Source organism: Heterocephalus glaber, unplaced genomic scaffold (genome assembly GCF_053883595.1).
Source record: "Heterocephalus glaber isolate CG9 unplaced genomic scaffold, H.glaber_assembly_v1.0 deba00001673, whole genome shotgun sequence".
In the NCBI taxonomy this organism is placed as follows: Eukaryota; Metazoa; Chordata; class Mammalia; order Rodentia; family Bathyergidae; genus Heterocephalus; species Heterocephalus glaber.
In genome coordinates this window covers 22100944-22225145 of record NW_028258410.1, presented here as the reverse complement: position 1 = coordinate 22225145, position 124202 = coordinate 22100944, and the positions used below count along the sequence as shown (strand labels likewise).

General features: G+C 41.2%; 4 protein-coding genes, 1 long non-coding RNA gene and 4 pseudogenes across 8 annotated transcripts; 5 read left to right on the top strand and 4 right to left on the bottom strand.

Moving 5' to 3' along the window:
- Window positions 1-15935: 15935 nt before the first annotated feature.
- On the top strand, window positions 15936-43406 carry LOC106007626 (putative U3 small nucleolar RNA-associated protein 11). Its single transcript, XM_087197754.1, is given in 5 exon segments — window positions 15936-16501; window positions 16504-16555; window positions 39023-39159; window positions 42713-42931; window positions 43276-43406. Coding segments are annotated over 5 exon segments (1032 nt in total). The 5' UTR covers window positions 15936-16008.
- A 5724-nt stretch (window positions 43407-49130) lies between these two features.
- LOC110344549 (uncharacterized) lies at window positions 49131-63300 on the bottom strand. Of its 3 annotated transcripts, XR_015446090.1 has the most exons (4): window positions 62443-62824; window positions 58601-58658; window positions 52566-53147; window positions 49131-50727 (listed from the first exon to the last, which is right to left on the bottom strand). It is a non-coding gene; the product is annotated as an uncharacterized LOC110344549 (long non-coding RNA). The 3 variants fall into 3 exon arrangements; XR_015446091.1 differs by lacking the exon at window positions 62443-62824 and adding an exon at window positions 63165-63300 and having other exon boundaries at window positions 49131-53147; XR_015446089.1 differs by having other exon boundaries at window positions 49131-53147.
- Window positions 61983-68599, top strand: Wfdc2 (WAP four-disulfide core domain 2). 2 transcript variants are annotated; one of them, XR_002387174.2, is made up of 5 exons: window positions 62100-62297; window positions 62824-62973; window positions 65537-65683; window positions 66445-66542; window positions 68439-68599. XR_002387174.2 is itself a non-coding variant. In XM_013077193.3 (4 exons), the coding sequence occupies exons 1-3, from the start codon at window positions 62177-62179 to the stop codon at window positions 65680-65682; spliced, it is 417 nt and encodes a 138-aa protein (XP_012932647.1). In that variant the 5' UTR covers window positions 61983-62176; the 3' UTR covers window position 65683; window positions 68439-68599. The 2 variants fall into 2 exon arrangements, 1 of the variants encoding a protein (XP_012932647.1); XM_013077193.3 differs by lacking the exon at window positions 66445-66542 and having other exon boundaries at window positions 61983-62297.
- A 10675-nt stretch (window positions 68600-79274) lies between these two features.
- Window positions 79275-81560, top strand: LOC101706313 (protein FAM216A pseudogene; annotated as a pseudogene).
- Window positions 81561-89827: 8267 nt separating this feature from the next.
- LOC110343888 (AP-1 complex subunit sigma-2 pseudogene) lies at window positions 89828-92387 on the bottom strand (annotated as a pseudogene).
- A 2649-nt stretch (window positions 92388-95036) lies between these two features.
- On the bottom strand, window positions 95037-97614 carry LOC101705966 (WAP four-disulfide core domain protein 6A-like). Its single transcript, XM_021238952.2, has 2 exons — window positions 97437-97614; window positions 95037-95349 (listed from the first exon to the last, which is right to left on the bottom strand). The coding sequence occupies exons 1-2, from the start codon at window positions 97612-97614 to the stop codon at window positions 95081-95083; spliced, it is 447 nt and encodes a 148-aa protein (XP_021094611.2). The 3' UTR covers window positions 95037-95080.
- Window positions 97615-99321: 1707 nt separating this feature from the next.
- On the top strand, window positions 99322-102742 carry LOC147822205 (PH-interacting protein pseudogene; annotated as a pseudogene).
- LOC101705592 (PH-interacting protein-like) lies at window positions 102384-113277 on the top strand (annotated as a pseudogene).
- Window positions 113278-117581: 4304 nt separating this feature from the next.
- LOC101725727 (eppin) lies at window positions 117582-123782 on the bottom strand. Its single transcript, XM_004858150.3, has 4 exons — window positions 123474-123782; window positions 121767-121898; window positions 118442-118608; window positions 117582-117929 (listed from the first exon to the last, which is right to left on the bottom strand). The coding sequence occupies exons 1-4, from the start codon at window positions 123673-123675 to the stop codon at window positions 117909-117911; spliced, it is 522 nt and encodes a 173-aa protein (XP_004858207.2). The 5' UTR covers window positions 123676-123782; the 3' UTR covers window positions 117582-117908.
- Window positions 123783-124202: the final 420 nt, after the last annotated feature.

Sequence of the window (124202 nt, the reverse complement as noted above, 5' to 3'; positions counted from 1 at the left end):
AAAAGTCTGATAGATTAGATAATTAATATTTTATCAATGTCAAAGTCAATTAAGTTGATAAATTTGATGTGATTGTATAAAAGCACTTCCTGCTTGTTAAGAAATAATCAGACCAGGTGTAAGGTGCATGCCTGCTACCTGAGCGCTCTGGGAGACTAGGGCAGAACGATTACAAATGAATATAATATCTACAGAGTGTTCTGCCCAACCACCACAGATTATGAATTATCCAAATTAGACCACATACTAGCCCAAAAAGCATTCTTACGGAAATGCAAAAGGGTCAAAATTACCCCATGCATATTATGAGATCACAGTGCAATGAAACTATGAATCAATGGCAAAAGAAACCACAGAAATTATGCAAATGCACAGAAATTAAACAATATACTCTTGAATAATCAATGGGTCACCAAAGAAATCAAGGAAGAAATGAAACAGTTCCAAGAGTTAAAGAATAATATCAGTAAAACATACTAGAAATTATGGGACACAATAAAAGCACTCCTCAGAGGGAAGTTTATAGCTGTGAGTGGTCACATCAGAAAAAGAGCAAGCCCCAATATGTACCCTAATAATGCACCTCCAAGTCTTGGAAAAGAAGAATGATGCAATTCCAAAGCTAGTACAAGGAAAGAAATAATAAAAATCAGAGCAGAAATTAGTGAAATTGAGACTCAAAAAGCAATACAATGAATTGAAGAGAGGGTTGAAAGAACAAACAAAATAGACAAACCTTTAGCCAATCTTACCAAAAGAAGGAAAGAAAAGACCCAAATCAATGCAATTTTAAAAGTCAGACATTGCTGAAACCCAGATTATTGGTAACTATTTTGAGAACCTGTATGTGTTAGTTACTTTTCTCTCATTCCTGAGACAAAATACCTAAAACCCTAAATGAAAGAGGGAAAGGTTTATTTGGCTTACAGTTCAAAGATGTTTCAGTCCATAATCGGCTGGCTCCAAGGCAAGGTGCCAGAGGGGCAACAATTCATGGCAGTGGAAGACAGCAAAAGCAACAAGGGACCTTAACAGCACCTTCCTGCCCCTTTAGCCCATCCAGACTACCAGTATTAGGGTGCTGCCAAACCAAGTACTTATGTGTAGTGGTTTAGTAAACACACGCCCTTAATCCCAGCATCACACCTTCTGGATTCAGCCACATCTGAAAAAAAAAGCCCCACCTCATCCACACGAGGCTTTGGGGGACATCTAAACACAAGCCATAACACTGCACTCTGATAAACTGGAGAATTCAGAAGAAATGGATAAATTCCGAGATATATATGAATTACCAAAACTGAGCAAAGAAGATATAAAGTTATTAAGAAGATTCCTCAAAAAACTAAAACTGGAAATTCCATTTGACACAGCTATTCCCCTTCTAGGAACCTTCCCAAAAGGATTAAAGACATCATACTGCATTATGCATTCATAACCATATTTATAACAGCACAGCTCATAATAACTAAATTTTGGAAGCAGCCTATATGCCCATCAACAGATGAGCAGATAAAGAAAATGTGGGATCTAGAAGGACTGGACCCAAAACAGACAGACACGTGGTTCAATGGAACAGATTCAAGGATGCAGAAACAACTCCAGGCATAGACATCAACTACTTGATCTTTCCATTTTTGATGTCTTGCCATACAAAGGTATAACCCTGAGTCATTTGTAGGACAATGGATGCATCCTGAGATCATAATTAGGAAAAATAAATCCGACACAAAAACTTAAATATCACATGGTTTTTCTTTTATGAGAAACCCAAAATATAAATAAAGAGCAAAATAAGATAATAGAAAATAGGGAGCTAGCTCTTTTGCAAAAAGGGAAGGGGTCAGGAGATGGAAGGAAGGGGGAGGGAGGAAACGGGGACTGGATGAGAAAAGAATTATGGTGTGTTATGTACATGCACCAACTCTCCTCAATGAATCTCATCATTATGTACTGTAAACATGTACCGATGAAAGAAAGAAAGCTTTTTTAAAAAGTTATAGATATCAGGTATTTTTTCCCAGTGACAAGAAAGTGACTAACACATTACCTTGCCTATCCTTGAGGTAGGAAATCTGAACCGTGGAAAGACCGAAAGCCACTCAAAGAGGTGGAGGAAAGCCTTTATTGACCAGTTGGCCCAGAGAAGTTTGTACTTCAGAAAAGCCTGGGCCCTGAGTGGTTGAAGAGGGAAGGTTTTTATACAATAGTTTTAAGTGGGGAGGATGGGTAGGATGGAGCAAAGTGGAATTTTACTGAGGCAAAAGTTTTTAGCAGATAAGCAGATGTCACAATTGACCGGTGGTTAGGTGTTTTGAAAATATAGCGTAACAGGATGTTTACAAAGATATCTGGTTACTGAAATATTATGTAAGCTTATCATCACAGACATGGTTATAGTTAAGTACAGGATATCACCCTTTGGGAGGGGCTGCATTTTCTGGGCAGGCAACATGGCATAGTGAAAGTCTAGGGTGTTTAAATTCAAGAGGTCTTAAATTTTTTTGCATTACCTGAGGTACTATGCTGAAAAGGGCGTGCACATTGCATACCCTGTACAACACTCCTAGCCGAGTTAGTGTTCAGTCCTCCTGCCGAGACCCTAGATCTGTGAGTGAAGTTTCCTGCGTCTTCAGGCCAACCTAGCCACCACCTGGGCACCACTGAATGACCTCAGACAATGCCAAGAGGAACAACAGAATTGGGTTTTGGACAAAGACTCAATTCCTGACCTTTAGAATCCATGAGTATAATAAAATGCTTTTGATTCATGCCATTAAGTTTGGGTCCTGTTGTGCAACTCAAATGGGAATAATTTGTAAAGATCCTCAACATTTCCATATTATTTCCTCTTTCCTCTGTACCTTTTCTGCGATGCAGTAGGTGGGGCTAGGTCCCATGCTGAAACACATCAGAATGCAGGACTGTCTATTTTTCTTTTGCTACACCCTTTTGGAGTTTACGGAATGAGGTTCAACTGTTCCCTTGTTTGCTACTGGTAATTGTAGGAGGGCTGTTCTTTTCCTCCTAGTCAATTCCATGGAAATTAGAAAATTGGACACAATTTTGCCATCTGTATCTTTTTTACAGAAATCTGTGAGTTTTAACTTTTTAAAAATAAAAGTTTATATGGAACAGAATTATTTTAAATTTCTTCTTTCCTTCATCATAAAAAGGACTCAAGAGATTAAACTAGAGTAATAATGAAAGAAAAAAACCCATGGTTTTGCTGTACTAATGCAATAGCTATTAACATTTTGCCCTTTCCCCCAACGTATCTTTATTTTTATCTAGTCCCTCTATTTGAAAGATTTTTTATTAATGAACCAAATCACAAATAAGTATTATTTTTGCTAGAAGGTGGGCCAGGTGCTGGGGATATAATCTTCTCTGAGCTAGAGATAGCCCCAACCTTCTGTGATTTAGAATCTAGATGAGGCAAGGATCATTTCTCAAATAATGATCCAGAATAAGCATCAATAGGCAAATTGTGGTGTTGGGAAGATAAAAAAGAGGATACTCAGAAGGGAAGAGTGGGGTTACAGTTTAGACAAGGGCGCAGGGACAGCCTCTGGGAGGAAGTAGCCTTCAAGGTGAGAAGAACAAGGAAGCAGGATGTGGAGGGAAGAGTTCCCAGGTGGAGGATGCTGTCCACGTGGAGCAAGCTGCTGTGTGGCCAGAGCTGCTCAGCACAGGAGAAAGCACCCAAGGAGCTCCAGGGGGTCCAGTGTGGCTTCACATAGTGAGAAGTCCACATGTGCCAAGTAGAGCAGGTGACTGGAGTAAAAATTTCACGTATTGGGTCAGGGATTTAGCTCAGTGGTTCTGCTGTCTGCCGCACAAGCACAAGGTCCCAAGTTAGATCCCTGGTACCAAAAAAAAATTTCACATATCAACCTAAAATGAATGACAGACAAAGTCTCCAAAGCAAAGAAATTGTTTACTCAGGAACAGCAGGGGATGCAATCCATAGTATACATGTTATGCTAAACAAAGCGTACCTAGGCTTCAGCTATCTTGAAGCAAAGACAGTTGGTCACAGAAGATTGTTGCAGAAGATGGGCTAACTCATTCATGGAAATAGCTATTTTCAGGCCAGTGTCTTTGGGCTTTTGTCTTCTCTGGAACACTGAGAGCCCTGTCTAGAGTACCAGGGTATCCAGGAATTCTTGCATAATTTCCATCACCAGCGATGTATGCATGAGGGCCCTTCCTTCCTGGCCTTTCATCTTCATTTTGTTAGGGTTTGACATAGAGACTCAATTTTGATACTAACTTCTACACACAGTGAGAAGAATCAGAGTCCACTGGAAGCTTTTATGTGTATGGAGATAGGATAAATTTCTCTTCCTTCTCCCATACTTACTTAATACTGAACTATAACATTATAAATATATATATTCATAAATGTATAACTTTATGAATTTTTCAGTACATTACTCACACCCTAAGAGCCTCCCACCATGTGACACCTCCAGGACCCCAAGAAGTCATTATCTTCACTTCCAATTATTTGCCTCTTTTTATACTTTATATACAAATGAAATCATGTAGAGGATAGTGTTTTCTTTTTTTTTTTTTTTTTTTTGGTACCAGGGATCGAACTTGGGACCTTGTGCTTTCGAGACAGGTGCTGGAACCACTGAGCTAAATCCCCAGCAAGCGGATACTATTTTCTATCTGGTTTTTAAACTCAACATCATGTTTGAGGTGTTTATGCATTCATTACAAAAAGTTATAGATTATATTTACTTTTTGAAAAGATCACGCTGGCTACAGCATGGAGAGTGAGCAATTTCAAAATTAAGCAAAATTGAACAACTAGTAATTGGAATGAAATGCAAACCAATATTTAAAAGAAATATAGAGGAAGAGATTTTGCCAGACATCTGGTGTGCTTTTTTCATTAGGTGGCTCCAGACTTTTCATACATCTTCAAAAAAAAGATAGAGAAAATAAAAGCTTAAAGAGAAAAATAAACCCTAATACGTCACATTTTCGGTATCCTGTACACTTTACTGTCATAATAATTTTCTGCTTCGAGGTGCAATGGCCTGAGGGGTGGGTGGTGTCAGGTCCCTTTTAGGGTAGAGGAAACTGGATGGAGAAGGCAAGGAGGGATGAGCAGATAAGGGAGCATCTTAGAATTGCCCTGGGTGTCATCATTCTGGCCTGGGAAGTGGAATTTCATGCAGGGAAGAGCTGCAGGCTCTACAAGCAGGTGTGTTCCAGCCCCACTCTACCCACCCCAGCCAACCTCACAGAGGGATCCGAGTTGTTCAGCTGGGTAATACAGCCCAGCCCCAAGCATTTAGAGCATTTACTGCCCACAGCCCTCTGCTTTCCTCAGTATCATATACTCCTCACAGATTTCCTAACAAATGGGTGGTGGTTTGTAAACATCATTTACACATGAGGAAACTTGGTACACAAGCCCTCCACCCTGGTGATTCCAGCAGGCCAGGCTCAGCCACCCATCCCATTACAGCAATCAAATCTTTCATTTACTTTTGCAGAAGTCAAGTTTTGAAGCTGGCAGTTAGCCCTTAGCAGGCCACAGGGACAAGGGATCAAAGCAACATGCTTTGCCAAATATAGTTAAAGAAATAAAGACCTCAGTGTATGATGTATTTATAATCACCTATTAGGTCTTAGATCAAAAATTTCTCTACACATCCCAGTGAAATCTTAAGATCAGACAATGTGCACAGCTGCACTGCATGGTCAGCCATACCCACCAGCCCATTTACTCTTTTTTTTGAGACAGGATCTTAGTATGTAGTTCAGACTGGCCTTGAACTCACTATGTAACCCAGACTGGGCTCACACTCAGGGCGATCCTCCTGCCTCAGTCTCCTGAGTGCTGGGATTACAAGAGTCACCACACTCTGCTAAATCCATTTATTCTTAAAACCAGGCAGCATATATTCAATATTTCTGGTTGCCATGGTCAATGGTTCAATGATAAACATGGAACAAAAGTAATATTTCAAGATGTACCCAAAGTATCCACATGAAACTAAGACCTGACTTAGGTTAATTTTTCTACTTTAAGCTTCTTTTGAAAATAAATGAGGGCCGGGGATTAGCTCAGTGGCACCGCACCTGCCTTGCAAGCACAAGGTCTTGAGTTCAATCCCCTGTACCAAAACAAAAAAAGGGAAAGAAAGAAAATATATGATTATTTAAGCTGTGTGTCTGACTTAATTTACTTAACATTAAGTTCTCAAGTTGCATTCATTTGCCTATGAACACCTTAAATTTATCTTTCTTTATGGTAGAGTAGTACTCCATTATGAATAAATGCCACATTTTCTTTATCCATTCATCTGTTGATGGACATATACACCATTTCCAAGATCTAGCTATTATAAATTATGCTCCCCTAAACGTGGGTATGCATGTGCCCCTGTAGCATGATGCCTTCAACTCTTTTAGGAAGATGCCTAGAAGGGAAATATTTCTACTTTAAGTTTTTTGAGGAATCTCTATACCGATCTCCATAGTGATTGTACTAGTTTACATTCTCACCAACGATAGACAAGAGTTCTTTTTTTCCCACATTTTCACAAGCATTTATTATTATTGATTTCTTGCTGATGGCCATCCTTTCTTTAGTAAGATGATATCTCAGTGTAATTTTAACTTGGATTTCTCTAATAGCCAGAGATGTTGAACATATTTTTATGTATTTATTGGCCATTTGTACTTCTTCTGAAAAGTTTCTATTTATTTTGGCTGCTCATTCTTTGAAAAATATATATAAAAGAAAAACAAAATAGAAGACAGATAAATAAAAAGTAGGGCGATCTCTTTCAAATGGATGGGGGAACCAGAGATGGAAAGAGAGGGGAAAGAAGAGAGGGAAAGGGGATGGAGAAAAAGAAGAATTGAAGGGGGGAATGATGATGAAAATGCAGCTTTTGCAAATGGGAAGGAGCCTGAGTTGGAGGGAGCAGGGAGGGAGTGGAGGGGTAGGGGATAAAAAATGAGGAATTAAAGATATATTGTGTACCTGTACCAACTTCCCACAATAAATGGGTTTTTTGGGTTTTTTTTTTCTAGTACTGGGGATGGAACTTGGGTCCTTGTGCTTACACAGCAGGCAGCTAAATCCCTGGCCCTCCACAATAAATGTTTGTTTGTTTTTGGTACCGGGGATGGAACTGAAGTCCTTGTGCTTGCGCAGCAGGCAGCGAAACCACTGAGCTAAATCCCCGGCCCTATTCTACAATAAATGTAATCATTACATACTGCAAACATCTCTTTAAGGTTATGATACACAGTGTATTAACTATTGTTTTTCTCTATCATGTTATGAAATTTTGTTTTATTTTTCATAAAGAAAAGAAAACAGGTAAAATTTCCAAATATTAAAAAAATATATATATACTGTATGATTAAATGCCCAGGCCAATAGTGAACTTCAAAGAACACATTGACCATCTGGAGAGAACGAATAATATGTTTTGCAGCAGTAAAAGTGGACATTCTGAAGTCACCTCTAAGCCAAACGTGTCTTTCTGTGCCCTGTCTGAATCATTTCATCAAGAGCCTAAGGACCGAGGAGCCCTCCGGCCAGCCAACCAATACCTTGTGATTCCGTGACTCACGACTCAGGTCCCTGATCAATGAGTGGTAAGATTAGATCTTCCTGCTCTATCTCAGATTGAGATCATGAGCTGTTTGTTTGTTTTCCTTCACTTTGATTTTATTTTAGTATGTGGTGAGAGGTAAGTGTCTAGATGTGCATAGCCAGCTTTCCCAGCACCATTTGTCACAGAGGTCATCTTCCCTATGGCATATATTTTTACCCCTTTTGTCAAAGATCAGATGTTAGAATATGCTTGGGGTTTTTCCTCCAGTCTCTTCCATGGACACACACATCTGTTTTTGTGGCAGTCCCTTGCTGTTTTGGGGTTTTTTTTAATCACTGAAGCTTTGAACTTGAAATCTGGGATTGTGATGTCTCCTGCTTTGCTCTTGATGCCCAGGATTAATTTTGCTAATCTGGGTCCTTTCTGGTGCCATATGACCTTTAGGATTGCTTTCTCTAGTTCTGTAAGAAATGGTATTGGTATTTTGATTAAATATATATTTCAATTTTGGAAGTATGGGCATTTTGACAATATTAGTTCTACCCATCTGGGAAGAAGGGGTATCTTTGTATTTTCTGATGTTCTCTTTGACCTCCTTTTCCACAGCAGTGTAGTTTTTATTATAGAGGTCTTTCACTTGCTCTTGAACTGAACAACCTAACTATTCAATTTTTGAATTAAATAACCTAATTCCTAACTATTTGATTTTTTCTTGATGCTATGTATCAAGAAAAAATTTTTCTTGATGCTATGAATGGTATTGTTTTCCTAGTTTCTATCTTGGTGAGTTCATTATCAGTGTACAGGAACACTAGTGATTTTCATGTGTTGATTTCATATTCTGCTATCTTGCTGAATTTGTTATTAATTCTAGGAGTCTTTTGCTGGAATTCTTTGAGTTTTCTATGTAAAGAATTGTTTTAGTTACTGCCTTCTTGCTAGCACAAGATATCTGACACTCAAAACTTAAAGGATAAAATGTTTATTTTGGCTCCCAGTTTGTAGAAGTTTCAGTCCATAGTCAGTTGGCCGCAGAATGGCATAGGGACTTGGCAAATGAGAAGCTGCAAGAGGGAAGCAGAGAGAGAGAGGAGAGAAGGGAGAGGGGAGAGGAGTGGGCAAGAGATAAACCCTTTCAGGCCACACGCAAGTGACCCAACTCTTTGGACCAGATCCCACCCCCAGCCAGTCAGCAAGTCACCTGTGAATTCACAAGTGTAGGAATCCACTGGTGATTAACATGCCTCATGATCAAATCTCCTCCCCAAAGCCCCACCTTTGAGTGCATGAGGCTCTAATGGGATACCTAGATATAAATCAGAACATGGATCATGTCATCTGTGAATAATGATAGTTTGATTTCATTCTTTCCTAAATGTATCCTTCTATTTATTTATTTCTCTTGCCTGATTGGCCTGGCTAAAGTTTGTGTACTGTATCGAACAGGAGAGTGAGTAGATATCCTTGTCTTCTGATTTCAGAAGAAATGCTTCTTCATTTTTTTTTTTTTTTTTTTTTTGGTACCGGGGATTGAACTCGGGTCCTTGCACTTGTGGGGCAGGCAGTGGAACCACTGAGCTAAATCCCCAGCCCTAAATGCTTCCATTTTTTCTCCACTTAATATGATGTTGGCAGAAGGTTTCTTATAAATTGCTTTTATCAGGTTGAGATAAAGTCTTTCTATGCCTATTTTCTTCAGAGTTATTGTTTTTTAATCATAAAGAGATGTTGAATTTTGTCACAGGCCTTTTCTCCATTAATTGAGCTGAAGATGTGATTTTCGTCGTTGGTTCTGTGTATGTGATGTCTTGAACTTATTGATTTGTGTATGTTGAATCATCTTTGCCTGCCTGAGATGAAGCCTACTTGGTCATGGTATATGATCTTTTTAATGTTTGTTCCATTCTGTTTGCCATTATGTTGTTAAGAATTTTTGCATCTATGTTCATTAAAGAGATTAGCCTGTAGTTTTCTTTTTCAGTGGAGTCCACGTCTGGTTTTGGAATCAAGGTAATGCCAGCTCCCAGGAATGAGTCTGTCAGAACTCCTTTCCTTTCTATTTCGTTAAACAGTTTTAGTAAATTTAGTAAATTTAGTATGAGATGTTCCCTGAAGTTCTTGCAGAATTCAGGGGTGAATCCATTGGGTCCTTGGCTTTTCTTAGTTGGTAGATTTTTTTTATTACTGCCTCAATTTCATTGCCTATTATTGGATTGTTCAGGGTTTTTATATCTTCTTGGTTCACTTTCTTCAGGATTCTTCAATTTACTGGAATACAAGTTCTTGAAGTAGTTATTAATGTCTTCTTTAAATAAGGTCACATTCAGAGGTACCTGAAGCTAGGACTTTCTGGACCCTTTACGAGGTGTCAACCCACAGCAGCTGGTAAGTTGCAGAACCCAGGCCTTTATGACAAGCTCCAAGCCTTTATCTTTGAGCAGATGAAAGACAATACAGATTTAGAAGTCATAATCTTCAGCCAGGTTGCAAAGGTCCAAATCTCAGATCCATCTTCATTTGGGGGTTGCCAGAAGAAGAGGGCCTGGAGCTTAGGTGGAAGTCAGGTAGAAAGAAAGGGAAGCCAATCTACACTGAGTTATCAGCCCACTGCCACTGTGCCTGGAGTGTTAGCCCATGAGGATACTGGGAGGACACATTTCTCTAACCCAGTTTCCTTCTCTGTAAAATGGAGTAATATTATCTGCCCTAAGAAATTCATAGTCTTGTATGTGACATTGATTGTGATGCTGAAGTGCTTTGAACACCACAGAGCAAAGCAACTTATTTAAGATCACATATAGTTTTAGTTTCCTTGGCTCCTGACTGCTTCCCCAGTGTGTTGTCTATTGCACTAAAAATATGAGCTTTTCTTGTACTGTCACCACATGGAAATCTGTCCCCTGGTTCCTCAGGAGGGCCACAGCCTCTCTTCTAAGTGAGATGTAGCTTCTGCAGTGGGATCTTAAACTTGCCTTGCTTTATTGAGAGCATCCATAGGGTTCAGGCCACGGGGAAACTCTCCTTTCCCACCCTGTGCTTCACTTTCCCACTGGCCCCTCAAACTTGTGGTGGTGGTAATTCTCTTTAGGACAGGTACCGTACCACTTTTTCATCGCGAAAAGTCACTATTAGGAAAGGTTCTGCTGACCCCTTGTGGCAGTGTGGAGAAATACAACTTTCACTTTCTGCCGCAGGCATCCCACACTGTACCTTGGAAAATTTAACCATTGTACAGGTATTTGGGTACCTGGTTTTTCAACAATTTTTTTTTGAGACAGAGTCTCACTCTGTAGTTCAGGCTGGCTTTGAGCTCACTAAGTAGCACAGGTTGGCCTTGAACTCATGGCAATCCTGTTGTGTCAGCCTCCCGAGTACTGGGATTACAGGCTGCACCACCACGCCCAGATCATGATTTTTCAGATAGGGCCTCGGTACAGGAATGTTGACAAAACCAGGTTTGTCAAAACCAAGTCCAGGGCTGTGCAGTCACTGTCTTCAGATGCTCCTTCTTAACTTGGTCTCTAAAAGGGAGAACAATCAGCTTCCTTCTTGGCTCCATGACTAGTGGAACCGGAGCCAGGAGCCTGGACTGTTCACCCAGCCTCTTCAGCCCCTGCCGCCTGTGGACCTCCTCGTCTCTGTCACCTCCCTGTGATCAGCGTGACCGTCCTCCGGGAAGGGCACATTGCCACCTTCACCTTTAGCGCCCCCTCCACATACTCTAAAAGGCCTCACTGGAATGGCCCATATTCCCTTCTTCTTTGCCTGCACACCACCAGCGGCCACAGCCTGGCTATCCGCACCTCCTGCACCTGCCACATCACCAGCCTCCCTTGGTCACACGTCCTCATCCCGCTGAGGCCGTCACCCCAACCCAGCACTAACACCGTTTACGCCGCCCCCTCCCGCACCTGCGCTCTCTTCACTCGGCTTCGTTTCATCCCCACCGCTAATCTTTTTCTCCTGTATTGGCTTCAGCAGCACTTATGCTAACTGGAACGATGCAGAAAAGGGTAGGATTGGGCCTGTGCAAGGACGACCCAGAAATTCATGTAGAGTTCCACAATGAAAACAAAATCTTCCTATCCTGCAAGCGGACTTGGTGGAGGTTTGCAGGCCCTTAACCAGGTCTCTGTGACCTCAAAATTGTTTGCATTACCTCGACACCCATGATACGTACATCATTTGAACTCATGGCACATTACGGAAGTGTTGGTGGAGACAGACCCTGCTGGGACCCTTGCTGTGGGCAGCTGGCACAGGCCAAAGAAAGTTGGGATGAGTAGAGAACATCTTTGGGGGGGGATGGTACTGAGGATCAAACTCAGAACCTGGTGCCTAGCAGGCAGGCTCCAAGCCACTGAGCTAAATCCCCGGCCCCTAGTAGATAACATCTTGCTTGAGATTACCTGCTCAGGTAAGGAAAAAACAAGGAGCAGCATTTATTTATATGTCCTTTTATTAGCCAAATGGTATTTTTTTTCTAAGCACCTCTTTTATAACAAGTGCTGGCCTAGGTGTTTGCCACACTTTGCATTGTTTAAACAACTCTAATGACACCGTGTTTGCCAATGAAGAAACTGAGGCTCAGAGAAGTATAGTGATTTTCCAGAAATCATAAAACCTGGATGTTAGGGACTGCAGTTGAAGTCTAAATCCAATTCCAAACCCCAGTCTCTGTGTCCTACTGCCTCTTATACCTGACCATCAGGTTTCATCCCAGACCAGTTAGAACTCAGGACCCTAGGTGGCTCCAAGAGTAGCCAAGTTTGATGAGTTGACCTCATTTAGAAACAGTATCACAATTTATTTTCTCTTTTTTAGAGTCCACATGTTAGGGGGAAATGTGATACTTGTTGTTCTGAGTCTACTAGAAGAGATTATTATTAGAAAAGATGAAGGGATTAAGAGGAAGGTGTAAGGGGTATAAAAGTGGGTTATAGGGGGATGGATACTGCATCAATTAGGGTTCACTAGAGAAACAGATTTGATATAAAATAAATACATTTATTTATTTATTATATCAAGGATATACTAGGTAGCCTTACAATGGCCCCGTGTGGACTCAGGTGGAAGAATGCTAAGCAGCTGCCCATTATCTGGACAGCCAGAGGATCCAGCTGAAAGCTGATAGCTTGGTGTTCACTGCAGAAATTTTTTTCAGTTTTTTATGAGTAGATGTTTGCAGTACATAATTACTACATTCTTTGTAGGAAGTTGGTACATATACATAACACGTCTTTCTTTTTAACTATTTTTTTGGTACATATTTGTCATACATATTAATCACATTCATTGTAGGGAATTTGTACCTGTACATAATATATCTTAATTCTTTTTTTCCCATTCCCCTTCCCTCCCTCCAACCTGTCTTCCCCTCCTACTTACAAAATCTTTGCTTCTATTTTTCCTTCCATTTTCTTCTTTTTACTTTTCCATTCCTTCCCTACCCACTCCCTGCTCCCCCTTTCCACTTCCCATTTGAACATGTTCTTCCTTCCTCCCAATATCTATCCTTTTTACTATGCTCTTTACTTACCTTTTGTGTTTCTCACACAAAAGAAACAATGCAATATTTAAAATTGTGTGTCTGATTTATTTTACTTAAGATTATGGTCTTGAGGTACATCCATTTTCCTGCAAAGGACTCAAGCCTATCTTTCTTTACGGCAGAGTAGTACTCCATTGTATATAAATACCACATTTTCTTTATCCACCCATCTTTCAATGGGCATATGGGCTGTTCCATAATTTAGCTATTATAAGTTGTGCTTCTGTAAACATAGATATACATATATGACTGTGGTATGATGCTTTTAACTCTTTCAGGAAGATAACTAGAAGGGGAATGGCTGGATCAAATGGAACCTCTAGTTTTAGTTTTTTGAGGAATATCCATACTGATTTCCATAGTGGTTGTACCAGTTTACACTCTTAGAAGCAATGGAGAAGGGTCTCTTTTTTCCCCACAGCCTTGCCAGTATTTTTTATTGGTTGATTCCCCCCCCCCCCAGTACTAGGATCAAACTCAGGACCTTGTGCTTGCGAGGCAGGCATGGTGCTACTGAGCTAAATCCCCGGCCGCTATTGGTTGATTTTTTGATGATAGCCATTCTTTCTGAAGTGAGATGGAATCTCAGTGTTATTTTAATTTGCATTTCTCAAATGAACAGTGATGTTGAGCATTTTTTCATGGAATTTTTGTCTTCACTGTCTTTTCCTAGAATATCCTTCAGAATTTTTTGGAGTGCTAGTTTGGAATTCCTTCAACTGTTCTTTATCATGAAAGTATCTTATTTCTCCATCAATTTTGAGAGATAGTTTTGCAGATTACCTCAATGTGGGTTGGAAATTGTTTTCTTTTAGGGCTTGAAATACTTCCCTCCAAGGTTTCTTTGACTTAGTTTTGAGTTAGGTCCCTGATGGGTTTTTCTTTTTAAGTGATTTATTTCTTTTCTCTAATAATTTTTTTGGGGGTATAGGGGATCAAATTCAGGGAATTTTTCTTTAAGAAATAGTTAATAAAATGAAAAGATAAACCATAGACCAGTAGAAAATAGTTGCAAGTCACATGTCTGATAGAGATCTAGAAAAGAACTCTCAGTAAGTTTCTAATAATATGAAAAACCTAATTTTATTTTATTTTATTTTTTTAATTTTTGGTACTGGGGATTGAATTCAGGACCTTGCACTTGTGAGGGAGGCAGCAGCACCATTGAGCTAAATCCCTGGCCCCTTCTCTAACAAGTTTTAATATTCTGTTCTTATGATGCATTTCTGGAATCTATGCCTTGGTGTAATTTTTTCTGATAATGGCTAATTGGAGTTCTGTATGCCTCACTTATCTGTATGTGAAATTCTTTTTCCATGCTTGAGAACTTTTCTGATATTACTTCTGTGAACAGGTTTTTTATGTCTTTCATGCTATCTTCTGATTTTGCATTTATTCTGATTAATCTTATGTTCTTCTGTGTATCATCTAACAGCCGTTGGACTGATTTTTCATGGTCCCTTGCTATTTTTAAGAAGTCTTTCATCTGATGATTGCTAGCCACAAACCTGTCTTCTAGATCTAATATTCTATTTTCATATTGGTTGATTCTGCTGCATATAGTTTCAATTGAATTTTTTAATATCCTGGCTATGTTTTTGAATATGTCTTGTGGAATCCAGTTCTTTCCTATGTTGGTCAGTCATGGTTTCTGTAGTTTTCTAAGCTGCTCTATTTAAAAAATCTGTACCTACTGTAGATTCACTAACCATGTCCTTCACTGTGGTCATCATCTCTTTAGTTATCTGTGTAATTATTTCTGATTTTTAAAGAGACTTATTCATCCGGTTTGTTACTTCTGCTGCTATCATTTCAGAACATTCAGCTGGGTGGCTTTTGCTTTCTTCCACCTCAGTGCCCCCTGGATTTGCCTTGGGTGAGCTGGAGGTCTGGGGTTGCAGCTTGCTTCTGTGTTTTCTCATTTTCTATTTATTAATTTGCTTTCTGCATCGATGCTTGTAAATTGATTGTAGTAGTAGCTTTAGTAGACTTCTTTAGGATATGATTATTTTCAGAGATGTCTTCAAGGTGCAGCTGCCTTTTGGTTTTTGAGTGTGTCCCAAGATCCTGCATTTTTAACTTATTAGGGATGAGAGGTTGCTGCCTATTTGGCCTAGCACCTAGTTCTTTGGTACTGGGCCATGGTATTGTTTATGACCTCTAGACAATCTCACTATTGGAATACAAGGAAGAACAACTGATCACAACAATTCTGTCACCTTGGCTAAAGTAGTACAATCGGTAATAACAATAGCATCAGGCACAGACTGGAAAATGACAAACTGTTGTAACTGTTAATTTGCCACCTTAAACCATAGGTACAATATTTATAGTTATATAAAAAATCTAAAACAAATCAGAAAATTATATACAGCAAATATCCACTCAATAGAGCAATTTTATCCTTAGGGGAGAAAATTTAAAAGGGATAAGAGGAAAAACTACAGAAATAAAAGAGAAAGAGATTAGAAGCAATGCTGAAAGACAAAGGAAGATTACTTAAGCTTTGGGAAACTGATGATGAGAGGAGGGAAAGAAATAAAGAAGAAACAAGAACAAAACAGAACAAACCCTAACCCTAACCCTAACCAGCAGCGAGGCATTGAGGAACCAGAGTTCTGCACTGAGCTCCTATAGGACTCAGCGGGCAGATACGGCAGTGGCTCCTTCAAGGCAGCTAATTCCCAGCAGCAAGAACACCGAGAGTGAAGCCAGCCCAGCTTTCAAAAACATCTGGGCCTGCTGGAGAAAAAGAAATACTGTAAATTTCGTGCAGATGGCTATCATAAAAAGCAAGAATTCCTCAAAGCTCTTCAGAAGAAAGCACTTGAAAAAAATCCAGATGAATTCTACTATAAAATGACTTGGGGTAAGCTCCAGGATGAAGTTCATGTTATTAAGAAAACTAAGGAAGAAGTAACTCCAGAAGAGCTAAAGCTAATGAGAACTCAGGATGTCAAATATATAGAAATGAAAAGGGCTGCAGAAGCTAAGAAACTTGAAAGTCTAAAATCAGAGCTCCATCTGCTGGATTTCCAGGGGAAGCAACAGAAGAAACATGTATTCTTTTTTGACACCAAAAAAGAAGTTGAACAGTTTGATATCTCCACTCACCTGCAAACAGCCCCAGAACTAGTTGACAGAGTCTTTTACAGACCCAGGATAGAGACCTTGCAGGAGGAAAAAGTGAAAGGAGTTACCCATCAGACTCGACGGAAGTGGATCGCTAAGGAAAGAAAAATGCACTGTAACTGCCTGGCACAGAGGACTGAACAAGAGAAGAAACTGTCTGTTGTTGTACAGAAAGGTCAAACATGAAAAGACCTTATGGATAAAACTCAGAAGGTGAAGGTGAAGAAACAGTTAATGCCCCAGCCATTTACATGTTTCAGAGTCATGAGAAAGGGTAAAATGTTACAGATAAGCCTTATCATTATTCTGCATCAAAAAATTCCACTTTTGATAAGAACTTCAAATTCCGTTAGTTCAAATGGCATGGTTTTCCTGTTTGTAACCATGATTTGTTATTGATTTAATATTTGATGTTTTTCTAAGAGCAATGTCAAAGCCTCTTCCCCCATGTTTTTTTTCTGTGTGTGAAATCAGTCTTATTTTTTAAACTTACATTTTTTTCACTATGAAAGTTATATGATCTCATTACAACAAAGTAGGAAATAGATGAATTGATTTCTAATTTCAGTACTTATTCAAGAACAACAAATAATTATTACATGCCGGGAATTAGAACTACTGAGGTGAACAATGACTGTGAGCATTGTGGTTTATTTTCCTTATTTTATAAAGCTGTGCACTAGTTTTTATGTATTTTTTTGAGGTTTGTAGCTGTAATTTAAATAAATTTTATATCCTAAAAAATCTAAAAATAGTGTTCACAGTCATGAAAACACAATCAAGAAAAAAACCAACTATGGCTATCCATCTAGAGAAGGGTTTTCTAGAGAAGGAAGTCAAAACAGAATGAAGTAATGGAATTGGCTCACGCATTGTGTTAGTTACTTTCCTGTCATCGTTGAGGCAAAATACCCAACACCCAAAGGTAGAGAGAAAGGGGTTTATTTGGTTTACAGTTCATAGAGGTTTTAGTCCATAATCGGCTGGTTCCAAGGCAGGGTAGCAGAGGGCCAATAGTTCATGGGGCTGGACAACAGCAAAAGAAACAAGAGACCTTAACAGTGTCTTTCTGGTCCTTTTTTCTTATAAAGATAAAGGACTAGGGCAGTACCAAACCAATCACTCACATGCAGTGGTTTAGTAATCACATACCCTTAATCCCAGCATCATATACTCTAGATTAAGCCACCTCCTAAATAAGCCCCACCTTATTCACGTAAGGCTTGGGGGGGCATCTAAACACAAGCCATAATACCCATGATGCCAAGTGTTACCCAGGGTTCCTCATAAGAGATGATAACATCTGTGGACGGGGCATTGTAGGTTCTCTTGGGCCTTTTCAAAGCAGGAAACGAGGGTTTTGGTTGGCCTACTTCCCATCTGGGAGCAGGAAGAGTCAACTCTCCAGGGCCATGAGTCAGGCACACTGCCTGCCGCGCACTTGGAACAAGGCCCAGGCAATATGTTGGTGTAGTAGCATGTCCAGCGTCCAGACTTCTTGTCCTTGATCTTCCCTGGCTTTTCCCTTAGATGAGCTGGATGAGTTTAAGCCACTGCCAATTCTAACAGCTATAATCTTAGCCTTTCTCTTTTGACTCTCTTCCAGATCCTGATTGTTGAATGTAGAAAAGGTCATGCCCAGCAATTGGGTGATAGGTGCCTGGAGTCCCATCTGAAGTTTCTTCATTAATCAAATGGGAAAGACCGATATACCCCCGAGAGACAAGTGTGGATCCAGGGACAGGATCATCAAAGATATCTCTCTTCCTTGCGGGTTGCTGTAAATACCATAGTTTGTGGGCTTTTCCTGAGATAAAGGATCTCAATAGCCTAAACATCAGGGATTTCATTCCACCTTCTATTTTAAGCAGAAATGATTTAACTGAAAAATAGTCTCATAGTTTAAACTGCCATCTTGTACGAACCCAAACCATGTTGCAATAGTAGATAGGCTCTTCCATTTTAGATTGTCAGGATCAGATCTTTGTACGTCTTAACTTACATTAGAGAAATACAGAGAGAAATCAACCCTTTAAAATCCTCCATCTTAAATTGGTTATAAGCTTTGAAAATATAATCTAAAGGTGACTTTTTGGGGACAGACTTTGAGTTAACCATAGTCATTTAAAATGCACTATGCGTTTAAGATCTCCTTCGTGTCTCCCTTTTGGAAAGACATAAAGAGAAAATGGGGAAAAAAAGACAAAAGACAGGATCCTACTGTCCAATTTCCTAAGTGAAAGCTTGCTCTGTTTTCCAAAGCTAGAACTGACCAGGGAACACTTCTGCTATTTTACCCCAGGGTCAGAGCCATCTATGATGGGCAGTTCTGCCCTGATATGCCAGGGTCAGACTTCCTAAGTCAAAGCCTGCCTTGTTACCCCAGGGTCAGAGCCACATGAGATTGGTAGCTCTGCCCTGTTACCCTAGGGTTGGAACTGCTCATGAGGGGGCAGGTCTGCCCTGTTCTCTTTCATGACTAGTCCACGCATCCCTATTAGTCTTGCAGAAATCTGTTGCTCCTGTCCAAAACAAGCCTCACTGTTCCTGGCACATAGCTACTCCATCCTTCATCAACAGATCAGGAAGTCAGAAAAAGACGATGTAAAGCAGAAAAAGAAGGTGAATAAAGCTGAGCTTCATTCAAAAATTTACCCCCAATATCTTTATATCTAGGGAATTGTGACATATACAAGGAATTCAGGGGGTTTAAAAAACCTGGAGATGTCATTTAGTAACTACAAATCACATATCATTTTTATTTTTCCGATACTAGGAATCAAACTCACGACCTTGTGCTTGCCAGGCAGGCATGGTGCCGCTGAGCTAAATCCCTGGCCCAACATACCATTTTAAATAGGAAGATAAACTTGAGGCCAAAATTATCATAAGAATAGCAGAACCAAATAAAGTGGAAGGAGGAATCAAGCTAGCATTACAGACATGACCATGTGAGGCTGGAGAAAAAAAAAATACCTATAGGCACGACTAGAAAGGCATCCTTAAGGCCCAAGAAGTTCATGGCAAATAGCTCAGAAGGGCTGAAATGGAACTAATATGGGACTTCTTTGCCTCTCTGATCTGTTTTTGTTTCTGGGTTTTGGGACCAGGGATAGAACTCGGGACCTTGTGCTTACAAGGCTGGTGCTGGAACCACTGAGCTAAATCCCCAGCCCATCTCTGATCAGTTTTGACTTGGAATCTACTTGTCTGAAATTAGGATAGGTACTCCTGCTTTTTCCCAGATTCCTGTTACATGGCCTATGGGCCTCTGCTACAAGCAAAATAATACAGGGCCACACCCTGCCCCTCCTTCCATATAGTGGGGGGGGGGTCCCTTCTTTCCCCACAAGGAGCAGCATACCAATTAGACCCAGAGCCATGTGAAGACTTTCTAAACTTCACCACTCCCACCAACCCCTTTCCAACCTCTAGCTCTGTGCCTCCCCGGTAACTAATATCAGAAAATGCTAAAAGATTTGAGATTTACAACAGATGAAAGCCTTAGAGTAGGAGAGGAGGACAAGAAGACAACTGGGTTTTGTTGTGAGGGGGAAGAAAACAAGGAACGCAGTGGGTTCCTTCTCAGTTTGAGCCAATAGACTTTATCAAATCCTGACGATAACAAAAGTTATCACTTGAATGACCACTTGAATCTGCGTGGCTTAGAAAATGTTTCCAGACACCCAAAAAGAGAAGCCAGGGCATCAGACGGAATGAACTTATGTCCTTCAGTTTTGGGAGGATTTTTTTGTCCTTCAGTTTTGAGAGGGGATATTTAAAAAGCAGTTTGGAGGGTCTCTTTATATAGGACCCAAAGATGTGTGTGATTTAATGGCAATGCTCTCTTAGGAGTCCCCTCAAAGGCTAATCTTCTCCATGATGTTTTAGGGCCATGTCTATATGTAATATTGAATTTTTGTCGGTTTCTCACGGCAGTTCCATAAGAGACTTTGCTTGAGAGACGGCATATGTGCATTCTCGTATGTGTCTCCCCGGTGAGCAAATTTTAGTTCCATCTGAGCCAGCAATGTTGACCTGAGGAGTACTTAATGATGCTGCTAAAGATCATATAGGGTAGCTCTCAACACTTCTTTCCATTTTTGGTTAGAAGGAGCCAACATCTATCATCTTTGATGCTTTTATATGTAAGCTCTCATTTTTGTAAGGACTTGAGAGCCTCTTATTGCTGAAAGGAAAAAAATCTAAGGCTCCAGAAGTTTGTACACAGGGAAAGAGAATAACAGAAATAAGCAACTAGCACTGCTCTAAAAAGAGACAATGAAGTCAACGAAGGCAAAAAGTCTAATAGAATTAATACACCAGGTAGGAAAATAGGGGTAAAAAGGAAATCAGCAACAGGAACACAAGGCCATGACAGGAATAAGTCAATATATTTCCAGTAATAACTCTCAATGTGAATAGTCTCAGTTCCCCAGTAAAAAGACACCGATTGGCAGAATGGATCAACAAAAATCACCCAGTGATATGCTGTATACAAGACATATATTTAATCCAAAAGGAAATCTACAATCAAAAGTTGGAAAACAACATTCCATGTAACAGGAATGGGGTTTCAAGCCAAAACTGATCAGAAGAGGCTAAGGGGACAATTCAACAGGAAGAGATAACAATGATGAACGTATATTACCAAACACTGGTGTGCCCAGGTTCATAAAACACACACAGTACTGGACTGAAAAGATCAGATATACATTGACACAATTATGATGGGGCACCTCAATACTCCACTGTCACAGATAGACAGATCAGCTAGGCAAAAAAATCAAAGAAACATCAGAGTTGCACCAAACCTTTGAATACTGGGCTTAATAGATAGCTACACTGTTCCCCCCAACAACAACAGAACACACATTCTTCTCAGCCACACATGGGATTTTCTCCAAAATAGACTGTATTTACTTAAGTAAATGCAAAAGAATTGAAGTACCACACGCATACTATCGGACTATAGTGCAATTAGACTAGAAATAAATGGCTAAAGAAACCACAGAAGTTACACAAACACATGGAAATTAAACAATACCCTCTTGAATAATGAATGGATCACAGAAGAAATCAAGGAAGAGATTAGACAGTTACTAGAATCTGATAATAATGCCAGTACAACATCAGAACCTTTGGGACATAATAAAAGCAGTCCTAAGAGGCAAGTTAATAGCTGTGAATACTCACATCAGAAAAATGGAGGAAGTCCAAAAAAGAATCTAATGATGCAACTCAAGATCCTAGAAAAACAAGAACCATCCAGATCTAAAAGCTAGTCCAAGGAAGGAAATTATAAAGATCAGAGTAAAAATTAATAAAATGGAGATAAAAATACAAAGAATCAATAAATCAAAGAAGTAGTTCTCTGAAAGAATAAACAAAATTGACAACCCTCTAGCCAATCTTACAAAAAAGAAAAAACTCATATCGGTCCAATAAAAAATGGAGAAGGCCAAGTAACAGTGGACACAGCCAAAATCTAGACAATTATTAGTAACTACTTGGAGAACCTATAGTCCAATAAATTAGAGAATTAAGAAGAAATGGATGTATTAATAGATACATATGGATTACCAAAATGAATCCAAGAAGATGTAAAAACCCTGACATTTCACTAACAGGCAATGAAATTGAGGAAGTAATTAAAAAATCAACCAAATAGAAAAGCCCACGTTCCAATGGACTCACTGCCAAAATCGGCAGAACTTTTAGGGAAAATGCATGCCAGTCCTCCTCAAACTCTTTAAAACATTCATAACAGGCTTCTAATTTTTAAGTCTCACTGCTGGGCAGCTCTGATTTGAATTCAATTACATGATGTTATATAGCTAACCTGTGTGTGCTCTTTTGTTAATATAAGACACTAACACAAAAACAGTCATTGTTATTTCACAGCTAGATCATTATTAAGCTCATTGGTAAATTTTTCTTTTATTTCTTTCTTGTTCCTTAGTGGTTCTTCTCATTTTCATGTGAGATTTTTGTCTGTAGGTTATATCTAATTTTTGTGTACATATATGTATATTATGGCCTTTTTTTTCAATTTTAAGAGTATTTCTATTTTGTAAAATTTTTCCCATTACAGTGTCAAACACAGAAAATGGATGAATCATCAGAGGAATCTGTAATTATATCTCATCAGAGGAAAAGATCATGACCTATTTATTACTCTTCAGATGAAGATGCATTAAAGTTAGATGAATGTAATCTTGTGGCCAATACGTTTGATGGCCATAGTGTGGATTAAGACATGAATGTAGACCAAGAGGAAGAATGGCAGCTGATAATAGAAACATGATAGAACATGAGTTCATGGAACTGTGAAACATAGAACTTCTTTTTTTTTTTGGTACCGGGGATCAAACTGAGGACCTTGTGCTTGTGAGGCAGGCGGTGGAACCACTGAGCTAAATCCCTGGCCCATCATGGAATGTCTTTTTTTTTTTTTTTAACAGTGGAAGTATAAATATGGCAGAGGTTCTCCAATATGAGAGAACTTCTAATAAGAAATATTAATTGCAGTGATCCTTTTGTATTGTATAAATTATTCGTATCCAATAATATACTCAAAATTATAGTTGACGAAACAGATATGATATGCAATGTGGTTTCAGTACAAAAAAAAAAAGAAAACAGCAGTGCTGAGAATCTGTTGCAGTTAAAGAGATGAAATTTTTTTATATGTATATTATTAACTATGGGGATAGTACCATTACCATATATTAGATTGTATTGGTCCAAAAATAATGCATATGCCAAAGATGTATAAAGAATGGAAGCAACATGATCCTTTTCATGGGTATATAGAACAGTTTATATTTCGCTGACAATACCACATGTAGAATTGAGGATCACTTGAATAAATTTTAAAAAATCATGGAAGAAATTATTGGCACATTTAAAAATCAGTAAAACTTAGAAAAATGTGATGATAGACAAAAATATGATTTTACGGTGGGGGCACCCAGATTTTCACTAATACATCAAAGGAAAATGGTACATATATGGGATAAAATTATATAAATTTTTTTTCCTGCATCTTCTGCCCTAGTGGCGTATGGAGCTTTCTTCCCGCCCCCCCCCATTAAGTTTATTGGTCCATTTTCGGTATAAAATGCAGTTACATTCATCATTGGGATCTTGTACCTTTACATGATGTATCTTGGTTCTTATTTTTTTTCCCCTTCCCTTGCCCTCCCTTCATTCCCTCCACCCTTCCCTATTTGCAAAGACTTTGTTTCCATTTTTTTCCTTTTCTCATATTTTTTCTTTTCCCTTCTTTCCCTTCCCCTACCCCTCCCACTTCCCCAGCTCCTTTAGACCTTTTTTTCCTATTACACAATATCAATTATACATTTTTTAAATTGCAATATCAAGATCTAGGAAACATTACCACAGATTTTACAGAATTTAAAAGGATATAGAAAGCATATTATGAAAATCTTTTTTGAAATAAATTTGACAATTTCTAAGAAGTACCTTGGAAGACAAATTAATGAAACTAACTCTAGAGGAAAAATAAAATTTGAGTAGCACCTATTAAAGAAAGTATATTCCTAGCTTGAAAACCTACCTATATGACAACAGCAGGCTCATATACATTTAAACTGATAAATTATATCAAACAATTAAAGCAGAAAAAAGAAGGAACACTTCTCCCCTCATTTTAGGAAATCAACATTGCGCTAATCCTAAAACTGGATAAAGATAATAGAAGCAAAAAGTATGAACATAGATAGAAATTTGTTTCACAAAACAAACTCTTAGAAGTCAGATCTGGCAGGATGTAGAAAGTGGTTTTGTTATGGGGATGGCAGTGTTGGTTCAGCATTGGAAGATCTACCCCCAAAAGTCATCATTTTAACAGAGGAAAGGAGAAAGCCATATGATCCTGTCACTAGTTGGAGAAAAAGTACTGGACTAAATTCTACAGCTGTTCATGGTAAAAGCTATCAGGAGACTAGAAGTAGAACAGAACCTTCTCAACAGATTAAAGATATGTACTCCATACTTCCAGCGAGAACGTCTTCTATGAATGGAGAAGATACAATGCTTTCTCCCTAAGGTGGGGAACAAGGGCAGATGTGCATACTCTTCATCTCTCCATTGAACTTTGAAACCTAGGCCCCACCAAAATAGTCTGGCAGTAAAATGGCACAATTAGGATAGAATTGGCAAGGTAGAAGCAAAATCTTTATATGTAGATGAAATGATCATCTACAGAGAAAATACTAAGAAATCTCTAGGAGCCCCTAGAACTTGTATTTGAATTTAGCAGGATTAGAAAACACAAGGTATATATAAAAATTCAGGTCTGTGTATACTTGCTATAAATGAAGAATTGGATATTGAAATTTAAAAGATATGTAGGAGTACAAAGGACCTAGAAAAGTGAAAAAAAAAAACAGTGTTGGAAGACATTTAGTACCTAATTTTAAGACTTCTAAAGCTGCAGTAATCAAGGCAGTGTTGGTGTAAGGAAAGACTTATAGATCATTTGAATAAAACAGAGAATCTAGAAATAGAACCACATATATATGGTCCACTGAGTTTTGAAAGATTATTTAACATTAGCATTTTATAGAATATAAACTCAATTCAAGAGCCAAGGAAAAGATAGTGTTTTCAGCAAATGGCACTAGAACACCTGGTATATAAAAAATTAACCTCAACTCTTTATTTCCATACATGAAAATAACTTGAAGGGATCTATGAACCTAAATATGAAAGCCTAAAAGTATAAAACTTTAAGAAGAAATTATAAGGGAAAATGTTTATGAATTCAGGGTAGGCAAAAACTACCTAGGATACAAAAGACATGATGTATAAAAGAAAAAAAATGATAAATGAGATTCCATCAAAATTTAGAACTTTAAATGACATCATTAAAATGAAAAGTAGTCCTTAAACAGACCATATTTACAATGCATATAACCTATGACCAGAATACATAAAGAATTCTTAGAGCTCATTAATAGACAACCCAATTAAAAAGTAGACATATGAAGATGATAAACAGCCAGTACAGCACAAGGAAAGGTGTGCAACTCTAGAATCAGAAAAATACTAATCAGTACAATAACAAGATTGAATTATACACTCATTAGGGAGATGAAGTTCAAAGTTTTAAAAGCCTTGTCATGACTTTTTCTTTTTGTTGGATTCTCCCCCTTTGTGTTTAATCTGTCACGCCCAATGGATTCATTCTGCTGGGTTTCCTGGGGTTGTGATCCTCATTGTTTTTTCCTAGGATATTGTCTAAAATTTTTTGGAGTGCCGGTTTGGTATTCATGAAGTTCCTGAGGTGCTCTTTATCACGAAAGTATCTTATTTCTCCATCAATTTTGAAAGATAGTTTTGCAGGGTACATCAATCTGGGTTGGAGGCTGTTTTCCTTTAGGGCTTGAAATACATCACTCCAAGCTCTTCTTGCCTTGAGGGTTTGCTTTGAGAAGTCTGCTGTGATTCTGATGGGGTTTCCTTTGTATGTGATTTGTTTCTTTTCTCTCACTGCTTGTAGAACTTTGTTCTTCTGTTGGATTTCTGGAATCCTAACTATTATATGCCTATGTGTAGATTTTTTTTTGATCAAGGCTAGTTGGACTCCTATATGCCTCACTTATCTGTATGTCAAGTTCTTTTCCCCTGCTTGGGAAGTTTCCTGCCATCACTTCTGTGAACAGTTTTTTATGTCATCTGCACTCTCTCCTCTTTCTTCATTGACTCCAATCAGTCTTATATTATTCTTCTTTGCATCGTCTAGCAGCTGCTGGATTGATTTCTTGTGTTTCTTTACAATTTTAAAGCAATTTTTCTTTTCCTGGTCACTAATTGCAATCTTTTCATCTGTATCTGAAATTCTGTCCTCACATTGGTTCATTCTGCTGCGCAGACTTTCGATGGAGTTTTTAATCTCCTGGAAATCTGTTTGTATCTGTTTTATGGATTCCATTTGTTTCCTGTGTGGGATTCCATCATGTTCCTCAGATCCTCTATTTTTTTATGTGTTCTCTCTACATTTATTAATCATGTCTTGCACCCTGGGCTAAATCTTTGCTGTTATCTGAGTAATTATTTCTGATTTCATTTTTCCCAGATCCTCTTTTGTTGCCAGTTCAGAGAGGCCAGGTAGTTGAGTATCAGATTGTTCCATCTCGTTTCCCTTTGGGGTTGCTGAAGGTGATACAGAAGTCTGTTTTTGAGGCTTGTTTACATGTCTTCTCATTTCCATGGGGTGGAGGGGAGGTGCTTCTGGCGGCAGCTCACCTTCTCTGCCCTAGGAGCTTGGGATGGCAGCGGGGGAGCTCCCTTCCGGGTTCTGGGATATATAAATTATTTTTATTTAATGGTAACACCTATGATTTTGATGCCAGAAAAAGTACAAACTCTTCCATGCATGGGCGTTCTTGTGATGTTGTTTTGAAATGAATGAACAGTTTATTATTTGAACACTGCACATTACATGCAGATAGTTTTTATTCAAGTATACCCCTCACACAAGAACTTTTATTTAAAAATGTATATTTGTGGCATACTACAGCCAAATCAAAAAATTTTTACCAATACAAGCAAAAATGCAATGAAATCATAAGTTGTAAAAATCATTCTGGTGTAAAATTTGTTAAATAGACTGATAAAAGAACCATTTGTGGGATAACAACTTGTAAAAATCATACATGTACCTTGATCAAAGGATAACTGGGAAACATAAAACCTGTTCTTTTCTTTGATTACAATAATGCAAAGAAAAGCATTGATTTAGCAGACCAGGCATCATTATATTTGCCAGCCTAAACTACACAGTGAGAACCTGTTTCAAACAAACAAACCAAGGCCAAACTGTACTTAAAGAAGAAGTTCTTTCCCAGTCAGCTCCAGATATTAGGAGGAAAGTACAAAAAGCATTTTTGTGAGCCATCGTCCCCATTAATCTCATACTACATGTGGCTAATTCTGTTTTCTATTACCAGAATGTAGAAGAGGAAAACAAGTGTGTGGGGGGGCTGACATTAAAGGAGAATGAGAGAGAAAAAAACATGCAGGGCTTCTTGTTGCATTTCAGGGCAACTGAATGTTGCCTGCTGGCTCATCCTCCTCTAAAAAAATAAGTTGCTATTTTTGCTTAATAGATATGCCTGTAACATTTCTTTTAAATAGCTTTAGGATAACTCCTGAAATGCCATCATAGAGCTGACATTTTTTTTCTGCTTGTACTAAAATTTTGCCATTGAAGGTTTCTTGGCAGTTGGTTACTCAGCAAGTCCTAGTTGAAACGTAACATCTGTCAGTTGACTCTGAGACAAAGGAGAAAAACCATCATCAAAGACATTTTAAAATCCCAGCAGTCACAGGTATTATTATTGGAAGGGAACCAGTATATAGGGAAGAGGAGGTATTAAAAAGAAGAGGAAGAAGAAAAAAAGGAGTAAGTGGAGATGAAAGGAGAGGGGTTGAAGGAGTGGAGAGGAGGAGACAAAAGAGAAAAAGAGAACATTTTGGCTAAGAAAGGATTTTGTATGGTGAGATTTTTGTCCTACCAAAATGGCAAAAGAAAGATACAGACAGGACTAGAAAGTTAAAAGTAAATTGGAGAATGTTAGGGTAAACAAAGGCATGACTGAGACTACCAGAGCCGGCAAAAATGAATCAACAGAGGAGGTTTTTCAGCCTGGGTGCAGACTAGTCAAGGGTGACAAAGCCTTTGACTCTGGGGGCTTGGGCAAGGGGAAACTTTATAGGGGAGTTTGGGTAGGGAGGGGTAGTGCCAAGAGGAGTGGAAAATTTTTGTCCTGGAGTGGAGGAAGTTTTTTATTCTGGGTCAGAGGAAGTCTGATGCTCCCCAGGGGTGTCTGGACCCACAGGTGTTGCTGCATGGGACGGGCTGCTTATCTTGAACCCAGGCCGTGGCTTCCTATTATCCTTTGTGCCTTGCAGGATATGTAACTGCATTGCCTGGGAAGTTTTTTCTCTTCTGTCTGGGCTGGGGTCTGAGACAGAAAGTTAGTGAGGGGTAAAATTTATAAAGAAATGCTTATATGTATGATTGTTTTATGTTTGCTTTGCATTATTGGTTGTGCTCAGCCTAAGAGCTATTCCTCTTGAATCTTTTTGTTGCTCACATGTGGCTCAAAGGGCCAATCATAGACTTCCTTCCAGTGTGGGACTAGATAAGACAGCAAGGGGAACAGCATTCCAGAAATGAAGAACAATTGAAACAATGATTGATCAGCAATGCCTTCAAAAAACTCTCACAAAGACAAGACAGAAATATAAGGATTATAGATGTCATAATGGAGTCACTTGTCAGCCCTACCAACAGGTAAACAGAGCCAGGAGGTAATAAGGAAAAATTCTTATGCAGAAGTACCTGATGATAACTATCACATAGGACTTTGTTAAAGGCATGTTTGTCCTGATTCAATTTAAGCATAATCTAACAACACTGCCAGTGGAATATTCAGGTCTTAAAATGTTCACAGGCTAAAAATCAAAAGACTATCCATGGCCTAAGTGGAAAGGGCCATACCAGGTTTTATTAAGCAGCTCAACCACAGTTTAAGCTATAAGGAGCCTCTAATGCAGTCCACAATCTCTAGAATCAAACTTGTCTTTTGTAAACCTACACAGGAGGAAGATGATGCAAAACCTTTTAAATGTGAAACAACAACAACAACAACAACAAAAAACCAGAAAAGGAAAACCTACCAGGACAATCCAAACTTACAAGCACACTTGTGAACCTGTAGAGGACCTCAAATACATGAGATAAAAAAATGAAGTTGCAGTATTGTGTGTGGGGTGGGGGGACCTAGTCTTTATTATTATACTCCCATCTCTCTCCTGCTGGGAACGAACCATTCCACTGGGAAAACATCTCCTTTCCCCTTACTGGACTTAACTTGACCCCACTCACACTTAATTTTTTTCATTTATGCTACTAGTTTCTTTTTTCATTGAAAAGAAAGTTTTGTCCTTTTATTCATTTGATTTTTCTTTGTAACAGAGATTTTTTTTTTTTTTGGTCTATGATTTATACTCTGAGTAACATTTTGGCCATTCTATTATGATCAGCCTAGAACTTTAATCTTCTTTAAAATGTATAGACAGGGTGCCACAAGGTCAACAGTTAACTTCTGTTTAAACAGATCCTATCTTGATATTTCTCTTTTCTCCAATAGCTATCAAGGTGCAAGGAGTTAACAGCTGGATCCATCATTCTCATGTCAAACTTTGGATGACAGAAATACCTAGGAGTCTCTACTGTCCTGGGAAAGCCAACCAAAGGACGATTTGAAATACCTGTTCAAGCATGCTTCAGTTAAGTAAATACCACACTATCCCTGCTGCACTTTCCAACAGAGGGCTTCATGCACCTTGGGTATTCTCTTCTTAATCATAACCTTTGTCATAGCTTCCCTCTTTCCCATTTGTGCTTCTGAAGGAGACAGCCTCACTTGCTAGGCCTTATAAAGAGGAAATTATAAGGGATTCAATTGCCACACTCCTTGTTTAACAATGTTTTGCCCCTTGTTTCTCGTGGGCTTTTTGTCTATAATGCAATTCCTTGTTCATTTGGGCTGAAAAACATGCCCAGGATGCAAAAAGTGATGCATGCTGGGTATGTGGGTTACTTCGCAGTTCTAGCACACTGGGGTTTCCCTGGTGGGTCTCAGCACTTCAGGGTTATGATTGGAACAAATTTCAATGTTACATACATGCAGAACAGGAAAAGATAGTGTTACGTAAGACTACTCATTCGAATGTCCCAAGGTCTCATTAACTTGACCTTAGATCATATGGGTCATGGAGACAACTTCTCAAACAATGAAACTGATGCCATCATTTGTAGATATGCAAAGCCTCTTCTCCCCAAAGGCCCAACTCTTCCTGTAGTTAGATGTGAAAATCACTGCTACCAAGATGGATATTTCCAAATATGGGATAACTGTACAGTATATGGCTCACTCCCGCTATAAGGCAGGTCAGCAAGAAGTCTCCTCTTTGTGAGAACAATGCAGTCATTCCTTTTATACTCAGCCCAGTGATACTAAGCACTTGGACTGAACTCCCTCCAAATTACATCAATATAATGTCATTTTACAAGCAGATGATCTTTTTTCTGTGCTTTGATTTTGTTTTTTGTTTTTTTGGTACTAGGGATCGAACTCGGGTCCTTGTGCTGTGAGGCAGGCGGCAGAGCCACTGAGCTAAATTCCCGGCCTGCAGATGATCTTTTTGCTAGTGATTATTTTTTAAGACCTAGAATACATTAAGCTTCCCTAAATGGCACCCAGTAGCTTTGTTGCACCGACATATGTTCTCAGCTGCCTCCTGATTAGACTGACTGAGGTACTTTGGGTTTTCCCAGAATGCAAGGGCAATAGATAAAAACTCACAACCACTGTCTTGATTATTTTCTTGTTGCTGGGACAAAATACCCCAAACTCACAAGTTAATGGAAGGAAGGTTTATTTTAGCTCACAGTTTGTAGAGGTTTCAGTCCATGGTCAGCTGGCTCCAGGCAGGACAGCATGGCAGAGGGACATGGTACAGAAGAAACAGTCCATAGCAGAGCAGGAAGAAAACAGCAAGCGGTGAGCCTTCTGGATTTTAATCCCATCCAGGCTACAAGCCTATTAGATGGTGCCACCCACACACAAGGTGGTCCTTCTGATTATCCATACCCAGAACTATGCTAAACCAATTAATGGATTAATCCAGTACCACACATCCTTAATCTAAGTATCACACACCCAAGATCCAGCCACCCCCCAAAAGCCCCATCTATGAGCACATGAGGCTTTGAGGGGACATCTAGATAATAAGCCATAACAACCATTCTGTCAACCTCCCTGTGTTGTACTATAGGTGGGCCTGTAGTGTGTTCCATTGGTATGTTCATCTAGCCTCTATTTTAATTCCCTCTGTGAGATTACAGGATGCATATGGCCTAGAGACTATCTGATTCAATATACTAAAAACCCTAAATGACACTGTTCAAGTGATCTCTTTGTTAAATACTGAGTCCAACTTCCGACAAAGAAGATGTTGCAGAATCAGATTGTGCTCAACATTCTGACAGCTGCAGAATCTGGGACCTTTGCAATTATCAGAGTTGAATACTGTATATACATACCTGACAATTCTGTCAATGTCTCTTGTGCCATACAGGATTTAAAGCAGGTTCTTCCATGTCATATCACAGTCCTAGCTGTGGGAAAATTATAAGGCCTTTGCTTTTTTAAGTCAACTTGGGGAATGTTTCATGAACATTATGTTTTGTTTTTGTAATCCTTATATTTGGACCATGCATAATGAACTGCCTCTTAAATTTTGTTTTGTCTCATTTACAGTATATCTGCTTCCAGATGATTCCACTGTCTTCTGATTCTGCCATCTATATGGAGACTTTTGATTGACCCTCCAGGCTTAAAAGCCAGCAAGAGTGGGTTTTAAATCCCTCCCCTCAGTACCTCTTCTGGGCGAGAAACAGCCAGAAAGATGAATGTCCCAATGCACTAAATAATTTTAGGGTTCCAATTCTTGAGGGGAGAATGTTGGGCAGGTAGTTAGACATTAGTGGGCCTAAGGAATAAAGAAGATCAAAACAATATGCCAATAATGCCAATTATAGTTAAACAAAAAAATAAAGACCTCAAGGTAAGATACATTTATAATTATCTATTAGGCCTTAGATCAAAAATATCCTTACAGAGCACAATAAACACTTAAGATCAGACAATGTGCATAGCTGTACTACATGGTCATCCAAACCTTCAAGGTCATTTATTCTTTTTTTTTTTTTGGTACCAGGGATCAAACTCAGGACCTTGCACTTGCGAGGCAGGCAGCTGAACCACTGAGCTAAATCCCCAGCCCAAGGTCATTTATTCTTAAAACCAGGCAGCCAGACATACAGTATTCCTAGTTACCATGGTCAATGGTCCAATGATGACAAAAATGAGAACAAAAGTACTGTTTCAAAATCTACCCAAGGTGCCCACAAAAATTAAGACCTGATTTAGATTAAAATATTTTTAATAAGTTAATTTTCAGAGTGTCTCATATGATTAGATGCCCTGGGACAATACTATATGTCAAGGAAAATGCTGACCATCTTGAGAAACTAAATAATATGCTTTGCAACAGTCAAGATAGAGATTCCAAGTGTCTTAAATTACTTTCCTCAACATTGGGACACAATACATGACACCTACAAATTAAAGGAGAAAACGTTTATTTTGACTCACAGTTTGTAGTGGTTTTAGTTCATAAATGACTGGTTCCAAGGCAGGGTCAACATGGCAGAGGGGAATGGGAGCAGAGGTTTTCTTATGACATGGATACAGGAGGCAGAGACAGATCAAGGGAGGTGGGAGGGAGATAGATCCTTCTAGGCCAGTGACCTACCTCCTCTGTCTAGGATTCATCTCCCAGCCAAAAACTCATCAGTGGACTAATGCAATAAGTTAACTAATTAGAAGAGCCTTGATCAGTATGGGCATGCTGGAAAGCACGGAAAAAGATAGTCAAGATCTGTCTTTTGGAAGCTGACAGAAATTAGGGGGTTTTAGAGAAAAGGTGAGCAAAGACAAGTACTGGTTGTTTAGCATAGCTGACAGTGGAGGTGAACCAGGTCAAGCTGTGGTCTTGTTGATTGATCTCTTGGGATTGGTTCCATGAAAGCTTGGGAGGCCATCATTGCTTTATGGAACAATTCAACTGCTGTCATGAGATGAAGGCTTCTTCTTGAGGGAGTCAGAATTAGGTCCGGTTATAAGGTAATTGTTCCCCCTTGAGGGGTGACCTCATCAGCGAGTGGTCTGAAGGGTCTACTTTTTCTGGACCCTGAGGTGATTATAGATTGAGGATAAATTTGGAGACTTGTAGCCTCAGCTCTAGGAGATCTCAATATGGATTTTGTGGAAGAAAGCAATTGGGTGTCCCTGCAAATTCTGAAAATTACTTTTGTTACTTTTATCTGGTTGTCCTCAGTCTTGAAAGGGAATGCAATATTCCAGGTAAATTTAGGGTTAATAGGCTTTGTCTTATAGATACTCCTTAAGGGACTAGCCTGCCGTCTGGTAGAGCTGAGTAGGGATGTGATCCCACATTTTAAGGTAATAAGGGAGACATATAAAAATGAAAGCAGATATACCAAGCTTCATATGCTTGTAGTTAGCTAGTGTATATCTGTATGTCTAACCTCTGGGTTCTCTATCTCCGGCCCTCCAGGGAGGGAATGGTCCACAGAGACTGAGTTCAATCACCAGTGGCCCATGGTTAAATAATCATGACTTTGTAATGAAACCTCAATGAAATCCCTAATGATGGGTTTGGAGCACTTCCAAGTTGGTGAACATATAGACCATGTGGGAGGGGGGCACACCAAAAGTAGAACATGTTCCAGCACCCTTAGCCCTGCCCCATGCATCTGTTTTCACAATTCCTGTGTTGTGTCCTTTATCATAAACAGTACCAGTAAGCCAAGTGTCATTTATTTATTTGGAGCTGGAGATTGAACCCAGGCACTAAGTTACTTCATCATACCTTTCAAAAACAGTTTAAAATTTGATTTTATTATTATTTTAATTTATTAGTACATGTTTCTAGTACATAGTGTTACAGTCCTTGTGGTGAGTTGGTACACATGTATAATGCATCTTAATTTCTTTTTTCATCGGCTTTCCCTTCTCTCCTTCCCCCTCCACCCATCTCATTTTCCATTTTTTTGTACATGTTGCAATACATAATGTTTACATTCCTTGTACAAAGCTGGTCCATGTACATAACACACAATACATCTTAATTCCTTTTTAATCCCCTTTCCCTGCCTTCCCTCCCCGCTCCACCCGCCTTTTGATCTCCTTCTTTTTTTAAAATGTGTTTTCAATACGTGTTTGCTTTCCTTGTGTGGAGTTGATACATGTACATAACACATCTTAACTGCTGTTTGCAATCTCCGTCTCCCACAGCATCTCAGGACAGGAGCAAAATGTAGACACATTTTCTGCCAGAGCATAACATACATGGTCTGGGTTCCACCTGCCAATGGAGTCCCTGTTCTCAGTAGAAGCCTCCTGAACCTGGTCTTTTCCATCTGGATTTCTATCAGCATTATGATGTTCTGAGCCCCAACCAGAATTGCCCATCAAGTTTGGCACATAGCATTTTAGGCCTGCTTCTCCAGCCAGCACTTCCGACCCTTTCCAAACTTCTCTCTTGAACCAGGCCCAAAGGCTTCTGAACCATCAGGTCAGCAGTAACGCTTCGTCTCTGATACTGAATGTCTTAGTTACTTTCCTTGTATGGGACACAATACCAGAAACCTACAAAGGGGAAAGGTTTATTTTGTTTAGTTGGTAGAGGGTAGAGTCCATAATCAGCTGGCTCCAAAGCAAGGCAGTATTGCAGAGAGGCATGGCAGCCGAGGGCTGGTTGCTCATGGCATAGCAGACAGAAAGTAAAGAGAGGCAAAAAGAAGACATACCCCTCCAGGCTGCACCCCTAGTAACCCTCATTCTCTGACCAGGTTTTACCTGGTCTGTCAACACTACTGAGTGGATTTATAGGAATTTTGGAGCCCACACTACCTTAGAAATAAATCACAAGCAGATCTACAGAATCACCAAAGTGAATCTCCCTTAGCTACTTTTCTCTCATTGCTGAGAAAAAATACCTGACATCCAAAGTTAAAGGGAGAAAGGTTTATTTTGCTTATAGTTTGTAGAGGTTTCAGTCCATAATTGGCCAGATCCAAGGCAGGATGGCATGGCAGACAGGCACTGCAGAGGAGAAACAGTTCATGGTGGGCAGAGGGTAGCAAAGCAAGCAAGGGACAACAACAGCTCTTTCTACCCCTTATATCTTATAAAGGATATTTAGGGCAGGTAGCACTCACACTCTTAATCCTAGTGCCCTTGAGCCTAGCATTGCACCATGAATCAACTCCAGCGTCACATACTCTAGATCCAGCCACCTCTGAAAAAGCCCCACCTATGACTGAATGAGGGTTTAGGGGAGGGAGACATCTAGACACAAGTCATAACTTTCCACCCTGACTCCCCATAGACTCCTGCACAGCCCTTTATGCAGACGGCCTTCGGTTCATCTCCAAGAGTTGCCGAAGTTCTAACAGGTTTCAGCATTGCTGAAAAGTCGAAGTCCAAAATCTCCTCTGAAATTTAAAGCGAACTCTTAGCCACAAGCCTCTGTACAAATGAAAAGAGACAAACACTTCTAACATTCACTGGCACAAGATAGATATTTCCATTCCAAAAGTTACAAACAGGAGATGTAGGGAACAGGGAAAGGGGACGTTACTAGAACCTCTGCAGTAAGTCCTAGTCTCCTGCGAGCCACGGCAGCACAAGGCGAATTACAGGAAAGGTAGAAAAATGAGACTGAGAAGAACTGAGCTTTGGGTCTGATCAGTGCTGCTCTGGGCAGCAAAGATGGAAGCCCCCAGCTTACCGCACCTTTTACTCAGTACTCAGTACTCAGTACATCGGGAGAAACAAATGTAACAAATGACTTGCAGAGAGTTCAGTACATCCGCGTAAACAAGAAGGTAACAGTCCAAGAACAATGAGGAACTGAGTAGATGTTTGTTCCTCCCAGGATGCTTTCAGCTCCCAGGATGTTTCTTGTCCTGGAGCATCACAGTGTCACTGGATCATTGAGGTCTCAGTTGTGACCCGAGGCCAAAATGGAATTATGTCTCGGAATTTTGTAGCTGGGCTGTAGGCAGGAGAACTAGGCTAACCAAATGATTTTTCCCTAAAATTGTGTAGCATTGCTCCCGACAAGTGGGTACCAAGGAATGGGAACAAACCAAGTCTAAAATCCAGCAGGGCAAATATTAAATCCCACCGTTCTACTTGCAGCATCCCTGGCAACCTGTGGCACTTTGTGAATGTCAAAGGGCTTGGGTGGCTCTGCCCTTACAGTGCTGCTGGTGGTAGTAGCTCTCATGGCTTCTCTCTGGGGCCAGCTCTGCTCCCTCCTTGCAGTTTTGCTCAGATGATCCATGTTCCTGGCTTCTCCAAACTTCTAGGGTCTCACTGCAACTTGGGTTCACATTCACAGCTTCACACATTGCTTTCTCAGGGGTACACTGCCTGGCCTCCCAGACCTTCTTCTGAAATCTGAGTGGAAGCCTTCTTGACCCCACAACTTCTGCACTCTGCACGCACCTAAAACCACCACCACGTAGACAAAGCCAAGGTCTGATGCCAGCTGGAGCAGTAGTCAGGCTTTCTTTCCTCTTTGGTTATAGGGGTCAAACGCCTGGATCACTGAGGACTCTGCACCCAACTTCTCTAGGCTGCCACCATCCTGGAACATGGTGCTCTGGGCCTCTCTTCTCAAAGCAAACTCTTTCACCTTTCAACTCTGAGGCTGCAAAGACTGGCGTCCTGATGGTTCTTGTGATGTCCTCAGGCCATCTTTTCTGTTATCTTCTTCTGAAATACTTGGCTTTTTCTTTCTAGTCTTTTCAGCGACCAATTTTTCCTCTCTTCCATCTTTTCAGGCCCCAACTTTGCTGGAGCTTCTTTTCTGGTGAAACTCACATTTAAATTTAAATTATTCTGTTGGGCTCTTTGCTCTTGACTCTCAACATAAATACGACTAAAAGCCCCCAACAGTAGCCATACCACTGCCTTAACATTAGACTGCCTTGAAATTTCTTCTGCAAGATTAATTAGTCCACCACCCTTAATCCCAGTCTCAGGCAGGGTCTCTGGACACAAGCAAAATGCAGAAAACCTTCTGCCAAACCATAGCACACATCACCTGGAGTCCCAACAGCCAAGGCAGTCCTTGTTCCCAGGAGAAAACTTCTGAACCTGATCTTTACTGGCAAGATTTCTATCAGCCTTCTGGTCTTCTGAACTCTGACCAGAATCTCTCATCAAGTACTGCCTAAGGCATTCCAGCTGTACCTTCTCAGCTGACATCTCTGAACCTTTCCAAACTTTCCCACAAACCAGTCCCAAAGGCTCCTGAACCACATAATCAGGTATAGTCTCAGTAACAACTCTACTTCTCTGGTACCAAATTCTGTCTTAGTTACTTTTCTCTCATTGCTGAGACAAAATACTCAACACTCAAAGTTAAAGGGAGAGTGGCTTATTTAGCTCATACTTTGTAGAGGTTTCATTGCATAATTGCCTAGCTCCGAGGCAGGTTGGCAAGGCAGACAAGCATTGTAGAGGAGAAACAGTTCATGGTAGGCAGAAGGTAGCAAAGCAAGCAAGGGGTAATCATGGCTCCTTTTACCCCTTATATCTTATCCAGGATACTTAGGTAGCACTCACAGCTTTAATCCTAGTGTCCTTGGGCCTAGTATGAATCAATCCCAGCATCACACACTCTAGATCCACTCATCTCTGAAAAAGCCCCACCTATGACTGACTTCATGAGGCTTTGGAGAACATCTAGACACAAACCATAACAGAGTCTTTAACAGGGCCTGTGTTGCAGCTCTGGGTGAGGTGGAGGGGTCAGTACACGGGAGGGAGCCCTTCTAGACTAACCTGAAAATTGACTGGGCAGTGCTGTTTATATAGCAGCTGCAAGCCTGTGATTGTTCAAGTACAGACCTGTTGTTGGTACAGGGCTGTAAAGAGCCTCAGCTGTCATGGCACTGATCCAGTGAGGGGACAGGGCTGAAACCAGGAAAACTTCTAGAAACCGAGCTGTTGGATTTTGGGATGTTAACAGGGGCCCCAGATCCCTCCCTTCCTGATGATCTTAGCCATGCCAAGGTGTCCACACCTTTCTTCAAAAAGGCAGTAGTAGCATCTGAAGTGGTGGAGGTGAGGTGGAGCTGCACCTATATTGGAGTGGTGTAGAGGAGAGTGACTGCTAGATATAGTCAAAGTAGACACTGAAGAGAGTTGTCCCAATCCACTGGGGGCGCAAAAAGGGAAGGGGGGGTGGCAATGGAGAGTCCGGTGCTTCCTGCCTGTCTCACCTACAGCCTTATTGTTTTTGCTAAGGATTACATTGGCTCTTCAGCATTTCTGGTAGTATTTCCATATGAATTTTAGGACTCTTATTTCTAGTTCTGTAAAGAAAGTCAGAATTTTGATGAGGATTGCATTAAATCTATGGATTATTTGGGGTAAAACAGTCCAGGTTAATGCTGCCAATCCATGAATGTGTGTGGATTTTCCTTTCATAATCTCATCCTCAATTTCTTTCTTCATTGTTCGGTAATTTTCCCTGTCAGTGTCTTTTACCATCTTGATTAGATTGATTTCTAAGCTATTATGAATGGAATTTTTTCCTGTTTTCTTTTTCAGCTATCTTATTATTGGTGTACAAAAAAGGTCTTAATAATTCCATGCTGATTTTATATCCCGTCCAGGCCTTTTTGTATTCTATTTTGAAAGAATCTTAGTAAGATACCCAGGCTGCCTTCAAAATGCCATCCTTCTACCTCAGCCTCCTCCTTGGCTAATTTTATAGGAGAGGATCATGGAACTGTGGAAGTGCTGGTTGGAAAGGCAGTAGCTTACCCCAAACAGGCTGAATCAGAATCTGCATTTCAAGGAGCTCCCAGGCAGCTCACAGGGTTACAATTTGGGCACCACGGATGCTGAGACTGTTGGCCCCAGGCACCAGAAACGGGAAGGCGGACCAGGTGAGAAGATCATGCAATCCTTGGGGGACATCCCCTCCCCTTCTCCATTCCCCTCCTCTCCAGTCCCTTTCCACGACTCAGGTTGTCCCAGGTCACAGAGAAGCCTCCAATCCAGGTCACCAAGATGCACCAGCTTTGCTTCTCTGCAGCTCCCCTTGTCGTCCTTGCCACCTTAGTGGTCCGAAATGAAGGCAAGGAGGCCGATGTTTCTTCCCCAGGTGAGTCCTAACTCTCTCCTCCTCCACAATCAGCGGGAGAGGCTGAAGAAACAGAGGTAAAGGTTGGGTAGGGTCAAATTCTGTCTCTGGTTTTTCTGTTTTGAGAAATTAGAAAATTTTAACTCCAAGGACATTTCATGATTAAAAGGTTTGTTGTATCAAATGCACACTAGACAGTTCTGTTAGATCCTGAAGCCCATCTCTGAAATTTTCTCTATTTTTGTTCTTTGGTTATCCCACGCCACAGTCAGCTCCCTGAAACAGTGTGGTATTGTTCTTGACATTTTGGGGCAAAAGCCAGGGGTCCAAACAGTCCAGGTACAGCCATCTACCCTATAACATCCATAAGAGATCAACAGTGGTGAAGAGCAGGAAAGGAGTTGACCATGCTGGGAGGAATGGAGCTTGACCATGCTGGGAAGCACTGATAATGATAGTCATTATCTATATTTTAGAGGCTGCCAGAAGTTGTAGGGCTTTAAAGAAATGGTGAAAAAAAAAGGCAAATGTTGGTTGCTTGGCACAACTGGCACCTATGAACATAGCTGGTCAAATTGTGGTCCTGTTGATTGATCTCTCAGGATTGGTTGCATGAGGGCTTGGGAGGCCATCATCATTTCAATTTTCATCATGAGATTAAGGCTCCTCCCGGGGAGGGCAGAATTGGATCCTGTCATAGCAAAATTGCTCCCCCTTGAGGGGTGACCTCATCAGCAAGTGGTCTGAAGGTCTACTTTTCCTGAAACCTACGGTGATTATAGGTTAAGGGCAAGTTTGGAGACTCCTAAGCATGGTTCCAGATCTCAATATGGATTTTGAGAAAGCAGGCACCTGGGTATCTCTAGAAATCTTGAAATGTATTTTCATTATACTCATCTTGGTGTTCTCAATCTTGAAAGGAAATGCAGTAGACTGGATAAATTTAGGGTTAATAAACCTTGTATTATAGATGATTAACATGCATTCAGGCAGAGCTGAGCAGGGATGTGATCTGACATTTTAAGGTAATCAGGGAGATGCTTAAGAATGAAGGGAGAAATATTAAGCTTTATTTGCTTTCAGTTAGCCATTACTCAGCAGCATGTCCCACCTCTGGGTCTTTGATACAATATAATAAAAAATAAATATTTAATCTCTGTCCCCAGTCCGTGGAATGGCATTCCTGGAATCCTGGGCATTTCCTGTCACCTGTGTGCCTATGAGATGTTGTAGGCACTGGCCCCCAGGCAGCACCTATTGTCAGAGAAATGAATCGGATGATTGGGGGGTTAAAAATTTCCTTTCTACTTTCTGCCCTCCGGGAGAATAGGTCACTGAGCGTGAGTTCAAGCTTCAGTGGCTGAATAATCATTTCTAAAACCTCAGTGAAACCCCTACTGGTGGGTTTGGGGTACTTCCAGGTTGGTGAACACACAGATGAACTGAGAGGGGGCGTGCTGAAAATAAGACATTGAGCACTCCCTGCTGGCCCTGCCCTATGCATCTATTCAGGCAATTCCTATATTGTGTCCTTTATATTGAACAAAGTTTCGTATTTATTTATTTATTTATTTATTTATTTTTACAGTTCTGAACTTACAGTACAGGCCTTTGCACTCAGCCACGTCATCAGACCTTTTTTTATTTTAAAACAAAGTCTTACTAAGTTGCCCAGGCTGAGCTCCAACCTGTGATCCTCTTACCTCTGCCTCCTAGGGTGCTGGGATCACAGGCATAGACCATTACACCAGACTCAAGTTGCCTTCTTGCATTCTGTGAATCATTCAGGAGAATTATCAAAGCTGAGCTGGGTAGTGGAACCCCAACATTTATGTATCCAAGGTATCAGAAGTAGGAGTCTCCCCGGGAACTTGCAGCTGGTGTCTGAGGAGACACCTGCCTCAGAGTGATGTGTTTCTCTACCTCAGGGCAGGCAGCCATTGAATGCCACCACTTGGACCTTAGAGAACATGTAGTCTCAGGGTTTCTAAAATGGTTCTTGAGCAGTACGTGTAGCCGGGTGGGCAGGGCTGTCGAAAAACGTTGAGGTTAGCGAGAAAGCTGAGGGTGGGGCTCTGGGCTCCATACACAGACCTAACAGGTCTCATTTAAAAGTGAAATCTGCTGCTATGAGGGATTGCCAGCCACATGCTCCTAGCGTGTGTTTTATACTTCACCAAAAGAAGACGTCACCAGACATAGTACTTCTTTTTTTTCTTTTTTTTGGTACCAGAGATCGAACTTGGGTCCTTGCGTTTGTGCAGCAAGAGGTGAAACCACTGAGCTAAATCCCCGGCCCCATAGTACTTCTTTTAATCCACAATATACTCCAATGAATATTCTTGTAAAATTTATTAATTTATAAAATTGCAGTATTTTGTAAAGTAGTATTTCCTTACCTTTGAAATATAAAAGGAATCCATGCTTTTTGTAAGGAATAAAATAATGTAATGATGTATAAAGAAGGTTTTAAGACTTCCCATCAAAATGCCAACAAAATGTTGATGTGTTCCCATCAAAATAGCCAACAATAACAAATCGGTATGTTTTCTTCCTTGTATCTGTGACAAATGGCGTAGGAATGAGACCGCACAAGCAGGCCAGTGGAAGGCAAGGAGGCACAGTCTTTATTTACCTGGGTGCAGGTCAACTGAGGGCCACAAAGCTGTCAGTGATGAACAAAGAAAAGGCAGAGGATTCTATAGGGGCTTGGGAAGGGCTCTGACACGTCTGTCACGTACAGGGGTTGGAGCAAATATTTGTGGTCGAGGTCCATGCAGTGGTCAAGGGAGATGTATGGATGTTATCAGGTGACTTGGTGCCGGGAAGAGGTTGTGCTGTACTTTATAGTCTTATCTCTTTTCTATAACATCCCGTTCTGTGTTCCGTCCGCTGGGTGGAGACGACAGTCTGGTCTGGACTTTAGTCACCTCAAGGAGCAGCATGTTTTTGCTGAGGGCTGTGGTTTTTGTATCTGCTAAAACTGTAGCTTGGAATGAAACATCATATTTATCATTAAACAGGTCATGGCCAGATTAAGCCTGACAGTATTCCTCCATGATTTCATGATTAAAGAATTGTTTAAAATAATAGCAACTTAGGGGCCAGGGATTTAGCTCAGTGGTTTCAGCACCTGCCTCAAAAGCACAAGGTCTCAAGTTCAATTCCCGGTACCAAAAAAAAATAGCAACTTACAAAGATGTAAAAAAGAAAAGAAAATGGCATACTAAACCTTTATATATCCATTATCCAAATACAACCTATGTAGTATATGACACTTCTTCCTCGATAATTTCATTTTTTTCATGTCTTGTAGTCCTTAAAATCAAAACTCAAGCATCATCCAACTAATTAATGTATAAATACGTCAGTGGTGTATATAATTTTATTTACATTGTCACCATATAATGGCACACCTAACAAAATTAATATAATGGCCAGAAAACAAGCTATCAAATGGAGTTTTCACACTTCCAGCTCCAGGGACATGTGGGCTGTTTTCATTGTTTGCTATGTAGACTCCCCTGAGCGACCATTCTCCTAGTTGACTGTGGACTCTCCCCTGTCCCTCCAGTCCTACAGCCCGCCTTCTGCCTGGCGCATCCCTTCACGGGTCCCTGCAGGATTCTGTCGATCAGATACTTCTACAATGCCAGCTCTGGGTGCTGTAAGGCCTTTGGATATGGTGGCTGCAGAGCAAAGCAGAAGAACTTCGAGACCAGGGAGGAGTGTATCAAGATCTGCGGGCAGAGTTCCAAGGCGCTGGCTAAAGCGGACAGTGCTGGAAGAGAAGGTAAGGATTCATTCTGTCAATCCATGAACTTGGGAGGTGTTTTAGGCTTCTAAAATTTCTTTCTTCATTATGTAATTTTCACTGTAAATGTCTTTTACCTTCTTGATTAGATTTCTAGGAAATTAATTTTTTTAAAGCTGTTGAGGATGGAATTGTTTTCCTGATTTCTTTCTCACCTAGCTTGTTATTGGTGTCTAGAAAAGCTATTAATTTTTTAATGTTGACTTTGTATCCTTTCCAGGCCTTTTTATATTTTATTTTGAAAAAGTCTTACTAAGTTGTCCAGACTGGCCTCAAAATGCGATTCTCCTGCCTTATGGCTTCCTCCATGGCCGATTTTTTAGGAGAGGATACGGGGCTGTGGAGGCTCTGGTTGGGAAGCAGCAACTCACCCCAGACTGGCCATGTCAAATCTGTATTTGAAGGCGATCCCAGGCAGCTAACAGTGTTACTGTTTGGGAAGCGTTACTGCTGAGTCAGTGGGCTCCAGGCACCAGAGTCAGGAAAGCGGAGCAGGTGGGAAGATCATGCAATCCTTGGGGAATATCGGCTCCTCCCCTTCCTCAGGCTCCATCCTTTTCCACCACTCAGCTCGAATATGTTAAGTTCTACCAGTCCCATAGAAGGTCCCATAGAAGCCTTCACTTAATTCAAAAGGATGTGCTGGCTCTGCCTCTTTGTAGCTCTTCCATTCCTCCTTGCCACTTTGGTGGTGGGCACCTAGGGCAATAGTCCAGCACTTTATCCCTAGGTAATTCCAACTCTCTTCTCCTCTGTGGTCATTGGGAGAGGCTTTGGGTTGAGCGCTCTCTCTCTCTCTCTCTCTCTGTTTTCCTAGGAAGTTAAGGAATTTTAATCCTGGGAACATTTCATGACTTTGATATAATTTGGTATAATTTCATTATTCCAAATACTCATCAGGCAGCTATGTCAGATCTTGAACTCCAACTCTGGCACACCCTGGAGAAAGCATGAAGACCTCCCTAGTTATTTGGGTTCTTCCTGTGTTGTGGCCTTTATGATACGTAGTGACAGTAAGCAGAGTACTGTCACTTTCCCCAGGTACTGAAGATTAAATCCTGGCCTTCACACTAAACTATATTCCCAGTCTTTTTGTTATTTTTTGAGAGCCATGGACCTGGGTTAGTCTGAGACCCCTAGAAGAGAAGTTCTGGGGAAAGGATGGAGGCCAGGGGCCACACACACCTCACATCTGCAGAGTGACTCCGCAGTTGAGGGTACCCTGACTTTTTAAAAACATTATCACTCTATAATGGCATGGCTCACAAAATTAATAATGTCCAGAAAGCAAGCTACCAGATAGCAGTTCCACACTTCCAGCTCCCGGCCAACTTTTTGCTGGGCCCATGGCTGTTTCCATTGTTTGCTGTGTAGACTGTGCTGTGTGACCATCACCCTAGTTGACTGCAGACTCTTTTGTCTCTGCAGCTCAGCCGCCTGCTTTCTGCCTCACACCTCTGTGACAATGCACAATTTTCCTGTCTCTATCTTTGGTTGAGTACATTTTAAATTCTCCCTCTGCACTGAGCTACATCCCCAGCCCATATATTTACTCTTCTGATTAAACTAACGTGAATGAATTCTGGGGGTTTTTTTTGGGGGGGGGGGCGTGTACCAGGGATCAAACTCAGGTCCTTGCGCTTGTGAGGCAGGCAGCAGAAACACTGAGCTAAATCCTCAGCCCTGACTTGTGTTTTTTGCAACCACAAACTTTAACTGGTGCCAACCTCGGACATGGTATTTCCTATTGTTCTGCAGAGTTATGGCCTTTACTCTTTGCTCACTCAGACTGAGCCCTACCAGTTTTATGAAGCAAACCCATGACAGTGGCAGCTACCTCTTGATGGTTATCCTGAGCTACACAAAACCTGAGTGACCCTGCACCGTGAAAGCTTTTTATCATTACTTTTTGAGCCAAATCAGATTTGAGGATGGCTTGTTCTCCCTGTTTTTGTACCAGTTTGTTTGTTTGTTTGTTTTCATAGAAGGTCTTGCTATGTTATCCAGGCTGGCCAGGAACTCCTGGGTTTAAAGTAACCCTCCAATCTCTATCTCCTGAAGAGCTGGGATTGTAGGAACACAGCACCATGCATGGCTTCTCCTGGACCTTCTGAAGGAGAAAAGAAGGAGCACCAGGCTCAGCTGGACCCTTCCGGCTGGCTGTGTTTGTGTGTTTGCTATGTAGGGGTGGAGTTCAGGTGTTTCAGCTACAACAATGCCAGCCACCTCTGTATTGAGCACTGGATACTAAGCTCCATGCTTAGCGTTTTATTAGCTATTATAGCATGTTATTTTGCGCAATGTTTTATTTCCTAAGAATTCTGTGAAGGACGGTGCAATATCATCCCCATTCTACAGGGGTAGAAATGGAGCCATGGAGATGTCACATAGCTGGCATAGATGTTTCCTGGGACGTCATAACAAAGGACTATAAACTGAATGCCTTAGACAACAGGAGTTTATTCTCTCACAATTTCAGAGGCCACAAGTCAGAGATCAAGGTGTTAATGGGGCCATGCACCTTCTAAAGGAGGCAGGCAGGATACGATATCTTCCAGTCCTTTCTCCTAGCTTCTGGATGTTTCTTGGCTTATGGCAACATAATTTCAGTATGAGGTAAAGGCATTCTATCTTCCATTTTCCCCTTCTAATAAGGACACCAATCATGTATTAGGGCTCACCCTAAAGACTTTATCTTAACTTGATTTCTCTATCAAGAAGATTATATTCTAAGGTACTGGAGATTAGGACTCTAGCAGATCCTTTTTGGGGGTGGGGGACTATTCCAACCACAGCTGCTGACAAATTGTAGGACCCAGGCCTATCAGATGGATACCCAGCCTCTGTCCTTGGGCAGAAGGAGGACTGTAGAAATTTAGAGCTCATATTCTTCAGTGAGGCTGCAAGCCTCCAAATCCCAGGTCTGCCTTCGTTTAGGGTTCCTAGGAAACAGAGGGCCAAGTTTACTAAGTGAGGTGGAAGGAGAGAGTGAGAAAGGATAGAAGAGGCAGCCCATCAACACTGAGTTCTCAAAACACTGACACTGCGATAGAGCTCAACATCATAGAGGATGCTGGGAGATGAGGTAGGATACACCTCTCTGCCCAGGCTCCTTCTCTGAAAAAGAATAATGGTATCCACCCCAAGAAATTTACAGGCTTTTTGAGGTCTTCTTTCATTATGGCACTGGGGTGTTTTGAACACTGAAGACCAAAGCACTTCTCTAAAAGCCCATAGCTATGTTAGTTACCTTGGCTCCTGACTGCTTTCCCAATGTATTTATTGTCTATTGTATTAAAGAAATGAAACAAGTAGCATTTTTTTGTAGTCACCTCCTGGAAAACTTGCAGGAAGTTCCCCTGGTCCCCCAGGAGCGCCACAATCTCTTCAAATGGGTTCCAGACATTCTTAGGGGATCTTAGACCTGTCTTGCTTCATGTCGAGCCTCAGCTGGGTCCAGTCTCCAGGAAGACCCAACCAGCCCACACTGCCCTATTTGACCCTCTTGCCTCTCAGAGTTTTGGTGGAGAAGTGATTCTATCAGGGATCAAAGATACCCGTGCTTCACCCCTGTGAAACATCTTTAAGAAGTGCTCTGCTTGCCCCCTGTGGTAGCATCTTTCACCTTCCCCTCCTGACATCCTAGTGGTTACTTTGGGAATTTCACCCCCGCCATCCCTCAGCCTTTTATTTCTAAAGTGTTTAGAAATTACAAATTAAAATAATTACTATAAAATACATACTCAGTCAAGCACAGTGAGGCATACCTGAAATCCCAGCACTCTGAGAGGCTGAGGCAGAAAGGATCACAAGTTCACACCAAGCCTGTGCCGCTTAGAAGCCTAGTGAGATCCTGTCTCTACATAAAAAATTTGTAAAGGGCTGGGTTTTCAGTTCAGCACAAATGCCCTAGGCTCAACCCCCAGTATTACATCAATCAATCAATCAATCAAAATATGTATCTGCATTAGTAAACATAACAGACACAGTTTCTGCACTCACACAGTACACTTTTTTGCAGATGCTTTCTATTGAGCAGCTGATTAATAATGAACATGCTGACTGTCAGCAAAGGGGACACTCAAGTGTATGATGGAAGAGTTTAATAGGGACCAAACTTCTGTGGAGGTGGCACTGGTGGTGGGTGGGAAGGCTTCCCTCAGGAAGGGAAGTTTCAGCTGAGACACAAGAGTAAGTTTTACTCAGAGGAAGGTGGGTGGAGGACACTGTAAGTAGATGGGAAAGTGAAAGGGATAGCTTGAGAAGAGAAGCCACATGGGAATGAGTGGGAAGGTGGAACACAATGATGCAGCATGTAGAAGTGGGGATCAGACTCATGGAGCCTTGAGGGACCAGCTAAGAACCTGGGGCTTTATCAGGAGGCTCGAGGTAGCACCTGTTCATCTTAGGAGAATGTTTTGGTGGGGGATGGAGAGGAGAGGTGGGGTCTGATGTAGTGTTGGCCATGACACTTTTCTAGATGGGAGGAGATACCATCCTTAAATCAGCAGAGAGGAGTGGAGAGGAGAGGAGATGGTGAGGAGCTAGAAACCACAGGTTTTGTGGAGAGGCGCTCGTGGAGGGTGAGGAAAGTGTGAAGGACAATAGCATTCTGGTCTATGTGACTGGGAGAATTAAAGAGGAAGTCTTTGCTGGAAGCACAGTGCGTTCAGTTCCGTCCATATTGAGTGTGTGATGCCAAACAAAGGGTTTGGGTAGATATCAATTCATCCCCTCACATGCTCAGCGAATGTTTATTAGGGAGAATGCATGTGGTAATGGAAACCACAGACCAGACTCTGGGGACTGAAGCTTGGCTCTGCCCACTTACTGCCTGCATGGGCAAGTCACTTCTCTGTGACTTTTACCTCTAAAATGGAAGTCAGGATAATACCATAACAGTCACTTTTTTGGTTGTTATTGTGGGCCCAGGTGGTGAATGCAGTACCTGTAAGACTTTAGAATAGTGCCTACAGGGGGCAGCAGGGGCATCTATAGCTGTGCTATAACTGAGCACCTGGTGTGTGTGCTGGGCACAGTTCAAGTTACTGGATCACAAGTGTGAACACAGTCCCCAGCTCCCCACACTCCTGGAGCTGACATTCTAGCTGGAGGAAATACATAGGTAAACAGTAAACGAGCAAGATACATTTCAGAGAATGATAACTGCTGTGAAGGAAATAGCTTAGTGCACAGGGTAAAGAGGAGGCTGGCTCAGGCAGGGCATCGCTGAATAGAGGGAAGGAGCCAGATGAGTATTTGTGGGGGTGCTAAAGGCAGAATGAATGCAAGGGCTCCAGAAGTCCCTTTTGCTGAATGGTAGGAGAGGACAGGATGGAAGCTAGATCACTGGCCATGTGTTATGGTTTGTGTCTAGATGTCCCTGCAAAGCCTCATGTAGTCTCAAGTGGGGCTTTTTCAGAAGTGGCTGGATTTAGGGTGTGTGGTGCTGGGATTATTCATGGTGCAATGCTAGGCTCAAGGGCACTAGCATTAAGAAGAGTGTGAGTGCTACCAGCCCTAAGTAGCCTGGATGAGATACAAGGGATTAAAAAACACTGTTGTCATTACTTGCTTGCTTTGCTACCTCCTGCCTGTCATGAACTGTTTCTCCTCTTTGATTCCTGTCTTTAATGCTCCCCTTCCTTGGAGCCAACCAATTATGGACTGAAACCTCTACAAACTGTGGCCTAAATAACCTTTCCTCCTTTACCTTTGGATGCTGGGTATATTGTCTCAGCAACGAGAAAAGTAACTGAGATACCACGCAAGGCATTTAGATTGAAATTCCACACGAAGTGAGAACCCTCTGAAAGGCTTGGAGCCTGAGAGCAGCTGATCCGGAAAGAGTCTACAATGGATAGCGATTCTGAGATTGTGTGGGTAGTGCGTGTGTGTGCACTGCTAGGAATTAAAGCCCGGGCCTTGGAGCAATCTGAGATTTTTCACCAAGATGGAAAATGTTGTTAGACCGATAGCTAGATATTAGCAAGCCTGAGGTACAAAAAAGGTTAAAGCCAAGGATTTAGTTCAGTGGTTCTGCCTCCTCCCCTCGCAAGCACAAGGACCCAAGTTCGATCCCCGGTACCAAAAAATCCCCAAAAAACCCAAAAGGGGTTAAAAACAAAATGCTCTGGCAGTTATAGTTAAATGAAGAAACAAAGGCCTCTGTGTACAATGCACTTATAATCATTTATTAGGTCTCAGATCCAAAGACACAGGGCCTCTATTTCTATAAAAAAGCATACAGTATTGCTGGTCATCATAGCCTATCGTCCAATGATATCAGGAAAAGAAATATTCTTTAAAGGCTCTCCCACTTTGAGCTGAGTCCCAATTTAGATTAGAACTTTTCCTTTTGTAAACTTCAAGTTTCTTACATGACCAAGACCCCTGAAAGAATACTGACCATCTAAAAAGAAAAAGGAACCTCTAAGAAATACAAAAGAACCAGTATCCTCTAAGAAAAATGTCTATAAATATCACAATCATCATACTACCCTGAACCCCAGGAGTAATTCTTGTGTGCATAAGAAAATGACATGTCCAGGAGATGTTACCTCTATGCTGATTTTCATTTTCTACCTGTCTTTATTTCTTCCATTCTACCTCAGGGTGGTGCCAGTTGTGATAATTTGAGTGTCCCTTTTTGTACCCATGTCATCACCATGTAATGATGCTGATAAATAAACACTGTCATAACAATCTTTTTTACAGTTTTGCTCCTCAGACACATTTGTGAAGCACTCACCATAATTCTTCCTGTATGCGCAATGACATGGTGCCCCTGCTATGCTACCCATTGGGTTTGGACCTTATTTTCCCCTCTGTGACGTGGGGATGATAAAAACTGCTCTGCCCACTACTCAGAAATGCAAGGAGGATGAGACTAGATAAATCTGGGAAAGGCGTGTCTGGGAGGAAATGAGGAAGGTGTACTTTTTTTTTAAACTACTTTAAAACACAGATTTTTAAAGAAATTTACTGTCCTTTTGTCACTCCATTTTCTAATTATCTTTTTATTTATCTCATTATCAAATTTTACTTGGAATTATTTGCCAATTTCTGAGAATTTTTTCATATTTTACTTAACTGTTACATTGAAAACTATTTTTGTTGTTGTCACCCATAGAACACATAACCTCATGCTGGAATAGTTCTCAAATAAGTATTCAGTTGGTTGTTTTTTAATTTTTTTTTTTTAACGAAAGCTACATACACATTTACACTCTTTATAAAGAGTCAAATAGCTTTAGAAGATTTGATGTAAGAAAGAGTAGTCCTCTTGCCTTCTTCCGTTTCCTTCAATTCCTCCTCAGCTCTTTCGACCAATACTTTTGGTATTTTCCTCCGGGTGTGTAACTAATGTACTTTGATTGCTAGTACTTGATTTTTCACACTTAGGTCTTACCACCATGGGTGATGAAGGCAGCTTCTTTTCCATCTGCCTCCATCACTTTTATGTGACCTTCCTCCCAGTATTGTTCTGCCATGGTGCTGAGCAGCCCCGGAGTCCCTAGTCAGTGCTGGAATCCAGCTTTGCTTTCCTGGACTTTACCTTCACTTGTTGAGATGACGTCATGTGTTGCTTTCTTCTAAAATGAGAAGCATTTGGCAAGGGGAGATGGGGAATTCCTGCACTGCTCTTCCTTCTCAGGGCGGTGAGTAAGGAGGAGCCAAGAGTGCAAGCTTTGGTGCTGGAGGAAGCAGAGTGCAATTCCTGGCACTGGCTGTGACACTCAGCAAGCTGCCTTCTGTCTCCTTGGTTTCTTTACCTGTAAAGAGGTCTGAGGTTAAATGCGTGCTTGTTTGTAAGCTTCTTAGGCAAGTGCCCGACACATGGTAATTAAAAGAGCTCTTGCATTCCACCCCATCCTGCCAGGAAAATAACTTACAGCAAGAGACTACCCAGTCAGCACCGGCCACAGCTGCACTCTCCCTGCACTCCTCCACACATCTGTGCCACAGAGGAAAATCAGGCAATCAGGGTGCTACAGCAACTTGCTGAGGATCCTCAGCAACAAGCATAGGTGCAGGATCCTCTGAGGGTTTGCTCACTCAACTTTTGGGCTTCAGAGAAGAGTAGCTCAAGGTCCCAGGCGTATGGCCGAACACCTTGCTCTTGGGCTAAGGATGAGTTTCCTAGCTGGCTGGACCTTCCAGGCACATAGGGCAGAGACTCAGCATCTGGGAGTTGAGGGTGCATGCCTTTTTTTTCCAGTACTGGGGATTGAGCATTGAGCATACTAGGCAAGCACTCTTACCAGTAAGCCGCATCCCCAGCCCTTTTTTATTTTTATTTTTAAAGTTTGAAACTGGGTCTCGCTAAGTTGCCTAGATGGGGCTCAAACTTGTGATCCTCCTGTCTCAGCCTCCTGAGTAGATTATAAGCAAGCACCATTGCATCTTCTCCTTTATCTTGAGCTGGTTCACCTGGGGGTTTTGAACACCAGAGCACACTATATGTGTGATCTGAAAAACCTCAATTTGCAAATTTGGCTTAAAGAGGTCCTGGGTTAGCGGGGTCACCAGAAATGAGGCAGAAACAGTCTCTCTGGAGGAATCTACCCTTAGGTCTCAAAGCATTTCCACAGAAAAAGCTCTAAGAGCCTGAGTTCACAGTTAAAATTTCTAAAATAAAAGGGAAGCAAGGCATGATCAGTGAGAGTCGGCAGAAATGGCAGAGAGTGGAATGAAGCCCGCAAATACTTAAGATTTGGAAGTATCCAACAAAGTATAGAAAACTAAGAATGGGAAGTAAGTCTGATAAATATTGTTTGGGGATAAATATACATGTGGTTAAACTATTAAGCAAAGCAAGGAACCGATAAGCATAAAATTCAAATTGTTGGCTCTGTCTGAGGAGGAAGGAAAGAGAACTAGCTTGAGAGGCACAAGAAAGCTCCAAGGGTTCTATAAATGTCCCTGCCACAAACACTCATGCACCCAGCACCCACACGGATTTCACAAGGGCTCGCGCTATTGTTAGTCCTTACATTTTCAACGTAGCTTATGAATATTATTTTGTGGTCTTCTGTTTCATAAAATAATAACAATGTAGCTTGGGGCTGGCTCTTTCTGGTTGTTTGCATGAGTGAATCCACATTCGCTTCAGACCCAGGACTTCTCACATTGGGAAAATATTTGCACGACCTTTCCTTCTCTCTTTCTAAACCGGATGGAGAGTGCCCTCCCCAGATGTCCCCACCTATTTCCACATGTTCCTACATGATTCAGAGGTTGCTTCCTCTGCATGCAGTACCCCTAGGCAGAGGAAATAATTCCACCTCCTGCTGGATTCCTGCAGTACTTTTAAAAAAACCAATCTCTTACCACAACGGCCTATTCTCTTGCTTCTCTGGACCACTGAGCCTCCAGGCCTCAAGGTGAGAGGCTGTCTTAATCATTACTGTGGCCCCAATGCCTGGCCCTCTGTGGGAATCAATACAGGTTTGCCAGATGGATCCCCAATCCACTGCCCTCCTTTCCTGGATCACTTAAGTAAAATGCATTCGGTTCTGTTTTAGTTCAGTCCCAGGCCTTAGAATATACTGGGGTCTCCTTTATCAGAGACCTGGTGTTTATCACTTGTCCAATAACAAACGGTCATTACCTGAGATATGGCAGCAGGTACAATGCATTCTAGGCGTGGTTTTGAGAATCAACAGAATGAAGACAAACAAGGGTAGAACAGTTTCAGCCAGGCATGGTGATGCACAGCAGTTATCCCAGCACTCAGGAGGCTGAGGCAGGAGGATTGCCATGAGTTCAAAGGCAGCCTGGGCTACACGGGGAGTTCAAGGCCAGCCTGAACTACATAGCAAGACCTTGTCTCAAAAAACAGAAAGAAAAGTTTCATCTGCTCTTCAAATTCAGCCATTTATCTCCACCCCATGACCACTGCTTCAGCCCAGGCCCCCTCACAGTTCCTGACCCCTCATTTCAATGGTTCCTTACTGTGTTAGTTACTTTCTCATTCCTGAAAGTAAATATCCAACACCCACAAGTTAAGGGAGGAAAGGTTTACTTAGCTCACAGTTTGTAGAGGTTTCAGTCTATAATCGGCTGGCTTCAAGGCAGGGTGGCTTGGCAGACAGGCACCGCAGAGGAGAACCACTTCATGGCAGGCAGAAGACAGCAAAGCAAGCAAGGGACAAGACAAGCCTCTTTCTGTCCCTTATATTGTATCCCCAGGCTGCCAGGATTAGAGCCGGGCCAAACCAATCAGTGGACTGATTTAGTAACCACCCATCCTTAATCCCAGCATCACACACTCTAGATTCAGCCACCTCTGAAAAAGTCCCTCCTATAACCACGAGGCTTTGGGGGGATGTCTAAACCCAAACTATAACACCTACCGTTTTTAAATCACCAGCCAGAGGGATCCACCCCAAGCAAGCCTCTGCATCACCTGCCCTTGCTTCTCTTCCACCCCTCTGGCTTCATCTCTTCTTTCCTAACTCCTTCCTGATCGCATAAAACCACTTCAACGTGCTTAAAATCCTCCCCAGGTCTTTGTTTATACTCTCCTCCCACTCGGTACTTTCTCCTCTTCAAGCTCCTTGTTCTTTGGGACCCAGCCGGAATCAGCACCTGTGGAACGCTGTGCCTAATTTTCCCTGGTTGAATACAGGTCTTCCTCATTTAACAACCTACTTGTTTAATGACTGTTCCAACTTATGACTGAGGTGCACTTTTCAGACTAGCAACTCGCAGCTCAGACTTACTACTGTTATAAAGAATCCTTTATCAAAAATAGGCTTTTGAAAGGAAGGGTTATTCCAGTTAACAGGGACTAAAATCAGGAGATTCTAGCAGCTAGCTGGGAAAAGCTAAGTTTATCACATCCATGTGTGGATGGGCTGATACTGGGAGAGGGAGATATTAGCAACTAGCCGGGAAAGGAATTAGGCTTATATAGATATGGAAGGGGCTAAGGAATCTGGGGTGAAATATTTATGACTTGGATGCCCAGGGACCGTCTGCTCAGGTGTGTACACAATTACTGGACTTCTAGGCACCAGGGGGGTTGTATATTTTCTTTTGAGTCCATTTGCCCTATTTCCTGAGAAGCTGCTGTTGTTTGCTAAAAGCAGCCTGTTTGCTTTGTCCTGTTAGTTTAGGCCAGGCCTGACATCTTCCTGCATTCAGACTTACAATGCAAGAACACGAGTGGCAGTGGAGCCTTATAGTGGCATCTACAGTATAGTACTGTAGTTTTTGCTGATTGTGCTGTACAGTTAAGTACTGTTTTATGTCCTGTTATACATTACAGTCTTACTGTATAATACAGTAATGCATCATATATACATTTTACTGCGTATAAGAGTTAAGCAAATAAAAGCAAAGTTGTCAAGTTGGAGTTTCCCTGACCACTTCTTTGTTCTGAATATTGTAATGTACACACTATATACAATTACTCATTCAGTGACCAATTCATTTAATGACCTAGTTGTCTGTCACTAAACGAGGTGTGCCTGTACCAGGTTCTATGCCTTCTACCCCTTCTCCTCTGTAAAATGCAAGGACTTCATTGTCATTGTGTTTACTTGTCTCTGTGAAAGACAACTCTTAGAGGGTGGTGCTGTGTTTGATAGCATACAGTTACACAATAGATACCTATAAATGCTGGGTAGAGACTTGCAGGCTGCTACTAAGGACCGTATCAGTCAAACTTCAGTATTTGAGGCAGTTGGATTTGAGGCAGTTGGATTTGAGAGACTTGGCATTGAGAATTAAGGCAGCTACTACAATTCAACCCTGTCCTTATTCTCAAGGAGACCACAAGCCTTTGGGGAAAACAGACTCATAAATTTAGCTGCTGACAGTAAGATGAGTAATACTGTTGAGTAAGTCATTTAGCAAGAGGCAGAAAGCCAGAGGCAAGGGCTATGTGCTGGTCAAGAAATGGTGAGCAGGATTGGCCCTCGGGGCACACCTTCTCCTTAATGCATCAGAAAGACTCAAGGCTGCTACCAGAAGAGGAAATCAGTTGTTGAACCAGCCCTGAACTGGATCCGCACAAGCACTTGTGGAGTCACTTCAAGCTGAGTGCACAGAGCAAGGGACTCTGTTATGGGTTGAATCAGGTGTCCTTCAAATATGTGTGTTGAATTCCTGTAGCTCAGAATGTGACTCTGTTTGAAGATAACATCTTTACAGAGGTAATCAAGTTAAAATGAAGTCACGGGGTGGGCCCTACTGCAATGACTTATGTCCCTACAAAAAAGATGAAATTTAGAGATAGACATGCATCCAGAGAGAATGCCGGTGAAGATGCAGCTGATGTTGGGGTGGGGCTTCTACAGATCAAGGAGCACCAAGGGTTTCCAGCAAACCTCTAGCAGCTGAGGAAGCAGGAAAAGAAACAGATTCTTCCTCACAATCTTCAGAAGGAACCATCCATCAACACTTCATTCTTGGACTTCCAATACCCAGAACTGTGACAGAATAAATCTCTGTTGTTTAAGCCACACAATTTGTGGTATTTTGTCACAGGAGCCCCAGGAAACTAATGTAGTCTCTGTAGGAGTTAGTAAAATGTTTGTCTGTGGACAATGACAAGGTTGACTGTAGATTAGATAATTAAAAATTCTCATTGTCTTATGCAAGAAGCAGTCTGGATAGTCAGTAGTCCATATCTGATGTACTTCTCACTGATATCCCTAGGGGGTTCCCAGATTTCCAACTCAAAGAACTTTGTGCTTATGCTGGTCACCTCATGTTCACAAGGTGGCTGGTATTCCTCTAGGCATCATGTCTCCATTTTCATTAAAAAGAAAGGAGAGCCCAGAAGTTTCTTTTGTTGAGTTTTTATCTTTTTCCTTGGACACAGAGGTCCTTATCAGGAACCTCAGCCTATATTTCATGTGTTAGAGCTGCGTCTTATGACCAATCTTAACTGAGGGAGGCTTGTAGATGCTGCATTTTAAATCGGGTATTTGTTGCCTGTACAAAATTAAGCTTTCTTTTCTTTTTTCTTTCTTCCCTTTTTTTTTTTTTTTGGTACTGGTACTGGGGATCAAACTCAGGACCTTGGGCTTGCGAGGCAAGCGGCAGAACCACTGAGCTATATCCCTGGCCCTAAGTTTTCTTTTTTTAGTGAGGGCCTTGGTCTGTTTTCTGTTTCTAAAGAAGAATACCTAAAATGTGGTAATTTTACAAAGAGAAGTTCATTTTGGCTCACAGATCTAAAAGCTAGAAAAATCCAAAACCAAGCACCTGTGTCTGTTAAGGACCACATGCTGCTTTAACTTATGGTAGGAAAATGGAAGGGAATCTGGTGGATGGGAAAGAGGGAAACACAGGAGGCAGTTGCTTTATAACAACCCATTCCCTTGGCAGTTAACCCAGTTCTACACTCACTCCAAAAGAAAGGAATTACTCCTTCTTAATGACCTAATTGCCTTCTAAAATCTCCACTTCCTCTCAATACCAATGCATTGGAAATTAAGGTTCCAGCATATGATCTTTTGGGGACATAGTAAAACCAATATAGCTATTGGGTAAATATGTAGGCATCTGACTGAGAGTTACAGCCTTTCTCCCCGTGGAGACTAGGGAGAGAAACCACCATAGCTGCCTTTGTAAGACAAAGAAAAAATGTTTTCAGGCATCATGAACTGACGGGATGTGAGGTCTGAGGTTATCTGAACATGCAGGTAAGTAACAGCACTAGAGACAGTGGGATGAAGCAGGCCAGAGAGAGAGCCCAGGGCCTTCACGGAGCACTTTGAAAATACAGTAGCTATTGATCAAGTTCTAGGCACCGTCTTGATTGCTTTGCAAAATTTCTCTTAATTTACATTGACCTTTTGAGGCTAGAAGTATTATTTTCATGTTATAAACAAAGAAACTGAGGCTCCGGGAGGTACAATAACTTGCCAACTGTCCCAAAGATAGGAAGCCGAAGAGTTGAGACACAAACCAGATCTTCCTGATCACAAATCTCAACCCTCAACTGTTCTTCTTTGTGGGGAATAGGGGCAACTTAACAAACAATAAAAGCAACGGCTGCAGTCACAGCTGTGACGGCCAATGCAGTAGCTAAAATAATAGCAACGATCAAAAAGCCCAGAAACTGTTTTTTGTCTGACATGCCCAAGTGCTAAGGTGATTTGTTCAAAAGCAGAATGTTCCATCCAATTGTGTGAGATTTCTGGGGAGCCAGGCTTTAGCCCTTCATCTAAGCACCATAATACAAGTAATATAGTATTCAATTGAGAAATATTATTATTATTGACACATGAAGTGAGCCATATGGAATGTGTAGGCAAGGTAATACTGAGAGTCTTAAAACTACTAGTAAATTGATAAGGATCTCTAGGAATATTATTTGTTTTATGATTGAATATATCTGTGCTGTAAAAACCAGTTAGTTTGCCCTGTGGAGCAGCATTCTTGAAGGGAGAGGGAAATGAAAGGGGTTAATTTCCAGTTCTGCCTAAGGATAGAAAGGCTCATAAATTTGGATTAAAACAATTACTTTGTTCTTCAAGAGTCCAAGGGTCAAATGCAGACCAGTTTTTTAAGAATATGATGCAGAGATAAGTGAAGGTCAGCTTCACTCTGGAAGGGTCAGAGGGAGGGGAAACTCGGTCCTGGAATGCAGCAGCCTCAGAGAAGAGAAACTCCCTGGAGCACGAGAAACAAATCCCAACCATTTCAAGGGCAGAAAGACAATCCAAGACCAAAAGCCTTTTGATGGCGGATCTCCACTCTTTAGCAAAGCATGCCTCCAAAGACAAAAGTTAAGATTAACTCCAACCGCACTGCCAAGCAGAAAACCAACAAGCAAAAATCTTGAATGATCATTTTTAAATTTTTTGGAGAGAGAATAAGAGAGAGAAAATTATAGGACAGATAGGAGTCACTCCTTTAAGCTTTACAGTTTGGGGCTCATATATATGTGTGCTTGATCATTTGTAGAAGTATTGATGGGAGTTACTCTTGTCTGATAAAATTGTCCTAGTTTAGTGTAACTGCTGGCTTGACTTTTGTTGTCGTTAGCTTTCTCTCTTTTTTTGTCTTTTCCTTTTGTTTTTCTATTATTATTTATTTATTTATTTTATAAGACAAGTCCAATTGGCATATAGTATCATAATTTCAGAGCCCCCTCTCTGGCCACCTCTCTCCATTCCCCAGAGGTTGGGGCTAGAAGGGGATCTTCAGAGGAAGCTGAGGGAGAACGAGGGACCATTTTCCGGGGAACTTCTTTGGTTTGAGTAGAGCAAATAGTGACCCTGCAAAGATGCCAGGCAGCAAGGTGCTCAGCCTTTACAGGACCTAATGACTGTCTCACTTTTCTGCCCACATGTTCCCAGCCCTCTACCTCCAGGCTGTCCTTCAGAGGAAACCATGGACATTGTGGTTGAATAACTATTAATAATTTAATAAACTGAGGTTCAGAAACTTTACATCCAGATGTCTTTAAGAGACACTGTAAGTGTTGCTTAAATTGCTTTTCCTCTTTGGACAAAGTTTGATCCACACCATATGAATGAAAGTAAAAGAGCAAAAAGAAGAACAAACATGCTGCCCCTGCTCCCTTAGCAATTGGACAGCTAAAAGACCTCTGGGCTGATAAGCCTAACCTGCGACCTCTCCCAGACATGCCAGGCTGTTCCATGGCCACTTTTGTCCCCTTACCTTATAGGGATGTGAAATTGGGCATCCTTGTTTCTTTTCCAGGCTTTGGGAGGAAGGTCTGAGGTAGGACAGAAGAAATGAAATTAGGTAAAAAGGAGACCAGGAGAATTTTTAATTGTACTCATAAAAACTACGGCTTCAAATCATAAGTCTGTCCCCGGTACCACAAAAACAAAAAACAAACAAATCACAAGCCTGCTTTATTTACTCCCCAAACAGCCAACTTGGACAAGTCCCTTTCAGCTGCACATGGGTCTGCCCATTTGCTTTTCACCTGCAAACTACCTTTTCCTTCAGCTTCCCTCCAGCCCAAAAGGCAGCTGCAGTGGAAACAGCCTATCTAATGTGTATCTTCAGTTCAAACCCACGTGGATGGTTGACACTGTAACTTGGCCGACAGAGTACACATCCGAGATCACCCATATTGATAACAGCCTTTAAATGTGTGCCCTACCCTGGCTTATAACTTGTGCCTCATTTCCTTGAGCACCCCCACTCCACTTTGGAATGTGTCCTATATTTACTTCTAATAAATCTTTCTTATGCCTCTTTTTCATTGACCTATTCTGAAAATTCTTTTTCCACAACAGGAGTCAGCAGAGCTACATGCTTATTTTAGAAGGGTAGGTTAAATTCCTTATTTCAGCCTCAGGGACGCTCAGCCCCAGCCCACGACAGGTCTTCTTGCACTGAGTTGCATCACCTTCTCACACATTCCTCACACTGGCCACCACTTGTCACAGTTCATGACCATGGGACAGCACAAAAGGATGAGCCTATGTCTAATCCAAACTCCAAGAGGGCCCAGAGGGGCTGCCCTTAACCAAGACCCCTAAGCCTGAGAAAGCGTCATAAAAGACAGCCTCACACTGAAGGCCCGTGGCTTTTTATTGATAGAACCAGGAAGCAAGGATAAAGGATATAGGAAAGACAATGTATGTGCAGGAATTCATGCAGAGAAAAGGGGAAGGACAGAGTGGCCTGTTACATGACTGACCTTAGGACCATTCTAAGTAATAAATTGGAGGACAAGGGTCAGAGCATACCTCTGCATAATCTTCTCACCATATCCCTGGCCAATACCTCCACACCTGTGGTCCTATGTGTTCATTTGGATTGCCTGCATTGTCTCATGAGATTGTACCTAGCACAGAACCTAGGACTACAAAAGCTAAACATCTGATGCCGCTGACTTATGAAACTTTCTCCATCCTTCTACTCTACCCCACCCCACTTCTGAGCTTCATACTAGGCCACATCCCAGAAAGGGAGAGCAATCAGCCAGAGAGCACATGAGGGGCTGGGAGGGGTAAGTCTGGGCAGTTTCTTGGCCAAGCAAGCTCCATAAATCCTGAAAGAAAGCTGGGGTATCAGTGGCCAGGGCTGAATGTCCTGTAGCCAGCCGGTCTGCAGGGTAAAACCAGCTGCTCACCAAGTGTCCTCTATGTGCGCTGGGTTTCAGGAGCCTGCTCAAGGCTTGTGTCCCCACCTGGTTCTTGCCCTCAATGCTGTTGACTTTCTCTGAGCTCAGAGTAAATAGCCCCAGCCCAGCCCAACAACGGCATGTCTCTCCAGGCTCTGGGCTGGGCACAGGAAGTTGGGGGAGATATTCTCAGCCTCTTTTAGCAACATCTACCATGGGAATAGTGACTGGATGTATCACATCACCAAACTCCACTCACCTGTCATTCTAATTTTCACTGTCCAAACCACCCTCTAGCCTCCAGCAACAAAGAGCTCCTAAGGCTCATGGCACCTCAGGTCACTTCAGCATAAAGAATATTTGGAGGTATTCCTTGTATGATACCCTTGGTACCTGTTTTGGCATTTAGCAGCCTGGATTCTAAAGCTTGGTGTATATAGTCGCTCCTCAACATCTGCAAGGAATGGGTTCCAGGATCCCTATAGATACTGAAATCCACAGATGCTACCCACATTTCCCTGTACCAGTGATGGTGAACCTTTTAGCGATGAGTGCCCAAACTGCTATCCAAAACTCACTCATTTATTGCAAAGTGCCAGCTCTGCAATTAAACCTGAATAGAGGTTTTAGTTTAGAAAAAAACCTCATACATTAACATCTTTTGCTTTGAAATAAAAAACAAATAACATGCGTGCCAAAGGTTTCCCACCACCTCTCTTGCACTTATGCATCATGTATAGATTATTTATAATAACCTACTACAATGCAAATGCCCTGTAAATAGTCATGGACTGTGTATTGTTTAGGGAAGAATGATAAGAAATAAAAGTCTATACATGCTCAACACCGATGTGATTTTTTCCCCAAATATTTTCCATTTGGTTGAATCAAAGAACATGGAACCCATGGGTATGGAGGGCCAGTTGTACTTATCAGTCTCCTTAGTAATGGTAGACTCTCAACATTTATTTATTGGGCATTCACACCATTTATGTGATACTATAATTTATGTGATACTGTAATGTGCTGGGTTTCGGGTTCCTGTGTCAATGCGTGTGACCCTGCCCACCATAGTCACTTCGTGGCAGGAAATTTACCTTCATGTTCTCACTGAAGTCTTATTTGATCATCGTTTTTATAGATGACTTACGGTTGTTCAGAACAGGGAAGTGATCATTCTAAGTCCCTCCAGTGGAAAGTGGTGAAGGTGAGAGTCAACCTTAAATCTAGAACAGAGCTGGAGGGCTCATTTTGCTTACTTTCTCTATACTTTCTTTTTCTATACTCTTACTTTCTCTTGCCCTTTATCACATAGAAGGCACCCAGCAAATATCTGCAATGGGATGGTAAAAAACAAAGGGAGAGAGCTGGGTTCAAAGCCTTGTCTGTACAGCTTTACCTGGGACCTTGGGGTGAGGGTCTTAAACCTCTGAACATCCAGTGTGCTTGTCATATACAGTTGATGCCAATACTGCTTAGTTCTAGGCATTATACATCCTGGGACAAGGATCACAGTGCATGGCACCCACTCAGCCCCAATAAGAGTGTGGTATGAAGAGACAAAGAGACACACACCCAGACAACAGGTGGTTCACCTTCGTGGGCCTGTTCCTTGTCAAATTGGCTCATTTATTAATATCACTGTGGCCTCTACTATATGCTCTGACCACTCCAGCCCTTCACCACTAACCCCTACACGGGATCTGCACTCTGATCCAACTGACCCCCAAGTCCAACCACTTAGTCTCCAGGGTCCTTGTGGCCCCCTGCCCTTTCCTCCTCAACCCTGACCTCGGGCATTCCAGGGAGCACCCAAGGGTTTGAAAGCGGACTCGGACTCTCGATCTTGGGGCCTAGAGCCTGCTGCTCTGCCCTGCTCTGCCCTGCCCTGCTCTGCCCTGCCCTTAGGACCCAGGAGGGAGGAAAAGAGGAAGCAGTAGGCTAGGATCCGGCTGCAGCTGGTCGAGCTGCACCAGGCCTGGAAGCTGCTTGGGTTCCTGGTTCCCAGCGGGGCCAAGAGCGACACCTGATCCCCGGGGATTGTGAAATGGCGTGAGGTGGCAGCTCTCCCGCTTGCTCTCTACCCCCTCCTACACCCAGTTCCTCGGCCCCGCCCCGACCCCACGCCCCTGAGCCAGTGGTTAAATCCCCCCATGGTGCTGAGCTCGCACCTGCTCCCCACCAGGCGCAGCACCATGACTGCCGGTCGCCTCTGCTCGCTGGCCGCAGCCCTCCTCCTTGGGCTGCTGCTGCCTGGCCTCCTCCGGGCCACAGGTGAGCAGGGCGAGGAGAGGCCACACAGCCAGGCAGAGGTGTGGCTTTCTGGGGGGTGGGGAAGTGAGAATTCCTGAGGCGCAAGTGGCAAGACCCATGAAAACTAAAATCCAGGGACCCTTGAGGCATGCATAAATCTAGTTACCCTTGGAGTGCAGGATGTGGGGTCCAGTGTACTGGAGGTGGAGCTACCGCGGAGAGCTGAAATTTGCAGGCGCGTAGCTTCTGGGCAGAAGGTGGAAACTGACTGGAATGGAGCCCGGAGCCTCTCAGGAGCGTCGAAGCTCTGAGGCGCTCAGCCTCGCGGGCCGCTAAAGGCAGATTTGAGGGCTCTGAGACCGAACATTGGGGACCTCCTGAACTCTTCTGTGCTCAGACCCTGGGCCTGGAAGTGGGGCCCTTGGGGCTTTGAGGGGGCCCCTAAGGCCCGAGAGTGAAATTCCTTGGCTTTGAGATGTGGGACCCTTGGAGCAGGAGGTGGGCATCCTCTGCCTGCTCCTGCTGACACCGTCCCTCCTGCCCCGAGACATGAGACCAGAGAAACCGGGCGTGTGCCCACGGCTCCAGGTGGACCTGAACTGCACAGAGAAGAAAGGGTGCCTGTCCGACGGCGACTGCCCGGAGAACCTCAAGTGCTGCCAGGGCGGCTGCAGCACCGTCTGCTCCCTGCCCAACGGTAACCGAGCGGCGACCCGGCGGGGGCAGGGCGGGGCCCCGGGGTTCCCGGAAGGAGGGCCACCCAGACCCGGGATCCCGCGGAGGTCCAGGCGGAGGAAACCAGATCCGCCCGTGCCCTCCCTCCCGTGGCCCCGGGGGGAGACAAAGGCGTCACTGAGGCGCAGCCGAGGACCAGGGCGGTCCCCTTACCCCTGGCCGGATTCGACTCTCTGGTGCATGACGGGCTTCCGGGCACGCACAGCAGGACATTGTTCCGGCAGTATGGGGACCTGGGGCCCCAGTTTCCTTCCCGGGCCGGCTACAGGCTGTCTGGCTCAGGTTCCTACTTGGTCAGAAGAGGACCTTACAGATTAGGATGACACCCTTATCTGGTATCTGTGGAAGTGGGTAACAGAGAAACTGTTCTTGTGCCAGGTCTCATTGCCATCCCGTGGCTGGCAGAGGTTCAGTTTTTGCCTTTGCCATTTGCTGGCTGAGTAGTTTGAAGAAAATCAGGACCTCACCTGAGCACCTTATCCTCCTTCCTTATTTTTAAAACAGTATCTTCCCCTAAGGACCAAGGGAGAGAGAGCTGGGATGTTTGCTAGGGCTCAAGTCTCTCCATCTTAGCATGGAATCCAGGCTTCCCAGAGGGAGAACCTGGGGATGAGAGGCAGAGATAGGACCTGGGAAGGACCGAGGTGTGTAATTATTGGTTTGCATCCTCAAGACAGCCCCTGTGCTTCTCTCCCTCTTTGTTATCTTCCTCCAAACTGCCAGCAGAGACTGGGAAGTTTGGGAGTTATGAGATCTCAGACACCACGGGCAGGGAGGTCGGACGTGCTTAGGAGGACTTGCCCGTGGGGGCAGCTGCTGTGTGTGGAGGTCCCTGATAGGTACTTGAGAGAGGGGCCAGAACGAGAGGTGGTAGAGGTGGGAAGAGAAAGCAAGATGAGCGAGGGAGAAGGGCAAAAGGGTCTGAGATGTTCGGTGGATGAAGAGCTTGTTCCCTTTTCTCATACAGACAGACCGAAGCAAAAAAGGGAGAGGGGGACAAGGCAAGGGGCTTCTTGGCCCAGGGAGGGAACCTGGAGGTTTGTGTCTTAGCTCCGCCATATCCTAGTGCGTGGTCCTGCATAAGCAGCATTATCTCTCTGAACCTCTGCTCGTCTGCAGAGTGAGAGTGAGAATCCTGAACTATGGGATTGACATGAAGGCTAAAGGAAACGGCAGGCGGGAAGTGTCCCATTAGGGAGTGGACACTGTATGTGGTGGCTTGCTTTGTTAGGAAACTGTTCCCCACTTATTCTCTCTTGTTTTTTTTTCTTCCCAGCATTGAAAGGTCTTGCCCTTTTCAAGGGAATGGATTTCTTTGGACTAGGAAGCCAGGACTCTGTCAACGACTCTCATGGTCTTCTACGACCAACCATCTACTTCCGTGCCTGTGTTTTACCTTTTACTAGGCCTTGCTCCCCACTCCTTGAGTCAGGAATCAGCTCAAGCAGGCTGCTCTGCTCTGCGTTTGTGTGTGTGTGTGTGTGCGTGCACACATGCACGCATGTATATGTGTGTGTGCATGTGCATGTGTGTGTGTGACTGTAGAAAGCCGGGCTCGAGTCTTGTTTAGACCAAACCTCCTGATGAGCAGGGTCACGTGGGGTTGCCCCTTCACCTTTCTATGCCTCATTTTCCTCATCCATGATCTAAATGGGGTTAGAAATGTCCCCTACAATGAAGCTGTTTCATGTGAGGACTGCAGAAGATCACCACTCCCCACGGAGAGCATGGTGGAAGGCACACCTCTGCAGAGTATGGAGGGTCGTGGTGCTGAGTGATTGTGGCTGGGAGTGAGTCTGTGGAAATGGATCAAGCGAGTGTCGAGTGTGTGATCTTCATGTGACCACTGCACTTCACAATTTAGGAAGCATAGTGCATGGTGCCTAACGCAGGGTCTAGGGCCAGATTTTCTGTGGTTCAAATCTTGCCGCAGTCCTGTATGACCTTACACAAATTATTTAACCCCTGAGTGCTTGTTTCTTCCTCTGTAAAATTGAGGAAATATTAGTATACCCTTTCCCACTTTTATGGTTATTATGAAAATTAGATGAGCTACTATATGTCAGGGGCTTGGGAAAGTGTCTTGACATATAGCAAGAACTAATTAAATATTCACTATTATAAATATTATTATTATTACAAAGTAGCTTACCCTTTAGGAAAGAAACAATATTTGCCTCCATTGCTTTTGTAACAAGCCGATGATTTGCCCCACAGATGTCACTGATTTCATGTGACACCCAAAGACTCCAGTGCTCTGGAAGATTTCTGCTCCTAGGCTACAGAGTTAGAAAATTGTAGAATGGGGACTCTCAAACTGAGCTCTGATGATTCCAAAGCCATCTAGTAGCAGGAGGAGGAGGTCCCCTTCAGGGACAAATGGGAGCAGCAGAGGCCCCTGAGATCAACTGAAACTGGCAGCTGTGCTGTTTTTGAACCAGGCTGAGGAGCAGCGGGGGACCATGAGTCACGATTTGACCATCTCCCTCCACCTTGATCTCCATCTTACTTCTTTTTCCACCCAGAAAAGGTGGGTACTTGCCCCAGTGTGGACTTACCCCAGCTCGGCATCTGCGAGAACCTGTGTGAAGAGGACAGCCAGTGTAGTGGCCTGATGAAATGCTGTCGCAATGGTTGTGGAAAGGTGTCCTGCATCACACCCAAATTCTGAGGTAGGTGGGGGAAGGAGGTGCATTGATGCCCACGAGTGATGAGACCTGCAGCGGGTTGAAAATAAAGATCTGGGCAAACACCTTGGCGCTTGTGTGTTTGCCCATTTGTTTATTTTCCTTCTCTCAACAGCTATTTATTGAGCACCTATCTATCATGTGCCACTCACAGCTCTTGATGCTGGGGATGCTCAATGAGCTAACAGATCAAAAAAAAGTGTCTCTCTGATGATATTTATAGTCCAATGGGTAATAAACAAAATCGGGAAGCAGGTTTTGTAGTATGTTACAGGGAGATGAATGCCATGAGAAAAAAAAAACACAAGGGAGGTAAGGAGTACCCAGGGAGGGGGAGACAGGGAATATTGTTGCAATTTTACGTGAGGCATGTTAGTTTTTGTCCCTGTGACAAAATACCTAAGCAAATCAATTTAAAGGAGGAAAGATTTATTTTGGCTCACGATTTCAGAGGTTTCAGTCCACGGTTGGCTGACACCATTACCTTTAGATATCTGGCAAGGCAGAAACATCATGGCAGAAGGGCATGGTGGAGGAAGGCTGCTTACCTAATTGGCAGGCAGGAAGCAGAGAGGAAAAGTCAGAGAGGATGTAGCTGGGAACCACATATACCTTTCAAAGACTGCCCTCAGTGACCTATTTTCTCCAGCTGGGCCTTTCTCCTAGTAGTCCATTCAGCTATGAGCTCACCAGTGGGTTAACACATTGATGATATCAGCACCCTCATGATCTAATCACCTCTTTAGGCCCCACCTCTGAACACTACTGCATTAGGGATCAAGCCTTCAATACATGAATGAGTCTTCAGGGAGACACTTCATAGTTAAACCGTAACAATGGGATGGTAAGTGAAGTCCTTGCCAACAAGGTTTATAATTAAAAATGAGAGAAAGAGCCATGGCGTTGTCAAGGGAAAGTGTCACAGGCAAAGGGAACAGCAGGTGTGGTGGCCGGAGCATCCCTGGGTACTTCAGGAAGAGCCAGAGGCTGTAGACAAGTACATAAGCAGGGGAGAGTAACAAAAAGAGAGAGGGCATGAGGTAAGCAGAGCGTAGGGCAACTCATTCAAGGGATTCTGACTGATATTTTCCAAGCCCCCTCTGGCTGCTGTTTGGATGGTCTGTAGAGGCACTGAGGCAGAGGCAGGGGTCCTGTGGGAGATGATCTGGACCAGGATGGAGTCAGGGGCAGAGAGGTGGCTGGATTTGAACGTGGTGAAAGCAGGTGACGCAGTGAATGCTGATCACTGGGCTGTTCAAGAAGGAGATGGTTTTTCCCTTTGTTTAAGGCATTTCAGTAAGTCGGGAGCTGAAGGGAGGGAGCAGCCGTGTCCCGGGGTAGCTAACAGTGGCTGAGGGGCTGAAAGGGTTGGAGGCAGGAGGTGGGAAGCTCTCTGCATGGCCAGTGGGAGGCAGGAGAAGAGTGGATCTTTACTTTAACCAAAAAAGGCTTAGTTTTTGAGGCAAATGCGGAAGAGACCTTTTAACTTCAATTTGATTCATCAAGTGTGTGTTTGGATTATGTTAACCACTTTACTCTGTAGTGGGCTAAGATTAATTCAGCCACTTCTAGTAACTTTGGCCCTGAAAAGACAAGAATAGAGAGCCTCCCTGCCCCCTTATATCATTAAGAGTGGAACTATATTTAGTTGTAAAGTAAGTGTAAAACAGTAAAGAGGAAAAAGTAAGGAAATGGTGAATGGGCCCGTTGAGTGATCCAGCACTCAGCCTCTGGCTGTGCCAGTTACAGGGACAGAAAAGTGGCCACCGCTGCACCCCAGAGCTTGCAGTCCTTCAGCTGAAGTGAATGGACGGATGACACTCAGTACCTGTTGTCAGCACCCAGTGTTGTAGGAAACAGGCAAAGCGATCACAGGAGGGAAGGGTGGAGAAGGAACAGTTGGAAGATTCCCAGAGGGGTGACTCTGAGCTAGAAGTGAAAATGAGTAAAAGGCAGGTAGTCTGGTGAAGTGGAGTGGGAAAGTGTTTCAGGCAGAAAGATCAGAAGGAACACAGATTTGGAAGTGGCCTTTGGTTGAAATCATTGTTGTCATGTACTACCTTTAACCAGATTTCAGCAAAGGAAACCTCAAGGTCACTGATGGAATCTGTTAGTGCCCAGAAAACTGAATCTCAGAGAGAGAGAAAGAGAGAGCTCCAAGGCCAAGACCCCTCGCTTGCTACTTCAAAGTGTGCTCTTCAGTGGCCGAAAGGAAGCCACGGTCTCCCTAGGACCCAGAGCGCTCCTGTGATGCCAACTATCTCTTAGCTCCATGAAGGCCAGCTACATAGGTGGAATTTCCAGGCAAAAAGACCCAGGTTCAAGTTTTAGCTCTGACGTTTAACTAGTTTTTACCTCCCTGGACCACAATTTATTTTGTTTATAGAATGGAAATACATGAGATCCATTTGACAAGTTCATTTGAACTTGACCTAAGGAATGAAAGCACCATGGAACTTCCTGGTGGTAGTGGGATTCCTCCAGAAATACACGCCTATGAACCCTTAGGAAGGCTTTGTAGAGGTCATCCTGGACCACTATATACCCGGATGTGTTCTGGAGATGGTCTGAAGCAGTACAGATAAGTCTAGAACCTGAAGAAAAATGCAAGGAGAGCCCCAGTGGAATGACACTTTGTTGTGTGTGTGTGTGAGTGTGATATGCTGGCATGGGTAAGTTGGCCTTGGATTTAAACAAAACTGTTGTTGTTGATGGTATTATTGTGATTTTCACCCTCTAGCTCCAACCATCACCAGCCAGAGGAGCAGGGAAAGGAAGTTCTGCCTGGCCTCGAATCTGGCTCCATTGCAGCCACCCTCCTTTCTTTCTGGGTCCTGAATTCTTTCCTGAGCTAACCACAGCTTCTCCCTTTCCCAGCCAATAAAGTGACAGCTTTCAGCACTGGTGGAGCCATGGTGTCTGTTCTTATCACTCTGTCCCTGTTTCCCAGGCTTGGGTTGAGATGGGTCAGCAAGTGGAGGTGGTGACCAGATCACCCAAGCGTGATGTCGAGGGAGGCATTCACTCTGAAACAAGGAACATTCATTCAGGGTTTGGCTCCTCTGTGCTAGCGCTTTCCGAGTGGATCCTTGCACCAATCTTGTGATGTTGGTCATTATCCCCTGAGGGTGATGGATGAGAAAACAGGCTCAGAGAAGTGATGGAAAGCCTCCAAAGTCACTCAGATTCACTGCTGGCCATTCTGATAATAGCAGCAGCACTTACTAGGTGTCAGTCACAGTGCTAGGAGTTTTGCTCATGTAGCTACTCAAAACCCTCAGAGTAGTTAAGAACAGTCCCAAGTTATAGACTGGAACTGCAAGGGGTTACTTTCCTGTGGCCACACAGAAAAAAAGGTGACATCTTGGGATGGTTCAACCACTTCTTTAAAACTCCTTTCTTGGGCTTCATTTCATTGACTGGATTCTCATTGCTATATCGTGAGCTTTTCCCACACATCTCCATCATGCCATGGTGAACATTACTCACAGGGAGAGATTAAGAAGGGAGGAGGGAGTGGGGAGACAGGTGTAGTGGAGAGTAGGGGCCAGAAATGAGGCCAGCAGTCTCTCCTTTGTGGAAGTTCTCAGGAGGCTCCCATGACTCTGACTCTCCTGACGGGACAGGGAAGACAATGGCAATGGGATATACTTAGGATTCTGTTTCAGACTTTTCCTAGAGAAAATCCAGGAATAATGCTGTCCAGTTTTCTCCAATTGGCTTCCACTCTCACAGTGGCCCAACTTGGTCCTTCTTTGAGTCAGAGGGAGAAACAGCTAGATGTATTTGTCTTGGCAGCATAACTTGGTGTCCTAAAACCATTTTAACAGAACTCATAACTTGAAATCAGTTCCCTAGGGAAATTCTGACATCCATGAAAGAGAGTAGCTTAGCAGTTTGGACTTTGGTAGTGAACAAACAAACTCAGTGACCAGCTCTGCCATTTTGCAGGTATGTAGCCTTGGAAACATTGTTGATTTCTTTCATAGTTGTTTTCTCACCTTCCATTTCTTCCTTAATGTGAATGTGCCCATATACACCCAGGAATCTTGTTATAGTGAATATTATGACTCAGTAGGTCTAGAGTTAGGCCTGGGATTATGTATTTATAACAAGTTCTGGGCTGGGGATTTAGATCAGTGGTTCCAGTGCCTGCCTCTCAAGCACAAGGTCCCAAGTTCTATCCCTGGTACCAAAAAAAAAAAAAAAAAAAAAGATTATAACAAGTTCTTAGATGACCTGGAGGTTGCTGGTCCCCAGACCACACCTTGAGTAGCAATGATCAAATCTCATTTTCAGAATCACCGAGGCTTATATATGTTATTTGTAAAGAGTTCAGTGTAGTGCCTGGCACAATGAGTAGCTATTATTATCCCTTGGACAATGGAAAGCTACTAACTTGGGCTTGAAGAGAGACCCTGAGGAAGAGTGGAAGATAAAGGGATTCCCCAAATGAATGTTCCATCTTCAATTCTGCCCTCCATTCCTGAGTCCAGATGAAGCTTAGGAAGGTTATGGGGGAGCATTGCAATGTAGTGGAAATGGCATTTTGGAGGATCAAGGATGTCCTTGTTTTGTTCCCACCCTGTGATTTTAAAGAAGTCCCTGCCCATCTTTGGGCCTCATTTACTTCTGTTGAAATACTGATCAGATGATAGACACCCATGTTTTTCTTCTCTCCCTCCAAATAGTAGTAATTGGCATGGCTTAAGGCAAACCAACGGATTTCAGGACAAGGGCTCTTCAGTCCCCTCCCTATGTGGCAGAAAGATTTGTTATAACCTTAACAGATAAGGGTTTTCATAAAATTTCACTCATTTTTATTCAAAATGGTCTTAGAAACTTCGGTTCCTCCCTCCTTTCCCCTTCCCCAGTTTCTGTTGTAACCTTATCTCCTGTATCCCCAGACTACAGTAATCTTTTCCTTGCCAATGTAAGCCCCCTTTTTTCTGTCCAGGATTTTTTTTTACTGATGCATATTAGTAATACAGAATAACGAGACTCACTCTGGTATATTCAGACATGCATATAACACATTTTTACTATTTTCATCCCAGTTCCCACTCTATCCCTTTTCTTCCCCTCCCCCAGGTCTCCTTTCCCATCTCAAAATCTACCAATGTTGGCCCTTTAATATTATGCCTCAGGTTCCCAAATTCGCCCTCACACTACTCCTTCAAAGCCTCTGTCTTTGAGTGGGCAAAACCGTACTCAGGTGAGCATAGCTCTTCTAAATTTTCCCAGTCTGTTTGTACATGGGGGTGTATTTTACAGACTCTTGAGATTTCAAACAAGATGGCATCATTTGTAGAATTTCGGCCACAGAGATGAAGTGATTTTAGGAATACAACAGGGAGAATAAATTTGGAGGTGAAGGAATCCATCTCTTATTCGCACACACATTTTAAAAAATGCCTTCAATGGCCCTTGAGCAATCCTGCCTCCATGGAGGGCTGTTTTGCTAGGAATCAGATGACTTTGTAGATTTGCTTACATATTTTGGCAAAAAAATGTTGTTCCTGCCTTTGCAGCCTCCATAGAGAATTATATTCATAAGTATGTAAGTTGTAAAATCATTTTTGGAAGGAAGCTCAAAAAGGGGTCTTTTCTGCAGGAAGATTGGATATATTAAGGTTGATATGTTTAAGATTTTGGTAGGGTCTGAAAAAGGAAGTGGTTAAGAGGAGCCAAATCCATCACCTCCATCACCTTCCCATCTGTTAGCCCTACTTGTTGGGCTGTTGATGGCCAGGACACAGTGATGAGCCACTCCCCACTCACCAACTGTGCTCTGGACTTCTTCCCAACCAACTTGGCTTTATCTGACTCTAGAAAAGGTGAGTTTTTCTGTTCTGGAAGCAGCCTTATGTAGTGAAAGTCCCATGCTTATTTTGAAACCATATTCTAGCTCTATCACTTAATACTGCATGATGTTGTATAAATTTAGCTTGTCCAAATTTCCACTTCTTCATCTATAATATTAAGGAGTTGAACTCCATCATCAACTAGATCTGATTTTCTAGAGTAAGATCTCTCAGGCTTTTACCTCCTAGTCTGAGTCAATAAAAATGGATAGTTGGTGGAGAAAGGATAGGATTTGATCTGAGAGCAGGGATCAGACTTGATTTGGTAATTTTCTAGCTGTGTGACCATGAACAAATGACCTATTTCATTAACCTTCAGTTTATTTCATTGTAAAAGTGGATCTAATAGCCACATCTTAGGCCTGTTGAGGGATCAGAGATAACCAATGAAAAGCACGGGTAAATAGAAAATAAATTGACAAATGATAGCTGCTTTCAATCATTCCTTCCCTCCTTTAGCCACAAAGACTCTCAGAAACAAGGACCTTATGGTCATTTCTGCAGCCCTAGTGCCTAGCACAGGCCTGGCTCTTAGTGCTCAGTAAATATTTGTGAACAGAAAACAACAGTAACCACAAACTCCTCTAAAGCAGTGTTAGGAGTTTCTTTGTATTCTCCTGTCATGTTCCTGTCACAATGTAAGTGGTTTAATCCTTACAGTTAAACTCTTCACAGTAGCCCTTATGATTCCAACATTACTTGAAAAAATAAGACCAGAGAGATGAAGCACCTGTCCTGATGTCATGCTAGGAAGTGATGGGTCCAAGAATCAAACCCAGCAGTCTCATTGCAAAAGTCTACAAATTCTCAGTCTACCTTCATTGTTGTAGGATGGATGGATGGATAGACGGACAGACCGATGGACAGTTAGATGGGTGGATCACTGGTTGGCTGGCTGGCTGGCTGGCTGGATAGATGGATGGATGATCATTCCTTTGGTGGAATTTCAGAAAGCAGCTTCGGCAAGGGAAATATTCAGGCTCTGTCTTAGCCTCCTACCTGCAAGACTGACTTTAAGGGTAAAAGATAATGGGAAAGAAGCAGAATAGCTTGTCTACTCAAAATGCGAGGTTAAGTGAGGTAGATTTGAATGTTCCTGAGATTCTTGTCACAGCAGTGTCACCCCCCATTCCTTGACCCCTTACAGGTGACTCTGTAGAGGCTGGAGTCCCTCATGCTTCTTAATTTTCTCAATTCTGCCTCTCCATTCTTCCATTCTATTAAGCCATGGGAACTTATGTAATGGGGATAATTTTCCCTCCTTCTCGTCTCTATGTGTGTATTTTGAGCATGATAGAAGCTAATCTAAGTACTTTATGCAAATCTATTAAGAGCTATGTTATACTGAGAACTTTGTATATGTTATGTTTAATCAGTACACTAGATCAAACCATTAGCCTTATTTTAAAGGAGAAGAAACTGAAGCTCAGAGAGGCTAAATATTGTTCCTGAAATACAGAGTTGGTAAGTGTTGGTGCAGAACCTGAACCCAGGTGCACCTGACTCCAGATTACCTGTCCCGTTGACTGGTACATTGCTTTCCCTTGCAACAGAGGTTTCCTGACTTGAGAGAGCATCAGAATTATCTGCAAGGCTTGTTAGAACACAGACTGTGTGAGAACCAGCCCCAGAGTTTCTGATCAACGAGAGGACTGGGTACCAGCAACTTCTCAGGTGATGCTACTGCTCCTTCTGGGCTGGGGAACAAATTTTGAGAACCAGTAGCCTACGAAATTACTGGGAGGCTTAGGATTCCATTTAAACATAAGAATCTAATCTATAGTTCCATGTATGTGGAGAGCTATTTGTGCAAAGATGTTCACCAATGCCTTAACAATGATAATCTCTGGGAGACAGGATTTGACACATTTTTACTTTCTCCCTCATGGTTTGCATAACACAATGTGTATTTTATTTGTTTGTTTGTTTGCATTGCTGGAGATGGAACCCAGGGCCTTGTTCATGCTAGGCAAGCACTCTACCACTGAGTTATGCCTAGTCCTCTATATTTTAAAAGAGAATCTTACTGGCTCTTCAAAATCTTGAAAACTACTGCTAACTGTGCCCATTTCCAGCAGATTTTCTTGAGCATTCCACATGTATTAGCAGCTTTCCTGTTACTGAGAACCAATACCCAATACCCACAATTTAAAGGAGGAGAGATTAGTGTGGCTCATGTTCTCAGGAGATTCAACCCATGACATAGAAACACCATGGTGGAAGGGTGTGGCAAAGCAAAGATGCTTAGTTCATTGTGGTCAGGAAGCAGAGGAGGGGAACAGTGCAAGAGAGGAAGGGGCCAGGTACCATATCTAGTTCTCAAAGTCCTGCTTCCATGACCTGCACAGACATACCCAGAACTGTGCTTTACTAATCTGCTAGGTATTCTTAATCAATCAAGTTGATATATAATAACTAATGGTCACATTACATCTTCTCACTTCCATTTATAGACTTTTAAGCAAAAGCAAAGAAAGTGATCCAGGAAGAATTCCTATAAGGAAATCTGACTTGGCTAAACCTTCACCCTCAAATTTGGGCTCTTATCTCCATTTCTCCAATCCTGCCATGAGCCCAGACTTTGAAGTCGATTCCTGCTGTCTTTTTTCTATTTTCTATGGCACTTCTACCATCTGTTATGCTATAATGTTTCTCCCAGTAGAATATTCACCCCATGAAGGCGGAGTTTGGGCTCATGGCTTTAACCCCAGCACCTAAGACGGTGCCTAGCACACAGCATGCACCTGACATATATTTGATGAAGTGAATTGGATTGATTCCTATCCTGTGGAGCAAGAAATGTGCTTCTGGGCCTCTGCTCTATTCCCAGTGTACTCTTTGAGATCTAAGGGCACTCTTACCAGAGCTCAAACTGCGGGAAAACCTCATCCTGGACTTTCAGCCTTCAAAACTGTGAACTAAATAAAACTCTTTTAAAAATAAGTTACACACACACACAATAAGTTACACAGTCTCAAGTACTTTTTTTAATAACAAGAGGAAATGGGCTAATACATCCTATTTGGTAGATGAGGAGCGGTTAAACCACCTTGACCATTATTATATAGATAGCAAGTTTCAGAGCTAGGACTGAAACCGTAGTCTGCCCGGCTCCAATTCCTTAGGCCACTCACTCATTCACCAAACAGTTATCAAGGCCCACGGTGCACTTGGCATAGGGTCTTGTGCTGCCTCCACCTCAGGGAATTATGGAAACACATATATGTTGTCTGAAAGTCAAAAATCATCAAGGGGTTGGAGGAGCAGACTCAGTATATTTAAATAGAAATGTCAAAAACCCTAGTGTAGGAGGGTCTAACTTGAATTGCTTGTGTACTATTGATTTTTTAAAGGTTTTATATATACAGATACTAGGTAGTGTTGTCTGTATAGTTTACTGTGTTTATTTTTTTTTCAGTGTGGAAAAATTTTATCAAGCAAATTTCTGTGAGAGAAAATGGGGAAGGTATTAGTCAGCTTTCCATTACCTGTTGCTTTTATTTTTGAAGGATAGTTTCTCTGAATGAAGAATTATTGTTTGATAGGATTTTCTTTCAGTATTTTGAAGATATTATTCCAATGCCTTCTGAAATCCATTTGTTTCTGATGAAAACTGAGATATTAATTCTATTATTTGATAACTGTGTATGATGGGTTGATTTTGTCTCTAGTTTTCTTTCTAATATTTCTGTTTTTCATAAGTTTGACTACAATGTGTCTACATGTGGGTTTCTTTATGTTTAACCTACTTAGGGTTTATTGAGCTTCATAAAACTGAAGCTCTATTTTTTCAAGAATAGATACTTTTTAATTTGTTGTTTTACTTTGATATATTCCCAGTGCCTTTATTTGTTTTTGATAGTTTCATCCATTTTTATACTTAATTTCTGCAATGAGGAATCACCTGACCTTTTTATGTCACCATTAATGGAACTCCATGCCTTGGATAAATATCTAGAATACATCTGTCTTTTAATGAGCCTCCTCCTGTGATTTCACCACTTTCTGGAGTTGCAATGTATATGCATCGGCATGTTTATGTGTGCGTGTGCACAAGCACCTATGTGTGCTATGCATGTGTACATGTGGATGCTCTCTAATCCAACTCCAGGATAAGCACTCATGTTCACCACTTGCTCTTACACTACCTGCCAGAAGAAGAGACCTGCTGCTCTTACTTTCTTTATATTTTCTCCATGGTCTGCAATTTGGTGGGTAAGTTAGTAACAATGACTAGAGTGACCATATGTGCTGTTTAGCTTGACAGTCCAGATGTACATCTATTGGTCTGGTTTAATTATTTTTTTAATTCTTTTATTGGCACATTTTAGGTACACAATATGTTTACATTTATCACTGGGTGCTTGTACCTGACCATGATGTATCCTGGTTCTTATTTTTCCCCCATTACCTATGCGCCCTTCACCCCCTCTTCCCTTCCCTATTTACATAGACTTCATTTCCTTTTTTTTTCTTTCTCATAATTTTTCCTTTCCCTTCTTCCTTTTCCCCTTCCCCTCCCACCACCCCTGCACCTTTGGACCTTTTCCTATTTCAAATTATCAATTATTCATGTTAATTATTTTCATCCTTATTTACCCTTTCAGTTTCTCACACTAGAGAAACTATTCAGTATTTACACATGTATGTCCTATTTATTTCACTTAAGAGGATGGCCTCAATATGGATCCATTTAGCTATAAATGTCTCCAGTTTTTCATTCTTTATGGCTGAGTAGTACTCCATTTTATAAAAAAAACCCCACATTTTCTTTATCCAATTTCCAGTTGATGGGCACTTGGGCTGCTTCCAAGCTTTAGCTATTACAAATTGTGCTGCTATAAACATGTGTGCGCATATATCACTATGGTATGATTCTTTTAATTCTTTCAGGAAGATACCCAGCAGAGGGATAGCTGGGTCAAATGAGACCTCTAATCCTAGTTTTTTGAAATATCTCCATATTTATTTCCACAGTAGTTGCACCAGTCTGCACTCCCACCAATAATGGAAAAGGGTTCCTTTCTCCCCACAGCCCCTCTAACATTTGTTATTGGTTGATTTCTGGATAGCAGCCATTCTTTCTGGGGTGAGGTGGAATCTCAGTATTGTTTTCATCTGCATCTCTCGAATGACCAGTGATGTTGAACAATTTTTCATATATTTATTTGCTGCTCTTACTTCTTTATCTGAGAAATGTCTGTTCATTTCAGATGCCCATTTTTGAATTGGGTCTTTGAATTTGGGAGGTCTGATTTTTTTCTATTCTTTATATATTCTAGATAGTAGACCTTTGTCTGAGATACAGCTGCTAAAATTTTTTTCCCCACAGTGTAGGCTGTTGATTAACTCTGTTGGTGGTTCCTCTTGCAGTGCAGAAGCTTTTTAATAAGATGAGATCCCAGTTGTTGATTCTTTGTGCTAGTTCCCGTGCTACCGAGGTTTTGTTCATAAAGTCTTTTCCTGTGCCAATGTCTTCCAGAGTTCTATCTAACTTATCTTCCAGCAAGTTTAGTGTTTCTGTCTTAATATTTAGACCTCTAATCCACTTTGATCTTAGTTTAGTGGATGGTGATAGGTATGGGTCTAGTTTTAATCTTTGGTAGGTTGAAATCCAATTTTTCCAACACCATTTATTAAATTGGCTGTCTTTCCTCCAATGAGGGTGGTTGGTTCCTTTGTCAAAGATGAGGTGGCTGAGTATGTCTGAGGTTGTTTCTGTATCTTCTGATAATCTACTGATCCTCAGGTCTGTTTCTTTGCCAGTACCATGCGGTTTTTATCACAGTAGCTTTGTAGTATAGTTTCAAGTTGGGGATTGTGATACCCCCAGCCATGGCTCTGTTGCCTAGAATTGCTTTTGCTATTCTAGGTCTCTTTTGGTTCCAAATGAATTTTTGGATTGTTTTCTCTTGTTCTGTGAAGTATATGGTTGGAATTTCAATCGGCATTGTATTAAATCTATGTAGTAGTTTTGGAAGTATGGCCATTTTCACTATATTGGTTCTTCCTACCCAGGAACAAGGGATGTCTTTCCATTTTCTTATATCTCCTCGATCTCCTTTTTCAGAGTGCTGTAGTTTTCAGTGTAGAGGTCTTTCGCTCCCTTTGTGAGGTTGATTCCTAGATATTTCATTTTTTTGGATGCTACTGTAAAAGGAATTGTTTCCTGAATTTCTCTCTCAGTGAGTCTGTTATTTGTGTACAAGAAGGCAATTTTTTTTTTTAGTGTTGAGCTTATATCCAGCTACTCTACTAAATCTGTCAATTAAGTCTAGAAGTCTTCTGGTGGAGTTTTTTGGGTCTTCTATGTAAAGTATCATATCATCAGCAAATAATGACAGTTTAACTTCTTCCTTTCCTATCTTTATTCCTTTTATTTCTTTCTCTTTTCTAATTGCTGTGGCTAATGTTTCCTGAACTATATTGATGGTTTAATTATTAATAGTGCCTCCTTATACTCTTCAAAATGTCCTACTTGTATGACAAATGTACATCCTTATTCTGGTTGTCATGTACTTTGAAGACATGCCATCTCTTTTTCTGCACTAGCACTTATGCCTGAATGTGTTGCTCCAAAATTCAGATGTAAGGTGGGAAGCTGAGAGCCCAGGCCATGTGGTACTATTTTATTTTAATAATATTTTTAAACTCACATTGAGTAGTGCTCAATGTCTGTCTACTTTGCTTCACTTTCGACTCTTGTTTTGTCCATAAATTGGAAGTCCCCTCAGGAAAAGAGAAGTGAGAAGCTGGGTAGGACCTGGAAACTCCTGGTTCTAACACACACAAAATCTCACACCTAATGTCCAGTGTAAGGTGGGCTCTACAGGTCATCACCTAGATGCCTTTTCCGAATGGAAGCACTCATTCACCAAGTTGCTAGGAGTTCTGGCTACTGAAAGCTCACATCTGAGTTCTTTGGGGAAATTTCCTTGACCAAAAGGAGTCACATCACCCATATCTAATACCTGGTCAAAGACTGACCCTCTTTTCTTGATTGCACACAAATATGAAGGTCTGTTTTTGCTCAGGATCTCCCAATGGGCTTGGCACAAGAGGCCTGTGTTACAATTTCTATGTTATTTATTTATCCATCTATACATCTCTATCCATACATTAAGCTCTACATTTTAAAATGCAAGGCTGTAACACAGTGCATAAGGGAGCAAGGAGGTTGACTTTGTAAAACTCAGGAATGAATTGACTTTGTTTAGGGAACTGGAGAACGGCTTAGGGATTAGGAGGCACCTTAGACATGAGAAGTAGAGTACATTAGAGGTGAACATACCTCTGACACCACCAAGTCCTTATCACTGAACTTGAAAGAACACTTAGTAAGTGTTCATTTTGCTTGGTTAATTAATGTAGTAAACTAGTCAGAAACGGGGAAGTCACTAGCAGAAGGGACAGAAAATTGTGCAAAAGGATAAATATGAAACACACATGATGTGTTCTCACTGGACAATAATTAACAGGAAAGGAAAATTGAGAAAGATAAATCTTTTAGAGCAAAAATTAAAGTATAAAGGGTCAAGAATGTATAAAAGTATAAACATAATGAATTAGAAGTGATGTCTTCTACTTTCATTAATATTTATCAATGATGTGATATTAAATCAGAAAGGTATTAGACCAGTAGTTCCCAAACTAACGATAGCACCACACCCCTGCAGAGGCGGCGCGGCAGCTGCCCTCGAGGCCCGGACTGAAATGTGCGGAGCGGAGAGGGACCTCTGCTGTCCGTCGCTGTTGAGGGAGGGCTTCGGAGGGAGCTCCGAGGCTTTGGTGCAGAGACGAGAGACGCGGGACTGCGACAGTTGCCAGCATCGGCTGGAGATTCTTATTACCACAGTTCCAAAGAGAGAATCAAAGATGGACACAAAGTGAACTCACGCATAGCCAAGCTGCAAGAGCATCCAGATCTCACCATGGGCCAGAAGCGTTATCTCCGCAGCATTGCTAAGATCTATAACGCAAACTACCTGAGGACATGAATGACGGGGCAGTACATGAACGTGATTCAAAGCAGCTCACTAAAGCCAGGTATCCTCATTCATCACAGGAGTCGCCTCAGCTCTCGATACTCACAGAAACAGGGTATTGTACCCCTGCACTGCACGGCGACACCAGCGGGAAAGAGAGGACTCTTCTAGCAGTGCAGCTGCAGCTGCACCTGAAATGATCATCCAGCATCCTCTTTGGCGGCCAGTGAGAAACAAAGGGTTAAAAACTGGATATGCATCTAAAATAAGACGTAAGTCAGTGAAGAGTAAACTGTTTGTGCAATCAGTTTCTTGAAATGATTCTGGATCTTACCTGAATGAAGAAAAAAGGGGGATGATCTGTGAAATAAATGTATGCAATCAATGTCCGTTGAAGAACAGGGAGGACACCTAATGGTAACCGGATGGTCTTGTCACTGAATTCACACAGCAGCTGATATCCAGACATCATGCCAAAGGGGTCGTAAATTGTGTCCTGTGTGTAGGATAGTGTTATTCACCATTAAGTCATCCATTTGGCTTGCTCAGAAACTTTCACAATTGTAATTGGTCTGATACAGTTCTATGTGCCAGTGCCATTTGTGTAATAGAATTTATGTGTAATATATGCTTGTATTTCTGGCTAGGTAAATTATAATTTTTCTTGTCATTTAAAATTGAATTATTTTTGTTTAAATCTGACAAATGCACTGCATAATTCTTCTGTTTGCAATAAATCCTAATATGGCAGCATTAGAATATTCTACAAGTATTTTCTTGATTAGGCTGAACTATTGATACAGAATAGAATTTGGTAGAGATAACACCATGACTTGGAAAGAAGGTGCTCAATAAATAGTTTGTACTTGAATACAATTTAGAAATGTAAAACAAGTCAAAAGTGGTGGCACATTAGTGTCCTCCCAGAATTCTGGAGGCTGAGGCAAGAGAATGGCAAGTTTGAGCACAGCCTGGCAACTCAGGAAGAACCTGACTCAAAAACACTTTTTTAAATAAAATGATTAAAAAGTCCTGGGTTTATCCCATAGTACTGCAACAAACAAACAAACCACCAAATTTGCCTCATAAAAACTTTCACTCAAATTAGATCCAGTTGAAAATAGTTGCACTGATGAGAGGATTTTTTTTGATGGTACTGGAGATTGAACCTAGGGTACTCTATGACTTAACTATATCTCCAGCTCTTTTTATGTTTTATTTAGAAACAAGGTCTCACTAGGCTGACCTCAAGCTTCTGATCTTCCTATCTCAACCTCCCAAGTAGCCTAGATTACAAGTGTGAGCTGCCACACCTGGCAATGAGAGGATTCTTCATATATTCACTCTAGTGTGCCAAACTTTTGTGGTTTTATTAAAAAAATACTTCGTTAAACCTTAAAAAATGGGAGTAGCAATAGTATGAAGAACCACTGCTAATTTAACATGTCAATATGGTATATTATTTAGAAAATAAAATGTGAGGTTAACATTATGACACAGAAAAGAGCTCTGAAAGGTCATCTCATCAACTTCACTTTAATAATTATATCCACACAGTTTCATTGGGTCTCTAAATTTTTGTTTTTAAAAGTTAAACACACGTTATCAAGAAATTATAAATGAAAGGTAAACATTTAGTACTGGAGAAGAGAACAATATATACCAAAAGTCTAGATTCTCTCTCTTCATGCACTATTTTGTAATAAAGTCCAAATACTCAACTTTGAAGTTACTATACTATAAGGATAAATTTTTCTTAACACATGACCATTTACTGTGTGGTGGGTTTTTCATAAGCCATATACTATAATGTAAACTAAATATATTCTTATAGTTTACAAGAAGCATAGATCAATTATGTACTAACAGAAAAGATGTATTATATTTTACTGCAAAATGTTATAAAAGTGAAAAAAAGACCAATAAACCAGAATTACCTTAGGAGTTTTATTTACTTATTGATTTTTTTAAATTCAATTTTTAAAAACTCTAGAATCTCTGAATTCTTGATGTCACAATATTGGTGAGCCACTGCCTTAGATGATTTGGGTTTTAAAAAAAATAGTTTGTTTATTCACACTACATAAAGTATTTTATTATTATATTTAAATAATATAAATAATAATATTTTATTTATTATATTTAAGTATTTTGTTATTTATTATAATAATTCACACATATTAATTGAAAAAATTAATGGGTTTCTCTGTGATATTTGCACACAGGCAATGTATTTTATTTTATTTTATTTATTTTTTGTTGTTGTTAAATTCTTTTATTAGTACATTTTAGGTATACAACACAATTACATTTCTCATTGGGAATTGTACCTTTACATAATGCATCTTGGTTCTTATTTTTTCCCCTTTCCTAGCCCTCCCTTCACCCCCTACACCCTTCCCTATTTACAAAGACTTTATTTCCATTTTTTCCATTTCTCATCATTTTTCCTTTCCCTTCTTTCCTTTCCCCTGCCCCTCCCACTACCCCTACCCCTTTGGACCTTTTCTTCCTGTTTTGCATTATCGATTATTCATTCTAATCATTGGTACATTTTAGGTATACAATATAATGACATTCATCATTGGAAATTTGCACCTTTACATAATCTCTCTTGGTTCTTATTTTTCACCCTTGCCAAGCCCTCCCTTCAACCCCTCCATCCCTCCCTATTTACAAAGATTTTGTTCCTATTTTTCCATTTTCTCATATTAATCCCATTCCCTTCTATCCTTTCCCCTAGCTCTCCTACTTCCTTCCCCTTTGACAGGCAGTGTATTTTAAAGTGCTGAAATGGTTACTTTCCTTCAACATCATCTGCTGAATTGTACTGTCTCCAGTTTCTTAGAATAACTCAGATATCAGTGCTTGTTAATTTGAAATGTACATCTCACCAAATGAATGTGAAAACTTCCCTCCAAACACAAAACCCAGATCTCAATGACAGTTATATGGGCTCAATTCTCCTTCCCAATATGTTATTGCTGTAGAGTGCAACTGGCCAGTGCAGACCTTGGAGTTCCAGGTCTTCCCGAATGGCATATGCTGTACAGAGTGTCTTCTGGGTTTCCTGATGCTTATTTTCCATCACTACCACCATTGGCATCTTCAGAAACACCACTGGGGAAGTGAAGATGATAACTAGGGAAGTGTGAAAAGGGAGCTGTGGATGGCAGAGGTATGATAACTGGGGCCCAGCAAAGAGAGCAACTTGCTTGTCACATAGAGATTAAGGCCTAGGATCAGATTTGAGATCAGCTCCTCAGGTTCATCACTGTTACTGCCCTTGGTAAAACTAGTCTATTTTTACCCTGTTATTTTGGGTTTTTGTTTTCTTTTTTCTTTTTTTTATTCCTTAAGTTTATAGGTACATTTTAGGTAATACAATATGGTGACATTCATCACTGGGAATTTGTACCTTTACATGGTATATCTTGGTTTTTATTTTTTTCCCCATACTTTTGTTTGTTTTTTGAGATAAGGTCCCACTGTGTAGCTCAGACTAGCCTTCAACTCACTACGTGTCCCAGGCTAGCCTTGAACTTAAAACAATCCTCCTGCCTCAGTTTCACGAGTGCTGGGGTTACAGGCACGCACCACTACACCTGGATATCCTGTTATTTGGGGGACAATATTCTTTCTGATTCTCCTTCAAGCCCCAGGCATTTCCTAATGTTCAGGTTATTCCAATGATAAAGTCAATTAGCAAGTGACCTCAGTGCTGCTCACTCCTGCCCATTCATGTTTCAAGGTACCCCTTGAAAGGTTAAACTTAACCCAGAGGGATATGGGGCCCGCAGAATGATTCCAGGTTCCAGGAACCAGTTGTGAGAAGGGAGTCTATCACACCACATTGCATAAGGACAGCAACCCTTCTGGTAAGAAAATTATGTTTTGTTCAATGGGACTTTGGCCTGACAGTCCCTCTAGATGACAGATGCCACCCCCACCATACCAATCAGGGTTTCTAGACACAGATAGAACTGAGGTTGTTTTTAAACAAAAGGGAAATTTTTGTTTAAAATTTAAAATTTGGTGTAGTTTACAGACTCACTATCAGGACTGGAAAATGAAGTTAGGAAAATGGGTGAGAATATGGAAGGCTGCAGAGCAGGTCAATAGAACACTGGGCCTGAGTATCCACCTTTCACCATCTACACATTTCACAATGCTACCACCATCATCTCTGCTACTGCTGCTCTCTAGAACAGGATGAAGCTGCCTGCTTCTACCATTAGAATGAATTCTCTGTTGTCTCTGTCTCTTTGTTCACTGGCTCCCAGTTCAGTGTCTGAGATGAGTGTGTCTGATTGTCAGCCTAAATCAAGCACTCATTTCCTAGCTGCAAGGGAGGCTGGGAAGTTGAATATGCTGGTTACTTACATATTGTATCTCAGCTCCAAACCCATCTTTCTATACTCTTCTCTGTAATGCTGGGAAGGGTACTCTGGACACCAAGTTTTCCTTCATTCTTTTTCCAATTTGCTTCTAGTTGATCTCTATGAATGGAGGCACTGAGAGGAAACTGACAGACAAAATAAAGGGAGAAGGGATTTTACCTTGTTTGGGGGTCCTGTCAGCATCTGGACCCTTCTGGCACTCTCCAAACCAGCTGCACTGTACCTCCCCAGAGATCACCACTACCAGCTGGCTATGCCTCCCCCAGCTCCAGTGAACCACACACCATTTGAGCCTCCAGGGGTCTGAACAACAGCTGCAGCACATTCTAGAAGACAGTACAGCCACACAGCTCCCACCAGTGCATCTGACATCCTTCTATTAACCCTCATGTTCTTTCAATAATAATCTCTTATCCTCCCAAATATAGGTGTGATAGAAGCTTCAGCTTCTCCTCCTCTTTTTCCTTCCACTCTCCCAATAGTGATGTAACTGCTCAATCCTCTCTGGCATGGGGGATACGGTTTACATGTTCTTGAATGGACCCTGATTAATAGAGTGAGGACCTGGGTCTTTCCATTTTTACCTCCCACCAAGACTCCCCTGGTAAGGAATTCTTCAACTGTAGAAATAAAATCTAGATGTAGAATATTAAAAGCAAACTAATGATTAAAACCTCTAAGTCCACCTTGACTTCCAGTGAGGCTGCAGGATCTGGCAACCCCTGACCATTCTTCAGATCTGGATTTTAGCTCCACTTTTGCTAGTGATGTGTGTTATTTGGTTTTGGATAAGTCCAGCCCCTATTAGAAGTTTCTATTTATAGATTTTTAAAGGGGAGATTGGAATGGTGGAGTTCTCTAGGCCCCGTAGCTCAGACATTTTCTGAGTTTCTAAACCATCAAAGCTTCCCCTTATCATTTCTGGTCCTAGAGGCAGTTCCAAGGAAAGAATAAGGAGAGGAAGATGAGCGATCCTGGTTCTGATAGCACCTTGGGGAACACCTAAAGATCCTATTTGAGGTAACTTTTGGGGTCTGATGGGCAGAGTAATGAGGAAACAGTTGCTAGTAAAGAAATTCAGGACCCTCCAGCTCCACTGAGATCCTTCAAGGCAGAAGTTCCCTGTGTTCAGCCCTGAGGGCTCCGGGTTCATTCCTGAGCCAAACAGGTGAGCAGATACTATCAAGCACAAGGCATGCTCTGGCTATTTCCAGGGGCCTCTTTGGTCCATAGGCTCTGGAGACAGAACAATCTGTTCTAGCCACTGGTGTATGTAAACCTCAATCAGGAGTTGAAGGATGACAAGAGAATGGACAACTATCAGGTTCTTATCAGATTTGGCACGATTCCTGTGCTACCATATTTTCTCAAATTTAGCGGTACTTTTTGATGAGGATTGCCAGGGTGGGAGGAGGGGATGATAAATGTATGTTATGTACATATACAAATCTGCCAAAATGAAACCCATTAATCTGCAGAACCAATTCACACTAACAAAAACCACCATCTTCATACTAGAGGGAGAAAACAAACCTTGAGAGGAGCACCCTCCATCCTACCCTCACTGTCTCAGCCAGGACACACATACAACCCAGGACAAATTAGAATTCAAATTTGGGTCTCCCTATTCCCAGAAATGGGCTGTCCCCATAGGATGCAGACCAATGGTGGCTTATTGGTCATCTGATCTGGATCTTAAAGATGCACAAGACTGAGAAGCTAACTCAAGACTAACTCAAGATATGGAGGCAAGAGTAAATGTAAATGTGAGGAAATGCCACACATGAGGGACTTAGATGAACGCTTTGCAAAACTGCAAAATTAGCATGTTTTCAGGGTTGTCACCACCACCCTGCTTTGATCCTCCTCCTTTCAATGATTCTAACATTTTCTTTAATTTCCTTCCACATTAGAAGAAGGCACCAATGAACTTATTTTTTAATGATAAGACATTTGGGACAATTTTATTGCAATCATTCAGAATTTTAGTTTCAGAATATTGCTGGGTTTTTTCACACTACATGCATTACTTGAAAATCTGCCTTATGTGTTTTGAGAGCCACTTTCTAACAATTACATTAAACCTTATTTTCTCCGTAATTATTTGGTTTTAAATATAAATGTTTTATGCAGCTTTATTGAAATATCACTGACATATAAAGTTGCATATATTTAATATATACAATTTGGTATTTTGATATATGTATACCTAATAAAATAGTCAGCATAGTCTAATGAATTAATATATAAGAAAATTAACATACTCATCACCTAACATAGTTATCCTTTTATTTGTAACCAAAAAATAATCCTTAAAATCTACTCTTAGCAAATTTCAAGAATAAAAATATAGTGGTTAGCTAAAGTTACAATACTATACATTAGCTCTCCAGAACTCACTCATGTTGCATAACCTAAATTAAAACTTTGTGCCCTTCTCCTTGATTCCCCCTTCCTATCTCCCTGGAAACCACTAGAACCTACTCTGCTTCTACAAGTTTGGGTATTCTAGAGCCCACGTATCTAGGAAGAGCATGCATCATTTGTTTTTCTGTGTCTTTCTTGTTTTACCTAGCATAATATCCCTTGGTTTCATCTGTGTTGTATGAAATAGGAGGATTTCCCTTTTTTGAGGCTAAAAAATATTCCAGTGTATATGTATAGATCATATTTTCTTTACCATGCATCCACTGATGGACATTTAGGTTATTTATATTCTTGGCAATTGTGAATAATGCTGTCGTGAACATGGAATTATAGATGCCTCTTTGAAACTCTCTTCAGAGTTTTAGAATTTAGGTCTTTTATTTAAGACTTTAATTGATTTTGAGTTGACTTTTGTGTCTGGTGGGAGATAAGGACTCGGTTTCATTCTTTTGTGCATAGATACCTGATTTTCACTATACAATTTATTGAAGAGACTATACTTTCCCTATTGTGTGTTCTAGTCACTCTGTCAAAGATCAGTGACTATAAATGCATGGGTTTAGTTCTAGGTTCTCTATTCTGTTCCATTGGTCTATATGTCTGTTTTCATGTTAGTATAACACTGTTTTGCTTAACATAGCTTTGCATTATAACTTGAATTCAAGAAATGTGATACCTATTGCTCTTTTTCTTCTTCTCAATATTGCTTTGGCTTTTGAGGTTTTTTTGTTCTATACAAGTTTTAGGATTTTTTTTCTTTTTCTGAAAAACAATTGGTATTTTGATAGGGATAGTATTACATCTGTAGATTACTGTGAAGATTATGGTCATTGTAACAATATTAATTCTTTCAATTCATAAATACAGGATGTCTTTCCAACTCTCTGTATCTTTTAAAATTTCTTTCATCAATTTTTTATAATTTTTAGTGTACAAGTTTTCATCCCTTTGGTTAATTACTAAGTGTTTTATCTTTTGTGGTTTAAACTATAAATAAAATTATTATTATTATTTTATTTTTTATGTTTTGGTACCAGGGATCGAACTCAGGTCCTTGTGCTTGCACAGCAGGTGGCAAAACCACTGAGCTAAATCCCCAGCCCAAATAAAATTATTTTTTAAATTTCCCTTCTAGGTGTGCTGTTGGCACACCCAATCACCACTGATTTTAATATGTTGATTTTGAATCCTGAAACTTTAAATGAATTAGATCTAACAATGTTTTTGTACACAATTCTTAGAGTTTTCTACATGTATGATCACCTGCAAAGACATAATCTTACCAGTAGACTTCTTCAGTGTTTTTCTTTTCCTTTGCTGTCCTTAAATATCATTCAATGAATGCATTCAGAAACTTTAGAATCATTTGATAATGTTTGTTGAAAGTACAAATTTCTGGGGTCTACACCTAGAGATAGCAATTTACCAGATTGAGAGGACTCACATTTTACACAAGCACCCCTTTCAGAGTGACTGCAATCTAGGTGAATTTTCTGAAATAATAATCAGTTTAGCCAGCCTGCCTATCTATCGATCTTATTTAGGTCTTTTGAGACAGTGGCTCTCTATGTAGTTCACGATGGTCTTGAATTCACCATGTAGCCCAGGCTGGCCTTGAACTCCCAGTGATCCTCTTACCTCAGCCTCCCAAGTGCTGGAATTACAGGTGTGTGCCACCACAGCTGGCTCAAGCCAACTCTTTTTGTTTGTTTGTTTGTTTGAAGTACATGCAATACTTTTATTTTAGACATGCAAGAAAAGCTATTTCAGAATCTACTAATTTAAAGCAAGCAGCTGTATACAGATAACAAAAGAAGCAACATTTTGTTATAACTTACCACACAACATCCAAAGCAAACAGGCATGAGACAATGCATATTTATGCAGCATTAAAACCAGGTGAACAACATAATGCAGGGCAGGGGTAGGGATGGAGGGTGAGAAAAGGAAATGAAAGACCCATGTTTCCCAGTGCTTTGAATGTAGTGTCTTACAAGCAAGAATGGTAAGAATGGAAATAACTGATTTGTATACCTGCCTAACACACAACACAGTTTTGTAGGTCTTCCAGTGGCAAACCAGTTTGGGTAATTTCTGAAGCTACTGTTTAATGACAACTTACTTAACTCAGGCCTTAAATTCTGTAGATACAAACAATGAATTATTTGGTACTTTTTCTTTTACAATAAAATATGCTGTAAGTTTTATTAAAAGCATACACAACAGTGATCAATGTTAAAAGTTTTAGTATTCAGACATATAAAACTATAGTTAACAAAGCATTAAATAACATCAACTTATATAGACTATAAGATAATCACACTAAATATAGTTGTTTTCTTCAACAGTTGAACAACAAGCCACTCTCAGTATTATGGCATTGCTTATTTTGATGGAGCATTTCAGCCATATTTTCTTTGGTAACATTAACGATTGCTGTGTTTTTCTCTTATAAGATTAATCACAGATGTGTGTGTATGTGTCTGAGATAAAAGTACATAGGACATATTTTGTCAAGAAGAAATTAAACCAGTTGTGGACAGGAATAAGCTATATCAAGATCACATATAGACTGAAAACAGGAAAGAAAACTACGAACGAAAAAATACAATTGTCAAGATATTAGTTCTGAAATGTTGTATGATTATTTTACATGACAACCAGTCACCATGCTGAGGACATTTTTTTTCATGAGTATATCAGCTCTCTTATTTCCTTTGGGAAATTCTGTATACTTGATGAGTAGTCATTTAGTACACAGGGACATTAAAATATTCGTGATGTGGATACAAGAGAAATGCATATATTCTTACACAGAGTACACAAACTGGTACAGACACAATCAGATTTCTAGAATGTTTAGTTGACGGTAAAGTTGCCTAAAACTTAAGTTTTTGGTTGCTTTTATTCTTTGGTTTATGGCTAAACATGTAACTTCTTAATGCCTAGGAGTTCAGATTTATTTGTATAACTTTATATAATGATAAACAAGGTGATCACCTACACCCAAAAATATCCTATTTATATTTACTAGTAATACTCTGAAAAGATTTTCAGTTTAAGTCATCTAGTCAGTGCCGAGTTAACTGAAAAAACAGAATAAATCCTTCCGCCAGTATCTTAATTTCATCAGGATTTTATCACATGCAGCAGGGGATCCTAGAGGAAAATCTTCCAAGAGAAAAATGGCAGTAGTCATGCATATGGTATTTTAAATAACAATAAAGGCTTTTAACTGTTCAGTTAACCTCAAAACAGTTAAGTCCAATGAATATGACTTTGAAAATAAAGATATTAATTTTTTAAAAATCCTCAAATTTGCAAGTGCAAGGACCGGAGTTCGATCCCTGATACCAAAAAAAAAAAAAAAAAAAAAAATCCTCAAATTAGACTTTTAGAGAACTCTCCAAACAAAACTGTTTAAATGCGTATACCTACGAATTTATCTCACAAGATGTTTCTCACGTCAACAAGGCAAAAAAGGTAACCTGAAGTGGGGTTTAAACTGATCCTGTCTGCCCCTGCCCCAATTTCCTGAAATAACATGGAAAATTCTGTCTATTCCATTTTATATTTATTCAAGCTTGAACTCTGAGATATTTGGCTACAGAAGCATGTAAACTGTCCCTCCGAAAATAACAGATTCCTACATTTATACAACCATTAAATACAGTAATATCTGAGGATAAAATCCAGTCATAAACATTTTAAGGAGATAGCTGCCCTTTTTTCTCCACTCCGAAAAGATAGTAGTGAAATTAAACAGCAAGCAATTAAAATAAATATTAATAACAACCCCCAATTCAATTCCTTACAGAAGCTTTTGTTTTCATAGGGAAATTCTGCTTTACCGATGGTATTAGCAAATCACAGTATTTAATAAATATCTTTTTGCTTGTGAACTTCTAAACCTGTTTCAATATTCTCTGTAGAAAATAAATTGCAAGCCCCAGTGACTGATCACTATCAGAGCAAAATTCCCTATGAAAGCCTCAGTTTATTGAAATAATTGGGACTATCCCCTGGGATTTAAGGTAATTTTGGCTCTCTAAGTAATGCTAAAATATAACAAGCTCGACAAAATTATAACTGTCGACTGAATTCATATATCCTACTACGTTTTGATGCATGTCAGCACTCCAGCACGTGTTCTAGTACGGGTTTTTTCTTAGACCACCCACTGAAACTCCTGCTGTGATCCGTATTCTGTTCTCCTGCAGGAGATTGGCCTGTTCCATGGCTTTAAGGACATTTTTCTTGGATGTTTCCTGAACTTCCCCTCGCAAAAGAAATTCATTCAAAATAAAATAGGCCTTCTCAAAATTAAAAATGATATCAAGTTCACGCACACTGCCAAACTACTTGTCAAGTAATTCCATGTAACGATGAATTATTCCCAGGGTAATTAGTTCATTGTCTTGATCTTCAATAGCACAGCAAAAATACAGACTAGGATATCTTTTGTAAACAATCTTCAGATCTCGCCACTCAAGGGAGCTGCACATTTTAGGTTTCCTTGCTTAAACGGTTTGAACAAGTTCTCTTGTGATCTTTTTCTTCTCTTTGTCTGACAATGGGACATACCATTTCTGCAGTCGAACCCTTCCCTGACGACGAGGGGGAGCCCCTGCCGCCGAGCTGAGGAAGGGAAGCCGTGTTGCTGTGTCTCGAGCCAACTCTTTTTAAAGACATGGAAACTGAGAGATACCATCCACGGCATCAGTGGCAAGTCCATCTCAGCCTCTCTTGAGAGCCTCTTGACTTAAGCTATCGAATGTGATGTCAAGTGTCGGTGTGCTACAGTGACAAGACAAGACTCCTGCTTGAGGCTGCCTTCTCTCTCTTCTCCCTCATCCCAAACCTCTTATCTTGCCCAGATTTTTGGAAATCCCTTTTGACTTTTCCCAAGGCAAGTCATTTCTTCTTCCTTCCCTTGTTTTCTCTCTCTCTCCCTCATCTTTATTACCTATTTCTCTGAATACATTTTCCCAATCTTACTATTTTAAAGCAACCACAGACAAAAAGGCAGTCATTTCATTCTTCTCAGGATATTGTGGGCCAAGATTTTGAGAAAGAATCAGCTTGCTGGCTCTCTGTGTTGGTCAGCTTTTGGTCGCTGTGACCAAATTCTGCAAAAAACAATTTACAGGAGGAAAGATTTATTTTCTCTCATGGGTTCAGGAGCTACACAGTCCACAGTTGGCTGGCTCCACTCCTTTTAGGCCTGTAGCGAGGCAGAAACCTCATGGTAAAAGGGTGTAGCAAAAGAAAGTTCTTCACCTCATGGCAGCCGGGAGGCAAAAAGAGAGGGAAAGAGCTAGAGAGGAAGGGATCAGGTATCAGAGATGGTCCCCAAAGTCATGCCCCCGTGACCCATTCTCTTCAACTAGGCCACCTTCTACGTTCCATTACTTCCCAATAACGCCATCAAATTATGATCTCACTCATTGTGAATCCCCTAATGAAGTTAGAATCCTCATGATCCAATCACCTTCCAAAAGCCCCACTCCTCAACACGTGAGATTTTGCAGGAACATTTTAGATCTTACCCATAACATTCTCTCATAGGGTCATTCGCATGGTTGCAGTCAGATATCTACCGAGGCTATGCTCATCTGAGACTACTGCACTGGGCAACTCACTCACATGGCTGGAAACTGATGCCAGATATTAGTTAGAGCTTATGCGGGGACCGTCAACCAGCACTGACACGGGCCTTCTCATCATGGCTGTCTCAGGGTGCTTGGACCTCTTCCATGGCAGCGGCTCGCCTCTCGCCTCCCCCTTAGCCCTACCCCAACAAGCTTCCTATGAGAACCAAGTGCAAGTTGCAGTTTTTCTGGCCCAACCTCAGATTCACATAGCATCATGTTTGCTTTGTTCTATTGGTCGAAATACCCTCAGAGCTCACGCAGATTCACAGGGAGGAAATATAGATCCAAGGGAAATACATGAAAGAATTTTGAGGCTCTGCTTTAAAACTGTCACACCAGCCAGTACCTTCCTCCCTCATCCCTCCATTCTTCTCCAGTCCTCTTTAACACCTCTTTGATTCCCTATATCAGTTCCTTTCATTGCCCTCCCATGATTTTCTATTTTGGAGTTTCTGTGACACTCTACACCATACTGTAAAACTGTGTCCTTACTACAGCCCCAGAAAAGAGGTCCATGAGCCCTTTCTGAGGTGAGTTTATCCTGAAGTGCTCACGCTTCAGTGTCCCTCACTTGAGTGGCTTCCTTTTAAGATTCTGGGAGTCACCATAACTATGTATTTACATTGTTGAATGATTGGCAATCCCTGTAAAAGTACAATATTCTAACCATAACGAGCCAAGCTACCTTCCTTTTTCACTCTGACTTCCCCTCTATTACACTGCTTCTGGGTCAGGTGGTGTTGGAAAGGCTCCCAGCATTTCTGGCATCCAGCAGAGGAAATTGAGTTAGGGATGTATCTAGTTTGGAGTCAGTGAAATATGTTCTGGGTTGTTTGCTGTCGTTTCTATGTATAGGAAGTTGCTGCTTGCTGTCCCGGTTCCAAACAATACCCCTATTGCTGTGCAACTCCCTTGACAGCATGCCACTGAGGCATGGGGCTAGAGGGTTACACTGTAGCATGAATGTACCCTAGCCCCAGGAGGGTGTGGGCGGTGAAGGAGAAACAAGAAAAAAACAAGTCACTAGAAAGTTCTTCCAAATACCAGATACATAAAATTATAAATATTTAAAATTTTAAATGAAAAATTAGAGACATTTATAGCTAAATGGGTGCATATTGAGGCGATACTCTTAAGTGAAATAAATAGGATTCAATGTGTAAATACCAAAAAGTTTCTCTAGTGTGAGAAACTGAAAGTGTAAATAAGGACTAAAAGCTATAATAGATAATGTGAAATAGGAAGAAAAGGGGCAAAAGGGAAGGGGAAGTGGGAGGGGTAGGGGAAAGGAAAGAAGGGAATGGAATCAATATGAGAAAATGAAAAAATGGAAACAAAGTCTTTGTAAATAGGGAGGGATGGAGGGGTTGAAGGGAGGGCAGGGGAAGGGGGAAAAATAAGAACCAAGAGAGATTATGTAAAGGTGCAAATTTCCAATGATGAATGTCATTGTATTGTATACCTAAAATGGACCAATAAAATAAAAAAGAAATTAAAAATAAATAAATAAATATTTAAAATTTTTAGTTTTTATGGAAACCTATTCAGAAGTTCTTTACCAGGAAGAATATCCCTGCTGATTCAATATGTCCAATTTAAAATGTACTATGAAGGGCCGGTGATTTAGCTCAGTGGTGCCTGCCTTGCAAGTGCAAGGTCCTGAATTTGATCCCCACCTGGTACCAAAAAAGTAAATAAATAAAATAAAATGTCCTATGAATATTTTCTTTTTTGATGGAATTTTACGAAAGAGAACTTATTAAATTCGTGTGTTTTTAGTGCACAAACTGACAAACAGAACTACAAATGTCAAGCACGGCTTTGCATTCAGGCATGTAGCGTATGCATCACAGCTATGATCAAAATCATATTTTGATGTCATGTCAAATAAAAAATGGAATTATTTTTTCACTCTCTCCATAAAAATTGAGTTGTCGGCCTGGGATTTAGCTCAGTGGTTTCGCCGCCTGCTATGCAAGTGCAAAGACATGAGTTCAATCCCTGGTACCAAAAAAAAAAAATTGAGTTGTCTACAATTGATATTGTAAATGTAAAGTATGAATTAATAATTTATTTTATGAATTTTTGGCAAAGTTGTTAAATCTGCCAACTTTTTAAAACTTGCAGCTGGTTGTGATTTCCTTTCTTATTTGAAATAGTATTCTCTTTTACATCTCACTTGTATTCAGCCTTTAAAGGACCCCCCTAAATGATAAGGTTTAGATCATACAGAATCTGAATGTACTCTGGCCCTGTTCTTAAGCATCTTATAACATTTTTTTCCAGGGTAACAGTGTCACCAGAGGTCTCAATGTTTAGGATATTCATACTCCTCTTTCTTTTGTTGTTACCAGAAAACCAAGTGACCTCTTATTCTTTGAAAACTGCGTATAGAGAGATGCGAATAGATGTGACTCTCTGCATATTTCACATGCAAATTCGTGAGACTCAGAAATATCTGACCCCACAGAACACTTTATTAGGTGGAACTGTAACCATTATGGGAATAAATGGAGGCTCTGAAAGTTAAAGAGATAGGGAATCACACTGAGAAAGGGTCAAAGGCTAAGGGCACAATGTTTGAAGAGAAGATGAATGGGAGCAAAGAGAGAAAACAAATCCTGGGGCTCAGTTTTCGAAACAGCCAAGGTCTTAGTGGCTGAAATTTGGCCAGTGGAAGCCACCATTAGGGCACTGCTCAGATACACATGGAACTAGCCCTGGATTATAACCCAGATCCTGGAGGTTGTTTCAGTGCCTGCTTAGTGTATCCGGGGAAATGTATCTGTAAGATCGCAGAATAAAGGATGAGATGTTTAGATCCTGGTCACCTTAGGAATCAAAACTTACAGATAATGGAAAAGAGGAGATGGGATCATTTTGACACCTTTTGGCAGGAAATGAAAGCCAAAGTGAAGTGAGTCTTGGTTTGGCCTGCACCCCCTACTCACCCCATACTTGCCAATTTTCCTATGTCTATTGCCTCCCTTCCTACCCTCTCTTTCCCAAAAGGTCCTTATACTTACATCTCTGCAAAGTGCATTCTTATCTCCTAATTGGTGCTGGTTTTGTCAGCCTCAGGCCCATGAAGTCTTGGAATGGACCAATGCCCAAATTTTTGTGTGGCCCTGATAATCACGGGAGTTTGGGACTTACCTTTTTTGCAGATGACATTGCAGATAGCTTCAGATGGGAAGTTGTTAGAGTTCCCATTGCAACCACCATGGATGAAATCGGAGCAGAGTTCAGTTTCTTTATCATGCCACCAGCAGGGAAAGCAAGCCCAACAGGAGCCAGGGTCCATTGGCAAAGTGCATACATCTGCAGGGAGATCACAGTGCAGAGCTATTTGGATGCCTATCTCCCTGGAGAATCTACCTCTCCCTTCCTCTATGTCTCTGCTTTCCTCTATGTCTCTCCCTTCCTCTACATCTTCCTCTATGTCACTTTAACCTCAGTGGTTCTTAACTTCTTCATCTGTAAGATGAGAATACAAAATACTACCCTGCTTGTCTTGCAGGACTGTTATAAGAAGTAGATGTGACGATACCACATGGCTGCTCTCATTGGGCCTCCCCAACTTCTGAATAACTAAATCACAATGATTTTACGTGTTAAGTAGCTTTTCTTTCTTTCTTTTGTTGTTTTTAAAATGGAAGCAGCATTATCTTTCCCAGGACTGCCAAGACAGGATACCAATGGATCTCCAAGGCTTCTCCAGTCTACCCCACATTGGTTCAACAACACTGATCCACTTGGCTCAAGATGCGGTTCTACCTCGGATTCCTGAATGCATTTTTTCCCTCTTTCCAGCTTTATTTCTTTTGCTTCTCCTAACACACACGTTCAAACTTGGTGCTATAAAAATATCATGTACTTAACACATCTATGTGCCTTTTCACATGCCTAAGTGCTCATGCCTTTCTTGCTAACTAGGTGCACTCCTAGTCATTCTTTAAAACCTTTCTTGTCAGTTCTTTTATGATGTCTTTCCTGGATCCATTCCTTTAACTCTTGCTTTTCTTTGTTGTGCCTCTATCTTGCACATTTACCATTTTTGCAATACACATTTACCACTTACACACTCATTTATCACTTCTGTGTAATTGGTTCATTCTTTCTCATTCCTCCATGGGAATAGGCGTTTTTCAAGGGTAGAAATTATGTCCTGTATCATCTTCTACGGAAATTCCTAGCAGATAATTTGGCTCAGAGTGGATGTTTCAGGAGTGTCCATAGTGGGAAAAAAATGTATCTTGAACTTTAAAAAACATTTAATGAAGAACTATTTTTCTCATAGTGCTATGAGGTACAAATCAAGTCATTTAGTACCTCACAGTCTGAAGCACATCAAAACAACAATTTTATTAAAGTAAATCAGTCACCGTTCTTAACATTTGGCATACGGCAACATTCAATCTTATGTGGTAGACCCGCTCCTTGCTCTTGTCAGATGAGGAAAATGAGGCTTAGAGAAGATCAGCAGCTTCCCTGAGGCCACAGATGGTTAGGGACTTAAATATAGATAATGCATTATTCTTAGGACAAAAACCAGAGCCCTGAGCCCTCTTCCTTAGTCCAGCTTCATCTTTTTCATCTCTGACCCTGCTTATACTTTCGCTGCTCTCTGATCTTTCTAGGTCTGATCTTGCTGCCTCCCACCATCACGGGCTTTTCACCTGCTGTTACCTGTACCTGAAAGGCTATTTGCTACAAGTTTTTGTCTGCATGCTGTCCATCTTTCAGATCATAAGTCATGAAACTTTTTTTCCCCAGGAAAAATTTTCCTGTTCCCTCTGGCCACAATAAGCAAGTGGAACCCATCATGGGGGTCAGGCACCAATAAATACATATTTATTGAATGAATAAATGGATGAAAAGTCTGTGATGTTCTTCCATAGAACCCAATTATACAAACAGGGAGAAAAGAGTGTAGGAGTTTGAAGGCATTCAGGGAAGGCATGCTGGATTTGTATAGATAGAGAAGTCTCAGATACCTGTCTCATATGGTTACTGCATAACCTGACACAGTGTTGGCAACTGATGGGGCTTTAATGGCTTCTTGGCTTTGCAGAAAATCACTGAAAAATAGTCAAGAGTCGACGTGGTCCAGCACCCATATCTATCTTATAGAAGGGGAACTTGAGTTCCAGGATAAAGAAACTAAATTGCTCACATTACATACATCACATGCAATTATTGTTCACGTCACACAGGGGCAAAAATAGAAATGCTAGATTTCTCCCAAGTCCAGCACCAGCAGGATTTGTGTCAAGGAGAAGATACATTGAGATTCTTGGTCAGATACAGCCTTGGTGACCCAGGAAAGGGGAATGGACAATGCCAGGGCAGGAGGGGGAGGAAGGAGAGGGCATTGGTGGAGGAGATCCAGGGGATCTGTCAGATACCTTTTCTGAGATCTAAACATTTCTTTCCACAGCCAAACAGGCAGCACTTCATCTTATCTGGCCAATGTCTGTGCCTCGAGCACTGGTTCCTTTCTTCAAATTCACATTTCACTCTGATTTTGGGACAGGGTCCTAAGGAAGGAGAAGATATCCTTCCTTCAGACCTTGAAGGGGCCATTGTTCTTCCCCAACACTGTGGAGTTGGAGAAGCTTGTTTTCCCTCCACCTGAGCCCAGAAAGTAGTAATAGGGGGCTCAAGAGTCTCATGACACTAGCCACATCCCCAACCCTATAACCACTCATTATCTGACCCCTAAATACACCCTTACCTCCATTCCTACCACCTACAAGTTTCCCAAAGAAGGACAAGCTTCTCTAGGACTATTCTGGTCACTAGGGCTTGCTGGGCTTGGATGTTCCCCCAGGGGGCACTGTAGCTCTTGGTGCTTGAGATCTCCATTTCTGGCATCAGATGGCTGGGCTTTAGAGTTCTGTGCAAACCTTGGAATGGCAGGCATCCTCTCCGAAAACTTCATTTCCTCGTTTGTTTAGAGGGTCATTTTGAGCACTAATGCAACAAAGACTGAAAAGCTGCCTGGGGCATAATAATAATGATGAATATGAATAAAGTACTTACTAATCCTTATTACACATCTATGGCTCAGTCCTTTTAATGTTCACATCTAATAAAGAAAGGAGTCTGAAGCAAAGGGAGGTTATGTGAACTTGTCTGGGGTCACACAGCTTGTTAGCAAATAGGACCCCAATTTGAACCTGCGATGCACAGCTCCTGAGCACTCGCTTTCACCCAGTACTTTTTAAATGCTCAGTATATTTTTATATTTTTGCTAAGTATGGAGTGTTCATATTCTGGTACCCCAAGGGTTCTGGAGACTATTTTTTGCCCCTAAAGTCAAAGAGCCTCTTTGGATGGTATGTTGTCAAGGGAAGTCCCTTTGACCGAGAAGGTTCCAAACCCCCTTTTCATGAGCTTTGAGACCCAGGCACCTCTGGGAAGAACTCCTTGGAATGGTGACGAAGAGTCAATTGCTACAGACTTAGGCTTCTGTGTTCACCAAGGATATCTTACCAGGAGGAAGAGGGCTGAAACAATTCCAAATGTCTCCTCTTTCCAACCAAGGTCCCAGACTGAGGAAGAGGGAAGCAGTGAAACTGTTCTTTGTTCCTTCCTCCTCATCAAGCTCCCTCTCTCTCTCAGATACAAGCACTGTGTCCCCAATACTTATTGAGTAAGAGCCCCTCAACCAGCCTAGGGTCCTGGACATCCCCCAGGAGGACGAATGATACCAGGAATGACGGAAATCCCAAGAATCTCATTTTAGGACGCACTGGCCTGGCTGGTGGCATCAAAACTAGGCACTACTGCTCAGCAGCTCCAGCCTCTGCACTTTGGCCAGCCCAGGCCCAGCACTTCAGGAGACTGCTCTGGAGACAAGCCAGCAGCACTCCTCTGCTGGGGAACACCAAGTCCCTGAGGCCATCAGGGGGACTAGCTGGCACCCACAGTACCGATCCTGGAGGAAGGGGCTCCTGAGAGCAATGTGAGACTCCCTGCTTCTCTGGTCTGCCAGGGAGAAGGGCACACTCGTCCAGGGTGTTCAGACTCCATAGAGAAGGAATGCTCAACTCTAGAATTTTTTTCCAGAGAACAGTTTGAAGATCAAGAGTATCCTTGTTAAATGAGCGGTGATATCAAATTTAAAAGTTTCTGCACAGCAAAAGAAACAACCAACAGAGTGAAAAGACAACCTAAAGAATGGGAAAATTTTTTACCAGCGATTCCTCAGACAGAGGACTCATATCTGTGGAATATAAAAACAACTAAACAAAATTAGAACTCTACAATAAAAGACACAATCAAAAAATGGACAAACAGGGCCGGTCCGCGCGGCGCGGCGGCGGAGAGTTTTTGTTTCCTCCTCCGCCTCCGCCGCCGGAGCTTGAATGGTGGAACCGAGGCTCAGCTCGTGAGCTCCGGCTGACAGCTCCCGGGCGGGCGGCGGCCCCGTGCCCGCTTCCCCGCGGCGGCGGAGTGTCCCACCGGCGATCCCGGAGCGACCCCCAAACATGTCTCGGGAGCGGAAGGGCCTCGGAGCTGCGCTCGGAGCTCTACTTCCTCATCGCCCGCTTCCAGGAGGACGTCCCGTGCCAGCAGGCGGTCCAGGTGCTGATCCGCGAAGTGGCAGAGGAGGAGCTGCTGCCGCGGCGCACCGACTGTACCGGCAAGGAGCACCCCAGGACCTACCAGAACCTGGTGAAGCATTATAGACATCTAGCACCTGATCGCTTACTGCAAATATGCCATCCACTAGGACCTCTTCTTGAACAAGAAATTCCTCAAAGTGTTCCTGGAGTACAGACTTTATTAGGCGCTGGAAGACAGTCCTTGCTGCGCACAAATAAAAGCTGCAAGCATGTTGTGTGGAAAGGATCTGCTCTGGCTGCGTTGCACTGTGGAAGACCACCTGAGTCACCAGTTAGCTATGGTAGCCCACCCAGCATTGCTCAAGACCAGCAAAATTTACAGAGCGCCCTCGACCTGGCGTGCAAATGATCTGTTCTTCCTTTAGTGCTGGTGGAATGTTTCTGCCCACCGGAAGCACAAATCATATTATCAGAGTTTATTTTTTGGATCAGGTCAGCCAGACAAAATATCAGAATTGGAGTTTCATACTGATAAAGTTGACAGTAGCCAGTTTTCCAACAGTAGTAACATTTGTAAGTGGCAGCGAGATGGGACAGCAGGCATTTGGCAATTTAAATGAAGAGAGTGGAAGAGCATTTTGTTGGATATGGCTGCTCATCCAGCAGGACAAAATCTTCAAGGAGTAGAAGATAAAATCACGAAAATGACAGTAACGATGGTAGCTTGGGATCTGCATGACAGTACAGTTACGACGGCAGTGAATAACATGACTCTGAAAGTTTGGAATTCTTACACTGGTCAACTTATTCATGCCCCAGTGGGTCATGAAGATGAAGTATTTGTTCTTGAGCCACACCCATTTGATCCTAGAGCTCTCTTCCCTGCCGGTCATGATGGAAATATGATAGTGTGGGATCTAGCAAGAGGAGTCAAAATTCGATCTTATTTCAATATGATTGAAGGCCGAGGACATGGTGCAGTATTTGACTGCAAATGCTCTCCTGATGGCCAGCATTTTGCATGCACAGACTCTCATGGACATGTTTTAGTTTTTGGCTTTGGGTCCTGTAGTAAATATGACAAGATAGCAGATCAGATGTTCTTTAATAGGGATTATCGGCCCCTTATCCGTGATGCCAACAGTTTTGTATTAGATGAACAGACCCAGCAGGCCCCTCATCTCATGCCTCCCCCCTTTTTGGTTGATGTTGATGGTAACCCTCTTCCATCCAGATACCAGAGATTAGTTCCTGGGTGTGAAAACTGCAGGGAAGAGCAGCTCATCCCTCAGATGGGAGTGACTTCCTCAGGTTTGAACCAAGTTTTAAGTCAACAAGCAAACCAAGAGATTAGTCCACTGGACAGCATGATTCAGAGACTGCAGCAAGAGCAAGACCTGAGACGTTCTGGTGAAGCAGGAGTTGGTAATACCAGTCATTTAAGTAGAGGCTCCATGAGTTCTACCTCAGAGGTTCATTCTCCACCAAATGTAGGATTAAGGCGTAGTGGACAAATTGAAGGTGTACGGCAAATGCATAGCAATGCATCAAGAAGTGAAATCGCCACAGAGTGTGATCTTGTAGCTTGGAGTCAAAGGGTGGTAGTACCTGAATTGTCAGCCAGTGTGGCCAGTAGGTAAGAAGAATGGAGAACTGGGAAAGGAGAAGAAGAAATAAAGACTTATGGATCAGAAGAGAAAAGAAAACATTTAACGGTTGCAAAAGAAAATAAAATACCTAGTGTTTCAAAAAATCATGCTCATGAACATTTACTGGATCTTGGGGAATCCAAAAAGCAGCAAGCAAATCAACACAGCTATCGCACAAGATCTGCCCTAGAAGAGACTCCTAGATCCTTGAGGAGCTAGAAAATGGCACTAGTTCTTCAGATGAAGGTGAAGTAGTTGCTGTCAGTGGTGGAACATCTGAAGAGGAAGAGAGAGTGTGGATAGCGATGGCAGTTCCAGTGACTACTCCAGTGATTACTCTGACTGGACAGTAGATGCAGGAATTAATTTGCAGCCACCAAAGAAAGTTCTCAAGCATAAAACCAAGAAAGCAGAAAGCAGTTCAGATGAAGAACCTGAAAAACAGAAGCAAAAACATAATAAAAAGGAAAGGAAAAAAGTTAATGAAGAAAAGGGTGGACCAACAGCACCGAAGAAAAAGAAGCCCAAAGAAAGAAAACAAAAGAGATTGGCTGTGGGAGAACTCACCAGAAATGGTCTAACTTTAGAAGAATGGCTCCCTTCAACGTGGATCACAGACGTTCTTCCTCAAAAATGCCCATTCGTGCCCCAGGTGGGGGATGAGGTTTATTATTTCTGACAAGGACATGAAGCATATGTTGAAATGGCCTGGAAAAATAAAATTTATAGTACTAATCCTAAAAAACAACCATGACATAAAATGGAATTACAGGAACAAGAACTGATGAAAATAGTTGGCATAAAATATGAAGTGGGATTACCTACCCTTTGCTGCCTTAAACTTGCTTTTTTAGATCCTGATACTGGTAAACTGACTGGTGGATCATTTACTATGAAGTGCCATGATATACCTGATGTTATAGATTTCCTGGTCCTGAGACAACAATTTGATGATGCAAAATATAGGCAGTGAAATATAGGTGGCCATTTCAGATCAGTCATAGATGATGCTTGGTGGTATGGAACCATTGAAAGTCAAGAACCTCTTCAGCCCAAATACCCTGATAGTTTGTTTCAGTGCTATAATGTCTGCTGGGACAATGGAGATACAGAAAAGATGAGCCCATGGGATATGGAGCTTATACCTAATAATGCTGTATTTCCTGAAGAACTAGGTACCAGTGTTCCTTTGACTGATGTTGAATGCAGATCATTGATCTATAAACCACTTGATGGAGAATGGGATACCAATCTTAGAGATGAAGAATGTGAAAGAATTGTTGCAGGAATAAATCAGTTGATGACTCTAGATATTGCTTCAGCATTTGTAGCCCCTGTGGATCTGCAAACTTATCCCATGTACTGCACTGTAGTGGCATACCCAACGGATCTGAGTACAATTAAACAAAGACTGGAAAATCGATTTTACGAGCGGGTTTCTTCCCTAATGTGGGAAATTCGATATATAGAGCATAATACACAAACATTTAGTGAGCCAGGAAGCCTAATTGTGAAGTCTGCTAAATTTATGACTGATCTTCTACATTTCATAAAAGATCAGACTTATTCCGCCCCCATTAAGGTTATTGGTACATTTTAGGTATAAAACACAGTTACATTCATCATCAGGATCTTGTACCTTTACATGGAGTATCTTGGTTCTTATTTTTTTCCCCTTCCCCTGCTCTCCCTTCACCCCCTCCACCCTTCCCTATTTGCAAAGACTTTGTTTCCATTTTTTTCCTTTTCTCATATTTTTCTTTTCCCTTCTTTCCTTTCCCTTACACCCCCACTTCCCCTGCTCCTTTAGACCTTTACTTCCTAATACACAGTACCAATTAATACATTTTTAAAATTAAAATATCAAGATCTAGGAGACATTACCACAAATTTTACAGAATTTAAAAGGATATAGAAAGCATATTACAAAAATCTTTCTTCTGAAATAAATTTGACAACTTCTAAGAAGTACCTTGGAAAACAAATTAATGAAGGAAACTCTGGAGGAAATATAAAATTTGAGTAGTACCTATTAAAGAAAGTATATTCCTAGCTTGAAAACCTACCTATATGACAACAACAAACTCATACACATTTTAACTGATAAATTATATCAAACATTTAAAGCAGAGAAAAAAGGAACACTTCTTCCCTCATTTTAGGAAATCAGCATTGTGCTAATCCTAAAACTGGATAAAGATAGTAGAAGAAAAAAGTATGAACATAGAAATTTGTTTAACAAAACAAACTATTAGAAGTCAGATCTGGCAGGATGTAGAAAGTGGTCTTATTATAGGGATGGCAGTGTTGGTTCAGCATTGGAAGATCCACCCCCAAAAGTCATCATTTTAACAGAGGAAAGGAAAAAGCCATATGATCCTGTCACTAGTTGGAGAAAAAGTATCAGACTAAATTCTACAGCTGTTCATGGTAAAAGCTATCAGGAGACTAGAAGTAGAACAGAACCTTCTCAACAGATTAAAGACATGTACTCCATACTTCCAGCGAGAACGCCTTATATGAATGGAGAGGATACAATGCTTTCTCCCTAAGGTGGGGAACAAGGACAGATATGCCTACTCTTTATCTGTCCATTAAACTTTGAAACATAGGCCCAAACCAAAATAGTCTGGCAATAAAATGACACAATTAGGATAGGATTGCCAATGTAGAAGTAAAATCTTTATATGGAGATGAAATGATCATCTACAGAGAAAATACTAAGAAATCTCGAGGATCCCCTAGAACTTGTATTTGAATTTAGCAGGATTAGAAAACACCAAGGTATATATAAAAATTCAGGTCTATTTATACTTGCTATAAATGAAGAATTGGATATTGAAATTTAAAAGTTATGTAGGAGTACAAAGGACTTAGAAAAAGAAAAAGAAAAAGAAAAAAACTGTGTTGGAAGACATTTAGTACCTAATTTTAAGACTTCCTCTAAAGCTACAGCAATCAAGGCAGTGTTGGCATAAGGAAAGACATATAGATCATTGGAATAAAACAGAGAATCTACATATAGAACCACACATATATGGTCCACTGAGTTTTGAAAGATTATTTAACATTAACATTTTATAGAAGATAAACTCAATTCAGGAGCAGAGGAAAAGACAGTGTTGTCAACAAATGGCACTAGAACACCTGGTATCTGTATATAAAAAATTAACCTCAACCCTTTACTTCCACAAATAAAAATAACTTGAAAGGATCTATGAGCCTAAATATGAAAGAATAAAACTATAAAACTTTAAGAAGAAATTATAAGGGAAAATGTTTATGAATTTAGGGTAGGCAAGAACTTCCTAGGATACAAAAAACATGATGTATAAAAGAAAAATATTGGTAAATGAGATTCCATCAAAATTTAGAACTCTACATGGCATCATTAAAATGAAAAGTAGTCCTTAAACAGACCATATTTACAATGCATATAAATAGACAACCCAATTAAAAAGTAGACACAAGAAGACGATAAATAGCCAGTACAGCACAAGGAAAGGTGTGCAACACTAGAATCAGAAAAATACTAATCAGTACAATAACAAGATTGAATTATACACTCATTAGGGAGATGAAGTTCAAAGTTTTAAAAGCCTTGTCATGACTTTTTCTTTTTGTTGGATTCTCCCCCTTTGCTTTTAATTTGTCACGCCCATTGGATTCATTCTGCTGTAATTCCTGGGGTTGTGATCTTCATTGTCTTTTCCTAGGATATTGTCTAAAATTTTTTGGAGTGTTGGTTTGGTATTCATAAAGTTCCTAAGGTTCTCTTTATTATGAAAGTATATTATTTCTCCATCGATTTTGAAAGATAGTTTTGCAGGGTACCTCAATCTGTATTGGAGGCTGTTTTCCTTTAGGGCTTGAAATACCTCACCCCTAGCTCTTCTTGCCTTGAGGGTTTGCATTGAGAAGTCTGCTGTGATTCTGATGGGCTTTCCTTTGTATGTGATTTGTTTCTTTTCTCTCACTGCTTGTAGAACTTTGTTCTTCTGTTGGGTTTCTGGAATCCTAACTATTATATGCCTATGTGCAGATTTTTTTTTTGATCAAGGCTAGTTGGACTCCTATATGCCTCACTTATCTGTATGTCAAGCTCTTTTCTTCTGCTTGGGAAGTTTTCTGCCATCACTTCTGTGAAACAGTTTTTTGATATGTCATCTGCACTCTCTCCTGTTTCTTCATTGACTCCAGTCAGTCTTATGTTATTCCTCTTTGCATCATCTAGTAGCTGCTGGATTGCTTTCTTGTGGTCTCTTACAATTTTAAAGCAATTTTTCTTTTCCTGGTCACTAATTGCAATCTTATCTTCTATATTTGAAATTCTGTCCTCACATTGGTTCACTCTGCTGCGTAGACTTTCAGTGGAGTTTTTAAACTCTTGGAAATCTGTTTGCATCTGTTTTATGGATTCCATTTGTTTTCTATGTTGGGATTCCATCATGTTCCTCAGATCCTCTATTTTCTTATCTGTGTCCTCTGCAGATTTATTAATCATGTCTTGCACTATGGGCACAATCTTTGCTGTTATCTGAGAAATTATTTCTGATTTCATTTTTTCCAGATCCTCTTTTGTTGCCAGTTCAGGGAGTCCAGGTAGTTGAGTATCAGATTGTTCCATCTTGTTTCCCTTTAGGGTTGCTGTAGGTGATCTGGAAGTCTGTTTTTGAGGCTTATTTACATGTTCTCTCATTTCCATGGGGGGACAGGGTGCTGCTGGCACCTGTGTGGCTCACCTCCTCTGCCCTGGGAGCAGTGGAATGGCAGCAGGGAGCCTCCTCGTGGGTGCTCCAGACTTGTTATAACATAATTCCACTTTATAATTCAATGAAGAAGAAAGTATTGTCTGACTCTGAGGAAGAAGAGAAGGATGCTGATGTGCCAGGAACTTCTACCTGAAAGAGGAAGGATCATCAACCTAGAAAGAGATTATGTAAAAGAGCTCAGTCTTTTTGTTGTTGTTGTTAAATTCTTTTATTGGTACATTTTAGGTATACAACACAATTACATTTCTCATTGGGAATTATACCTTTACATAATGCATCTTGGTTCTTATGTTTTCCCCATTCCTAGCCCTCCCTTCACCCCCTACACCCTTCCCTATTTACAAAGACTTTATTTCCATTTTTTCCATTTCTCATCATTTTTCCTTTCCCTTCTTTCCCTTCCGCTGCCCCTCCCACTATCCCTACCCCTTTGGACCTTTTCTTCCTATTTTGCATTATCAATTATTCATTCTAATCATTGGTACATTTTAGGTATACAATATAATGACATTCATCATTGGAAATTTGCACCTTTACAGAATCTCTCTTGGTTCTTATTTTTCACCCTTGCCCAGCCCTCCCTTCAACCCCTCCATTCCTCCCTATTTACAAAGATTTTGTTCCTATTTTTCCATTTTCTCATATTAATCCTATTCCCTTCTATCCTTTCCCCTAGCCCTCCTACTTCCTTCCCCTTTGCCCCTTTTCTTCCTATGTCACATTACCTATTATACATTTTAATCCTTATTTACACTTTCAGTTTCTCACAACAGAGAAACTATTCGATATTTATACATGTGTGTCCTATTTATTTCACTTAAGAGTATCACCTCAATGTGCATCCACTTAGCTATAAATGACCCTAATTTCTCATTTTTTATGGCTGAGTAGTACTCCATTTTATTTAAAAAAATCACATTTTCTTTATCAAGTCTTCAGTTGATGGGCATTTGGGCTGTTTCCAAGTTTTAGCTATTACAAACTGTGCTGCTATGAACACGGGCGCACATATATCACTGTGGTATGATTCTTTTAATCCTTTGGGGAAGATCCCCAGCAGTGGAATAGCTAGGTCAAATGGGACTTCCAGTCCTAGTTCTTTGAGGTATCTCCATACTGATTTCCACAGTGCTTGCACCAGTCTACACTCCCACCAGCAGTGGAGCAGGGTTCCTCTTTCCCCACAGCCCCGCCAGCATTTGTTACTGGTTGATTTCATGATAGCAGCCATTCTTTCTGGAGTGAGGTGGAATCTCAGCATTGTTTTCATTTGCATCTCTCAAATGACCAGTGATGTTGAATACTTTTTCATGTATTTGCTTGCTATTTCTACTTCTTTGTCTGAGAAATGTCTGTTCATTTCAGATGCCCATTTTCAGATTGGGGCTTTAAATTTGAGAGGTCTGATCTTTTTAAGTTCTTTATAGATTCGAGATAGTAGACCTTTGTCTGAGGAAAAGCAGGTGAATGTTTTTTCCCACATTGTGGGTTGTCTCTTCACACTGCTGGTGGTTTCTCTTGCTGTGCAGAAGCTTTTTAATAAGAAGAGATCCCACTTTTTGATTGTTTGTGCTAGTTCACGGACAACTGAGGTTTTCTTCATAAAATCTTTTCCTACACCAATCTCTTCAAGAGTTCTATTTAACCTCTGTTCCAACTGGTTCAGAGTTTCTATTTTAATATTTAGGTCTTTAATCCATTTTCCTTTAGTTTAGTGCATGGCAAGAGATATAGGTCTAGTTTTAATCTTTGGCAAATGGAAACCCAATTTTTCCAGCACCATTTATTAAAGAGGCTATCTTTCCTCCAGTGAGGGTGTTTGGCTCCTTTATCGAAGGTGAGATGGCTGAGTGTGTCTGGAGTTGTTTCTGCATCTTCTAATCTGTTCCACTGGTCCTCAGGTCTGTTTCTTTGCCAGTATCATGTTGTTTTTATCACAGTAGCTTTGTAGTATAGTTGCAAGTTGGGGATTGTGATAACCCCTGCCATGTCTCTCTTACTTAGAATTGCTTTTGCTATTCTGCGTCTCTTCTTGTTCCAAATGAATTTTTGGATTGTTTTCTCAAGGTCCATGAAATATGCTGCTGGGATCTCAATTGGAATTGCATTAAATCTATATAGCAGTTTTGGAAGTATGGCCATTTTCACTATATTAATCCTTCCTACTCAGGAGCAGGGGATGTCTGTCCATTTTCTGATATCATCTTCAAACTCTCTTTTCAGAGTGCCATAGTATTCAGAGAAGAGGTCTTTGATTTCTTTTGTTAGGTTGATTCCTAGGTATTTCAGTTTTTTAGATGCTATTGTGAAAGGAATTATTTGACCTATTTCTCTCTCAGTGAGTCTGTCATTCGTGTAGAGGAAAGCTATTGATTTTTGTGTGTTGGCCTTGTAACCAGCTACTTGACTGAATTTGGTTATTAAATCTAGAAGACTTTTGGTGGAGTTCTTGGGGTCTTCTATATAGAGTATCATGTCATCTGCAAATAATGACAATTTGACTTCTTCATTTCCTATCTTTATTCCTTTTATTTCTTTCTTTGTCTGATTGCCCTGGCTAATGTTTCCAGAACTATACTGAACAAGAGTGATGATAGTGGAAATCCTTATCTTGTTCCTGATTTGAGTGTGAAGGATTTCAGTTTTTGACCATTTAGTAAGATATTGGCTGTTGGTTTTTCATAGATGGCTTCTATCAGTTTGAGGTAGAGACCATCTATTCCAATTTTTTGTAGAGTTTTTATCATAAATGCATGTTGGATTTTGTCAAATGGTTTTTCTGCATCTATGGAGATAATCATATGGATTTTGGTCCTTGGCTCTATTGATACAGTGTATTACATTGATTTACTTGCGTATGTTGAACCATCCCTGCATCCCTGGGATGAATCCCACTTGATCAGGGTGTATCATCTTCTTGATGATCTTCTCCATTCTATTTGCCAGTATCTTAAATTAAGGATTTTTGCATCTATGTTCATTAGTGAGATTGGCCTATAGTTCTCCTTTTCGGTTGGGTCTTTCTCTGCTTTGGGGATCAAGGTGATGCTTGCTTCCAGGAATGAATTTGGGAGTATCGCTTCACTTTCAATTTCATTGAAGAGTTTAAACAGTAGTGGCAGCAGTTCCTCTCTAAATGTCTTGTAGAATTGAGCAGTGAAGCCATCAGGACCCAGGATTTTCTTAGTTGATAAGTTTTTAATTACATTTTCAATTTCATTGATTGATACTGGGTTGTTTAGAATTTTTAGGTCTTCTTCGTTCAACTTAGTTAATTCATATGTATCTAGGAATCTGTCCATTTTTTCTGTTTTCCATCTTATTGGCGTATAGGTTCTGGAAGTAGGTATTGATGATCCTCTGGATTTCTGCTGGGTCTGTTGTCATTTCACCCTTTTCATTCCTAATTGCATGGATTTGGGCCTCCTTTTCTTTCCTTTTTCTGATAAGGTTGGCTAAGGGTTTGTCAATATTGTTGATTCTTTCGAAGAAACAACTCTCGGCTTCATTGATGTTTTGTATCATTCTCTTAGTCTCCATTGCATTGATTTCTCCTCTGATCTTTATAATTTCCTCTCTTGTATGAGCTTTAGGTTTGTCCTGCTCTTCTTTTTCTAGAAGCTTGAGGTTCAGCATCAGGTTGTTTAATTGGGCTCATTCTGTTTTCCTAATATGAGTATTCACTGCTCTGAATTTCCCTCGTAAGACTGCTTTCATTGTGTCCCATAGATTCCGATATGTTGTATTGTCATTGTCATTTAATTGAAGGAACTGTCTGATTTCTTCTTTAATTTCCTCTGTGACCCATTGGTTATTCAGAAGTGTGTTGTTCAATTTCCACATGTCTATGAAATTTTTCCAGTTTCTTTTGCTATGGATCTCCAATTTCATCGCACTATGGTCTGATAATATACAGGGGATAACTTCAATTCCTTTGCACTTACTTAAACATGTTCTATGTGTGAGTATGTGGTCTGTTTTGGAGAACGACCCATGTGCAGCTGAGAAGAATGTGTATTCTGATTTTGTGGGGTGAAAGACTTTGTAAACATCTGTTAAGTTCATTTGTTCAAGAGTTCAATTGAGTTCTAGTATTTCATTACTTATTTTTTGTCTAGTTGATCTATCTATTTGTGACAGTGGGGTGTTGAAGTCCCCCACTATAATTGTATTAGTGCATATATGATTTTTCATGCCCGTTAGTATTTGTTTTATATAGTTGGGCACACTAGTGTTTGGTGCATAGATATTTATGATTGTCATCTGTTCCTCTTGGATTGTTCCCTTTACAAGGATGTAGTGTCCTTCTTCGTCTCTCTTAATCAGTGTTGGTTTGAAATCTACTTGATCTGCCAAAAGGATAGCTACTCCTGCTTTTTTTTGGGTTCCTGTCATATGGAGTATTGTTTTCCACCCTTTAACTTTCAGTCTATGAGTTTCCTTTTGAATTAAGTGTGTTTCTTGTAGGCAGCATATTGTTGGATTTTGCTTCTTGACCCATTCTGCCAGTCTATTTCTTTTGATTGGTAAATTGAGACCATTAACGTTGATGGTTATAACTGAAACGTATTGACTTGTCATTGCCATGACTTTTTCTTTTGTTGGGTTCTCCCCCTTTCCATTTAATTTCTTGTCATGCCAGATGGGTTCATTCTGCTTTGCTTCCTGGGGTTGTGATCCTCAATGTCTGTTCCTAGGCTATTGTGTAAAATTCTTTGGAGTGCTGGTTTGGTATTCACAAAGTTCCTAAGGTGCTCTTTGTCATGAAAGTATCTTATTTCTCCATCCATTTTGAAAGATAGTTTTTCAGGGTACATCAATCTGGGTTGGAGGCTGTTTTCTTTTAGGGCTTGGAATATGTCACTCCAAGCTCTTCTTGCCTTGATGGTTTGTGTTGAGAAGTCTGCTGCGATTCTGATGGGCTTTCCTTTGTATGTGATTTGTTTCTTTTCTCTAACTGCTTATAGAACTTTGTTCTTCTGTTGAGTTTCTAGAATCTTGACAATTATATGCCTATGTGTAGATTTATTTAATCAAGGCTATTTGGAGTCCTATATGCCTCACTTATCTGTATGTCAAGTTCTTTCCCCCTGCTTGGGAAGTTTTCTGCCATTACTTCTGTGAAGAGTTTTTTTTATATCATCTGCACTCTCTCCTGTTTCTTCTTTGACTCCAATCAGTCTTATGTTATTCTTCTTTGCATCATCTATCAGCTGCTGGATTGATTTCTCATGTTCCCTTATAATTTTGAAGCAATCTTTCTTTTCCTGGTCATTAATTGCAATCTTATCTTCTATATCTGAAATTCTGTCCTCACATTGGCTCATTCTGCTGTGTAGACTTTCAATGGAGTTTTTCATCTCCTGGAAATCTGTTTGCATCTGGTTTATGGATTCCATTTGTTGCCTATGTTGGGATTCCATCATGTTCCTCAGCTCCTCTCTAGATTTATTAATCATGTCTTGCACTAGGAGCACAATTTCTCCTGTTATCTGTGAAATTATTTCTGATTTCATTTTTTCCAGATCCCCTTTTGTTGCCAGTTCAGTGGGTCCAGGTGGTTGAGTATCAGAGTGTTCCATCTCATTTCCCTTTGGGGTTGCTGTAGATGATCTGGAAGTCTGGTTTTGAGACTTATTTACGTGTTTTCTCATTTTGACTGGGGGGGCAGGGGGATGCTGTTGGTGCCCGCGCAGATTACCTCGTCTGCAAAGCTCAGTCTTATGATTTTCAAGCATGGAAGAAACAATGTCAAGAATTGTTAAATCTCATATTTCAGTATGAAGATTCAGAGCCTTTCCGCCAGCCCATAGATCTCCTTGAATATCCAGACTATAGAGACATTATTGACACACCCATGGATTTTGCTACTGTTAGAAAAACTCTAGAAGCAGGAAATTATGAGTCACCAATGGAGTTATGTTAAAGATGTCTGTCAGGCTTATTTTTAGTAATTCCAAAGCATATACACCAAGCAAAAGATCAAGGATTTACAACATGAGTTTGCGCCTGTCTGCTTTCTTTGAAGAACACATTAGTTCAGTTTTATCAGATTATAAGTCTGCTCTTCGTTTTCATAAAAGAAATACCTTAATCAAAAGGAGGAAGAAAAGAAACAGAAGCAGCTCTATGTCCTGTAGTGCTGCATCCAGCCCCAAAAGGAAAAAAAGAATCTTAAAATCCCAGCTAAAGTCGGAAATCTCTACCTCTGCACTCTCCACTTCTACATGATCAGTACCACCAAGACATAACACTGCTCAGATAAATGGTAAAACAGAATCCACTTCTGTGGTTTGAACCAGAAGCAACTGAGTGGTTGTAGATCCAGTTGTCACTACTGAGCAACTATCTACTTCATCAGCTGCAACAAAGAGTTTTATTTCAAAAGCTAATACATCTGCAACACCAGGGAAAACAATACTAGAGAATTCTGTGAAACATTCCAAAGCCTTGAATACTCTTTCTAGTCCTGGTCAAGCCACTTTTAGTCATGGCACTAAGAACAATTCTGCAAAAGAAAACATGGAGAAGGAAAAGCCAGGTAAACGTAAAATGAAGTCATCTGTACTCTCAAAGACATCCACTCTTTCAAAGTCATCAGCTGTCATTGAGCAAGGAGATTATAGGAACAATGTTCTGGTACCTGGAATCATTCAAGTAGATGGCCATGGAGGACAGCCATCAAAACTTGTGAAGAGGAGTCCTGGAAGAAAACCCAAGGGAGATGTGAATACCAGTAGTGGTGAAGTGATACACAAGAAAAGGGGACAAAAGCCCGAAAAAACCACAGTATGCAAAGTGAGAAAATACAGAGCAGAATAATTTGCATCCCAGCCGAAATGAAGTGATTCCTTCTTCAACATGCAATTTTCTGCCTGAAACTAATATTGTTAAGGAGGATTTGCTACAGAAAAAGAGTCAGGGAGGCAGAAAACCCAAAAGGAAGATAAAAACACAAAAACTAGATTCAGATCTCCTAGTTCCTGTCAATGTTAAAGTACTAAGGAGAAGTAACCAAAAAAGACTGATGATCCTATTATAGATGAAGAAGAAGAGTTTGAAGCACTCAAAGGCTCTGAACCCCACATGAGAATGCAAAACCAAGATCGAAGGACAGCTTTCTATAACAAGGATGACTCTGAAGAGGAGCAAAGGCAGTTGTTTGAAGACACCTCTTTGACTTTTGGAACTTCTAGTAGAGGGCGAGTCCAAAAGTTGACTGAAGAAGCAAAAGCTAGTTTAATTGGTTGGTAACTTGAACCAAAATATTTTACTTCAAAATCTATAAAGCAGGTACAGTTAAGGAGTAAGTAGAACTAAGGCTTCTGCTTCCTTGCTGCTCTGGTGGATCAGAGAATGTTATGATTTGACTTGCAAAACTTAGAAGACACTTCACTTCTTTAAATGAATATATAAAAATATATACATATATATTTTAAATATTTGCTATTTATTGCCCTTAGATGGGTTATACATTTCCACATTCATTTCATTCAATGTTTGAAACAAAAGAAATTGAGGACCTATTGAATTCCTGATTTATTTATGGAAGAGACAGTTCTGCTACATGCTTACGGACATAATATCCCTAGTGATAGAGCATTTCAAGTTAAAAAGAATTATTTTTGACCAAGCAAGGTACATTTTTATTGACACAGAAGTCATGCCCCTAGGAAGACATGTTACACAGAGTAGTGGTAAATTAAGAAATGTGTTTCCTCTCAAGGTAAATAGAAAGTTCTCACTATTTAATATCCTAACAACCTTTAGTTGTAGAATGCTCACCTACGAAGGTATCTAGAAGAGGCTTTTGCTTTATTCCACTTCTGCCAAACTTAAGAGAAAATATACTGATGAAAAGAAAACATATCCACATTGGAAAATATTTGGCTGTCTAATTTTTCAGACCTTGATTCTTGTATCAATCACTCAATCTCTGTTTATTGTGCCAAAGACTGAAAATTAGTTCAGTGGAGAGCCTGTTTTTGACTGTCAGGACAGCATACACTTTTCAATATTAGAAAGGCTATTTATTCTAAAGAGCAAGTTTTTAAAGAGTTATGGTGAGATATATCTTGGGGGGGGGTATTGAGTAGAACATAATGCACTGGTGGGTCCTTTGACAGAGAGGTCTGAGAGAAAATGTTTAAGTGGTTAAAAGATTCAAGGAAAATACAGGAAAAAAGGTATGAGATTTGATGTTTACTTGTTGATCGGGATTAATGTCATTTCTAAACTTTAGACATATCTGATAGGCTAAAATGGCTTACAAAGAAATGTGTCTGTGTGTGTATGTGTATATATTGATAGATATAATTAAATATATATACAAACACATACTTATACACTGTTACCCAGGTATAAATTCTTTTTTCAGGATTTTTTATATAGTTGTAGATAAAAATAATTTTTAAATGTCATACTTTATAATTTTAATTTTAAGGGAAAGATTAGTTATTTTCAATTATTAAAGGTTAAAATAGGCCAAATCACTTTTTATGCAATCATGTTTTATACGGTGGTCTCATTGCACATTGTGTTTTTCTGCACTTTTTATGGTATCCTTATCACGTTGGTATGTCAATATACACCCTAAAGAAAACTCCATTTAATGATTGTGCCTTGTATTCTATTATTTTTTGCATCATTCGTAAAATTTAAGTTGTCTATTGTAAATGATAACTATATGACTTAGGAGAATGTATTGCTATATGTACTGCTATGGAAAAGGAAAGCAGTTATTTATTTGTTTATGGTACAGTTAGTTATTTTATACTTTAAAACCCAACATAAATACCATTTCTATTGTTTAAAAATTATTCTCCATTTTTTTAAAAGTTTAAAGAATGTGGTATTTTCTGAGGACTGATATGGTACAAAAATGTAACCAAAATTTTCAGATACTACATTTTAAAAAAAATAAGAATGGGGAAAATATGTATCAGCATGACTCTGATGTAGAAAAAAAGTCTTTAATTGAACTGTCACCAAAAAATGGGCAAACAAAAATGAATATAAATTTCACAGAAGAAGTAATACAAATGACTAATAAATATATGAAGAAATGCTCAACATCACTGGCCATTAGAGAAATGCAAATTAAAACAACACTGAGATTCTATCTCACCCCAGAAAGAATGGTCATCATCAAGAAATCCAGTAATAACAAATCTTAGAGAGACCGCAGGGAAAAAGGAATCCTTCTACACTTTTGATGGAAATGTAAGCCAGTATAACCACTATGGAAATCAGTATGGAGATTCTTCAAATATCTGAAACTACAAATTCCATTTGACCCAGTTACTCTCCTTCTAGGTATCTTCCTAAAGTGTTAAAGACATTATATTACAGAGATGCATGCATGTCCATATTTATAGCAACACATTCATAATAGCTAAATCTTGGAAGCAGCCTATATTTCCATCAACAGATGAATGGTTAAGGAAAATGTGGTATTCATGCATCATGGAGTACTACTCTGTTGTGAAAAGGGATAGTCTTGAGTCATTTGTAGGAAAAGAGATCCACCTTGAGACAATAATATTAAGTGAAGTAAAACACACAAGCTTAACTATCACATGGTATCTCCTATGTGAGAAACTCAGAATAAAAATAAAGAGCAAAATAAAAGGTAAATAATAGGAAGTAGGGAGATAGATTGTTGTTAGAGGGGAAGGGGTTCCAAAGATGTAAGGAAAGGGAAGGAAGGGGAGGTAAAGGGGATGAAAAAAAGAAATTGGGATGTGTTCTATACCTGTACCAACTCCACGTAAGGAATATAGAGATTATGTGCTGAAAACATGTACAAAAAAAAAAGGAAAATATCAAGGGATGAATGGGGTGGAGAGGCAGAGAAAGGAAAAGGGATGAAAAAAGGAATTAAGAATGTGTTAGGTGCATATAACAACTTCCCTCAAGGAATGTAAGCATTGTACACTGCACATGTGCGCTAATAAACTAAACTGAGTATCCTTGTTCTTGTCTTCCAATTTTACCCTTCTCCTGAGATGTCTGTTTTCCTATTTTATTTTTCTTGCTATTTCTTTATCTCCTCTTTATGCTTTTCTGTCTTTTATCTTGTGGATCTCTCTCTCTCTCTTATTTTCTTTTTTCTTTTCTTTACTCCTTCTTTCTCCCTCTCTCTTTGGCCCACCCCTTTTCTTTAGAAGAGTAAAAACATGATAATTAGTGGGGCATAGGGAGGAAACATTGATTCCAGGCTGAGTCGAACCTTCAGAGAGTATCTGTTCACGTCATACTGCTTTGAAAATAGGAAAGACAATTCGATTTGAGAGCTTCTATCATCAGCTACAATTTAGAATAGGCCATAGAGAAGAGAAATATTCTCAGTTATGGCTTCAGAACCAGCTGCATGAGAGGACCTGAAAAATGTTCCACTTATTGTTCTTGAATTGTTTTACCCTTTTAAGTCTTAAAACATCAGTGAGAGAGTAGATGTAATGTCAGCATGAGTGAACCTAAGCAATGCAGGGACAGATGTGGTAGGGGACAGATGTGTTCTCAGCTCACCTCAACTACACCTGAAGATGCAAACTCACAGGACATTTTTAATCCATTTTTTTAAGTTGAGGTAGAATTTACACCATATAACATCAGCCATTTTAAGGTGAATAATTCAGTGGCATTTTTAGTACATTCACAAGGTGATGTAACCACCACTTCTGTAAAAGCCATTTCTTATCATTCCAAATGAAAACCCTGTACCCATCGGCAGTCACTCCCTAGCTTCCCCTCTCCCATTCCAGCCCCTGGCAACCACTAATCTTCCTTTGTGTATCTCTGGATTTACTTGTTCTGAACATTTCATGTAACCAGCATCATACGGTATGTGCCCATTCATGCCTGGCTTCTTTCACGTAACATCATGTTTCTGAGGCTCATCCACAGCGTAGCATGTATTGGCTCTTGTTCCTTTGTATGTCTGAGTATCATCCTGGCAGCCTCCCATCTCTAGCGGCAGAGTCCTCCCTTCTCTGGTGTGAGTTTTCTCAGGCTCCCTGGGAGCTTTCTCAGGCTGCACGTGGAACAGTTTGGAAGAGTGAGGGATTTAAGGCCCTAGGCATCCAGTGGAGGGAAGAAGATCATTAGCTCAGCTTCCTCATCACTGGAAGCAGATAAACACTTGGAGGCCTGTTTCCCACGGTTCACACGGCTCCTTTAAAGGTGCCCAGCAGGACCGCAATGCAGTTTCCCACATTGGTAACCACTCACAATTGGCTCTCCTCCCTTCCCTGAGTCATTCACCCACTCCCTACCATGTGCTTCTTGGGAGTTCTTCCAAATAAACTACTTGAACTCAGGACTTTGTCCCAAGGTCAGTTTCTAGGGCATCCAAACTAAGGCAACATTCATGGGCTCTTGCTTTAAGAGTTTTACCATTTTTTAAAGAAACAGAAGGTTAACATCTCTAGAGCGCTCAACTCTCAAAGTTCGGCTTGTCCTCATTCTATTAAATGATGTCACTGAAAGCTTCAGTGAGCTCTATTCTCTGCAAAGTCTAAATCTACAAAACAGACATGAATTACTCAGCCCCAAAGTCATAGGACTAAACCAAGTACTTTATTGGAAAAAAATGGAAGCTTCAGAGGGATAACCAGGGAACTCTGGAAGAGGGAGATGAAGGGGTGAGCATACATAGAAGCAAGATCCAAACAGAAGAAATTATGTACGACAAGAAGTGGGGATGAAGTAAAGGAAGGCAGGTCTGAGGGTTCACTGCTGAGAACAGCCAAACTTTTCTTGGAGTGCTAGGAGTGGAGCAGTAAAAGCCCATCTGGATCATCAGTCAAGTGCACACAGTCGGGAGCAGGAGCCAAATCCCAGTGGTTGTTCCGGAGTGTGAAGAGACTCTGCATGAAGAGACTCTATCCTTGTGTGAAGAGACTCTGTTGAGGACGTAAGTGTAAGATGAAACTGGATTTTGAAGTTATGTTTATGCATCTTTTTGTGGGAGGAGATTTAAAGTGGGTTTGTGTAGGGGAGCTATCAGTTTCTTTCAAGGAAAACTGAGTGAGGTTGTATTGCTCGCAAAGAGCTGTGATGAGGAAGTTGATGTCCTGGAATTGTTGGTTGGTCAATGTGTCCAGTACAAGGCTGGACATTCTGTGATCCTTCTGCAGTGGGCCTCAGAGATTTTGCCACCTTTGCATTCTTACTCCACCCCTCCTAAGTCCCATCATACTTGCTAGCTTTGCTTCATCTCCACATCCTTTCTCATGCTTAGTTTCCCAAAGTCACTATCTCCTTTCTGCAAGGTGAATTCTTACTTCCTGATTACAGCTGGTGCTGTAGCACTGGGTCTGCCAAGGAAATGGCTATCCTGCAATGGACCAGCCAACACCCAGACCTCCTTAGCATGGTTCTGGTTAAAATGAGAGACTGGGGCCCCAAGACTCACTTTTCTTCCACAGAAGTTCTGGCAGATGCCTTTGGTTTGGAAGTTGTTACTGTTTCCACGGCAGCCACCATAGATGAAGAGGTCACAGGTATTATTTTCCTTATTATACCACCAACGACGAAAATAAGCCATGCAGAGGCCCTTTTCTTTTGGCAGACTGCATACATCTGTAGGGAAACCCCAGAGTTGAGATTTCAGTGCTTACTCCAGAACAAAAGGTGTTGATGTTCTCCCTGGCAACCAGCCTAAATGAAATTGGAACAGGCTCTCTTTCCCTATCACACTGTGGGAGCCCAGCTCCATGAACATACTGCACCTACTTACAAGGAGACCCCAGAGGGGGTGTCTGCATCCCCAGAGATAGGATTGTTGCTGTGTAACTCGTTAAGATGGTATCATATTGAAGTGGGGGTGGGTGCCTCATCCAGTATGACTAGCATCCTTATAAAAAGGGTAGATTTGGGCAGAGACACACATGCAGGGAGAATGCCACATGAGCGTGAAGGCAGAGATCAGAGTGATGTGTCTACAAGCCAAGGAATGGCAAAGATTGTCAGCTACCCACCAGAAGTCAATAGAGAGGCAAGGAACAGGTTTCTTCCGCATAATCCTGTGAAGGGACAAACCCTGCTGACACTTTAATGTCAGACTTTGAGCCTGCCAAACTGTAGGACAACACATTAATTTTAAACCACCAATCCACAGTACTTTGTTGCAGCAACCCTAAAACGCTAATATAGGTCCCAGCTAAAATGAGATCAGTGAAAGCGAAGTCTCTGCAGCTAAATAATGAAGTCTTGTTGGTTTCTATCTTCTAATATCTCATCTCTCTGTCAGTCCCTTTAATTTTATTCTCAGCATCTCACACTTGAGGTGTTGAGCTAGCATCTAATTGATGCTCCTGCCTCCAGTGTTGGTCCCTCTGATTAATCCATCATGCACCTCCCCAGGGAGAAGGTTCTGATGGATCTAAAAGGCAAGCTGATCATGCCATTCCATAGATAATACCTACCTTGACTCCATGACAAAGTCCTCCCATAACTCACAAGACCCTTCATCTTCTGGCTCCTACTCATGGCTCTGGCCTCGCCCCCTTGAAGTTACATGCTTTGGCAATATTCAACCCATCGTGTGACCATCCATCTCCACATCTTTGCACTGCTATATGCCCACTGTTGCTCAGTGTCATTAGTGACACTCCTATTCTTCCTTCAAACCTTTTTCAGATTATCAACTCCTCTGTGATGTCTTTCCTGACTCCATTCTACATCCCAACCTCTTCAGATACCTAAATCAAGCCTGCATTTCCCCACCTTGCTTCTTAATCCTGTATGTTCATGTGCCTTTTGTTTATATCTTTGGTCTCATTTTCTAGATTATCTCTGGTGAGGAGGGATTGTACCTGATTTCATCTTGGCCTGGCACAGTAGAGAGCCTTATGGAATGCTGAGGGTAAAATAAAAAGTATCCTGGCCTGGCAGAGGATTTAGCTCAGTGGCACTGTGCCTGCCTCACAAGTGCAAGGTCCCAAGTTCAATCCCTGGCACAAAAAAAAGTATCTTGCCTGAACTGAAGAAGTCATTCTTTTAGCATCTACTATGAACTAAAAGCTTTATGGAACAAAGAAAAGGCATGGTCTCTGCTATTTATGAGCTCCCAGACAAGAATGACAAATGAAGTTAATAGGTATCAGATGGCTATTATGTGCCAGACATTGCCCAAAGTACTTCATGAACATTGATTTATTTGGTCCTCAAACATTTAACAGTGGTTAATGTATTATCTGAAGAGATTAAGGTAAAGCCAAGGAAAGTTGTAAATTTGCACAAGATAAAACAGCTGGTAAAAACTGGAGCTCAGATTTGAACTCAGGAACTCTGGGTTTGGAATTCCTCACCTGCGGGCATACAAATGGCTCATGAGCCTCTTGCCTTCCTACTCTGTTCTTTTGACAAATTCTGGGTACCTACCTCCTAATTACCTTTCAAACACATCCCGCTCTTCACTACCCCTCAGCTGCCTCGTTAAGGCTATCATTTTACTTCATTTTAAAGTCCTTCATTGCTCCAATTTCCCTACCATACCTGGAGGTATAGTATAAACTTGATAATGTCACTTCCCCCACTCATAGAACTCATAGAGCTCTATGGTTCTAGGATCAAGGTGAGACTCTAATCTGGCCCACCAGACCTGAAATGTTTAATCTTTTCCATTCTAGGCTATTTTCTCCTTTCACCAAGCCATGCTCTCTGGGCCTCACCACTGAGCCTTTGTGCACGCTGTTCCCTGTGCCTCTTTTTTTTCCTCCCTCAAACATTACCCTTCATTCTGAATTCAACTCCAGGCTTGCTTTTCAGAGATGTCTTTTCCATCTTCCCATACCACAGTGAGCAGGTCAAATCCTACCGTGGATGCTATCATTTGGATATGGCTGCAGTATGTCCTCCAACTGAGGTTCACACTGGAGAGTTTTGGCCCAGAGGTGGCAGTACCTTTAAGAGGTGACACCTAGTGATAGATTCTCAGGCTAGTGTAGGGCATGCCCCCAGGAAGGACTGTGGGTCCTCAGTATCTCTCTTGGCTTCTGTTAGCTGTGATCTCTCTCTTCCTCGTGCAATCCACCACCTGCCTTGGGGTACTTGCCAGAGACCGTACCATGGTGTTTGGACTCAGACTCCAAAATTCTGAGTGAAATAAACCTCGTTTTTTCACAGAGTTAACCTACCTTTGGTATTTCATTAGAGAGATGCAAAATGGACTGACGTAATGGGTCCCAGAGGCACAAGTAAATATTTGCTAAATAAATGCAGAATTTTTGACAGTCTTTTTTGGAATCCAGGGTGATGGGCATGGAGTTAACACTGCAACAGCAAAGGAAAACCCCTCTGTTCTGGAGTGGTCAGGGCAGGTTTCCTGACAGAAAGTTGAATCTGGATAGGTAGAAAGGAAGTAGCTCAAGAACAGAAAGCTAGGAAAGATGGATTGCTTGATTTGTCACTTGCAGCAGCAATGTTGCTATGCGTTAGGAAAATAATGACTACCTGGGCTCTCAGAAAATCATTAGAGTGAAAAAGAGCCAAGAAACCATCAGACTGAATCCCACTCCTGTACCTATCATTTGTTTGGAGAAACTGGGGCCCAGGCATTACCTGACAGGATATGAACATTACTAACGTTACACACCATATTAGAGGCAGAGGTCTCCCAAATCTAGCAATCTCATCCAAGACCAGCCCTCAGTGACCCAGGTGTCAGTGCTAACCTAGTGGGCAGAAGGGGAGGGTCTGAGGAGAGAGAACGGTTATTTGGAGATTCTGAATGTTACCTTGTTTGAGGCCTGAACACTTTCTTCCACCGCTGAAGACACAACACTTCTTATTGCCCTCGCACCGGCTGTCCTTCTTGCATATGTCCCTTTCTGTGAATTCATAGTTCTCTCTGATTCTGGGGCATTTCCCTAGGGAAGGAAGAGTCTTACAGCCTCGAGCCTTGGAGGGAACAGTGCCCATCCTTCTCCAGACCCAATTCCAGTGGCAGGGAACTTTCTTTTCATTTTGTTCACCTCCAGGAGTCTTTTTCTATGATTCCCTCATGTAATTCCCATCACTACCGTACTACCTCCCCTCCTGGGCACCCTCACTCCCAACCTTCTTAGCCCCATCCCTTGACCCACTTCCAGCCCTGGCCCTTCTGAGGCAGAATTTCTATACCACTAGTGGCATTTGGTCTGGGTAAATCTTGGCTGGGAGCAGACATTGTGCTGTGCACTCTGGGATGCTGAGTAGCATCCCTAGCCTCAACCCACCATAAGCCTGTGGCATTCCCCTCCTGCACTGTAACAACAAAAATGTCTCCAGACATTGCAAATGCCCCCTACAGGATAATTGCCCACCCTTCAGCCACTGGTTTGGGCTGATCTGGTCTTGTTGGCCTTGCTGAAAAGCCAGGGTTTGTGAGGTCCTCCAGGAGGTGATATTGTACCGTGATTCCTGGTGCACTAGAGTCAGTTCAAGTTTTGAATTCTCATGCTGGTCTTTCACTTGCCCTCTCTGAAACATAGTTTCTTCCCTTATGAAATCATTTTGGCCTTACAGACTTGTGAGGAAGAAATGAGACAAAGGCTGTAAAACTCTAGTCATAGTAACTGAGGCACAGTCAATTAACCAACATTTGTTAAGCCACACACTCTTCCTAGCATTGTAAATGCATCATCTCATTTAATCTCCATCACAGAGCTATGAAGTGAATTCTAATCATCCTATTTTACAGATGAGGAAACTGGAGCACATAGAATTTAAATAACTTGCCTGTGGTTCGTGGCTACCAGGATTCAACCCACTGAATCTGACACAGGGCGCTCTTTACTTTTTAAAATATTTTCTCAGAAATCTCTATTTTCTGAGTGCTCACCAAATGCTGGAAACTATCATTACTAGCCACACTTGGTGATGCAGGCCTGGAATCCCAGCACTCTGGGAGGCTGAGGCAGGAGGATCACAAGTTCGAATCCAGCCTGAGCAACTTAGCGATTTAGTGATACCTTGTCTCAAAATACAAACTAAAAATAATCTGGGGAGGTAGCTCAGTGCAAAGGCCCTAAGTTTAATCCCCAGTATCACAAAAATTTATTATTATTACTGTACAGTAATGAATTATTCGTGTTTTACATTTCAAAAGACTACTAGTATTAGCATTTATCTCAAAGTCAAGAAACCCCTGGCAATATGGAGACACTTCATAGGACTACATTTGAAAGAACCAGAAACTAAATACGATGCCCCAAGAAAGGAGTCTGTCATGCTGGTGGGGTGCCAGGAAGGTCCCTTAGTCTTCTCAGATTGCTATGGTCCCTCCCATAAATGCTAGATTTTGTGACTCTTCCTCACCTCCCCAAGAGGACCCTCCAACTTCACAGGGGCCGAGAGAAACAACTGCCAGATCTGGATTGCTGCGTCCACAGAAGGGATCTAAAGATCTCCCTCCCTCTCTCCCAGCCCAAGGCCAGAGGCTAAGATGGAGCAAAGCAACTCACATCTGAGGAATTGTTCCCTGTTCCTCTCCTCCTGGCAACCTGCCCTCTCTAGGGCAAGAGTGGAGATGCAATGCTTCCGGAAAGAGTGCCAGGGAGCAGTTTCCTGAACATTCGCAAAGAGCATGAATACCACGAGGATGCTCAGAAGTCCAGACGATTCCATTCGGAAGAAGGGCTGGCCTGTCTGATGGTTCCAGAACATGGAAATGTCTGGCTTCTTGGATCCAGCCTATTTCCTCAGTAGTCGGTACCTTGGCTATGAGAACTGGAGGCAAGCCAGCCACCCCCCTTCTTGTTGGGAACACCAAGTTCCTGAGGTCACAAATAGGACTACTTGGCATCTACAGCTCACAGCTCAGGGAGAAAGATCTCTTATTGGATAATCAGTAATCCCCAGGACTCCACTGGGCTAAGCCTTCTGGTCAACCAGTGTGGGGGGGCAGATGGGGGGGACTTGTTTCACACTTTCCAGGCTCCCTTATGTGTGAATGTCTTCCTCTCAGGTCTGTATCTTGATAACTCGGAGAGTTGCGGAATGTCCTCCTCATTCATTTTCCATTTTACATGCACACAAACTACCACACCCCTTTTGTTTGTCTCTGACAGTATCCTTATTGATCTCTTGGTATCTCTGTTTCTTTGGACCTCACTGTGTCTTTTGTCTTTTTCTCCTTTTCTGTAGGTCTCCCATGGTCTCTGTGTTCCTTTCTCCTTCTCCCACAGTTTCTT

Excerpts from the sequence above, each read along its gene's own strand:
- Wfdc2 (XM_013077193.3), top strand. The coding sequence starts at position 62,177 with ATGGTGCTGAGCTCGCACCTGCTCCCCACCAGGCGCAGCACCATGACT. Across the intron at positions 62,298-62,823 it reads TGGCCTCCTCCGGGCCACAG|ACATGAGACCAGAGAAACCG; the intron begins GTGAGCAGGGCG and ends TCCTGCCCCGAG. Across the intron at positions 62,974-65,536 it reads CGTCTGCTCCCTGCCCAACG|AAAAGGTGGGTACTTGCCCC; the intron begins GTAACCGAGCGG and ends TTTTCCACCCAG.
- LOC101705966 (XM_021238952.2), bottom strand. The coding sequence starts at position 97,614 with ATGGCCCCTTCAAGGTCTGAAGGAAGGATATCTTCTCCTTCCTTAGGA. Across the intron at positions 95,350-97,436 it reads ATGTTTAGATCTCAGAAAAG|ATGTATGCACTTTGCCAATG; the intron begins GTATCTGACAGA and ends ATCTCCCTGCAG.
- LOC101725727 (XM_004858150.3), bottom strand. The coding sequence starts at position 123,675 with ATGTTCTGGAACCATCAGACAGGCCAGCCCTTCTTCCGAATGGAATCG. Across the intron at positions 118,609-121,766 it reads GTGTTCAGGCCTCAAACAAG|ATGTATGCAGTCTGCCAAAA; the intron begins GTAACATTCAGA and ends GTTTCCCTACAG. Across the intron at positions 117,930-118,441 it reads AGAACTTCTGTGGAAGAAAA|AGTCTCTTCACACAAGGATA; the intron begins GTGAGTCTTGGG and ends CGTCCTCAACAG.